Source organism: Sciurus carolinensis, chromosome 1 (assembly GCF_902686445.1).
Source record: "Sciurus carolinensis chromosome 1, mSciCar1.2, whole genome shotgun sequence".
Taxonomy (NCBI): domain Eukaryota; kingdom Metazoa; phylum Chordata; class Mammalia; order Rodentia; family Sciuridae; genus Sciurus; species Sciurus carolinensis.
Window position 1 is genome coordinate 69,817,309 of NC_062213.1, and position 144,179 is coordinate 69,961,487.

Sequence of the window (144,179 nt, forward strand, 5' to 3'; positions counted from 1 at the left end):
GGGGAGGTTAGGTAGGGAATGTGAATCTTCAAGGTGTGTGTGTGTATTTGGGGCAGAGCTAGGAGGTGTGTAGTGCTCTACGTAGTGGATCCCTCAATAAATGGTGATGTCTACCATTGGCATTATTATTATTTATCTAACTTGGACCAGCATGAATAGTTGGGACCACAGCAGGCCAACACAGAAAATGCAAAAAATAATAATAATAACAACAATAACAGCAAAATTAATAGGCTTTTCTTTATAAATTGCTTTTTATTATAATAGTGTAGGGCAAGCTTTGCAAAATCTGTTAATAGGCTCGTGTATCCTTCACCTGTGTGACAGAAAAAGGTGGGTCTTTCCCAGGTGAAATGTGTTTCTCTTTGAGTCTCAAGCTCATCATTGAGATAATCAGGGTTTAGGATCTAAACTATCTCTGTGGTTCAGTTTAATTCTACATATTTATGATTCTTGATCCTAAGTGAATGTTATCTCCAATTAACACAGTCTTTCCCTTCTTTGCTAAAAAATAAAAATAAAAATGCAAGTTTATTGTCTATAAGCCCACCCCAACATACAGCCCTGCTATGGTGGAAATTCTGTTCAAGTCTGTTGGGCACAGTATTATGTATTTCCAAGCAAAGGTGTTAATTAAGTCTTTAGCACCACCTCTTATCTCTGTGCACACTCTCTATTCTGGTCAACCTCTACTGCCTACAAGAGTCTGCTTGGGAATTCTGCAAACTACCTCTCCATTTGGAACAGTAGCCTCTGCTTATGCTTTCTGCATCACAGCTAAGACAGGAGAAGAGGTCCCAGAGTGACAGCCTGTGAAAGGACTTCCAGCACATGCCTAACTCACTCAGATTATCCCTCACAACTAGTGTAATCACTGTTTTAAGACATGATATCTTGACCAGAAATGCTTTTTGAACATTTAAGGAGACCATCACCTTCCCCTACCCCATTCCCCATCATCCCCACATCATTCAATATAAAAGATAACAGACATGATTGGCCATGTAGTAGGAATCATAGACAAAACCATGAGATACAGGATTTTTTCTCCATGAAGAATAAGTCATCAAGTCTGGTGAGTGTAGGGTGGGAGGTGTGTTTGGGCTTTGAAGGAAAGAAGGAGATAAGAAGGGGATAGAACAGGGTCAGGAAGAGACATTTCTTGTGCTTTGTACATTGTCTACCAACTGTGTCAAGTCTATACTGTTTTTAAATTAGTGCAGGTTAAAGCAATTGCATACTTAAAACAAGTTAATCAGTCACCTGCATTCATTAATCAAGTTAGAAACAAAGCCTCCATCTCCAGGTTGGCGTAATTTCAGCGTGGAGGAAAGATTCTTCTCATTAAGGTCTTAAACTCAGCTTGTTTTTTAGTTACCAGAAATTAGAATGGCCAGTCTTCCTTAAGATCATGTTATTAATTTATTCATTATTTATTCCAAATAATTTATTGAGCTCATACTATGTAAATTACTTTATACAAGATCTATGGAAGGAACAAAAGCAGTAATGAGAATGTCAACTCCTGTTTTGGCTTGAATGTCACTGCTTCAAGGAAGCCTGCCCTGACCACCCAGACTAAATGTCGCTCTCCAGCCATGTGAGGTCATATTTGTCTTGCTTTATTTTCTGCTTGGCCTTGTCACTCGCTCTATTTCTCTTGATTAGTGATATGATTAAGGAATTTTTAGTTTACCCCAGGAAGAATGTCAGGTCCATGATAGCAGAGCCTGGCATCCTGTTCATTCCTGGTAGTAGTCTAGAGAAATAAAACCAGTAGAAGATATATGCTTGTGTCTGTCCTCTGCGTATGTTGTATGTTGTATGTATAGGGTTTCTTTTATGGAGTTGGGTCACAGGATCCAAGAAGCTGTCAAATCCAAAATTCATATGCTGACAGGCTGGAGGTGCTTGGGCAAAAATTGATAACAGCACACTTGAAACAGAATTTGTACTTTCTCAGAGAAAACTAGGCTTTTCTTTTTATTAATTTAATATTTAACTGATACAAACAAAAAAATACATATTTATGGTATACCACCTGATGTTTTCACATGTGTACATGCTATATAATGTTTAATCAGGGTAAATGTATCTCCTCAAACATTTATCATTTCTTTATGGTGAAAATAATCAAAATTCTTTCTTCCATTTTGAAATACACAGTTCATTTTTGTTATCTAGAATCACCTCCTTTCTATGCAATAGCATACCAGGACTTGTACTCCTATACAGTTATGGCTTAGTATATATTGATCAATCAATTTTGTTGTTCTGAATTTATTAAATTTATTGGTGCATCATGATTATACATAATAGTGGAATACATTGTGACATATTTGTATTTGCACATCTCATAGTTTGGTCAATTCATTCCTTAGCTCCTCCCTTTTGCCTCCTTTCCTCCCTCTCCCAGTCCTCTTCCTCTACTCTTTTTTTCTTTTCCCCCCATACCAGGGATCGAACCCAGGGTTGCTTAACCACTGAACCACATTCCCAACCCTTTTTTATATTTCATTGTGAGACAGGGTCTTACTAAGTGATGTAGGGCCTCACCAAGTTGCCAAGGCTGCCTTTGAACTTGCAATCCTCCTGCCTCAGCATCCAGAGCCACTGGGATTACAGGTATGCACTACCATACCCAGCCCTCTATTTTGAGCTCCTTTTGGTTAGATGTGGTCCATCTGCATTATTGGAGGTGATCTCCTTTACTTAAAGTTAACCAATCTTTAGGTATTTGCTGCATCTACAAAACATCTGCACAGCACATTTCTATTCGCCTTTGCATCATTTGATACTCTAGCTTAGTCAAACTGACACTTAAAACTAACTATCTCTAGCATTTAAAAGAGTGCCTGGCACATGGTAGGTCATCAATAGTATTTTCTGGTTACCTACTACTTAATTCCTTTTGTAAGACTTACAAGATATCCTGTAGATACAACCATGTCCTCCTTGTGCTTGTGGTCTCTGTGGGAGACACATATAGAAATAATTAAGCCACAGCATTGGACCATGCATAACTCAGAGCTAAAATAAGATACTAACACCAATTTTTTAAAAAGACTTAAGAATTCAGAGAAGGGAAATTTTTTAGAGTACAAAGAATGAGAAGAGACCCATTTGGGGGTCTGGCTATTTTATATTGTGTGACAATTAGTGAAAATGGAGTGAGTGACTTTCTCTTTGCCCTCCCAGGGTCTGTAACTGTATTCAGTTTGGTTCATCACTGCAGGAGAGAGTGGCATTGAACCACTTCCTTGGGAGCACATTTGTTCCTTGCTGCAGTTTAGTTCTTGCTGGATGAGAGGGAAATCAGCCTCCTTAGACCTACTATCCTCCTTGACCTCTTGGATCCTGTTTATCAGCTCTTAATTGGATGGGGCAGATGACTTATTTAAGGTGTCTTGTACTTAGGGATTTCAGTGGTATATTTTATTAACTGTAATAAGTTGTTTTATTAATTAGTTTGACAATCTTTTTATCTTGAAGGAAAAAACAGAAAACCTACCTTTTTCTTGTTTTATGTAGTTATTCAGATCACTGCTATGTTATTTGGCTTTTTGTTACTGTGACCAAAATACCCAACAAGAACAACTTAGAGGAGGAAAAGTTTACTTGGGCCCACAGTTTAAGAAGTTCTGTCCTCGGGTGACTGACTCCATTGCTCTTGCCCCCAGTAAGGCAGAACATCATGGTGGAAGAGCTGATGGAGGAAAGCCACTCCGTTTATGGTGGCCAGGAAGCAGCAAAAGTGTAAGGCATCAGGGACAAAAATATAAACTCCAGTGATCTATTTCCTCTACCACACCTACCTGCTTACTATGGTTACCACCCATTTTTTTCCATTCAAATTATAATGGATTGATTAGGTTTCAGCTCTCATAATCTGATGATTTCACCTCTGAACATTCTTGTATTAACACAGGAGTTTGGGGGACACACCTCATATTCAAACCATAACAATGGCCTATGTAAGTTACCCTTCTTGAGGAATCTAGAAGACTTTAAGTGATTGTATATATTCATAGTACTAAAAAATAAATATAAATATGTCAGAGGAAATGAAACAGTAAGGAATACCCCTGACTTAGGCTCTCTTGCTGCCTGCATCTGACTCTTAAGTGAGAATATGTATATGTGCGATAAAAGACCTTGATGTTAAAGAGAGACCAGGTGGTGCAGGGCACTGGACAGGTGAGAGACTTAACCTCTGGGCTAAGCCAGAAGAGTGTGGCCTTGGGTCAATCATGTTACCATTGCAGGATAAAAATTCAAAATTCAAAATGAATTTAGAATAGCCCTTCAACATTTTTAGATCCTGAAACACTGCTCACACAAATCCTTGTTTAATTCTAATTCATGCAACAGAAAGACAAAACTGGAGGCCAGAGTAGCCAGGGAGGTGTCTGTGTGTGTGTGTGTGTACATACACATGTATGTCTGAAGCCCACCAGCTGTAGCCTTCATTCCTCACCCCCAAGGAGACTCTGAGAAATCCCTAAGGCTTCAAATTAGTTTACAAACTGTAAATTCAATGGAATGGAAAGATACCTTTGCCTGCTTGAAAATGCTGTTCAAAATTGTGACAGAGTTAATTCATTCACAGGTTTTTTTTTTTTAACAACTATGCTTTCTTTAAAATAATAATCATATAAGTAATATGGGACATATCTTTTTCTAGTTTAGTGACCCAGGAGTATCTAGAGTAAAAAGTGAAAGATTCCTTCACCTTACACCCTTTTTCCTTCTCTCCCACTCCTCCTGAGCTCTGTTGGGATTTTGGTATGACACTTTCCAAATCTTTGCTTTTACATTGATTTTGTATTTACATGAGGGTAGAGGCATTTACAGTATTGGTTCATATTTTAACTATTATTTTATAACTTACTTTTAAAAGCATTTTTATTAGAGCTTTATAGGTATATACACAGTAGTTAGATTCATCCCAACAAACACACATGCACAGAATTCATTTTATTTCAGTTAATAAAACCCCCTTTTCCTCTCCTCTGCCATTCTCCTTCTACTCTACTAGACTTCCTTTCACTTATCTGTTAATTTATATTTGCAAAACTTACTTTTTTGCTTTTCAGTATACCGTAAAAATCTTTTTTTTTTGGTGGTGCTGGGGATTGAGCCTAGGGCCTTGTGCATGCTAGGCAAGCACTCTGCCAACTGAGCTATATCCACTGACCTTAAAAAAAAAAAACTTTCTATTTCAGTATGATATGACAATTCTTCTTTCCTTATTTATTGACTTATTTATTTGTTTGTTTATTGGTGCTGGGAATTGAACCCAGGAGTATTTTACACCTTTACCACTGAACAACATTCCCAGCCCTTTTTATTTTGAGAGAGGATCTCTCAAAGTTGCTGAGGTTGGCCTCAAACTTGTAATATTCCTGTCTCAGCCTCCAAGTTGCTGGAATTACAGGCATGTGCTTTGGCACCTGACTTAATTTTAATTCTTTCTAAGAAGTGAACAATGCTGATTAATAAGGAAATAGGCATTCCCATTTGCCTATGACATCAACAGTCCTGAAAATTAGCTGTCTTTGTAATGCCTCCTATCAGAAGGGAAAATATGACATCTTTGTATTGTTTTATTTTCTCTGATTTTCATTCATCTGAGCATTGTAGAATAGCAAGGTAGGTATCCTATTATCCATTATTTTGAGAATCACCTAATATCTAAAAAAGAGGTGAACATTTTAACCATGGACTCTGTTTAGCTGAGTTTGTATTATGTTTTGTGTAATTGATAAGAAATTTAGGCCTTGGACTGTATAAAACAATTTTTTTCTGGGATTCAAACATATTTTCATGAACCTATATTAGTGACCTTGAATAGAGGACATTTGATTAACTGGATTAGAGGATACTTGTAGTTCTCATGATGATGTGTAACAAATGCAATTGTGTTCATTCCCACCTTGATAAAAATTGGCAGGTCCAGCAATTGTAGAGTTCCAAAATTCTTTTTTCAAACTTCAACCTTTTTCTCTTGGGGTAGATAGATTTACTTATCAGTTTATGAAAAATTTTCCTTACTTTAAAAACAAAACAAAGCAAAACAGTATCAAGCTCCTGTAGCTTTTTATTTCATGTACCCGTTTGTGGAGTAAGTTGCCAAACTAATCCATCATAAGGAAGTATGGAACTCCTAAGTAAATGCCAGTAAAAAGGAATAGATTTAGTAAGATTAATAACCATTTTAATTTATAGTACTCCCAAAGATACTTGGGAAGCTTTGCAAACATTTGAACCAAAATGCAGTTTAAACCTCTGGGAGACAGATAGGTAAACTTGCTAAAAAACATAAAATATGAGCCTCATATAGTGGCCCCCGGAGATGACACATTCATATTATATAGTTATCAGTTCAACAAGTTTTTATTGCATTTTATTTGTTCTCCCTAAAGCCTTATTTTTGATAGATGATGCCTAAGATATACAGGGAGCGTCCTTCCAATATCCTGTGAGTGATGAAAGGCAAAACAAAACAATTTATCAAATCACACTGCATACATCCCTATAAATTTGGAGAGTGATGAATCTGCAGGCCCATAGAACGTGGCATGTCATGTATTCATCAAAGGTAAAGCCCCAAACATCTCAAACACTGCCATTGACAGGAAGGCTGGCCTTGCTTGGGGAAAAAAAAATAAGAATTACCTTCTGAAACTGTTCCTTTGCTATAAGAATTCTTTGGAAGATTAAGCAATTGTCTGTAGCATTTGAGTTCAGAGATATACAGAGAATTTGATACGAGTACTTCAAGAGGACGATGTCACTATATTCTTATTTAACAAAGTAAGGTTATAAAACCACCTACTATGTGTTAGGTTATATGTAGTGTTTATAGCTGCTAATTAAGATCCAAATAAAACAGTTTTTTAGAATGTAAGAAAAGAACTAGATACACATTTTCCCCATCCTGCCCTAGAGAACAGAAAGACAGTATTTCTTTCATTACAGATATTTTGCAGGTACAGGTAAGAATCATATTGTCCTATCTTCATTCCCTAATGGCAAGGTGTCCACCTGATGCACAATTAAAGGTGAGTCTTGTCCTTTGTCATGTGATGAGGAGACTAATAAATTACTGGAGTATTTGTTAGTTTAAAAGGATCTACTAATAATGAGCTTCTTTATCTGCTTCAAAGTTTCAAGTTTTTTAAAGGTCACTACTGTCACCAAGCCCTCAAACATTTAAGTTGTTTTCTGGGAGAATTTGGAGAGTGATGGCTTATAAGGGTCCCCCTTGCCTGTGTTCAAAATAGGACAGGATTATTCCTGACTCAGCCTCTTACACTAACATGTTTCAAGTAATAGCACATTTTTCTTCTGTAAGAGGTTTAACTTGGTAGATATGGCCCCTGAAGAAATGTGTAATTCTGCCCAATTTCAAATTAGTTATTAGGGGAATCTTGCACTGAAAGCCTTTTTGTTTGTTTCAAGTCTATTATTCCACTAGCACAGTTTGATACTTCGTGATAGGGGATGTTTTGTTTGTTTTTTCTTTCTTTCCTCTGTTATTCAGTCATTCAAAAATTTTGCCCTCTTGAGAAAAAATAGTGATATTCAATTAAGAAAAATATTTTCCGGGGCTGGGGAGATAGCTCAGTCGGTAGAGTGCTTGCCTTGCAAGCACAAGACCCTGGGTTCGATCCCCAGCACCCCAAAAAAAAGGAAAAGTATTTTCCAAGTCAACTGTGGTTTTTCTTTGGTCAGTAGTCCCTGATCACATGAAAACCTGTCTTCTTTCTATAATACCCTGATAATTTTGAAGTAGAGGGAGAAGTTGATGTCAATAACAGAGTGAAGACACTCCCCTGCAGAGTTGCAAAGACATCGGACACAGAACAAGTTAATATGTTGGGTGGATACTTCTTAACTTGGAAGTTAAGATTAAGAAATAATGCTACTTTAACACAACTGTTTTTAATAACCAACAGCACTTGTTGTTTGGTGCTGTGCAGTGTATAATTTTTAAAGGCCAATCACGGCTATAGTAAACCAACTCATAAGGATGTTAAATAATAGTGATACTCGACACTGTTGAAAGGAGAAAATTCAAACAAATAATTGAATATTAGACAATTTTTCTCATCAGTTTAATACCCTGGTATACTCTGCTCATTCTCCTTCATTAAATTGATTAGTTAGTGTCATTAGTTAGTGTCTTCTGCAGAACTGAAACACATTCTCCTGGTGGTGGTATTGGATTCTTCTACCATTTGCACTTGCTCAGGAAGACCAACCACTTGGGTTATATTCTTTAAAAAATGCATTTGTGATAACATGAAAAAGCAGATCCAGCTTTAAAATCTGTTTGTTTAGTTTGAGTTCAGTCAATTTAGTAATGTTAACCTAAAACAAAGTTTTAAAAGAGCAAAATGATATGTATGTGCATGTGTTTAGGAGTATATCTAATTTTATTTATGTATGTTTTCTTCTTAATCATCAAACCTACTGCCCTAAAAACAAGCTTTTTATACATCTGAGTTACATAATGAATAGTCATTCTTTAAAAATGAATACATGTTACTTTTGCTTTCATCTCTAGAAAGAAGTATTGGAAAAGATATTTTTATTTCTTTATGTATTTATTTTAAGTAGATAAAATTTTAAATAGATTAAAAATGTATTTATAATGTACGACTGAATGTTTTGAATTATATATGTCTTATGCAATGACTAAGTAGCTAATTAGCATATACAGTACATTACAAGTTATTCATGTGAGAATGTGAGGTTGGGTCTCCCAGTGTTCTTCAAGAGTGGATTTTTTTATGTCCAAATTGATAAAAAGCAGAAATAGTTTTTAGATTGATTAATATTAACTTGTTATAGGCACTATTCTTCAAATATATTATCTCATTAAATCCTAACAACCACCTCTGCAGATTGGGATTGGTGCCATTCATTTTACAGATGAATACAGTGGGGTTGTTTAGAGGCTGGGTAGGATCTTCTCCAAGGCCACCATACTTTTCACAAAAGATATACCTGGGATTTATACCAGGTCCAGCTGACTGGGCCATCTGAGCTCTTTCCCCCTTTCTCTTGTCACCTTGAGTCCTCCTGGTCCTACACTACTTATTCCTTAGAACAGATTTACAGTTAGCAGTTTGAGGCAGAACAGAGCCTGCAAATTCCAGTGGGATCTAGACCCTCACCCCCACCTGGAGCCTCCAAATTGCTCTCAGCGTATTTGTCCTCTCCTCAGGAGGTTCCTGCTCCTATGAGGAGCTGTTTTTCACCTCAGAGGTCAGGTACACTTGCTCACCCAGCTGCACACTCTTCCCAACCTGACTCCTACTCACCCTTAGGAACTGACCCTAGTGCCATCTGCTCTGAACCATTCTTCCTAACCCCCCTGTCACCAATTAAATTGTGTGCTTCCACTCCCCTCTCTCACAGATTCCTGTTCATGTCTCTCTCTCAAGTTGTAATTCTATATTTTAAAATTTATCTTAGGTTGTTTGATTTTTTTTTCCCTTGGTAGACTGCAGACTCTATAAGAGGACCTTGACTCAATTCTGTATGCACAATGATAAGAACAGTGAGTGGGATTCAAATATTTGTTAAATGTATGAACTAAGTCACTCACTCTAAAGTGCATTTAAAGGGCAGGCCACTTAAAGTAACTTGTGGTTTTGACTGGTTATAGAAGAAATGCATCCGTATTGGAAATTTGGAAAAGAAGATGAAAATTGACCATAGTTCCAATAGACATAAAAACAGTTGCAGCTGGGTGCAGTGATGCAGGCTTGTAATTCCAGCAGCTCTAGAGGCTGAGGCAGGAGGAACACAAGTGAAAAGTCAGCTTCAGCAACTTAGCAAGGCCCTAAGCTACTTGGCAAGACCCTGTCTCAAGATAAAAAATAAAAAAAGGACCGAGGGTGTGGCTCAGTGGTAAAGTGCCCTGGGTTCAATCCCCAGTGCCATAAACAATGCAATTAATTTTACATTGTGATATGTATCTTTTAAGTCTCTCTTTTTTTTTTTTTCTTTCAGTATATACATTTATGAAATAAGTCATTTTGAGGTGTAGGTTAGAGGTAGATCACATGCTTAGCATGTATGAGGGCCTGAGGACATTCCCAGCATCTAATAACACTGATAATACTCATTATGACAATGTAAATAGTTTTAAACAGACATTCTAATTTTTTTGCAGAAAATTTATATAGCATTTTGAATATTCTCACCATAAAGGCATAAATATTTGAGATGGATATGTTTAACCTGGTGTACACTTTACTCAATGTATACATGTATTGAAACATCACATGGTACCTCATAAATATTTACAATTTTTATGATTTATGTACTAGTTAAATAGAGAAAAAATTTTAAAGAAAATTTGTTTGCAGAAAGATCACTTAAAGTGTAACCTCTCTGTGTATAGTATTAAAAATTTCAAAGGTCACTCTGAAGGTGAAGCAGTTTAGCTAAGTTAAAATAACTTGCCCAAACTAGTTTGCCTCATCTAGTTGATATAGCACATTATGTATGAGCAGTCTATTTTCTTAGAATGCCTTCAACATCTCTGCCTTTTGAAATTTTACCCTTTGGTTATGTTCAGAATGTCCTCTCCTCATTGAAGTCTTTCCAGAGTACCTCCTAAGAACATGACCTCTAATCTCCAAAACAAGAGAGTACTTTACACCCCATACAGCCTTAATCTCCCCCCTTTTAATCATCTCATTTTATCCCCCCTTCTGGATAATGACTCATAAGAGTGGGCGAAATCATAGCTACTGCACACAGAAGCTGCCCCATACCCATAACACAGTAGGCACTCAATAAATGTCTGCTGAATTAATTAATAAATATTAATGTGCATCCCACTGACAGCCATGGACAAGATCATTTTCATATAGGACACATAGAAAATAATTATATAAGTTGCCAGGGTCCAATTCACTGGCCAACCGTGGTCCGAGTGCTTTTTTTATGGTGATGCTAATGTGACTGGCAGAGACAAATTTTAATTCCATGCATAACCAAGCCAAATTGCAGTTGGCTTAGGTTCCTTTGGACAAACTAATTATGCCATTGTTCTGTCAGTATTTCAACTCTATATTCTGTCTCAGTATTTCTTATGCTTCAGTGCCCTTCGGACAGATAAGAATTTATAGATAAAGCAAGGTACCTCACTCATGGAGGGAGAATAAAGCTTAGCTCACAGCCCAGGCCTCTTCCCAGACCTTTGTAAGAGCATTTCTCAAGTCTCTGTGCACCAATCCAAAGTCACTTTAACAGGAGAAAAGGCATCAGTTTAAAGCCACACAAACTAGGGTGTGGCTTTAGCGTCTGTTAAGCCAGCCAGCCTGGAGTTACACACCAACTTCTTCAAATTCAGCCTCCCTGCTGTGTATTGAAAGACTGTTTCTTACTTCTCTTGTGCACCCCCCCCCTCTCTCTCTCACTCTCTCTCTCGCTCTCACTCTCGCTCTCTTGCTCTCTTGCTCTCTTGCTCTCTTCCCGTCCCATCTCTCTCTCATTCTCTCTCCCCCCTTCTCTCTCCCTCTCTCTCCCTCTCTCTTACTCTCGGTAAAAGAGGATAATGATAAAATCTGCTTCTGAGGGTGGCTGTAAAGATTAAATTAGATAATCCATTCAAAGCACTTAGCACGGTGTCTGACATAAATGGGTTCTATAAATAATAGCTAGTATTATTAAAATTGATCCAGAAGCAGTAGCTGTGTTTGTGTGTGTGTGTGTGTGTGTAAATATATTTGATGTGGTATAAAAAGTCATGAACTCTGATTGACTGGACTATTTTTTAATATATATATATATATATATATATATATATATATATATATATTTTTTTTTTTTTTTTTTTATTTGTAGGTAGACACAATATAGTGCTGAGAATCAAACCCAGGGCCTCGCACATGCTAGGCTCACATCACTGAGCCACAGCCCCAGCCCTGGCTGGACTATTTAAATTGTTAAGTAAATGAGTCTGATCTCAAATCCTGCCTTGGAACCCTACCCCCTGTAACACACAGGCTCACACACCCCAGGCTGACCTCAGGCAAGGGCACATGTGCCCTCTGAGGGACAGCAGTGGGGAACAGTTCCAGCAGTTCTTTCCCTTCCTGTCCTTGGTAGATCCTGAAATCACCCAGCTGATGTTGGTATTTCCAACCCTGCTTGAAGGGTCTGGCCAGGGACTGTACTGCTGACAGCCAGGGAGCATTGGGAAGTTTACATGGAAAGGCTGGGTGGCAGGAGTAGGCAAGAGAAATGCAGGGCACTGTGAGATCAGAGTGAAGAGATATGAAATTCTTGTCCTCAGAGAAAGGAAGAAGAGAAGAGCCATCTTCATTCCTTTCCTTCCCCTGCCTGATAAACCCAACTGTGGGTTATTTATAGTTTGGATGCAGGTTGATGCAGGATAAGTGAGAAAGAGAAAGATCACTCTGGATTCCAACAGAATGACCTAGCAAATGTTTCTTTTGCCTTCGCAACTTTCAGGAGTTAGTACGATTCAGTCGCTGTTTAACACATCTTTTCCAAAAATGTTTAGATTCAGGAAGCCCTCAGCACAAATAGAGAAGAAAAGTGAATCATGGCAAACCATATTTCAGGAGCTTTATAGTCTGATTCAGAAATGACGGCTGTTGATTCAGACCTCCATGCTCCTGAGTGAAGCCTCCGTTTATTTAGTCATTCACTCTTACAGCCAATTTTTGAGCATTTATGTGTCCAGCCCTGTACTAAAAGAGCTGAGAAAACAGAGATAAATATAAGCTGCATCAGTTAGCATTCGGGAATAATTAGTTGAACAAAATGAATCAATATACGATTTCTCACTGTTTATTATAAATAAACATGATTAATAAAGTAAAGTAGCAACCTCCCCACCACTATTTACAAAGCCTCAGTGAAAATGAAGTCATTTCATCTTCCAACAAGAAGAGGATGGAGGAAGGAAGATCAAACAAAAGTTCATTAGGAGAGGTTTGTCTAAGCTGAGTCTTAAATGAACAAAAATGAATTTAGGGTATTTGCTGAGAAGATAATGTTTCCAAAATTGCCTTTGTTTCAAAATTCCTTGAGTATAGGAGTAAAATACAGGAGAGAAAAAGAATGGGCAAAGAGAAAGTCACATAGGTTGACAGAGGCTCAGTGTTCTAATCAGCTTTTTCATCTCTGTGACCAAAAGGCCTGACAAGGACAATGTACAGGAAGAACAGTCAATTTGGCTCACATTTTCATAGGTCTCAATCCATAGACGGCCAACTCCCTGACTTTGATCCCAAGGTGAGGCAGAACATCATGGTGGAAGGGAATGGTGGAGGAAAGCAGCTCAGGACATGGTTGTCAGGAAGCAGAGAGAGCTCTGCTCACCAAGGACAAAATATATATTTCAAAGACATGTCCCCAGTGACCTACTTCCTCCAGTCACACCCTACCTGCCTACAGTTATCACCCAGTTTATCCATGGGTGGAGTTAAACGTCTCATATCTAATCATTTCACCTCTGAAAATTCTTGCCTTGTCTTACACATGAGCTTTTGTGGGACACCTCATATCTAAACCATACACTAGGCTATAAGAAAGGCAGATGGCATAAGAGAAAAGACAGGATCGGGGTCTAGTGAGTTTGGGTCCCATTTCTGCCAATCAGGAATTGTTTTATGACCTTGGAAATTTCCTCTAAGATTCCATTTTTTCATCTACCATGATGGAAAACACACATATCTTTGAACTATGGTAAAGATTTGTGACTGCATAAGTGAAATTTTGGAGATATAGAAAGTGCTCAGTATTTGTGATCATTCCTATTTAAATGCCTTGCCTAGGAATTCGTGCTTTATTTTCTTTATTCCATGGAGCTGGTAAGGGTTTTAATCAACAAAGTAACATGGTTTGCATTCACATTCTGGTTTAACATATTCATTTGTTTTCTGTGGCTATAACAAAATACCTAAGACTGAATAGAATATTGAGGAAGGAGGGGGGGTTTTTGTTGTTTAGTTTGCAGTTCTAGAGACTGAAAGTCCAAGATCAGGCAACCCCATCTGTTTCACCTCTGGTGAGTGTCTCAGAGTGGATTAGCATTAGAATGGTAGGACCATATGCAGAAGAGGTCGACCTGGCTAGAAAGGAAGTCAGATTCAGGGGCCAGGATCACTCTCTTTGTAATGATTCACTAGTGCAAGAACTAACTGGGGTCAGAAGAGAACTATGTTAATCTCTTTTGAGGGTATTCATCCAATGACCTAATTACCTTGCACCAGGTCCAACCTCTTAAAATTTCCACTACCTCAACACTGCCACACTGCAGACCCCAAGCTTCTAGCACATGAACTTCTGGAGCACACACTCAAACCATACCAAATGGGAAGGATACAATTGGCTTATGATTTGATAAATTACTTAAACTCTCCAAACCTTAGTTTGCTTATCTAAAAAATGAAGACAGTAAGAAAACCTACTTCCTCATGTCACTGTGAAAGTGAAATAAGATCTTGAAAAGGATTTATCACCATGCCTAATTCAAAAGTAACCTATCAATACATCTTAATTTTTCCTCTTTATAAGAGTGAGATCCAAAGGAAAGAGGCCAACTGAGGAGCAAGGTAGGGCCATCCCTTATGAATTGGACTGGAGGACACAGATATTTGATACCTAAGATTGAATATCAAAGCCAGGTACCAAGGTTCATGCCTATAGTCCCAGCTACTCAGGAGGCTGGGACAGGACAATCACTTGGAAAGCCGAGGAATTTGAGACCAGCCTGTTCAACATAGTAAGACCCCGTTTCTAAAAAAATGAAAATTGACAATTTTGGGATTCACTGAATATAGAAGAGAATATGACTGTTGGTATTCCTTTCTTCACAGTGTGCTTTGTCCTCTGTGGACTTACATGCTATAGTTAACTTTATTTTTCTAAAGTATGCATTTCATATCAAAGACATTAATTTCCACAATGGTCAGGTCCATATCTCCTGAATGTCCCTGGTACTGAACCATTGCAGTTGAGTGTCACAGCTTAACGACAAAGGTTACTGTGAGTTCAATGAAATTGGAACAAGTGCTAGAGACGCTAGTGGGATTTGACAAATCAACAGAAGTTCTCCAGGAGCCGTGACTTCCAATCTGCACCAGATCTGTCCCCTTTTACCCTCCACACAAATTTAAATATATTAAAAGGATTATTAACAACATTAAACAGTTTAACAGAAATCAGCCTAAGCAATGCAAACCATCTGGATATAGCTGAGATCAACTGCTCTGGCCCACTATAATAGAAAAGTAGTTCAAATCATTTCTAATTCTCGAAAAGAAAAATAAGGAAAATGAAAACTGGCCTACTTGCAAACAAATTGTAATAAATCACCTCAGAGTTCTTGAGCTAACAGATATCAACTTTTAAGGAGACTAAATTGGCCTCAAATGGAAGAGTTGACTGTGTTATTCCAAACATTTACAAAGTCCTATTTAATTTTGTCATAATTATGATCTCTAGACACTTCTGACGTTTGGTCTAACCCTTCTTAGGAAGGGCTACACTCACGCTGGAGAGAATGTGTACATGCACACTGCAGTGACCTCTCCCATCAAGATCTGATCCTTCAGGCTTCTCTGAATCCTGCAAGTTACAGTTTCAGGCCACAGTGTTCTGCTCATTTAAATAGAAGAGCTGTGAGTCCTCATGGGTCTTCCAGTACATTTGCAGCCCTCTATTGGGTCTTCCCTTGATTGTCTCAGTTGTCAAAGTGTTTTTACAACCTCTCACTGATTAGCTGTGTGAGTTTTCTCATCACATTTTCCAGGTTAGCCTCTCTCCTCATGACACAATCAAGAGCTAAAATGACAATCCAGATTCCAAAGTATTGCTCAGTAATGTGCAAGTACCTACTCCTAGTTCTTGAGTCCCTCTGCTTAGCCTAATATGATTACTCTAAAAGTGGTGTGGTAGATGGGGCTCAGAAGATAACCAGGAAGCGCTGATAATCAGTAATCCTCTACATCTCTTATAAACTCAAGGTGTGCAATTATTGTTGCGTGTTGGCTAACTCTACCAGGCAGTCCCACCCACAGTATCTCAACTCAGAAACTCAGAGTTTGAACTCCTGCTTTTCCTTTTAACACAGCTATTACTCCTATGTTCCCTTACTCAGGAAAAAAAAAAAGATAATCTAAGAACTTCGCTCTACTATGAGTAACCATGAGTGTGCTAATCTTTTAAATCAGTCATTGCAAGTACACAGTGCTCTATGTATAAGAATATTCATCATAATGATTTACTAAAATTTAAGAATCATCTAAGTGTCTATTAATAGGAAATCACAATTATTATCCTAAGTAATTAACATTTATTCAGTCCTTGCTTTGTGATAGTCCTAATTATTTATTTATATATACATGTGTGTGTGTGTGTATATATATATATATATATATATAATCATGTATTTTGCCTGGGGTTGTAGCTCAGTGGTAGAGCGCTTGCCTAGCATGTGTGAGGCACTGGGTTCAATTCTCAGCAAAATAAATTAAACAAAGGTCCATCGACAACTAAAAAAAAAAAAAATCATATTAATCATTCAAATCACTACAGCAACCCTATTCATACTCATTCAATTATATATTGCATGGCCCATTTTAAAGGATGCTGTAGTTATAGATTTACTAGTTTGAAAAGATGGTCATGAAATATTATAAAATCAGAGCAAATTATTGAAAGAAATATATAACATCAAAATATTAAAACACATGTCAATGCATAGATGTATATATAGTAAAAATTTTTTTATTATAGGTAATCTCTTTGCATGGTTTGGAAATGCATAATTTTTCTACCACCATTTACTTAAATGATACCAGTTCTACAACACAGTTCAAATTTCAGCCACTATAGTATATTAGGGTGAAAAATAAAATATAAACTTTGCTGCTAACTCTTCAGCCCCAAAATCATTATGTCAACAACAGATGTACATCATAGTCAGTGACTGGTCACAATGCTTCTCTCCAAGAGTCTTGGTGATCAGACATGCACATTTGAGATTTAGTTTGTACATGTGTACAGTCATGTCAACTCTTTGTCTCCCAGTGATAACTTTACATGATGAATTGGATACATGAAAGGGGGAAATTGATCAAGAATGATGAAAGTGCAGCAAAGAAATAAAAGTTGATAATTCTGGAAATGAGATTCAAGGCTAATATGAATGAGTTAAAGGAGCAGTGGCTGAGCATGGAAGTGTTGACATTGCTGCCATTCCAGAGTTCAGAGCTGCTTAGTGAAGATGAGCTTCCCAACTTGAATTAGCAAAGTGCATGGGATAAAATGGAGGAAGACATCCCAGGGAACATGACAACAGATAACTCCCATCAAAGGAGCTTTCAGATATTTCACATTGAAAGCATAAAGGATAAAATGCTGGAAACTTATTGAAACCTCGAAAGAAGTGTGGCAACTTAACGAAGTGTAGAAAAGATGTTTGCTCTGTGTCATTAGCTATAAGACAAAAAGAAGGAAACAAATGCTGTTCTAAGTGCTCTTAACAAGGTTTTATTAAAAACTACTTTCTCAGTGTTTTTACTGTTTGAAACTACAGTTCACTAAATAAATATCAGTTTAATTATTTTTTATTTCTGCATTTATAGGTCATGGAGCATTTATAATATTTTGCACTGATTAATAAGATCATGCTATTGTGTGAATGTTTGTGCACCTGTCCCCAAACCCCAGCGTTCACATATTGAAATCCTAACCCTCTGGGTGTTGTTACTAGCAGATGGGGCTTTTGGGGTGTGATGAAGTCATGGGGTGGGACCTTCACGAATAAGGTGGGACCTTCATGAATAGGGTCCCACCCCCTCCCCTTATAATAAGAAGCCTAAGAGACCCACTTGCCTTTCCTGCCATGTGAGAACACAGCTAGAAGGTACCACTTGTGAACCAGACAGTAGGCCCTTACCAACCTCCTTGCTCTGCCAGTGCTTTGATCTTGAACCTCCCAACCTCCAGAACTATGAGAAACAATTTTCAGCTCTTTATATGCCATCCAGTTTTCGTTATATCAGTCTAAACAGACTAAGAGAGATCACTTTGCAGTTTTGCTTTCACAGTCAACTTTTTTTTTTTTTTTCCCCTTTTTCCTTCCTTTTTCTTATGAGGCACTGGGGATTGAATCTTGGGCCTCACACATGAGAAAGCAAGCACTGTACCAACGAACTACATCTCTGGTCCATTCACAGTCCTTTTTATGGTCCATATGACTATGCAAAGCAAGGACTGCCTGTGTATTTTAGTAGAAAAATTAGGATATATATCAAGATGTAATAATGTTTCTTTTGGGGTAGTTTGGTGATAGATGATGTTTTATCTCCATTTTATAATGTTTCTTCAATGAATACAGATTTTTAAAACTCAGTAGAGGTTTTTTAGCATCTCTTCTGTTAACATGCATTTTGGAGCTTTACTCTTGCCTGGCAATATGGCAATTAGAATTTTCCAACCAAGGAGTTCAAGGCATAGTGCAGATGTCTTCCACATTACCCATAATTTTTACACTGCAGTCACATATAATAGTGTAATGATTTGGATCTGTAATGTCCCCCAAAAAACTCATATGTTAGAATAATGGTCCCTGTTTTAGTCAGCTATTTCATTGTGGTGCTAAAGGACTCTATCAGCACAAATGTAAGAGAGAAAAAGTTTATTGGAGAGCTTGCAGTTTCAGAGGTCTCAATCCATGAACAGCAGGCTCCATTCCTTGGGGCTCAAGCTGAGGCAGAACATCGTGGTGGAGGAAAGCAGTGAAGGGAAGCTGCTCACTTTATGATCAGGAAGAAGAGAAATAGAGAGAGAGAGAGAGAGAGAGTCTCCACTTGTCATATACAAATATATCTGTATATCTGTATATAGGGCCAAAGCCATGGCCTAATTCCCACCTCCTCCAGTCACACCCTACCTCTCTAGTTACCATTCAGTTAATCCCTTTCAGGCAATTAAATCACTGATTGGGTTAAGATTCTCACAACCCAATCATTTCTCTGAACCTTCTTGCACTGTCTCATACATGAGCTTTTGGGGGACAGTTCACATCCAAATCATAATAGTTCCCAAAGTGGCAAGTTTCAGAGTTGGGCTTTTAGAAAATGATCGGATTGTGGGAATGGTAGTTTATCAATGGATTAATCCATTTGATGGATTAGTAATTTGGATCCACTATTGGGTGATAACTGTAGGCAAGTAGGGCATGGCTAAAGGAAGTTGGTCACTGGAAGTGTGACTCCTGGAACTAAATCTGTTCCTGGCCCCTTCCTATCTGTCGTCTTCTTGGCTGCCACGAGTTGAGCAGCTTTCCTTCACCACACCCTTCTGCCATGATTTTCTGCCTCATTTCAGGCCCAACCACAGACTGAGACCTCTGAAACCATGAGCCCCAAATAAACTTTTCTTCCTCTAAGTTGTTCTTGTCAGTTACTTTGGTCATACTGGCATAAAGCTGACTAACACAAAGAGAGATATGAAAGATTGTCAGAACACCAAAGAGACACCAATTTCCAAAGTTGGAGAGGGCCTCTGCTTTTCAATCCTTTAATGTTAAAATTATTTCCCCCAAGGAAAAATAGATCCTCATCATCCAGAGTATTTTATTAAACAGAAAATTACTAGACCCTAGAGCCATCTTTCTAGAGAACTAATTTCAGTTCTAGGTTTCACAAATGAAAATGGCAAAGTTACCAAGGTCATAGGAAAGTACACTGAATATCTTGCCCAAAATTATTCAGATTCTTGTTTGATCTGGTTCCTTCTGTCCCTAATGCTTAACATGATGGATCTCACAGTGTCTTGGTTTTGTTCTTGTTTTTCACATTACTTTTTTTATAAAAGCCAATGCTTTGTAATTAAAATTTTCACTAGTAGCTAGCCCTGTAATCCCAGCAACCAAGGAGGCTGAGGCAGGAGGATTACAAATTCAAGGTCAGCCTCAGCAACGTAGCAAGACCCTAAGCAATTTAGTAGACTGTCTCAGAAATAATGATAATAATAATAATTAATAATAATAATAATAATAATAATAATAATGTAAAATGGGTGGTGATATATCTTAGTGGTAGATTTTCCTGGGTTCGATCCTTAATAACCAAAGAAAAAAGAAAAAAATTTAAAAAAATTTTTTTCCGTTAGCAAGGAACACCAAGGCAGTTTGCTCTGCTCCAGGCGCAGGAGGGTCAATCCACCCATCTGTCTTCTTAGTCTTCATGTTTTGCTTGTAGTGTGGAGGGTTTTAAATTACAGGTTAATATATTTATGGTGGCTTAAAATCCAGTGATTTTCCCCAATCACAATGCAGTTATGACATTTTTTTAAAAAGCAGAGAACATCCAATAGGGACACTTCTTAATATCAATAAATGGAATTCAGTAAGGAATACCTTAAGTACCCTAGAAAAGGCTTGTGTATGAGTAGGCTCCCCAACCCCTGCTTTAATTCTTGTTTTAAAAGAAGGTTTTCTCTTTGATGGTAGGAGCCTGTGTAGAGCACTTCTTGCTAAGTAGAATATTGAGTGGTGAATAAAAAACTTCCCCAGTATCTCCGACAAGCAAGGCCACTTCATGCCCCTGCTCTACAGGAAGCTTTTCCAGGAGGCAGCACAGCACAGGCAGCTTTTCCCAGTGCATGGTGAGCCTTCTGTGATCAGGGGTGATTTGGGGCCTATCCTCCCTGTTGAGTCATCTAGTGAGAACGTTAACTCTTTTGCTGGAAACATTCAGTAAATCAAGGAGTGAGTCTCCACCCCCTTAACACTTGCTAATCTCTCTTCTAACCAAGACCAGAGGCCTAGGACTTGGAGATTTCAGCACATTAGAATATCAAGCTAGAATTTAATACAAAGGGTTTGTTTTCTCTTTTTCTTTATGATAATGATTTTTTATCTAAAATAGATGAGCCAATTTAAAAAGATACTAGAAAAATAATGTGACCAGGTGAATGCAGCAGAAAATTTCTGCCAATAGTATATGAATGATGAAAGTTTGGAAAGACCAATAATCTGGAAGGATTGGAAAGATTTGGAAGGCTAGGTTGGAGTCAAGAGGCCCTGATTTAGGTTTTGGATATTTGTCATTTCAGGACGTTTGCAAGTGATTTGCATTTCTATATATTAATATTTTCATCTGTCAATTTTCAGATTAAATAATAGGTGACTCAGTAATAGCTACTATAAATAGAGCCTTTCTTATAATCTTTAATGTTCCTAAATATTTTATATTCACCACTGAATCCTCACAATCCTCCAATTAAGTAAGTAGATTATTAGCCCCACTTTGCAGAGAAGTTCAGCGTATTATTAAGTACCATAGAGTAGCTTATAAACCAGAGAAGTTTATGTCTCACACTCCTGAAAGATGGGAAGTCTAAGATCAAGGCACCAGCCGAATTGTTATCTAGAGAGAACATGCTTTCTGATTCACAGATGTCTGTCATCTTGCTGTGGCCTCTGGCAGAAAAGAACAGGGAGTTCTTTGGGGTATCTTTTAGAAGGATACAAATTCTATTATGATCTAATCAATGACCAAAAGTTCCAACTCCAAAAACCATCACACCAGGGCCAAAGTTTCAACATTGAATTTGGAGGTAGGGACTTTCAGTCTACTGCAGTAACTAATATACATATAGAGATCTATTCAAAAAGTATACATTGTGTAGAGGGTGAAACATGGAGTTAAATCCAAACTGACTGTAGATCTGTGCTCGTAAACCTCCACAATTACCAACCTAGGTTCTCAGGAAGTCTTTACATTTATTTTATTTTAAATTTCAGAGTTTTAACAAGTTCATCTACATCATCCAGATTATCTTTAACCTATACCACATCCCTCTATGGAAACTGCTTTAGTCTCAAGCTGGACCTGTGTCTCAGACAGAGAAGAGCAGTCTTGGAGGAACCTGTCTTTTCAATCCACTGGCTGCCTAGTGGAAGGCACCTTTGGTAATGTTAAGCAACCATTGAAACATTCTCCAAGTGGTATTTTATCAAGGTTCACATTATCAGAGTACACTATGGATGTCTCGTCTACTCTTCTGCATCTCAAACACACCTTTGTATATTGTTCTTATCTAGTAAATCAGCATTTGTAAGTACGTTCTATATACCCAGTGAAAGCTGTGGAACTGGCCTCTTCTAAATCTAATCCCCTAGTGCTCAATGAAGGACTTCCAAGGCACACTTTAGAACAAGAATGAAAAGAAATGTGAAGACCAAATGTAGAAAACTTTCTGGTGCCCTTGTTTCCATTGAATTATAAGTTTCTCAGAGGCCCAAATTAAAAAAGAAATTCCAAAGCTATCATAATTTAAATTTTTAAATATCTTTGCAGGCTTTTGTTAGAAAAACGATTTTACCTGTTACATAAAGAAGTAGATATTTCCGTATGAGAATGATCTATGCCTTTGTTTCCCATTATTTTAAGACTATAAGGCAGTTCACAGTAAGGCATTTATATATTTATTTGATTTGTTTTATTATTAGGACAGTTACAAAGTCTAAATAAACTTAACTCATACAGAGCATCCAATATGTATCTTTCTTCTGGGAGTAGTATTATTATAGAGAAGTCTCTGTAAACTTATGCCCGTGTTTATTTTAAAACTTAATAAACTGTTAGATAATTTTGTTTTAAACATATGCACAAACAGGCAACAAAATAAAAAATATACAAATGGGACTATATTGTACATGAAACATTAACATCAAAGGAAACAATCAGTAGAGTGAAACCTGTTGTGCATCCTACTGAATGGGAGAACATAATTGGAAATCCAATATCTGATAAAGAGTTAATATCCAGAATATGTAATGAACTTCTGTTTTTAACAACAATAATATGAAATAACCCAATTTAAAAGTAAGCAAAGAATTTGAATAGTCATGTCTCCAAATATTATATACAAAAAAGCCAATAGGCACTTGAAAAGATGCTCAACACCACTAATAATAATAGAAATTCAAATTAAAGCCACAACAACATATCACCTCATATCCATGAGAATGTCCACTATCAAAAGAATAGGTATAACAAATGGTAACAATGCAGAGAAATTGAAATGCTTGTACCCTGTGGGTGGGAAGATAAAATGGTACAGCCATTAGGGAAACAGTATGGAGGACCCTCAGAAAATTTAAAATAGAACAACCATATGATCCAACAATCCCACCTCTGGGTCTATATCCAAAAGAATTCAAATTAGGAACTTGAAGAGATATATGCACATCTATGTTCATTGTAGTATTATTCATTTGCTTCCATAGTCAAGAGGTGGAAGCAACCCAGTTGTCCATAGACAGATGAATGAATTAAAAAAAAAGTTGATATGTACATATAAAGGAATATTACGCAGTTAACTTTTAAGAGTAGGAAATTCTGCATTATGTAACAACATGGATGAACCTTGACAACATTACGCTAAAAACATACCAATGGCATATTTCATAAATAGTCACTGGCATATTTCATTTTTTAAAAATTTTGTTGCCTGGACTTGTATGTATGTTTAAAACAAAATGACCTAACAATTTATTAAATGTCAGTTATTTGAGTGTATGATTACACTCATATGAATTTGCTCAAAGTGACCAAGGGCTAGTGGGAAGGAAAGAGGGAATTAGTGTATAGTGTTTCAGTGGTCAATATGAAAAATGTTATAGAGATTTGTGCAAAATAATGTGAATATACCTAACACTACTGCACTGCATACTTAGAAATGATTAAGATGGTCAATTTTATATTACGTGTTTTTCTTTACCACATTTAAAAACTGCATGGATTCTAGAGTATGTTGGGTATAGAAGGCTGATGTACATTTTTGTTGGCTATGATAAGGCATCACTGGTATTTTTAAAATTCAGGTCACTTTGGAAAGCACATAATTGATGATATTGCTTATCAGTTTACTCTTCCATATCCCATTCATCAGATATTATAATACGTATTTTGAGAAGTTAAGTAATCAGAAAAGCTGTATAGTGCTTTCTAGATAAAATGAAGGAAATTTATTCTCATGCCTTCCACTAAACACCTTTAACATAGCTTCCTGTTGACACAAATAGTATTATTATGAAGAAAAGTAATTTTTACAATTTTGCCCATTACTACAGAAACTAGAAGGAAACACAATGAATTAAAGTATCCTAAGTTTCTTCTTTAAAGAGATACAAAGCAATGAACAAGGGGCTATCAGGACATCACTTGACAGGTGCTAAAATCAAATAATGTGTTAAAGACATGTTGAGAAAAGATGTGAGCATATCCTGTAGGATCTTTAATCAACCATTGTGGGAGTTGCATGTTCATTTAGAGATCTGAGCATAATTATGCATGGTTGGGATAGGTACAGTCATAAAATGTCATTGTATTCTTTTGGCAAGGATATATTCAGACTGGATATACAGAGAAGAGGAACAGATGCATGGACTGAATGTTAAATTCAAACAGAGTGATCAAGGATAAAGGACTTGAAATTGATTTAGTGAGTTCCAACAAACACTTAAAAAATAAAGTAGAAGAGAAAATGTCAGAGTATATCACACACAGTACAAGTTAAATATTGTTTCCTAACTTGTAGCCACATCTACCTAGCCATCTACTTAAACATGTATAATGTATTCTATCATAATGTACACATTGTATCAGAAGAGTTTTCAAAACAGTGGTCTGGAATAATGAATGTGTATATAGCAACACTTTCATTTTGCAATCAATGTGAGATATGCCAAGAGCCAAGCAGTTCATTATCCAAAACAAAACACTTTTTGCTTGATTCTTTTATCAGTCATTGTTGGGTAGGTGCTACTGCAGTAAAACTCAGTTCCTTACAAAATCATTGTCTTTATCAGGTGTCAGATTTAAGAAGACTGTTCTATGTGGGACATTTTTTGACTTGTGTCAATGAGAGCAAAGGGAAGCCTATGATGGATCCTTGAGTTTGTGCTGGGCAGTGCCAATTCTCTGGGCAGGGAAAGCCACAGAGTTAAGCCTGGCAGTAGTGGGGCACTGAGGAAGAATGCCCCTACAGGCAGGAACAGTTGATATTTTGAATACCATTACAGTATACTACAGTTCTTAAGCTAGTTCCTTTAATTTATGTTTAAGAAATATCGGGTCTTTGTATTTCTTGTAGGCTTGGCTGTATTGAGATTTTAGTACAAATTAGTTTGCCTGAGTATTTTTGAGTAAATATTTGCTGTTTCTAGTCTCTAAGAATTTTGATGTCACAAATCCTTCAGTCTCTTTGTCACTTTGCTACAAAAAAAGAAAATGCAGCTGAATGGGTGACATTGAAATTTTGAAGTTTTCTGAGACTCAGATGTCTTCATATTTCTTTCCTTTTCTTTCAGATCCCTCGTGATTGTATTCTACTTTACCGATCAGACATTAAACTAGGCATTAAACTAGAATCAATTTAAGATGTTTCTAGAGATACTTCTTGCAATCTAGAGATGGAGAAAAGGTATCCATGGAATGTAGGATTTGAAAACCCTTTAGCTACCATATTCTGGCTGGTATCAAGTGGCTCATTTTGTTTCCAGAGAATTAATGTTGTTTCCAAAAATTAGCTCTCATATGGCTCATTCAGGTAACCAGTGTTGAATATGGAAATTAGATTTTTGTTCATACAAGTTTATTACATTATAGTTTATGAATCACAGTGGCGATGTGCCAGACTCCCTTTCAAGCTAAGCAGCCTCTTTGCTGTGTTATTCCAGCTGAGTCTTTTATTTGAAGTGTTTCTTCATCTTGGCTCATTTAGCCACAAACAGAAGTTGCCCTCTGGGAGATAACATCTTATGTTTATTTACTTTATAGGATTATCACCTCTGGGCTCATTGCAAGTGCAAAACATATCAGAAAAGAGAAAAATCAGATTTCAGAAAGTCAAGATTCCCTTAACCGTGGCATGTATCTATCTTTCCTTGGATGGCATGGTGCACAAAAAACAAATCATTGAATTGTGCATCAGGAGACTTGGTCCCTGATCTTTTTGGCAGCTTTGTTCCTGTGTGACTTTAGGCAATTTATTTTACTTTTCTGATTCCATTCCCTTAGTTTTAAGGAACACAATGAGCTAGATTAATCTTGCCAGTTTCTTCCAGTTTCAGGACTTTGTTACTTGTGGACTTTTGCAGAAGGACATAGGTAGTTCAGCAAAACCTTTTTAAAAGAGTTCTGTTTGGAAAACATGAAAAGAAAAGTATTTTTTTGTATATAAAAATGATGCAAAAATTTCCAAACTATCTAAAATTAATTTATCTTAACATTCTTGCCAACAATGTCTAAAATGTCGAAGTTCTATAGAGTAATCCTGACTTTCTTTACATAAAAATAGAAATTTAAATATGATTCTTAAGTGATATATCTCATTTAGAGACTAGTCTGGTAATTGAAATGTAAAATTAATCATAGAGTGTGCCTCACTCATTTTTTCAGAAGGTTTATTGAGGTATGATTACATACCATGAAATTCATTCATTTTTAAGTGTACAACTAGGTGCATTTTAGTTAATTGATGCAGTATGTAACTATCACCAGAATTCAGTTCAGAATATTTCCATCACCCCACAAATTTCCTTTAGCCTGTTTGCATGTAATTGTTTCTCTTACCTTCATCCCCAAGGAGCAATGTCTACCTTCTGCTTCATTTTTATTTTTTCTCTATCATGTGTCCAGTTTATTTCTCTTAGCATAATGCTTTAGAGGATTAGCAATGTTTTTGCGTGTATCTGTGACCTTTTCTTTATTTTTCATTGAATAGTATTCCATTATGTAGATATACCAATATTGTTTCTCCATTCTCTAGGTGATAGATATTGATTTGCTTCCAGTATTTTGCTATTATGATTGATGATCCTATGAACATTTGCATACAAGTCTGTGAGGACACATGTTTTTGTTCCCTTTGGGTAGAAATATCTCAGAGTGGAATTAGTGAGTAATATATTTTGTGTATGTTGAACATTATAAAAAACTGCTTAGTTCTTTTCCAAAATTATTGCAGCATTGTATATTCCTACCAGAAGGGTATGAGAGTTTCATTTCTCCTTAACCTTGCAACACTTGATATACTCATTCTTTTTTCTTTTTACCATTCTAATGAATATCTAGTAGTATCTCATTTTAGTTTTAATTTGTATTTCCGTAAAGATGAATGATGTTGAACATATTTTCATATGCTTTTTAGTTATTTGTATATTTTCTATGGTGAAGTGTTTATTCAAATGTTTTACCCATTTTTTATTGATGATCTCCTTATTATACAGTTGAGAGACTTCTGGATATATCTACCCTAGATTTTAGGGGACTTTCCCTGCCATCAGCATCTGTCTATTTAAATATAAATAAACCATTTATTTCTTTAATGCTCATCATTTGAAATAAATCCTGTGAAAATAATATGAACTTTTTAATTATGGGGAAGAAGCAGAGTAAGTTGATAAATGCACATTAACAATCATTAAATAAATATTTTGAGAATTTACCTGTAAGCTCTCCAAATGGTAGAATGGTTCTTTATAAATCTGACAGTGGCTTGTTTTCTTAGTCTGTGTTCTATTTTTATGGGAGAAAAAAGCACTTTCTGTGGATGCATAAGATTGTCAGAATCCAGCTATTTCTGAGGAGTGAAGAGGAAGTGTCTGAGGAACTAGGAGAGAGACACTAGAGTCCTTGCATATTTAATGCTTTCTATCCCACTGTGAGTGAAGATATCTGTCTTCTGAGGGGTGGTCTGTTGAAAGAATTAGTAAATTATTGATTTGGGCATCACATTTTACAACTCCCAACTTAAAATACACATACATCTGCATGCACACACACATTAAAAAACTATATTCCTTTACTCTGATTTCTTTTTGCCAGTTTACCCTAATTGTTGCAGCCCCTGAAAGAAGTTGATATCATCTATAGGAGTGTTGGAGCAATTTTGGGAACAACACCATGAAATAATAAATTCCTATTCCACCCTGGAATCATACCAGATAACTTGCATAACTTACAAAACACATCATCATACCCTCTATACTCACTTCAAATGCCAACTTCCCCTAACATTGTCTATCTATTCTTATTTTTATACATTTTTAAAAATTTAAAAACCATTTTATTTCTAAATCTTACTCCAAATGACTTCGTAAAGTTTCTAAAAATCTATAAAGACAAATTCAAAATTGGTTTAATTTTTGCAAGAAATATACGTACAGATATTTGTATATCATATTCTATTCCCAAGTCCCCAGAGTGAAAGTAAAATGAAAATACAGCCTCATTTGAGCAACTAGCAAAGAGGATTAGTTCATCACAATGACTAGGTCCCCTTGCAACCACCATACTCATGGTAAAGTCACCCAGTTCCACTAATGCACACAGAGCCTTCATTCAGATGTGGAAGGAAGCACAGGATCATGAGACTTGGAGGAAAGTTTTTATCATAAAAGAGTAAAAACTGAAAAAGGAAACAGAAAAAGAGAAAGACTTGAAGAAAATAGACAATTTAAGGAACAGGAGGAAAAAAAATACCAAAGAACTTTGTTTAATATTCAAAGAAAGTTAAGAGAAGAAATTATATTCATAAAACAAGAACAGAATGTAGTTTTTATAAGACATAACTGGAGAGCACAAAAGAATAGTTATAGATTAGAAATCTAAAAATAGAACAAAATAAACTGTGAAAGGAATGAAGTTAGGAAAATCTTGCAGTAAGTGGAGCAAAAGAAAGAATGATGAAAAATATGGAAGGAGCTACACGAAAATAACAGGACCATATTGTCTACCCACATTGAGAATTTAGAGGGGGTGAAAAGACATTGGCAAGAATTAGTAATGAGGACTTAGAAAACAAAGCACACGAAGCAAAAGAACACTAAATTATACTTATATAAATTTTGAAAATTGATACCCCAAAATAGGTGGGAGGGTGCAGACAATATGGAGAAGCATCAGCAAGACACCACCTGAATTATACTTAAACTATGGAAGAATTTATCTCTAATGGAATTTTAGAATTTGCAAATTCTAGTGATTTCTGTGTTTAAAGATGTCATGCTGCCTGTGTTGCATGTTCCAATATTGGTGAGGATGTATATCCTAACATAATCATATTTTTCTCCAGCCAAAGGTAAGTACTAATGCTTGGAAAAAAACCCTCTATTTCATGACAAGATCAAAGCCTTGCCTTACTTAATATTGCATGCTGTATGAAAAGTATAAAGATGTTATTATCTTTTGCTATGTTAACAGTTTATTCAATATTGAAATATGACCAGGCACGGTGGCACACACCTCTAATCCCAGCAGTTCAGGAGGCTGAGGCTGGAGGATCTCAAGTTCAAAGCCAGCCTCAGCAAAGGTGAGGACCTAAGCAATTCAATGAGACGCTGTCTCTAAATAAAATAAAAAATAGGACTGGGGATGGGGCTCAGTGGTGGAGTGCCCCTGGGTTTAATACCCAGTACAAAAAGAAATTGAAATATGGTTATCAATTATCATATTATAAAGCAGGGGTAGCATATAGTCTTTAGGCATTTTATTAGCTTCCCACCTCAGCAAACCAGTGTACCCTAGGGTTGCCTTTCCCATGGTTCTAATAAGCTGCACTCAATTGTTTTAGTGTTGGTGTGGGCCTTCAGCATTGGGCATGTTACTCACTCATTGCCTTGGGTTGATGAAACATCATTTGAGAACTAGGCTATGCATTTATACATCACTGGAATTGATCTCTATATTGTCATTACCAAGGCTTTCTGGACAAGTCTTCTGTTATAATTTAGTTTCCACAAAACCGTGGGATCTAATTTTTCATTAAACATTTCAAAATCAAAGATCTAATCAAATCTAAGCAATGATGAGTTAATGGAATTGATACTTTTTCCATGAAGTCAAATCAAATCCCATCTGCAAAATAAATTAGAAACTGATCATCTCCGAAATTACAAATTCAGTCGCATGGTTTTCTATTTTAATTAAGGGGTTGAAATAACTTTCAATTATGAGTCGATTTCCCTTATTTAGAATTGTCTAGGCTGTTTAAACATTTTTGACTGGCTTTCTCCTTAGACCTGGTAGTCTTCTAAGCCAGTTCTGTTTTGCTCACAGTGTTTTCATTCACAGAATAGAAGCCTGAAATGTTACAGTTTTTTTCAGGGGGTGCAGGTCATCCTGGTGCCTCTTCTCCTAACCAGAAAATCATAAATGGCAACTCAAAACTAAAATATAAGTTAGGTAAACAAAGTAAATGTTCAGGCAATTTTAGAAATCTTTAAAACTGATATTATATTGCAAACTTTGAGGAAAGAAATATCAGAAGTGGGTGGGGTTGTAGTTCAGTGGTAGAGTGCTTGCCTAGCACATGTGAGGCACTGGGTTCAATCCTCAGTACCACGTACAAATAAAGAAATAAAGGCATTATGTCCATTAACAACTAAAAATACTTAAAAAAAAGCGAAGTCAGACAAGAGACATGTTTAGATCTGTATTTCAGATGATCACAGGTTGCAGTGTTGAGATTATGATAATGATGATAATAATAATGGCAGCTAAAATTTTGAGTGCTTATTATGTGCAATCATTGCTTTCAATTCTTTATATTCATCAACTTTTGTAATTCTTATGTAGGGAAAGTATAGTAGTATATCCATTTCACAGATGAGGAAACAGAGGCAAAAATAAATGGATCCAAGTCACCAAGCTGGCATTAGCAGAGCTTTGAATCTGAGCCACATAGTGGAGCTCCAATGTCCTAGTTCAGTGTGGTGAGACTAATCAAGAGGTTAGTGGTCTGATGTCATACACACTAATAAGATGAGTGCTTGAACTATGCCCCAAATCCAGGGTCAAATTCATAAGGAAGTTTTCTCCAGTTATGTGGTCATTCATTGACTTGGGACTCAATTAAGTTTAAAATGATATTTTATATATATGTATACATTTTTAAAAAAATACATAAATACACATATTTAAATATAGATATATTAATATCTATTAATATGAAATAAATATATATAAATATATATTTTATATATATATATTTGGCATCATGTTTAGAAGTCACATTATATAGACAAAGCTTTATTTGAATCACAAAATTGTATAGATAAATTGATAGCTCAAGATTCAGCTGCTGTATGGCTAGAAAAGTTTTACTTTAGGGTGTGAAGATATATTTAGTCATATTCATATTGGTTTTGCTCTGATTCTGTGCCAACAGTGGAGAAATTTGTGACCATTCAGCATTACTTGCTTTTGCATTGCCATTACATTTAACGCTTTGAACAAAAGTAGTTGAACAGTGACTATCTTTGCTAGCAAGAAATTAAAGCAAGTTTCAAGTCAATTGCCATCCTGATGGAGGCAAAATCTTTCAGGAGAAAAGGCCTTATTTACTATGACAGACCTTTCTAGAAAGGTACAGAAGTCACTAAAGAGCAGAGAGTCATTGATAGCCTGGAAAGTGATTTTTTTTATCCAAGGATTTTTCGTTTATTTGTTGTGAGGCAGAGGTTGTATGAACACCAGATGCTGATCACATACCACCAGTGGATTTGCAAGATTATAGGGCTGGCAAAAAAGATGAAGGTTAAGCACAGGGTACAATAGAGATTACTTATGGTAATGAATTGTGTAATTTTTTTAGGCAGAGTTGGATTAATGTTCATCCTGAAAAGAGATTATGGTAGGTCTGATGCTTACAGTAAACACGTATTAAACAGATCATTTGTGTTCAACATATGAATTGAGAGTCCTAAAGAATATGTGATTTATCATATGCCAGGGGAGAAATTAACCTGTTCCCTAACTGTACTGGTGAGATACTGAAGGTTTTGAAAGGGCATAGAGACTGTGTGTTCTTTAAAGAGACAACCCGGAATTTCAGTTGTCATTGTCCAAGACCTTGCCTGAGCTGTGATGAGTGTCCTTCTCTACCATGACTGTCCTAGAAACTGACTCTACCTGCCTCATTAACAGGTGAATTGACTCCTGCTGAAAGTCATAGGGTGTCCCTGGGGCAGCACTGTGTGTCCACATTTTGTGCAGTTATAGCACATGACCATCAGTATCTGCTCTTTATTCTCAGAGAGCCAGGGGTGGGTGGGGGGTGGGTTCTACTTGGCCTTATTGTGATTTTAGGCTGATTTTCTACTACTCACTTACCTTAGGCATGCTGAGCTCATCATTAGAATCAGTCTTTGAATCATTTGTAGAGTGTGTTTTCTGCCATTAACACCTTTCACAAGACAATACCTTTTGTACTTGAATTTCATTTTAAACACTAAAATTGCCTTTCCTTGTGATATAACACAACAATACGCTGTAAAGGGCACATCACTTCCGTATAGTTCTTTCCCAGAATATTATAACCTCAGTTTAATCATGAGAAAACATCAGACAATCCAAGTGGAGGGTCATTTCATATAATAGTGACAACTATTTTTCAAAAGCAGTATGCCCATGTTGTGTGCAAAGTAGTAAAAATACCAATGACCAAAGCCCCCTGAAATAATAACCATTAATTTCTTAAAGTATATCAGACCTTTTCCTTTGAATTTATATCCCCATTTTTTTTTTTTTTTTTTTTTTAGGAAAATAGAATTATGTGGTTGTGCCTACAGTTGTTTTCTCTTTTATTTGTTTAAAAACATATGGTGAACAATTTTCTATGGAAAGTAAATGCTGGTGAGCTCTGAGGTAAATGCCATGCATACCCACCTCCCACCCATGGATGTAGGTTCAGGGTGGACAGCTTCACAAGACTTCACCTCATGTCATTGCTTCCTGGATCCCTTTCTCACATGATGTCCATAGACATCAAGAACTCTGGTCCTTGTAGTTAGGGAGTGGCTCCACATAAGGCTTTCGTTCCTCATCTTCATGAGCTACATTCATCCATAGAACTTTCATGATTTGCTCTAATGTGCCTCACTTGCTGGGTTTGAGGATGAGAAGTTTCTAGAACAGGACCACTAGAAAGGAATATGGGATAGTCTACTCCATGCTGCCCCCTCAACTCTTTTAAGTTCTGTCATTCAAAAAGCAGGACTCCCCTCACCAGTGTATAAAGAAAGATTCCAGCCTCCACACATCCACTGCAGGGCCACTTCTGAGATTTCATGCCTTCACACTGAGTATCAAGCTTGGTGACAAAGTCTACAACCTTGATGTTCATAAGAGAATCTGTGTTAGTCAGCTTTCTGTCTCTGTGACAAGAAATCTGAGAAAATCGAATTAAAGGAGGACAATTTCATTTTGGCTCATGCTTTCAGAGGCTTCAGTCCATGTTCAGCTGGCTCCATTACTGTGGGTCTGTGGCAGGGCAGAACATTTTGGCAGAGTGTGTGATGAAGCAAAGCTGCTAACCCAATGGAGTCTGAGAAGAAGAGAGTGGGAAAAAGAGTGAGGGAAGGGGCTGGGGACAAGATATGCCCCTCAAGCACACACCCCAGTGACCTACTGCTTTCAGCTAATTCTCACCTAGTTTCTACTGCCTCCTGTTAACACCACCAACAGGGAACCAGGTGTTCATCGCATGAGATTTGGGGGCATACTCCACATTCAGAATGTAACAACATCCAAAAGCAGGTTTGCCTTTAGGTTCCTATGAACAATTCCCTTCCAGTGGCAGTAGTACATGGTGGATACCAGTTGGTAGATTTTTCATTGGATCTTCATTCTGCCATGTTTCACGCAATAATTGAACATCTCTCTTCTACTAGCATACTCCATGACACAGTGTTTCTTCAGTTCAAATAATTTCATGGTCTTGGGTAGTTATTGGATCTTGAAGGATAGTCTCTAGCTTGGTAGGATTCTGCTGATTCTTGTTAATGGTCTTCATGGCTAACTCTTTTCTAATCATAATGTACTGGGCCTACTTCATCTTTACAAAGATATCCTTTCCAGTGATCTCAAAGGGTCAGTTTTGGGAAATGTATGTCTCCTCCTCAGCAGACCTGGTAAAGCCCTAAGCATGATGCACTTACTGCTGGGTTAAGGGAAGAGGTAACTCATGGCCATTTTAAAATTGGAAAAAGCCAGCAAAAAGTTTGATCCAAATCATCTCAAAAAAAAAATCAATCCCAAAGCCTATCTGAAAAGCATAACTGTATAATAAAAATCAAAACATAAAGCCAAACAAAAATGAACAAAAACAAATACTAATTAATTAAATTTATAAAATTAACAGTGAGAATATAGAATGAGAAAATTAAAAAAAAAACCAAGAAGAAAAGGAGGAAAAGAAATAAAGGAAAAAATAAATGAAAAATAAAAGAATAAAGAAAAATAAAAATATTAATGATAAACAAAATATACAACACTCCACAACTGGAAGAAACATTTGGTGAAAGTCCCTCAGGTTGTGGAAAATCAGTATTCTGAGCTAGAAAGGTACAAAAAGTTCAATTCAACTAGCAACCTATGTCAGTACTTGAAATTCCATAGCAAGGGCTCCTTAGAGGTCAGAGCAGAAAATGAACCTGAGGATAGAGATGATTCACAGTGGTTTTCTCACTATTTAGTTTCTAGAACTCTTATTTTTAAAAAAGTTACTGAATACTCCAAAGAACTTTTTACTTATGTGGATTATAACCATTAATTAACCTTATTAAAAACTAAAGCCTATTAGGATGCTTTGGTGACCCTTTAATTTCTAATTTGAAAAGGTATAATCATATTGGGCTTTTAAAGAGCTCATAATATCTGTAATTAAAATAGTCAATTCCTTTCTCTTTAAGCTTTGATTTCTTGCTCTCAGAATGATACCAACCACTTAACTTTTGGTGTCAGATCTTTAAAAAAATTACCAAACCTAAGATCACCCACAGTTTCTTCTATTATCTTCTAGGGTTTTTATAGTTTTGCATTCAACAGTTGTATCTCTGTTCCATTTTTAATTCATTTTTATAAAAGGTATAAAAAGTGTGTCTAGATTTATAGTTTTGCATAGAGATACCCACTTGTTACAGCATTTATTGAAAAGACTTCACTTTCTTCATTGACTAGCCTCTGGTACTTTGTCAAAAATCAGTTGACTGTATTTATATGGGTCTAAATCTGGGCTCCCTGCTCTGTTCTGTTGATTTATTCATATGTTGTTAATTAATACCACACTGTCTTGACTACTATAGATTTATATTAAGTCTTGAAGTGAGGTAGTATAAGTCTCCCCACTTTCTTCTTATTCAGTATTAGATTGAATATTCTGGGTATTTTGACTCTCCATCTGCATTTCAGATTCATGTTGGTATTCACAATACAATCTGCTAGGATTTCAATTAGCATTGCATTGACTGTGTAGATCAAATTGGGAATAACTGATACCTTGACAATGTTGAGTCTTCCTAGCCAAGGACGTGGACTATCTTATAGTTTATTTAGATGCTCTTAGTTTTTTTTTTTTCTCACCAGAGTTTTTGTTCTCCTCATATGAAACTTTATACATGTTTTATTAGATTTATACCTAAGTATGAATTTTATAATGAGTTAACTACTTACCATTTCTTCTTTTTGTTCTAATGTGAATAGTGCTGTGTTTTAATTTAAATATCAGTTGTTTATTGCTGGTAAATAAAAAAGCAATTGCCTTTTGTATATTAATCTTATACTGTATTCTGTAATCTTGCTATAAGAGGTTATTAGTTCCAGGATTTTTGTTGTTATTGCTGACTCAAGAGATTTTCTGTATCAACAAAGTCAGTCATTTGTGAGCAAAGTCAGTTTTATTTTACTTCCAAATCTACCTTTTATTTTTCCTTCTTTTTGTCTTACTGCATTATCTAGGGCTTCCAGAATTGTGTTGAATAAGAATAGTGAGAAGAACATTTTTGCCTTGTTCCTAATCTTGATAGTGAAGCTTCTAGTTTCTCACCATTTCTTTATCCTGTTGATGTAATGGATTACAGTAATTAAATTTTGAGTGTTGAGTCAGCCTTGAATACCTGGAATATATTCCACTTGCTCGTGGTGTATAACTCTTTTTATACATATTAAATTCAACTGGCTATTATTCGTTGATGATTTTTGCCTCTGTATTTATGAAAGATGTTAATTTTCCTTTTTTGTCATGCTTGTTTGCAAATATTGGTCTGGTTTTAGTATTAGATGACTCAACTGTTGCCTGGAAGAGATTGTAGAGAAAGGTATCATTTCTTCCTAAAGTGATTATTGGCATACACCAGTGAGATCATCTGGAACTGGTGTTTTGTGTTTCAGAAGATAAACTATTGAGTTTCTTTCTTAGATACATTCATATTCAAATCTATATGTCCTTGTGTAAGTACTGTGAAACCCTCCATAAGGCTAGGCCCCTAGTTTTGGGGTTTTGGTTTTGTTTTTCTCTCTGTTAGTCCTTGTTCTGTCTGCAGCAATTAGTCAGTTATCTTTCAAGAATTTCTACCAACTGATGTCTCCAGCAGCAGCTTCTGTTCTTAGTAAGCCATGATTCTCTGTATTCACCTGTCTCTCTAGCTTTCAGGGCAACAGTTCACCTATGACATCAATTCTCAGAAGGATGTAAGAGTTTTTGAATTTGAGCTTTGTTCATTTTATTTCTTATGAAAATGGAAGTGATATATCCAATCTTGTTACATGCTGGTCCAGAAACTTGGGTAAGTCCCAAGTTGAGATTTTATAGTGGAGTTTTTTTTTTTTTTTTAGTTTTCCTTACATGTTTGATAATTGGTCAGTAATTACTTAACAACCAATTAGAATGATAAAAATCTCAGTCTGTGAACACATCTAAATTTGCATGGTCTTTCTCAAACAATATGCCTTTATTAAAAATCTGTGATTTGCAAGGTGCTGAAGTTGGGCTTTTGAATTTAAAGACTTATAAAAGGATAGGTATTGATTGAAATTCAAGACTCTTATCCATCCCAGAAAGCAGTTCTTCAGTTGCTCCAAGTTCTCCATAGCCTTTGATGTCTAAACACTTTCATTTATACAAATACTTTAAATAATTGTGTGTGAAATTTCCATCCCATATAGGGTATGAACACCTTATCATACCCACAAGATTTAGTTAGTTAGTTAGTTAGTTAGTTAGTTTAATTAGTACTAGGATTGAACCCAGGGATCCTCCAACATTGGGTTGTATTCCTAATCATTTTTATTTTTTCTGAGGCTGGCCTTATATTTGCTATCTTTCTGCCTCAGCGTCCACTGGGATTACAGGTGTGCACCACCCCCACAAGATTATTTAAAAAGTGAACGAAGACCTGTTATTCTCTGGCTCCCTGTTTTGTTGAATTTTCTGTCTGCCTTCTCTGTTTTGCCTTTTGGATATACAATCTTTGCCCCATCCAACCACCCAATAAAATCCCTCAGGTAGACTCTGTCTTAATTCTTCTACATTTTCCACTATCACTGACAGAAGTTCTGTGTGTAACATACTTTTAGTGAGTGATTTGAGATGAAAAGGCCATGTGGCATTCAGGCTAGTGAACACATTGTCAGAGTTGAAGACTGGTCATATCTAGTCCTGTGAGCTCCCTGTTAGCACCATTGCTGTCCTCCTCAGAGGCCCAGCTTGCCATGATACAGCTGCACAGTTTTGTCCCCTGTTCTTCCTATTCCTTTCTTCTTTCTTTTTCCCCTTGATGTCAAAACTCCTGGTTTCCTTAACTTTATTTCTCCATAACTGAACTGAAATTTCTCATTGAGCTCATATTTTGGTGATGGAAGGAAACACTGGATATTTCCAGTGAGAGTAGTTCAGTCACTTCTACTTAAAAATGTCTAGAAGAACAATGTGCAATAGTCACTAGCCATGCTTTTTAACTTATATATTTACCTACAGAAGCATACAGATGAACTTCAAATATCATGAGAAACGAAATATTCAGCATGGGTCCAACGCTTTTAAATTTCAATGTCCTTGTTTTTAACCAAAGGGATGTGTCTTAAACATTGTTTGTATTTTGTAATCATTCATGTATTTAGAGTCTTCTCTAATTTTTATTTCCACATAAATTTGAACTATACTTGATATTTTGCATAAACTTATAGATGCGTCCTACAATGTCTATGGAAGAAATTGCAAGTGCTGATACAATGGTATATTCATAAAATATAGGATTAATCTTTGAGAACACTGATTAGCTCTAATTTGCATGATTTCTTTGATGTGTCTTTGTAGTTCCTTAAATACTAATAAGAAGATTTGAGGAGGTATGTTTTATTTGAGTGAGATTGAGAGAGGGTATGACCATAGATTTTTTTTTTAACTAGTTACCATTGTTGTAGGGCCTATTTCTTTTAACTTTTAAGATTTGAGTATCTGCAACAAGCACATCACTCAGCAGTGGGCAATGTTTTATTTTCAAAGTCATAGAGCATGAGGGAGACAAATAGCAGTATTTGCACTTTGCCATGTGTCAACCGGTCTTTCTGGATCATTATGTAATGTCTTCCCTCCCTATATAACTTTCACAAATATACTGATGAAGACAGATTTCTGTTATCTGTCTTCAATGGGTCATAAGTTGAACTGGCATTATATTTTTAACTGAAACTATGCATTGTTGTGACATGGTATTTAATAGTGTTAAACTTATCGCTGCCAAAATAAACACAGCTGTAAGAAATGATGACCCTTTCATCTTTGCAACAATAAAATGGCTTCCTAATGTGCTTCCCTAACTCTGATCATTAATATTCCTTTGGATTTCTGAGCCCCATCCTCTTCCACTGTGAAAGCACCATGATGATATGGCTTTTGACTGACTGACAGCATAGAGGATGTCATTAGTTGAAATAAATTAGAATATTAAGAAAAGCCTTTCTAAACCAAGTGGTCACAATGCAGCATTCAAACAACCTTATACCAAACACAGTAAAAGTAAACCAAGGAAAAGTGTTAATACTTTGAAAAGAAGTTTTGTGAAGTAGAAAATTCACAAATTCAAAAGGGTCATAGATAGATAGCAGGTGGGCTATAACAGTTTCCAGCATGTGGAAACTACTGTCCAATCAGATGTGCATTTTTTTGCTTGTTTAATCTTTGAATATAAAATCAATGGTTACAATGTTTTCTTGATTTTCTTATGTATTACAGAAAAAGCAAGTCTTTATTGATATTCAATAAAATAATAGGAAAAAAATCTATGATGAATAACATCCACATTTCTATGCAATGTTTCTTGTTTTCCTGCTTCAAAGTACATGTATTGAAACAACAGCATTTCAAAAAAAATAATCATGGAGATAAATTGTTTTCTAAAAGGAGAGAGCAAAATCTTTTCTTGATTTCTGTCTGTCACAACTCTGATAGATTTTAATTTTTCCCCCCTGAAACAGCTGACATTTATTTTTTAAGCTTAATTCTACCATGTTGGGTTGTGGGAAAATTAAAGCTTCTGATAGGGTTAATCCAGCTCCATAAAAGTCCATGCTGGTATGATCATAATCTTGGTATTTGATGAGATCTGAGCTAGTAATATCTTGTGATTAATCAAAATGGGTTGTATGTACCATAAGTCATCTCACAGATGGACTAGAGAATCAGAGTTCTTCTGAATATTTGTTTTAATCCCTTCTAGGATAAAAATTGCATTTTTGTTTGTTTGTTTTGTTTTGTTGTTTTTACTTTGAATCAGATTTGATTCATCAGATGACTAGGAAGAAATTTCAAAGTACTGGTTTGCTGGGTCATAGGTCAAAAAAGAAGAAACTTGTTTAATTTATAGTATTTTAAAGAATACTTCATATGATTAAAAAACCACATTGGTGAAATGTAACAATCATGTTCACTTTCAGTTTCAATTTAAAAAGCTTCATAAAAGAATATGTTGAACATATATTTTATGGAAATAATTCTGAGGTTTTCATTGTCTTCAATAGCACAAAGTACTTTTCAAGATTATTATGTGTCCCTCTTCTGATTCTGCAAGTTCAGTCTAATTGACAACTGATAACAAAGAGCTCTACTTTGGCAACTAAATACCCACATCTCACACCCAGAGCACAGCAAGAGCTCTGAGATTGAAGGGGTGGTGCAGTGTTGACTGACGATGTCTGTCAGTTCAGGCAGGGAACTGCTTTGATGGCTTTTTTTTGCCTGCTTCACAGGTTAACTGACTAATGTTCCTGGGGAGTTACAGTGTAGCTCTAGGGTCCAAATCTTACATCCCGGTGCACCCCTTGCTCTTAAGTAGCTCCATGACTTTGGGCAAATTTGTTGACCTTTCAGATTTGAAATCCCTTATTTACAAAAAAAGAAAATGCACTAAAACCCCCAATGTACCATCTAGTTCAAACTCTCTAATCAATCAAATGAGTGAAATATCTCACAATAAATACTTGAATATCACTTGTTCTTACTAAAGAATACACCCCCATTTAGTGTGTTAAGTGCACTTAAGTTTGAGAAACTTCAAATCCCATAATGCATCATCCTCTGAAACATTATGTGTAAGAATATAATTGAAGATTTCTTAAGCTTTAAACAACTCATATCCTGTATTTGTAGAAAGACCTAAATACCTATGCACAGGTTGGGATTTAAATGAGGTGTGATTAGTTTGACTGGATCCACACTTATAAACATGCTGTGCTAATGTAAAATAAAAAGGTCAATATTCAAAATGTGTTGTTTACTTGATTTCCAACAAGCAGTTTAACCGTATGTTAAATTAGGACTAGTCCTCAGCAAGCATGTGGTAGGAAACCACAAATGTTAGTCAAAACTAAGTTTCGGCTTTATTGATTAAGTTCATCAGACAGCATTTATAACATGACTTGTGAAAGACCAAAAATCAAGCAGTTGACTGTTTGTTTTTATCAGCATTATACCAAACTGACAATATCATAGAATACATTATATCAAAATTTTATTTGGTTTCCTAGAGATCCTCTTAGTCTCAGACTCTTTAAGTCTACAGGTGCCCTACTTATAATAATGGGAACCTTAACATGAAATATATAGAACAGATTGTGATTTATCTGTCAAGCAGCTGTTCGGACCTTGCACGACAAAGTTTTTCAAACTTGCTCAATAAAAGTTGTGAATTAAACTGCATACCCCAGGGTCACATGTACTGAGGGGGGGAGGGATCAAACATGTGTATGATTATATAAGAATCATTGAATAAGAGACTTGAAAGAAGGTGGGATCTATGCAATACAATCTAGACTGAATAAACAACCCATATGTATTAAAATAAAAATGATTTAATTTTTCTTTTTTTCTTTCTTTTTCTTTTTTTCCCTACTTATAGGAGACCTGGTGAGCCTCCATTGATAAAAGGCTGGCTTCCTTATTTTGGAGTAGCCCTGAACTTACAAAAAGATCCCTTAGGGTACTTGAAATTTCTCCAAAAGCAACATGGTAACATATTCACTGTTCTCCTTGGAGGTAAAAAGCATTTCCATGAATAATTTGAGTTTGGCATAATTTCTCACTTTATCTTTAATGACTTTATATTTTTCTGCATGCAAAATATGGAATATTCTTATAACATTGTTTTATTTGAAGAGCTAATGCAAAATAATACCATGTTTTCAAATATGTTATTGATACTGCTGCTTACCAGTGAGTCCTGCTTCCTCAAATGTTGAAGTATTAATGCCAGAGAAGCACGCCGAGGAAAGTGTAGTGTAGAAAGTAGGAAGTTTTATTAAAGAAAAGTAAAAGCAGACTTCTTTCAGGTGGAAGAAGGGGACCCAAAGGCAGAATCCATGGGATGAGTAAATCTTGTCCTTTTTATAGGTTTTATTCTCCTGTTCTTTCCCCCTTATCTCTTTCCTTCCTGCCTATGTGACTAGGCCCATTTTTTTTCTCAATATTTTTATTTATTTATTTTATTATTATTTTTATTTATTTATTTATTTTGATTCATTGTACACATATGGGGTACAACTATTGTTTCTTTGGTTGTACATGAAGTAGAGTCACACCATTTGTGTAATCATACATGAACACAGGGTAACGATGTTTGTCTCATTCTATTATTTTTCCTTCCCCTCACCCCCTCCTCACCCCTCCTTTTCCTCTATACAATCCATCCTTCCTCCATTCTTGCCTCCCTCCCACCCCCTGTTATGTATCATTTTTTGCTTATCGGAGAGATCATTCAGCCTTTGGTTTTTTGGGATTGGCTTATCTCACTTAGCATGATATTCTCCAACTGCATCCATTTACCTACAAATGCCATAATTTTATTCTTCTTTATGACTGAATAATATTCCATTGTGTATTGTACCACAGTTTCTGTATCCATTCATCAATTGAAGGGCATCTAAGTTGGTCCCACAATCTCACTATTGTGAATTGAGCAGCTATGAACATTGTTATGGCTATATCTCTGTAGTATGCTGATTTTAAGTCCTTTGGGTATAGGCCAAGGAGTGGGATAGTTGGGTCAAATGGTGGTTCCAATCCAAGTTTTCTAAGGAATCTCTCCACACTGCTTTCCAAAGTGGCTGTACTAATATGCAACACCACCATCAAAATATGAGTGTACTTTTTCCTCCACATCCTTGCCAACACCTATTGTTGCTTGTATTCTTGATAATTGCCATTCTAATTGGGGTGAGATGGAATCTTAGAGTAGTTTTGATTTGCATTTCTCTAGGTCTGGTTTTGCAGGTGAGATGCAAAAAGTGAGAAGCAGATGGGCAGGGGCAGGGCCAAAGTGATCCCAGCAGGTAAGGACTCAAGAGGCATTAATTTGCAACTCTGCCTGTAGTCCTCCATAAGGACAGGTAGATTTGGTATTCCCTGGACTCCTGAGGTCTTTGACATTCCATTCTCCAGGGGCAGTCTCCAACTTACAGATGCAGATGGCTTTCATGGCCTCCATTTCCTAGATCCGACTCCATCCCCCATCCTGTCCCCAATTCTGGCTTCATTATCATCGCCTTAAAGAAGAAATTACAGACTCTCTTGTTAGTACCTGGAGAAACCCACTCTCCTGCCCTCACTCATCATTTTGTCTTATTTTGGCTTAGGTTTAAGAGTTTAGAAAAAAAGATTTCCAATGTAATTGTTTATGAATGCCTTTATTTTGAGGAGCAGTTTTAAGTTTACAGAAAATTTAGCAGATAGCTCGAACAGTTCCTAAATACTTTCTCCCCTGTTTGCAGTTTCCTCAGTTATTAACATCATATCAGTGTGAATATTCATTGCAATTGATTAGCCAATATTGGCACAGTATTTAAGGTTCACTGTTCACATTAGGAACTACTTCTGTTGTTCTTTGGGTTTTCACAAATGCATAATGACATGTATCTACCAGTATGGTATCATACTGGTTTCACTGCCCAAAAAATCCTCGATGTTCCACATACTCACTCTTCCACCCTTGGGTCCCTGGTAAACAGTAGTCTGGATTGTACTTTCATTTTCATTCTCTTTCAAACATCAATAAAAAACATTTACTTAAATAAACAAACAGTAAGATTACTACACACCCCAAAATCAGAGGGTTGGAAGGAGAACTTGAAATGGTCTTAGCCCATCCTCTTTTGAGACCCAACAAATGTTGCTACCTAATAAATCTTCCCAGAATTTTTATGGTTTAAAATAACTGGTCTGGCCTGAGTCAAATGTGTGACCTGAGTCATCTGGCAGCTGGGTTGGGACTGCAGGGTCCAGGATGGCCTCCTCCCATATTGCCTGGGCTTCCTTTTCATCCCCAGGAAAACTTCCTCACCTGCCAGCTGGTGCTTCAAGAGAGCAAGAGGAAAAGCTGCAGAGTATCTTGAGGTCTAGGTTTATATGTTGCAAAAATGTCACTTTCACCACATTCTGTTACTTAGCACAAGTCATAGTGTACCCCAAATTCAAGGGCAGGGAAATAGAATCTGCCTTCTCCTGTGGGAGCCACAGAGTCACATTGCACAGGAGCTCCTGTGGAAAGACAGAAGGGAATGATTGTGGCCATCTTTGTGCACAGTCTTCTACGTTAGTTTATCACCCAGGCTATGATTCCCTTTCTTTAATTTTAATTTCTGTCTATACTCCAAAGATTGATTTCCATAGACTGACTTATCCACATTCTTTTGCCTTCAAACTCCTGGTTGAATATTATCAGAGGGAGGGCAAGAAGAGATTTCTTCTAACTGCCCCCACCCACAGCGAAACTGGCTCAGAAAAAAACTGTTCACTCTCTTTCCTTTGCTTCACTACATAATTGATAATATCAATATAATCTTCCTCAGAGCCCCATGTACCTACCACAGGTAGCTAAGTTTCACAACTCTCCATACCACTTTTTTCCAACTTCAAAGAATATTCAAATCAATCCTTACCCATCCCGTGACCCTTTCTTTCTGCCTCCTCCGGGCTGCTGCATCATAATCCATTCCTCTCACATATATCTCCATTTTTTTCTCTTTGCATTCCTTATCCTTAGCTTATAACCATGCTTAAACTACTTTCCATTCTTTTTTTTTTTTTCCCTTGTGCATCTAGATATTTTGCATTTACTGTCTCTAGTTGCTTACCTCCTTGAGCCTTCCTAAACTTAACCCACCCACATTCTGCAGCACCGAGGTGATTGGTGGGTCCTCGTCTCTAGACCTTTCTATGTGCTTTGACATTATTGATCTCTTTTCTTTCCTAAAATATTCTACTGTTAATTGGTTCCCTCAATTCTGACATTCTGATTCCTCCATGGATTCTGAGTAGCCCTTATCTAGACCATCTCTATGCAGACCTCCTTCTTAGTTCCACCTCTTAGATCTCCTCCTAACCAGCTTTGAAATTTTATGTTCCCTTCCTAGAGAGTCAGTAATATCTGCTTCATGTAATTACTTTGCTGACTATCAAAGGACACCTTTTATACATGCAGTGACTTAATTTCAGTTAATCATTTTAACATAATATTTAAGAATACTTAGTAAAGTAAAAAGGAAGGAAGGAAAGAAAGAATGAACCTATGTTAGTCAGCTTTTTTCACTGTGATGGTCATACCTGATACAAACAGCTTAGAGGAGGAAAAGTTTATTTTGGTTCATGGTTTAAGAGGATCACCCAGGGTCAGCAACTCCATTGCGCTGGGCCTGCAGTGAGGCTGAACTTCATGGTGCAAGGGTATAGTGGAGAAAGCTGCTCAGCTCATGTTTACCAGGAAGTAGAGTGAGGTGTCAAAACATAAACTCAAAGGTATGTCCCCAGTGACCTACTACTTCAGCTATGTCTCACCTGCCTCCAGTTACCACCTAGTTAGTCCATTCAAAGTATTAATTCACCAAATGGATTAAGTCACTGATTAGGTTTCAGCTCTCATAATCAAATTGTTTTCCCATTGACTATTCCTACATTAACATAGGAGTTTTTGTTTGTTTTTGTTTTTGTGTTTTAGCATAGGAGCTTTTAGGGGAGACTTCATAGTCAAACCACAACAGGGTTCAACTGGATGACCTCATCAATATGGTTGGGTTCTCCAATGAAAAGGATGTCTTGAGTTTTAGCACAACTTACTATTTTGCTGGGCAGCTAGCAAGTTTCTTCCAATAATTGCTTGTGTTCTAATCTCAGAAAAAAGGGAAATGGAAAAAAAGTTCAGGCATCTTAGAAAAAGAGGAAATGTAATTCATAACTTAATCTTCACAAGGATCCCTAAGATCCAGTCCCCACCTGCTTCTTGAGTCCTGTCCTTTGTTACTGCTTGCCTTGTGCTTGATGTACGTTAACACCTTGTTGGAATTTCCCTCCTCGCACACCATTGCCTTTGGGCTTCTGTGCCTTCTCTTTTGCTGAAATTCTCTTCTCACCTGATTGACATAGTCTCATGTTACTTCCTCCTCCAATCCTTTGTGGCCATCTCCCCCTACATTTTTGTCTCTTCTCCAGGATCCCATTACTCCCAGAATCACTGCTGACAGTCCATTTAACACATTGTGGATTTATTGCTAATTCACTTGTCTGTCTCCCTTCATTATTCTGTTAGGTCCTCTATTATCAACATTTAGTCCAGAGTTCAGTGCTGATTGAATCACAATAAATATTTGATGGGGAAAATTCCTAATACCTTAGAGCTGATGAAATGCAATGATATAAACCAAAGACATAGCTGATATTTTTTTGTTTGTTTTGTCAGTGAGCTTTTGGCTTCATGATACCAAAACTGTATCCTTCACTTAAAAAAAATCACTCTTACTTTTTAAAAAAAAAAGTAAGTTCACGTTTCCCATGAGTAGGTCCAAAAAATTATTGAAACTTTCAGCTTTCCTTTTGTAAGACATTATACAAATATTAGCTAAGATGATTCAGCAGAAACTTGTGGCAGATTTAACTTTATTCACATTTCAAAACGCAACCAATTTCTGTTGACACTTGATATCTTAATCTTAAATTCTGAGAAGCTTGCTGAATTTCTAGTGTCTAAATAACTTAAGCATGGTTATAATTTTTAACTCAACAGTACACAACCACAATTGAATGGGTAGCCCTGCTTTCCTTTTGTTCTTAGTAGAGTTTGAATAAATTCCTGTCGAAAAATCCTGTTAATGTGCATGGTTTGAATGATCAGTTTGCAAAGTATCTCATTTAGAAAATGAAGAACAAAGTCTTCCACCCTTGTCCCATAATGTGATTTCCGTGAGTGTACATTCTTGCAGCATGAGCAAATGATTGTCATCCCAAAAAGTCTCAAGGGACATAGATGTCATCTTAATAAAGAAATTAAAAGGTACATCTTTTCATGAGAAACCACGTAAATTCGTGACCTGTCGCAGAAAATAGTTCTCTAATTGGTTTTGTGTGGTGGTGCAGCGGAATCATTTTCCTTAGATGTCACCCCAGCGAAGCTCCACTGTACATCATTGTCAACAGCTAGTGAAATCTCCCTAATAAGAGGGACAGGATGTAAAAGTGGTCATCCTCATAAAATAAAAAGTTGACTTATATTCCATTTTCCCAACAAATGCTTTAAGTTTTAGATTTTAAAAAAATGTATTAAAGAACTCGCTAAACTCAGATCAAAAGCTTATAATTGTGAGAAATTTCTTTAAAATTAAACTTTATTCCATATTTGTTCACTGGGCTTTTCTATCCCAAGCAGCCAAATAGTTGCTTTGAATTCCCATGGTTATGTATCTATATAACACCAAATATCAGGCATGAAAACATCAAAATTCAATTTATAATGATCCAGATGTCAAACTTCCTGTGTGTATAAGACATTAGAGTGAATAGCTAGATGTTTAAAATAAATGTATCAGTATTCCTTGAATCATGTAGCTTTACCCTCCTAGAGGACTAGTTCTGAAGGAAGGGAAAAGACTGTTGAGTTAGTGAAGGATCATGCTCAGGTTATATAGGAATGCTAGAATTAATATCTAAAAGGTCCCGTCAGCTCCATGAAAGGGATGAGAATGAAATAGTGGGTAAGGAAGATGTTAAAAATCTGCCCCCTTCCAAATATAATTTTCAGAAGAATTATTTAATATTATATTTGGATGGACATGAGCCCCATTTGGACATTTTTATTTCAGGCAAACTCTGAAATTCTTTAAATCAATATTTCATATCAACTGCTGACAGCATTCTCTTCTATTTTGGAAACATAGCAAAGGATATTCTTTGTACCTTGTGATCTTTGTGAACTAGGCAACATGCCTGTTGACACTTGACATTCATTTACATAAAATCACACTGGAGCAGAAGTTAATTTTGCTCCAAGAATACATAGCCTTCAAAATAACTTTCAGAAGATTTCCTTTGTTAGGAAATTTAAATTCATTTTATGAATGTATATGTGTTTTCCTAACTGTCTGATGAAAGATCACAAAGAAACTCTGGTTTTGCATCTCACATTAGCAGATGGTGGACAGATGGTTTAAATTAATATTAATTTTGGAAAACTTAGCTTAAATTGTTTATACTGAAGATTAAAAGTTGGAAAGCCAGTTACCATCTCCAGGGTTATTAGTACTTCCAAACCCACTTGAAAAATAAAAATCCAGAAAATCAAAACATCTACTTCTAAAGCAATCCTCATCTCAATCAGAAAGATAGAAGGTGGAAAAGCAGGGCCTTGATGTTGAAGAAAATTAAAATTAGAATGAGAAAGAGGTAAATGCAGATCCTAGGGTGAAAAGAGCCTTGAGAAGATGAGAATTGAGAATTTCATCTGCAAATTGATGTAAACCAGTCAGTAATGGTTTTTCAAAAGGTCCTAATACAAACAACTGCCTTTAAAAAACTATGTTAATAATTGTTGCTAACCTGAATCAGTTTTTCTGCATTTAACATTTATTCCTTTTATTTGAAATGAGCCTCATATTTTCTTCCCATGGTGGGGAGGGGCAGAGAGAGAATGTGTCTATTTCTCATGAATTGTAGACAACAAAAACGTATATCCAGCCTCTAGTTCATGAGGCCCAATAACATATATATATATATATATATATATATATATATATATATATGATGTACAGTCCAATTATATTTTTGTCTTTCCACTTAGATTTAGATGAATGTAGAAATTTGGAGGAAAAGTTTCAAAATATTCTCTAAAGATTGTGTGTTTTACAAATTAAACCTTTTATACACTCTGAATTTTAGGGAATAATTTTAAATAATCCTATAAGTATTAAGCAAAATCCTTTCACTTAATAAAAACAGAAAAGTATGAATCACCACCTGTGAATATATACAGATTTGTGCCTAAAATTATGATTTTTTTTGCAAAATAATTGACTTTAAAAAAATTATTTGTCAGGCAGATGCTGGCAATTTTATTTAATTAAGCTGCCATGGTAAAGCAGGTGTCATAAAGTATGCCCAAATCCAGTTGAGTCCTTTTTTCTCTCCCCAGGGAAGGTAGAAAATTCACTTATTAAATGGATCAATGGTAAATGGAGTAAATAAAATTCAAGTCATATGATTAATTTAAAAAAAAATAAATCACAACACATGTGTTTTCATGTATATTAAAAACTTTGAACAAATTTTAAAATTGGAAAAACAAGAATACATTTATCCTGTTTCCAGGACTTGGTTGAAAATTATCCCAACACTTTATCCTAAAAATCTTGTGCCAAGTTGAATGTAATTTCTGTAATATCATTTGAGTTACCATAAATAACAAGTGAGAAGTTCTTCATCTATGAATATAAGATATATATATATAGATAGATAGAGAGAATGAAGACAATAAATAATTAGACACTAAAATTTTCTTTTTTGTATTGACAGGAAAAGCTTTCTCACATGTCACTATAGAGTACTATCTGTACAATATTTCTAATTAGAAGGAATCTTAAAACAGCACTCTAATGAAAAGAGACTAGCACTTCTGGAGGAAAAGCACAGTGCATAGGGAAGAATTTCTTGTCCAGAGTCTGGACAAGAAACTAAAAATATCAGCTGCTAAAAATGGCAGCATGAACTTGGCTCTTTACCTCTTTTGTCCTTCCTAAACTTTGTCATCCAATCACTGCAGAGGTTGAGTTAGGAACTCTCCTAGGTCCTTGCTGTTTTGAGGGAGAGGCTGTGACATAACTGTTCCTCAAGGGTACCTCATTCATTATAAGAATCCCTTGAAGACCTTGTCATAAATAGAGACTTGTGAGTCTCACTTCTAAGCATTGTGAATCTAAATCTTACAGGAATTGGTATTTTTAACAATTACCCCAAGTTTTTTAATCAGATAAATTTTGGCAACACTGATATATGGAAAAGATAAATTTTATTCCCTAAAGAAATCCTGGCTGAAAACAGGAGACAAACTGGAACAAATTCCACTTTCTGCTCCCCTTCCACTGTTTACACCTCTGCCATATCACCATCCATCACAACACAATGCTTTCTTTATATCTTCATATCTCAAGAGGAAAAGGATGTAACCAAATGTATGGATCTCAAATGTTGAATGAATGCATGAATGAATACATATATGAATGGATTTTAGTCTGTGATCTGGTGTCTATCACAAGTTAGTATGTGACCTTCAACATGTTTCAAAATCTTAGATGTTTATTTTTGAGTGACCACTACATATGGTATTATCATTTGAGTTAATTATTGATTATTGAGTATATTATTTATTAAGTATAATTATTATATCTCATCAAACTAAGATAAACTCAAGTATGTAAAAGTTCTGCAGCAAAGTTAAATAATCAGTAATGGAATGGCATCTTACCCATTTGTTTTATTGGGAGTAAATGACAAGTGTTTACATCAAGGGATTATGTGAATAGGGATTAAAGGATATTTAAAGTGCTTGGGTACTTGAGTTAAAAGTTGGAAGTGAGCCAGTATGGTAGTGCATGCCTATAATCCCAGCTATGTGGGAGACTGAGACAGGAGGATCACAAGTTCAAGGCCTGCCACAATTTACTGAGATCCTATCTCAGAATAAAGAAGGCTGGAGATGTAGCTCAGTGATACAGCAGCACTGGGTTCAATCCCCAAAACCAATGAATAAGTAAATAATAAATGTTGAAAATGACAACTATCATGTAAAAAAGATCACTAAGAATTTCAGGATATTTAACATTAAGCTTTTAGAGTTTTTTATATCATCTTCCATTTCATATAGTAGATCTTTGAATAAAATGGATTTTTATCAAGTTTTTTTGTCTTAACTGAAAATGTCTAATTTTGATTAAAATATGTTCAAACTTAAGGTTTATATTTTTGTTTTGCCACCAAATGAACTTACCTTCCTCTCCTCCTCCTCCTCCTTTTTCTTTTTTTCTTTTCTTTACTTTTCTTTTCTTTTTTTTTTTTTTTTTAGGGAAATACGTAACATTTATTTTGGACCCTTTCCAGTACCCATTAGTGATGAAAAATCACAAACAATTAAGCTTTGACGTGTTTTCTAGAAAACTATCAGAGAAAGCATTCTCCATCAAGAAGTCCATGAAAAATGAAGACTTGACCCATGAACTTCATGTTGCCTATCAATTTTTGCAAGGCAAATCTTTGGACACACTCTTGGAAAACATGCTACAGAATCTAAAACAAATGTTTGAGCCCCAACTATTAAAAACCAAAAATTGGAACACAGCACAAATGTTAACATTCTACCGCTCAATAATATTTGAGGTCACGTTTAGGACCATATATGGAAAAATTCCTGCTGGAGACAAGAAAAGAATTATCAGTGAGCTAAGAGACGATTTTTTCAAATTTGATGACAAGTTCTCATACTTAATTTCTGACATACCCATTGAGCTTCTAGGAAATGTCAAGTCTCTGCAGAAGAAAATTATAAACTCCCTGAGATCAGAAAACTTAGCTAAGATACAAGGATGGTCAGAAATTGTGCAAAGGAGGCAAGAGATCCTAGAGAAGTATTTGGTACAGGACCTTGAAATAGGAGGTAAGAAACTTCTGAATTATCACTTACCTAAAATAAAATAATTTACAGTAGACCTTTGAAATAAAAAGACAAAATGGCGACCTTGAAATTTTTTATGCTCTTTCTAATTGGCTAATGATAAAATGTTTTACTCTGAAACAACCCTCCGTGATAATTGATTTTTTTTTTTTTTTTTTTGCTGAGGTGGTAAAACAAGATACTTAATGATGATAATGAGAAAGAGTATAACTAAGCTGCATTTATTCCTTTTATCTCATCCCCCACCTTCCTGCCCCCACCACCACACACACATTACATTTTAAACTATTCTCATTAAGCAGAAAATTAGACTTCAGAAGCCTATTGGTTCTCATTAGCATGCACTGATCCTTGGCTGGGTCTGTGTCCTAACATCTTTTAATTAGCACACTGCAAATCTAATCAGTGTAATAAACGCTATTAATCTTCCTTTTCACTTATTTTCTCCCAGCACATCATTTTGCCTTTCTCTGGGCCTCTGTGGCAAACACGATTCCAGCCATGTTCTGGGCAATGTATTATCTTCTCCAGCACCCAGAAGCAATGGAAGCACTGCGTGACGAAATTGACTGTTTGCTGAAGTCAACAGGTCAAAAGAAAGGATCTGGATTTTCTCTCCACCTCACCAGAGAACAATTGGACAGCCTGGTCTGCCTAGGTAATTTATTTTTATCTGTTATGAAGAAAAGAGGTACCTCTCTGCAAACTCAGTTTATCACTCATAGCTGTTTACCAAGAGGTGGAGGACACAGCTGCCTAATTGACATAATAACACCCATTTACATCAATTATAAATTATGTAGTTTATGGCTGTAGATACTCTCGTTGCATGTAAACATTAAGGCCTAGGTAATTAACTATGCAAGGTATGCAAAAGGCTAAACCAAAGCTTTGCAATTATTTGGAAAAAAAAAAAAAGTTTATGCCTATTAAGTCATTTGATTCTAAGCATCTGTTGGTGTGCTAATTCTTTCCAAACACTGCTGCACTATCTTGACAAGAAAAGGATTTGGAGATTGAAAAAGAAAGTATTTCAGAGGGGTGACTTGTGTACAAAACATATTTATTCTTCCTTAAAATGGTCTGTCTATATTTTCAGGCATAAGTTAGGACCTTTTGAACAGCTGGAAGTGTGCAATTCTCAAAAAATGAAGTAAACGTCCTTTCTACTGGAAGTTCATGATTAAAACATACTTAAAAAAAATAAGCAGGAAGAACAAAATGAAGGCAGGAAGGCAGGGAGGGAAAGAAGGAGAAAAAATAACTACAGACTGCCCCATGTCCAACCCTGTTATTTTTATAAAATATTTGCTAATTCATGAGATATATATGATTCCCATTTCAAACACATTTGAGGTCTATAGGTCAAAGTTCTTTTTGTTTTCTACATAGACCCATACATCTATAATATGAGTTCTAGATCGCAGCAAGATCACATTCACTTTCACTGATTTTGGGAAGACTATTATCATTATGTAGTGAACTTATGCCCTCCAAGTTAAATTCCTTTTCAATGAGTTATTTCTCTATTTCCTCCATATTAGCATTTTACCCTGTGATATTCTTTAGGTTACAGTATTCCAAGGCCCTTTGGGCAAATGCAGAATTAAGTATTTATATCTGTATCACTTCACTCCTTTGACCACGTAGGCTAGTATTTTAGCATATATTGATCTCAACATTTTATCTTTTAAATTCATTCTGGGTTCTTTACCCATTCTGAGAACCCATTCTGGGTTCTCAGAAGTTACCCAACTTCTGAGAATAAAGGCCCTCCCAGTCTTGGTCATAGTTGACCACTAGTTGGTATTGAGAAGAATGACCCAAGTATGGTAGAAATTTTTCCCACTAGTCAGGCTAAAACCTGTCAGAAGCAGTGGCAGAAAACCAAAACTGACCAGAAATACACAAAATTTTTGTAAAATTCTAGGCAGTTATCTCTGCCTGGATACATTGTATGTGTATTTTCTGTGTAGAAGATTTACAGTTCCTTGAGAATTAAGATTGCATTGTCTATATATATATAATGATATATATAACTTATTAATGAATAAGTTACACAACAGATGACCCCTACATGTAGTCATAGGTCAATCGCAAGTATTGTTCTATATCAAAGGAGCATGAACTGTATTAGTATTTTCTTTTCAGTGCTTTTTTATTTTTATTTTATTTTTTTTTGTAACAGGGATTAAACCCAGGGGTACTAAATCACTGAGCCACATCCCCAGCCCTGTTTATTTATTTATTTTTTTTTAAATTTTGAGACAGGATCTCTCTAAGTTGCTTAGAGCCTTGCTAAGTTCCTAAGGTTGACTTTGAACTTATGATCCTCCTGCCTCAGCGTCATAAGTCACTGGGATTACAGGCCTGTACCACCCTGCCGAGCTCCTTCCAATGCTCTTGGACAATCTATCTTTAAAACCATTCTACTCTTTCCTTTTAGAAAAAGAAAACATAACAGATTGCTATATTTTTATCCAACTTATTAAATGAAGAGTCCACCCTTTCATGACCTCATTAAAATTTCTTATTTATCAATGTTTAGTCAAAAACTTTACAACTTTAAATGAAATTTAAAATAACTTAATAAATGCAACAAGGTTCAGATAACTGTTACTTGATATCAGGATCTCAATAGGAAAAGGTGCTGACAGAATGGAAGTTTGAAAAACTCTAAAGAAAGTATGAATTGTTCATTTTTTTTCATTAGGATAAGTCTAGGTATTTAGAACCCCAGGTTTCAAATACAGGAAAAGAAAAGGATAAAAGATGATTCTGAAAGGTAAAGATAAGAAAAATATTAACACAAGGAAAGCAAAAATATCACAATTGAAATTTTAATAAAGTGATAGCAAATAATCTTAATAATTGCAAATAATCTTCTTCCAGTTTATCTGAAAAATGGATATAAATAACAGTTGAATCTAGCAGCAGTATAGATTCAATAAATGTTACCTATTGTTATCACCCAAATGATATTTAACCTCTATGACATCCCTCCAGAGTTTATATTGTTTTCTTCCTTTTCAATTACTTGTGAACCAAACTGACATCATATTCAAGTCTGCCTTACCCCACAGGGATGCTTTTGCTATGCATCACCCAGAAAAAGAGCAAACATAATTTTAGTTATCACATAAGGTAAAGTGAATTATAACTCCTCAACAGCTCAGGTAAATTACAGGCACCTGATTTTGTGTATATATCCTGAAAGTGAGCAAAGTGGCAAATGTGGTCCCTTTGTGGGATATTAGAATAAAAGAAGGTTCTATAAAACAAGAGCTAGGCTAAACCTGTCAGACTTATTTTTTAAAGGAGATCATAAATTATAATAATTCTATGATTATGAGCTTGAGGTGATTCCCCCATCAAAATTTTATTAGCGATATTTAAACCCATTGCTTGTGAGCATTTGGGGTGAATAGGGTGGAGGAACCCAGAAATGAAAGATCAATTGGAAAAAGTAAAAGACCTTTAATAAGAAATAATAATAATCATTAAACATAATCTATAGTAAATGTATAAATGAGTTCAATATTTCAGTGCAATTTTTATAGACCTATTTCATGTGATCTTTACCAAGATATTCTGAGTGAATATGGGCACTGCTGTTTTGTCATTATTGTAATAAAGGAGAAAATTCAGGGTGCTACATAACTTGCCAAAGGGAGTGGGGTTGGTAAAAGAGAAAGGAAGAATTTGCATTTAGGTTTTCTGACCATGACCATGACCACGTTTTTCTCCTCAGACCTGTTTGATCCCCAAACCCTTGGAATCCTTTTTCATTGTTCCAACTGAGAGGGGAGAGGAATCCTTTATATCTTGACTCTACAAAAACAGCCATGATATGCATATGTACACAACCAGGAAACGTGGGCCAGATTATTATAGAGTTAATTGAATTTTTAACTTCAAGATAAAATAATATGGATGATTTTTCTTTCATTTCTAGACTGATAATATTAATAATTCACTATACATTATGTAATTTATGTATTTAGCTTACTTGATTCTCAGGTATTACTATTTTAATTTAATTATTGGGTAAGACAGTTCAATGATATTATATAATCATCCAAATTACACAACCAGATAGGAGCAGACCCAGAAATCAATACTAGGTCTACTTGACTTCATTGCTTGACCATAACCACTGCTAACCTCGGACAAAATTTCTCTAGAAGTGTACCAGAGATCTTGAGCTCTAGTTTTTACAATATATGTATCACTGATTCTCAAATGCAGCAGGGTTTGAGGGTTAGGATAGGACTAGAGATTCACATTAGAATCTTGTGGGTTTTTTTTTTTTATAAAAATAATCTTTTCATTTTAGAATGGTTTTAGATTTGCAGAAAAGTTAAGACAGTAGGAGTTCCCCTATACCTCCCACAGCTTCCTTTATTATTAACATCTTACACTTTTGTGGTAGGTTTGTCTCAATTATGGATATTGTTTTGAAAAAACTCATTCAATACTATAAAATACTTGTGTACTTAAAATACTTGTTTACCTAAGTCAGACACTTGTGACATTTGCTAAAGATCATCTCTTCTGATAGGAAGATTGACTAGGTATAAATTCTACTTTATTTCAGGATCTTCTAGCTGGAGAGAAGGGAAGGCATCATCCACTAACAATGCATTCAGAAACTTAACCATGTAGGCAGTGGAATTTTTATAGGTAATGCAAAGAAGCATCAGCAAAATAATAAAATATTCTGATTTGGATTTTCCATCAATTTTTCATTTTATCATAAAGCTAAGAGGTTCTGTAAGATAGTGAATGATGGAAACAGAAGCTGAAAGAATTGGAAGGGAATTTTAATAAGAATTAAAGTAACAAATTGTTGTTATGTAGATCTGAAATTCAACTGCAAAAGAATGGGATAAGGAAATGTATGGCTTTGAAGAACTGGGTGCAAAGCAGTGGTTCTCATCCTTGATTACTCATTAGAATCATCTGGGCTGCTTTAAAAAATTAGTTGTCCTGGTCCTGCCCCAGTGATTCTGATTTCATTCTTTTGGGTTGAGGGCTGATGGACTTATAAACTCCCCATATGATTCAAATGCACAGCCAACTTTCAAAACAAGTAATTTAAAGGTTTTAGTTAATGCAGTGATTCTGAATCCATTGGACTGGGATGGAGTATTTATTTTAAACAATCCCAGGTGACTCTAATGGGCAGCCAGGGCTTCAGATAACCTTTGGGATATCAGAAAGCTTAAAACAAGCCAATGAAGATATCTCAAAATCTGTTCCTCTTCTACTCCCATGAAACTTCAGTAAAAGTCTGGTGTTTAGGACACAGAAGAATTCCTCTCTACTTTTCCAACTGAAATAGTACATCGAGTTCTGCCACATTTTAAGAGGCACATTGGCTAATTGAATTCATCCAGTGCATCAGAAGACTGAGTACCATATCATCTCTGACACACAATTAGAGAACGGCATGATAGTTGTCTTTACACAATTAAAAAATGGCATGAAAGTTGTCTTAACACATTTTTAAGGGGAAGAAAATTTCACCTCAATGTGAAAATAACTTTTTACTAAAATGAGCTTTCAGAATGTCATCAATGGAATTATTAAGTTAGAAATTGAACAATATCAAGTTGCTAAGAGAATAGAATTTAAGTGTTCTCATCACAAATAAGTGATAAGCATGTGAGGTAATAAGTGATAAGTTTGTTAATTAGATCAGTTTAACCACTCCCCAATGCATACATATTTTTAAACATCACGTTGTACACCATAAATATATATGAATTCTGTTAATGAAAATAAATTTAAAAGGAAATTGTGCAGTATCTTCAATAGAATCTCAAGAGCACTCATGTATATGCTGTGTGCATGAAGGTCAAATCCATATGTTGCCCTCCCTTTCCTCACCAGCAACAGTGGCCCAGTGCTCTGAGCAGAGTAGGAACTTAATAAATGTTTGTTGAATATATGCATGTTGAATTTACATTTATGAATTTTAGCAGTAAACCAAAATCTGTGTCTGCAATACACAGAAAGGTAGGCATTTGTACCAATTCAGACTTACTTTTAACTCTATTCAAATATACAATTGTTGAACCGAGAATTTGTGATTTTGCTTTAAATTATATAATCAATTATTACAATTTCTTTTTTACCTACTCATCTGTCTGGAAGAGGTTATGTAAAGACACTCTTGCACACAGATACACATAGATCTTGAGCCTCACTCCATTTCCACACACCTTCTGGAGCACAGTGTATTCATATCCACGCCCTCCCTTCCTCTTTCCCATCCACCATCTCTTTAAGACAGCCCGTGTTCAGCCCCAGTGACTGCAGCAAGGCCTGACTGTTCATTTCACTCCAGCCATCACTGCTATCCAGTGATCACCATGGCTAATCAGATGGCATGCCAGCCTGCACTGATCATTAAGATGACCCAAATTAACAGCCTGGCCATGTCACAGTACATTCATTCCACATATACAGACATGGCCTAAGTGTGAGGCAGAAACCCGGATGTGCTTATTTGTATTTGTATTGTAACATGCATTATTGATTGTCATGATCTGCTTTAGTATTTTAAATCTGCAAATGAGAATCATATGTCATTTTTTTCCAGCCAGAATTGAGATCTGAGAGCAAAAGAGAAAGTATATATGCCTTTTTCTACCAGCATTTCCTTTCATTTGCTATTTTCCTCCAGCTATATTATAAAGCATCTTCACTCAAGACATTCTTCAGCTCTTTGCTTAGAAGGGACACTTCAAAAAAAAAAAAAAGGACACTTCATCAGAATAGTTTTACATTCTGATAAGAGAATCAAGTCTTCCTAGCCAGGTGAAGAAGGTAGCACAGACTTGAAATTGTTGAGTTCTTTGTGGGAATTTTTGTAATCTAATTTCCTTGTGTATCCATTACCAGTCAGTAAAACTTCGTTCTTAATAATACACAGACAGCCTTATCTTAATCATACTTGTAATTGTTAGCACCTTGCAGTGTCTGGTGTAAATTTTATCCCCCAAATATTTGCATTCTTGATAGCCATTTTTCTACAATGCATTCTAATAATTAGAAGGTTCTATTACCTGCTAAATGTTAGTATAAATTAACAATCCATTATGCACAATAAGTTTTATAAAACATTTACAGATAGAGATCATGTTTAATTAAAATTAACTTCCATTTGAAAGCCAAGTACACTAATGATTCACAATGACCTTTTATTACCTGCAGTCCCTTGTTTTGGCTGGATGATTGACAGCTTGCTGTTTGGCTACCATGTTGAATTTCAGCTGACAAGACTTTTCATTTTAACTCAATTTGCCCGCCTATCACAAGCTGGTGGCAGGCCAGACCCAAGTCACCCAGCTTTGCCTCAGCAGCTTGCTCTAGTTCTCATTAGTACGCATTTATTCAGTGGAAATTGGAAGACAAATGCTTGAAGGCATGTGAACTAAGTATAGCAAATTAGGTTTAAAGACTGAATATTTATAAGTATATGGAAAGTTTTTTTTTTTTTTTTTTAATTCTAGAGCGAATTGAGAACTGAGTGCTAGCTTTGGTATAAAAGAAATGAAGATAGAAGGGGGAAGATTCTAAGAATAACAATACTATAAGCTTTTTCTTTCCATTTTGGAAATATGTAAAATCTCTCTGACAACACCTTATCAAATAAAAACCTGGCTTCTCTTTCATGGAATGCTTGCACAATGAAGTTTAGCACCTCGTGTGTGAGAAGGGGGAAAAAATGAGGGTCATGTTCATTTGTTGCTTGGTTATCCCTTGGTATGTTTTAAATTGCCTTGTTTGTTCGGCACTAGCACAGAAACAGATGTTGCTCTACCGTGCAGGATAATTTACTGTACCTCCTGGTGTAGCATGGAAGTCCTCCCAGGGCCCAGCTGGTCTGTCAGTGGCACTGGCTGGTGTCTGCTCAACTATGACAACTACAAGTAGAGGCTGCAATTTTTTTATTGTGCAGTTGTCATTCTTCTCAACATATAGCTCTGCCCGCATTTGTGCTGGGGCTGGTGGAAAAGCTGCTGGCTTTTGTGTCTGTATGTTGTACTGCAGAGCCCCGTAAGCTTGACTCTCCATTGCTGATAATAACGCAACTCATTACTTTTGTCGTCTAATGATTATCGGCATGATCGCTCAGAGCGAGAGCCAGCCTCGTCTTGCACACATAACTGGTACTGGAAGGTAAAACAGATTTGTCACTTACGATCTGACTGCTGAGCCACACTTTGAGCTCCATTATTGTGATTAACTTCTGCATAAGATATGCTTGCCCAATTGTCATTTGTGATACTGCGGTGGGCGCAAGCTGCCATGTTCCCTGAGAGCACACTGGCCAATCGGATGTGACCATGTTATTTGGACTGTTAAATGCCTGCCCTGTCACAGCAGCCATCCCACCATTATTTTGCTTTTGTTTTTCTTCTTCCCACACCCCTACTGGACTTGTTGGGTGAACAGCACTGCTACATATGTCAGCTACCATTTCACACCACAAGCTAAAATGATGCTACGCTATTGTTGGTCCAACAGGGCCAGCAGCAGTACATGGGAAGCCGACCCTTGCTTTTCACCATAGAAATGTTGGTTGTTGGTGTCCTGCCAGCTGAAATCCATCGTGTCAGGTGCCTTGTGGCTATCTGCAGTAGAGTCCATGTTCCAAAACCAAAGTTCTTTTCTGGCCTCATCACCAGCAAACCGATTTGACTCTGCCTGATTATAATAACGAAGGCAGTCCAAGAGAATATGCACAGCCTCACTGTACGTCACATTGAATCACCACACTGCCCACACAGAGCTGACCGCAGCCTCATTTCTTTAGACAAATGCATGCTTAAGGAAAAACCTCCTGGGAGAAGGCACCCAAAGCTACTTCATATCCCTATGCAGGCTGTGCCTAGATTTAAATTTTACTGAAATAACATTTATTTTTATTTTTTGCCAGATGCAAGCCCTCACTGATGGCCCTGCCTTTAATAATCTAATAATTGGGTACTTAGTGTGTTAGAGTTTGCTGAACAATAAGAAACTGGTCTCTGTGTGTGTGTGTGTGTGTGTTTGTGTGTGATTTCTAAATTGCAAGTCATAAACACAACCATTTGTTATCATGTAAAGGGGGAAAAACTCCATTTGGAGCTCTTTTCACATTGCTGATTAGAAAGAATCAAGCTTTATATTCTAAGACCCATTCACACTGGTGGAAACATAGTCAGTTTTGATTATGAAGGGAGAGATGCAGACCTAGACAGGAGCTACACGCTGATATGCATGCTATCAGAATGATTTATGCAAATTATGCATATTATTCCCAAAAGAATTCCTCCTCAAACTGCCAGGATAAATTGCCGGAAATTAGCCATAAAATCTGTCGTGCTAGGAGCAAAAGGTGAAGGCCACTGGGAAAGCAAGGACATTCAGCTTCTGGAATCTTCCAGAATATGATGGTGACTGTTATTCTCCCTGGATGCTGTGGAAAATATGGTTTTCTTCTGAATCTTATTAAAGTATTTTTGTTTGAAATTTTTCCAGCAAATGCTGACTCACATTTTATTTACAGCTAGCATAAAAGAAATTAAATGTTAAGCTGTCTCAGAAAGCACTACTACAATTACTTTACTATTAACTGCCTAAGTGGTTATTAAATGGCTAAGCTTGGCTTTAGGTTGGTCAAATAACCCGCCAGCAGTATACTGTAAGTGGAATATGGTTTAAAACTTTCCAAGGGTATGTGCTGTGTATACCCTTAACATGGCATTCCTCTCTTGCAGACCATTCTGACTTACGAAAATTCTAACCAACTTCTTTCTGCCCAAACATAGCACAGCTGCCTCCTACCTGTGAAATGCCCCCAAGCTGTGTTGGGGCCAGGCCACCCCACTCCTGACCTTTGCCATCCAGAGCCACCATTGGCTCCCTCTTGGTGCTCAATGGATGTGAGGATGAAATAATTTCCTTTTCAATCTGGCAATTAGTAATGAGTGTTACTGTCCAAGTGAGAGCACCTTTCAAAGCAGTAATGTTTCAGTAATCTTTTGTCTGTTTGTCTCCCTCAGAAAGCATCATTTTTGAGGTTTTTCGGCTGCACTCATATTCCAGCGTCATTCGTTTTGTTCAAGAGGATTTTACTTTCAGTTCAGAGAATGGAGACTACTGTCTGCGAAAGGGAGACCTGATTGCCATCTTTCCTCCAATGCAACATAGTGACCCTGAAATCTTTGAAGCTCCAGAGGTAAATAAGCATCAAACCAGTCATTGCTTCTTCTTAGTGCAAGCACATTCCTCCTCTTCATGATCTGTCTCTCTTCCCCTTGCCACTTGGTTCCAGAAGAGATTTGAGACAGCTTGATGATTTCTGTTTTTCTTTCTAATAGGATAGTTTGCCTCTTTACTAACACAAAAGTGTTTTTGAAGGATCAATCTTTGAAAGGTTGTGTGATCTATAAATGGCAATACCATTTATAGATTAAATGTTATTTGCCTTAAATTAAATGGATGGATTATTGTGCCTTGGTCACTATTACCTTTGGGCCAAAATTAAGTTCTGCTTGGCAGAGAATTACTGAAAACTATGGAGGGCTAGCTCTTGACAGGTGGCATAGAAAATAAATAATGACAATTGTTTTGCTAAGTATTTTCAAAGTGGAGGCAACTCTCCCAAAGACAAATACCATCATAGTTATAGTTAAGCCCAAATACTTTTTCACTAAAGGTATGTGCCCCTTTTTGATCAATTAGTATGGCATTATGAACTTGAGATTGTAAAGCTGCTACTTACGGGTGAAGCTCTGAGGGTAATTGTGTCATCTCCTTGTATTTTTTTTTTTTTTTCTGAAGCTGGAGTTAATGAATATCAAAGACTGGAATTAATCCACCCGATTCATCCCTTAATACCACTTCAGAGATTCACCACCTGCATGCAAATTGAGTGCAGTCATATTCTTTCTGTGCTTTCCATGAAGTAATTGTTGCTGTAGCAGTTTTATATATACAATGCTTTTTTTCAAAGGGGAACTTCTGAGCTCTTTTTGAGCATTTCATAACTGGGTCACTTTTAAACCCTAGTTTCTAAGTTAAATGTTTTGCAGCAGGCTGAATTACAGTATTGCTACATTTTGGAAATTAGAAAGAAGAAATCAGAGTTCAAATAACAGTAACATAATTTGCATTTATTTCATCAGCAAAGCAAATATCTTAGTGTAGGAATGTATGTATTATTTCCATGTGTTTCCAAAGAGGCATTATATGAATGATGATAACCAATAGGTTGTAGAATATTAGCAAGTGAATGAACACTCTGCAGACAATGAGCTTCATCTCCACATTTGTAAATATCAAAAAAGTAAACTCGGGGCTGGGGTTTTGGCTCAGTGGTAGAGCGCTTGCCTAGCATGTGTGAGGCCCTGGGTTCAATCCTCAGCACCACATAAAAATAAAATAAAGGTATTGTGTCCCCTACAAGTAAAACAAAATATTTTTTAAAAAATTAACTCACAAGTACTTATTTAATAAATAAGGCAAACACATAGTTAACATCTGAAAAATATTTCTAAATATTAAAATAGTTTCATTTCTGTATACAGTTCTTCACTTAACTTCTACTTTTATGTTACATTGGAACTATTCCACTAGTCACTAAGTTTACTACATTAAAATTATCAACAAACACTCAATACCACTGTCTTCATGGCACCATTCTTTGTAGTATTCCCAGTTCCTAATGGTCTTCACCCCCATGATAAAAAAGACCTTAATTTAGAACTTTAGGAAATTAAAAGTCAAAGTTTAAAAATGGAAAGTGTTTTAAGAATTTTTTTTTCTGTGTAATACAGTGGCAATGACCAAATTTTACATAATACACTGACCAGGCTTATCAGTAATCATAAGGGTTTACCCTATACTAAATCAGTGGAAAAACAAAAATGCAATACTTCGAATGCTGATTTAGCATCATTAAAGTAGCTCTAACTTGAGCTGATGCCTGGCTAAACTTAAAATTAGCTAATTTTTGCCATAGTATTGTTTTCTTGAAATTAGTTTTGGAATGCTGATAATTCCTAGCACAGAAAAAAAAAAAAAAAGGATAAAAATGGTTAAGAATCACTTTTATATGATTGTCCAGGTCTTCATTCATTCTATAAACATTTGCTAAGTACCTACCACTGTCAAACATATGAATTTATTCTTTTGGTTCATAACAACTTAAGATGGCAAAAAGAAGATGCTGTTGATCTTCAAATAGCATCCCAAAATACCACACACTGACAGTAAAGAAGAAAATTCTGGAAAATACTATCCTTGGCCATTCCTCACTGAGAACATTGGCCCACAAGCACACATATTCTTCACTACCACCTTTTTGTAGGCTACAAACTTTGAATAAGATGATCAGGTTTTAGATATACAAAACAGACAATAGCTGTTGGGCCAAAAATTCTAGGAAGACTAACTCTGAATACAAGTATAGCTGTTCCTGGAGGACCTAACGGCCTAAGAGCCTGAAGAGAACTTTTTCCAACCCACTGAGGCTTGGTTTCAGAATGTCTGAGCTCCAAAGGCTCTAGAATATGGCATTCCAAAGCAGGTCATGGTCTTCTTTCACACTTTGGGGCTTTTGCACCCACATCTCTTTATGAAATATTCCTCCCTACCTGTCCATCCAACAAACTTTAGGTTACTCCACAAGAATCACCTTAATCAGATCTTCTTTGATGATGTCCCTGATTTCCATGTTATTTCTTAGAATTTGCCATTGTCCACTCTGTAGCATGTGCCCACCGTGTTTTGGTGCATACTGCAGTATTTTGCAGTTACTTCTTTCGATACCTCTGTCAGGACATTATCCATGTAAGCTAAATAATGAAGGGGATGATGGGATACATAAATGCACTGAAGATATACTTCAGTTAAAGCTTTAAATCAGGGTAGTGCACATTTAAGTATGCACTAGGAGTTAGCACATATCAAATAAAGAAGTGACTTGTGCTGGATGCAGTGGTGCACACCTGTAACCCCAGCAACTCAGGAGACTGAGGCACAAGAATTGCACATTCAAGGCCAGCCTCAGCAACTTAGTGAGACCATAAGCAACTTAGTGAGAACCTATCTGGAAATAAAAAAATAAAAAGGTGTGAGGATGTAATTCAGTGGTAAAATGCCCCTGGGTAAAATCCCCAGTACCAAAGAGAGGATTGGAGAAGAAGAACTGACTTGTGCATAAGCATAGTAGTTCTATTGGGAAATGGTAAGAACTATGGTGAGAGGAGACCCCAGAAGGTATCTCATTGGGAACAGTGAATATTTCTGAATGAGCAACAATTCTTGCAAGCCTTTAGATCTAGTTTGGCAACATAATTTTGATCTTCTTATTTTTTTTCCTTTTAAAGAAAATGACTTTGGAAAATTGAAGTCTAAAACAATATGGAATAAACAAAAGATATTTGAGACCTAATTTGGCACATAAGCTACCAACATGTAACTTTTGTCTTAAGAATTATTCTTTTCCTGAATACTGTTTGATTAGCTTACTGTAATGTTAAGCATTCAGAAGATTCTTGCCTGTGTGGGAAAATAAATTGGCAAGGGAAATTTATGAGAGTGAGAGCAAAATGAACACCTCTTTTGACTATTCCTTTTCTCCCCCCACCCCTCTCAGGGTACATGCTATCCAACAAGTCTAGATAATCCATTAATTAGCTAAGAATAAATCGCTTCTTAAGTTTTTCTGAGGGCTTCTCTAAATGTACATCTATTAGTAGCTAGAACTCATGTAACTGGCTATCAAATAATGTGAAATAAATGGTGATGATTTCTTTTCTGTCAGAATGCAATGATATCCAGAAATGGAGCTATAGGAAAGACCAAGTCTGTTGACTCATTTTTCTAAGTCCAGAAATGCTAAAGGATAAAGGCTTGGTGATACTATTTGGCTATACTATTAGGAAAGACACAGCACATATTTAAGACAGCAATACCTTATTAATCACCTCACTGCCTCCTAAAGAAACACAGTGAAATGACAGTGGAATTCCAAAGTCTCTGGAGTATGTCCTCAAAAGACTCTGAAGTTGGAAGGACATGTTGAACCTAATGCAATTCTACTCTATGTACTCCTCAGAGTTGTAGGCATAAAAAAATGATGAATGGATTTGAAAGTCCTTGAGAAAATTCTAAATCACCATAGGAATTATGGTATCCACCTTATTTTTTATTAATATTACTGTTCTTAGAGTAGACCAGTTATGACAGATGAGGAAATAATCTAAATAAAGTTTGTCTGTATTTCAAGCAGGAATAAAAATCGTGTCATCAATAGACTTCAAGAAAGCAAACATACTGAGCATCTACTATCTCAAAAGCACTGTGATAGGCATAGTGGGTGACACTCTTGGCCCTTGCCTAAGAGTCCACAGTATAGGAGCTTAACCTGATCACAAGACTATGTTCTCATAGCCAGACCCTCTGTGTGAAGAATGCTTCTGCCATACCAGTAAATTGGCACTTCATACCTACAAGATTGAAACCAGTAGTATCCTTATGTATCAGAGTTTTAAAAGGCTCTGATTTGTAATGTTTGTCCATTTTCATGGTGTAAATACTACCATCCATGGTAGATTGCATGTTACCAACTTGAAGACCCCATACACAGAGTTGGGAAAGGTGTACACAAGCTATCACAAGCTGACAGCAGCTGAATGCATATCATGCCTGACTGAACCCAAGTCATGGAGATAAAAAGGAACTTCCATACTTTGTCATCCTTCCACTCAGGAGGACTGTAGCCGAGGGCAGCAGTGCAATGGCCCATTAGTCACCCATTCAAAACACTGACCAATTGTGTTTATTACTAGGAAGTCATATCTTTTGTCTAATTTCAATTGCTATACCCAACTTATAAATTGAATATAAGACATGATCATACCATGTGTCACCTACCTCAGCAGGACCATCTTTTATATCTTTGTAGCTTCAATACATCTTATACAGGAAGTGCTAAAAAAAAAAGAGAAAATAAAAATATGTTGAGCTGAACTAAACATGAATTAGGATGTTATGCAATCTTCCACTGTCATGTATACCAAAAATTCTCCTCTATTCAGAATATTGTATCTTCTATCTGATCTTGATTTCAAGTGTTTTAATATTATGCCATTTCTACTACTTGGAAATACTGAATATTTATGTGCCTCTCAATCTCTACAAGATGATTTTCTTAATATCCAAATTTTTTCAAAAGCTTGAATATTGGTTTTAAAATGTAACTTTACTCTCATGTGTTTATTCATTAATTTAACAAATGAATGTGGAACCTCTACTATGGGAAATAGCATTAGGTTAGAGACTTTGAAAACACAGAGATACATAAGACAATGTGCCAGCTCTACTCCCTTGGGGTTCTTGACCCTGCCATCTTCTGTGGGTTAGCTTCAGCTTGCTTAGTGACAGGAGAGCGATGGCAATTGCAGACCCCATGTTCACTTATCACCAGGTCCAGAGGAAGAAGGATAACAAACCATTTCTTTTTTGGTTTTCTTTCTTTACAAAAGAATTCTCCTAGACGTCCCTGCAGACTTTTCTCTCATAGCACATATCAGATTGTTTCACACGCCCTGTCCCAAACCAGTCAGAGGCCAGAGCAATGCAATTTCCAAGATTAGTGCCTACAAAAATCTCATGCAGAAGAATGATGTTGGGAACTCAGTTAAAGGGGCAATGGGGAATTTCAGTGTCTTATACTTTTTTTTTATTTCTCTATTCTTATCCTTTTAACTAACCCTCTTTATTTGTGAAGAATTGAGCTTACTATGATCAGTGCATAGGATTTAAGTCAGCTTGATGAATCCAAGTTTAAGTGGATCCAAATGAATGGATACATCTTATGCTTCCTGACCCAATGTTTTCTGTCACAGTGACCCCACAATCTCAGGGGTGAGATTATAATATCCTTTCTTTTGGGGGCTAAACCCAAACTGTATCCCTAACAAAGGCTATAAGTCCTTCCTAAAATTAATTTCTATTCAGGTTCACCATGTGTAAGCAATGAAACAAACTGAAAATAAATTGTAAAGTATTTATGCCCATGTGATGATGATCACAGAGTAAAATACCGTGGTCATTTACATTTTAGTGTCACAGAATAAACAACAAAATAGAAATTTCTAATTTGTTTATTATGAGGAATGAAACAGAAGGTAACAGAAAATGAGAGGAGTGGCATTAATGATTGACTGCAGGTTAGAGGAAACTGATTATAAATGCTCATCAAAAGTCATGAGCACTGTGGCCTCTCAGAAGGCAACACTGATTTTCACAAAGAACCACCTGAAAAACCATAATGGTTTCTGGTTTATTTATGATATCAGGACACTGTCTAGTCATAACCTATGCTAAGTTTTCCTTTTGCATTAACACAGACACTATAGTTAGTTTCAAACACATCATTTCATAACAAAGTTCACTTCCCCAGGGGAGCTCTGGGGAAGAGTTCTAGTCTCCTTAAACTGATCAGAAGGAACAGGACTAGTCCAGGCAATCATGCCTGGTCCCCAGGAGTAGAATTATTTCACCAGGAGAGTTTATTACATACAGTACTGTCTCCAGTAATGCTGTGTGTCAACAGGGGCTATTCTTGTTTCTTCCTACAGGGATGAATAGATATTTCATTTTAGCCCTGACCAGATCCTAATTGGACACATTCCAGAACTGGCATGTCAGAAAATAAAGAAATGATTAATATCCTGATGAATTTTGTCATTATCACTACATATGCAAATTGAAGGAGAATAGAAACTATCCAAAGTTTTTCTAGCTCAAATAAGTATTTCTAGGTCGATGAAGGTAAACCCAGTTAAAGGAGATGATTCACTGATGTTAACCACACTGGCACTGGGTGAGAAAATAGGATCATCTGTGATGTACTCAGAATTCATCCACACGTTATGGGTTTTCACCATAACCTAAAATGCCTTTTATTTGACCTACTTCTTTGCATTTGACTTCATGCCATTTATATCAAAATTGTGTGTAAACAGGTCTAACATGAATGAGCACCAACTACAGGAACTACATGGTCATTTTCATGCAAGCCACAAGCTTTAATTTAATCAATGGTTTAATTCACCATGGACTGAAATAAGGTCATTCAGTCCTCTCTAAGCAACTCAAGTGGGGATTAAACCAGAACCCTTTGGTAACACAGCAAAATTAAAATGGTAAGCCCAAACAGTCTAGATTAACCAGTCTCATAATTTTCTGTAATGAATAATGTATTTATTAAATATACCAGAACCATCTACTACCCCAGAGTTAGCCCAAAGAGATTTCACTGAAATAGAAATTTCACAGGAGAAATTCACTTAAACATCAAAAAACAAGCAAAATTGATTTTTGTGGCATAGTTCTCTCTAGCCTTTATCTGAATTGTATTATTTTAAACTTATTTAATTGAAACATAAACACTGGATCCAAAGCTCATAGTTCTCACTCATCAGTAGCAGATTGAGAAAATTAAAAAAAAAAAAAAAGTAAATTAGGAATCCACAGTAGGTAGCTTCTGTGGCTACTAAGATTCCTTATTCCATGGTAACAATGACAGCACTACAGCTATACCCTACCCAAAATTGGTATATCAAGGGCCAATATGTCAAGACCCACCTTAGAGAACAAAAATAAAGATATAGCTTCTACACTTACAAAGCTCAGTACGGGTGCTATGATTTCAATATGGTTTGTCCCCCTCCAAAAGTCATATTGAAGTCTGCCATTTTGACAGTGAGGATCTTAAGAGGTGTCCTTAAGAGGGATTAAGGCCTTTCTTGGAACTGACTGGATAGCTACCACAAGAGTGGGTTATTATAAAGTGAGCCTGCCTTTTACAAACTTTCCCGCTTGCCTTTCTACTTTCCACCGTGAGGTGAAGCAGCACAAGACCCTCATCAGCACCATGCTCTTGAACTTCTCAGCCTCCAGAATCATGGACCAAAAATAAACCTCTTTTCTTTATAAATTATTCATTCTCAGATATTCTGTACTTGTAACAGAAAACTGACTAAGCCATTAGGAGAGAAATATGAATGGGGAAGAGAAATCATATAGGTGTTTGGACTTCACTTGACTATGGGGAAGTAATTTTCTAGGAACATTTAAGTTTTTCGTTTTTTTGAAGTTCGTGAATGATTTGCACATAGTCAAGTTTTACATTCTGGTGGTTGCTGATTAAAATAACCTTTTAAGAGAGACAGGAAAAGTTAGTAATTTTATAGACCTGAAATCAAACTATTTCATGTAAAATTTTAATTTTGACATTGTCTGTTGTTCTTTATAGGAGTTTAGATTTGATCGTTTTATTGAAGATGGCAAGAAGAAAACCATCTTTTCCAAAGGAGGCAAAAACCAGAAGTTTTCAGTTATGCCATTTGGACTTGGAATCACAAAATGTCCAGGTCGATATGTGGCAGTTGTTGAAATGAAACTATTGTTGCTTATATTTGTAACTTATTTTGATTTAGAGATAATAGACAAAAAGCCTGTTGGATTAGACTACAACCGCTTATGGATTGGTATTCAGCATCCAGAATCTGATGTTTTATTTAGGTACAAGGCAAAATCTTAGAGAAGCTAAAAGGCAGGAAAAGAAATCTACCTAAATGAACATAAATGTCCTAAGCTTATCTGTTGGTTTTTAATTTCTGCAAATGCAATTGCTATGTTTACTTAAGAAGCACCAATTTATATTTGATCTTAGAACAGTCCAGTTTGTATTTGATTACAAAGTCTATCATAAAATAAAACAGAATGATATCATAAAATGTACATCAAAATCAACTTTGTGTTAAGTTCAAAATAGCTTGGTTTTAGTTTTTACTTATTGTGATTCTCACCTGTTACAGTGGTTTTACTTTTACAGCAATCAATTCGGCAGTGTGGGATTTGTTTTTTAAAGTCACTTAAATTCTTTGCTAATATGTAAGAGTACATTTTATGTTCCACTGGAAAATTGTACTGGAAATGTACACAGTCTAACAAATTCCAAATTCTCAGAGAACAAGGAAATTAAATTTCCATGAGCTACACTGGATGAAAATGTTCCCTTCAAGTGTAATATCAATAATATCTATATTGCCAGGGTACGTTTGCATTAAATGAGTTTTGCAGTAGATTAAATGCTTCAACTTCACTTCAATATTTAATCATCCATAAATGCTCTTTATTACTTTGTATACTATTGCTCAATAGAACAAAATTTCTTGTTATGTAAGACCTCTTATGTTCAAGTTAGATACTGATAAGATTAAATGCATAGGAAAACACAAAACCTATTATATATTCAGCAATTGCCCTAGACATTAGTATTAGGTTTATTATAGGAGCAAATGTTGAAATCATTACAGCATTGATTGTAGCATCTGGCCTTAGTATAAACTCTGGGGGTTATGCCAACATTGCATTGAACTTTTCTTAAATGCTTCCATTTATATAAATGGAGAAACTAAATACTAGTATTTGTTCTTGACATCTTGCCTTTTTTCATTTACAAAATTTTGAATTATAAAATTATATAATGCAATATAATTTCATGACACAACGCAACATTATGTCATCTGATCCAAAGATTTGTAATATTAGATTATCAAGTTGTTGACATTTGACATAAAGAGTGATACACTATATAAACAGTCAATGCAGGTAATTAAGCTCAGTTAATTCATGCTACATTAATTCTAATAGTTCAAAAATTTGCTATTTTTAAACAAGAAATTAATTTTCAAATAACAAAATGCTTATTATACTTAGTAAGTAAACAAGATTGTCTAACATCTGTTTTCTCATTAGTAATGTGCTGTGAATGTTTCTTTACTGAAAGTCTGATGACATGAAGTTTGGTTTTGCTTGGTTGAGGATGTCTTTATTTTCACCCTCATTCTTTTTCCTTTTTTCTTTGAAAATGACCATTTATAATTGTATAAGTTTATGGGATACAAAATGCCATTATGACTTTTGAATACAATGTAGAAGATTAAATCAAGCCAGATAAAATATCCATCACCTCAGACACTCAACATTTTTTATGCTAAGAATGTTTGTATTGTATTCTCTTAGCAATTTTGAAACATATGATATTCTCTTATAATTATATTCACCATACTGTGCAATAGATCTCAAAAAGAAAAAAAATATTCCCCTTAGCTGAAATTTTGTAGCCTTTAACCATTGTCTCCCCATTCTCCCCACTCCCAGCCTCTGAAGCTATGGTTCTACTCTCTGCTTCTGTGAGTTTTATTATTTTAGATTCTATATATAAATGAGAACATGTGGTATTTGTCTTTCTGTGCCTGGCTTTATTTCACTTAGCATAATGTTCTCCACTTCCATCCTTGTTGTCAGAAATGACACGATTTCATTCTTTTTTTAAGGCTGAGTAGTATTTTATCAGGTACATATACCTCATTGTATATGATAAAATACTATGTATGATCTTCATCTGTTCATCTTTTGATGGACATTAGGATGATTCCCTGTCTTGGCCATTGTCAGTAATGCTGCAGTGAATATGGGAGTGCAGACATCTCTTCAACAAACTGATATCAGGTCTGCAGGGTAAACAGCCAGAAGTAGGATTGCTGGATGCCCTCATTCTTGAAAAGATGTTGGTGTTGCTGGATGCACAAGTCTAAGATGATAATAATTTCCTTGTAGAACTCTGAAGATATTGCATGTTCCTGAGGCTTCTGTTCTTATTATTGAGGGGTTAACTCTTACTCAGTTGCTCAATAGGTAGCCTGCTGCTTAACTATGACCACTTTAACTTGTTCTGTTTGCTTTTGATGTTCTTAGTCTCTTTCTGTTTATCACGTCTGCATGTCACATGCTGCTTCTTGAGTCTGAGAAGGAGATATTTCAAGTATGAAGAATTATTCAGCCATCCTCTCTTGATCACCTCCCTTAGATGCTGTATTACTTAGATGTAGTATACATCTTCTCACTGTATACTCCAGGTTGTGTTGCCTTTTCTACCCATATGTTTTACCTCTCACATTTGAGATAATTTCTTTAGATTTCTGGTTTCTTTTCTGTATAGTACATCTAATGTACTCTTTAACCCGTGTATTGAGTTTGTTTTTTCCTTTATATTTAAACCTCAGGTTTATAAGGGTTGGTCAATTATACTTCTTATACTCTTCAGTTCATGATATACAATTATTGTTGTTCTAAGCAACACCCTTCTGGCCTTATTTATTCCATTTTATCCCTAATTCCTAACATCATACCCCTCCCCATCTCAGGCAACCATTCTGAAATATTTAACACATACCTTTTTATGTGTATACTTCTATATTTCTAACTATCTTGAGTGCATATTTTTAACTTACATAAGTATATTCTCTATAAATCATGTCCTCAATTTTTGTATAAAGGCTTGTGATTTTAAAGATATATTTGTATTGACTTACATATATATATACACTATTGCTTTTAAGTGCAGCATAATATTCTATAATGTGCATTCAGCATACTTTGTTTTGTTTTTTTTGTTTTGTTTTGATACTGGGGATTGAACCCAGATATTTGTCTTACCACTGAGCCACAACTCCCAAGTTGAAGTGATCTTGAACTCACAATCCTCCTGCCTCAGCCTCCAGAGTTGCTGGTATTATATACCACACCCCAATTGCACTCACCATGTTTTAATGATGTGTTCATTCAGTGATGGGTCCTGTGTTCAGTAAGACAACTAATGTGGGAGAGATGCCCAAGCAGAACTTAAAAACTCTCTCACCCCATCCTCCTACTACTCCTGTGCCCAGAAACCCTCAGCTCTGGACCGCTACAAACCCTATCTCCAACTCACCCACCTCACACACACATGTAATCTGTGAGTCTTCACTCTCCCTAAGACATTGCAAATTTATTTGTTCTGTCCTTAGATCTGTCGGTCTCTTTTCCATCTGTGGGGTCTCCACCATTGATTTTTGAGTCAGAATGTCAACCTCCAGTTGTCAGCCTTCAAGTTCTCCATTTCATTGCATTTACTAAATTTAATAGTTACAATTTTTCAGCTTTATAATCCTCTTTTGTTCTTCATTTCTGCCTGGTCATATTTTATGATATCTTGTTCCTTCACATACTCAATGCTCTTTCATTTCTTTAACTGTATTAAGCAAACATACTTTGTATTCTGTATCCAATATTGCCAGTTCATTGGTGTTTTGTGAGTTTGATTTTGTAGTTTATTTTTCTTTAACTTACTTGGGATGGCTTGATTACCAAGCCTATGTTCCTTGGAATTTTATCTCTAGATTTATTTTAAGACCCAGGTTTTTAAAGTGTATTCCTCCAGAGAGAATATGTTATTGTTTTTGTCTGACTTCTGATGTTCAAATTCAGATCACTCCAAATTTTCAGCTTGAAAATTTGGGTAGGGCAGGGGCACTACATAGGTGTTGTGAATTCTAACCCTAAGTCAGGGAGAATATAATTCCATGATTAGGAATAGACAGGAAAGACATTTGCTTATTTGTTTTGCCCAGACACAAGACTGAGATAAGCAAATATACCCGCATTCTTGCTCTGCAGAGCAATGTATCTTTCCTGTTTACCTACTAAGCCTATTGGCTCTGCAGGATCTTGAATTTCACATACATACACACACACACTTGAACCTAGCTCCAGCCCTGGGCTTTATCTCCTACCTGCCTCAAAACATACTTCATTCACTTTGTACTATTGTACTAGGACATCTAGTCCACTGTATTTCTTGAAGTGGAAACCTTCATATTCTTTTTTATTCCTGAAGCTTTCATATTCTTAAACTCAACTTAGTAGTATACGTTCATGATGTCGTAGTAGAGGGAATACAAGAAATTATTGCATTCTAATTTCTACTTAATATATAATTAGACATGTACACAGGCATTTAGAATAGAAAGTAAGAATCAGATGGCAAAGAAAAGATTATATGAAAGGAATGGACAGTAGAACCAAAACAAAACAAGAAAGTCATATGATAGATTTAAATCCAGTTATTAGAATGTGTATGAATAGGAGAAAAATGTCATGAAGAAATAAGCAAAAAGACATGAATTCTAATTGTGACATAATTGGTTTGTTATCATCAACAAGTTACTGTGCTTCTCATTGCTTCACTCTTCTCATTTGCAAAATAAAAATAATAAGAACTTTTGACATCTTGGGTTAATTATAATAGTCACATGAGTGAATTTATTTTGAAAAATGTAATGCAATATACAATTACAAAGTTTAACAGAGACACTTAAACAATTTTGTGCCTTTTAAAAATTATTATGTATTTTGTTAAAGGGAATAATTTTATAGCCACTAATTAATTCATTATTCATTTTTTCAACCAAGCATTGAGCATTTCTTCTATCCTAGATATGATACTATGCATTAAATTATTCAATTGATTTTTTGATGGTGTGACCAAAATAACCAAAACCAAATGGCCATTGAGGCTTCAAAATTTTTTGAAACTGTTTTATATATTGTAAAAATCCATCTTTTTATTTTTACAGCTTCACCTAAGTTTTAAAGTAAAGGAAATGAATAATAATCAAGCTATCATTTCATATCAATGACCAATAATAATGAGGCAGTCATGTGGTGAGGATTTTTTCTTAAAGTCATTTATCACTAAATCAGGATTGCTGACAAGGAAACTATGTAAACTTTTATCTGCCTTGTTTTGTTTTTCCTGGCATATTTCATCCTATCACATTTATTTTACCATTAAGTTTTGAGTCACATGTCTAAGGCAAAGACACTTCCATGCTCAAAATTTACATGGTTATTTGTTCTTATTTTATTAAAAAAATGATTTTGGTAACATTTGCTTTAAGCATCTTCTAATTTAACAATGGAGTCTTAAAATTCATCAGAGACCAAAGCACAGAGTTTACCAAGGTTTTGATCTCAGTATGAAAGAATGGCAATAATTATTTAAATAAGAATTTCATGTCCTTAAAATGTGTACTTTTAAAAAATTATAAATTTGCCAATGCTGCAAACTATTTTCACTTGAATTTCATTATTAGGTATTCATATTCACATACTCAATTAAGAAAAAAGCATGCCAAGATTACATTCCCTATAGCATTATTTTAAATTAAAATGAGCAGTCTCATAAAACTGTAGTATTTATCTAAAGCAATTATTACTTACTCTACTACATAGTGTTAATCTAAATCATTGATCATTGAAGTTTGAACATTTTAACTTAAACGTTTAATTTGTTTATATTACTTTCTAGGGTATGTTAAATTTAATTGGTGAAAAACTCAGTTCAGCAGTCTTAAATAGGTGATAATTTGCCCATGGTTATGTTTTAAAATGGTTTTTAGAAAAGTGCTGTGAATTACAAAAAGCAATAGTCCTGATATATTTGTTTACTATGATCTTTTGATTTTTAAATGGCATATGTGCGGACCACAGGGAAACAAATGTTAAGAAATACAAATATTTTGCAAATGTAAAATTTAATATTCTTTTATTTACAATAGAAATTCAATAAATCAACTTTTGAATCACAGATTAATGATTATGTCTCCTTATTTCCCTACTAGGAATAAGTTGGGGGATAGAAGATTTTATTAGAAATAGCAAATTATTTGGAAAATGATTTTGCTGTATGAATACCTGCAGACTCTTCTCCCTCCCTCTTGTATTCATATATTCTTTTCTATTCTGTCTTTAAAATACATTAATTGTTATAGTCAGAATATTTTTCAGTATATTTTAACTTTGTTGTTGACATGTGAAGTAAAAACAGACCCAAGAAATATTACTAAGTTTAGTAATATTTATTATAAACAGGCTGAACTACCATTCTTAATACTATTATTCTATGGAGAAACAGACATACAAGAACAACAGGAAATGGGAACTCTCATTAGATGTGATTTTTTTCTTCTGCAATTTTATTCACTTTACCACAGATAATGAATAAAGCTGAGTAATATTTGGACAGTATTCAATTTATTCATAAAACTGAAATGCAAATCATAAAGTGTGTAATACAGAATGTGGTTGATGAAAACATGAATGTAAAATAAGGAAATGTGGCTCTTTTAGGAACTGTACCTACAGTATTTCCCTGGGACACTTGACTTTTCTAAGGAACATTCATGTCACTAACATTTTACGTGAACTCAATTCACACAGTGAGAGGTCTATTAGATGGTGCTCCTGTTAGCAGGTAACAGTAGCTAATATCTGCTGGAAGATGCTCCTATTCATTTGAAGTGGTCGCTTCAATATTATTTATTTATCAACAAAGGTAAATTGCTCATTAAGTGAGCAATCTTGAAATAATTTACTTTCAATTTTACTTAACAAAAGAGTGAGTATTAAAAATTTGAAGAACTTTCTGGAATTAACCATAATCATGTGAGTAATAACGTGCATTTGTTTTTACTCAGGATAGAGCTAGGTGCAAAATACCGATGGTTATGCTGGATTTTTAAAAGAGAATTTGATAGTTTATTATTAATTATTTGAAGTATAGTTTATGTTCTCAATTCCTAAATGTATTGATTTTTATAAGGAGAGACATGACATTTTGCAGACTACACAGAAAATACATATTTAGAGATAAAATCATGAAGCATTTTATATCCCTTACAGCAATTTGTGCTTATAGGAGAAACTAGAGAAATGGAAATAACATGTAAAGGTATTATTATCTAGTGACTCATTATTGAGTCAAATTTAAACATTTGTAAATAGAATGCATGTACTAGTTGTAGATTTTCATTTGTTATAAGGGAACACTTACTCCAAATAACTTTTATTTCTAAGAGCTAGCCATTGCAATTAACATAAAATGTATGTCATTATTACTTGATAGATAATGCAAACATTTTACTAAATGCTTTTGTCTTTTATTGTTAACTTTTTAAATGAAATGTGCTTCAATCCCACAATTCTAAGATCTAACCAGTATAAAGCTTTATAATTGTCTTGTCTTATACTTTAAATGGAATAATTTTTAAAGTATTTGAAATCACTTGACTTTTTCATGAAGCTAATAGTATACATGTAGTAGTACTTCCTCCATGTTGTAAAATTAAATGTTCATTTTTAAAAAAACCTTTTTCAAAAACTAATTTAGATTTACAGAAAAGTTATAAAAACTTCTTATTGTTAGAGAAGATGGAATAATATTGGCAAAAAGTTAAACTAGGGAAAGGTCCCAGGACTTAACCAGTTGAAGATCTTCATTAATTTTTCACCTTCAAGGACAACTGACCACAACTATGCTGTAGGGCAACAAATAACAACTGAGTAACAGAGATAAAGTGAGTATATGTGCCACTCACATCCTCCATAGTTCAAATAATTAGTTTTGCTTTCATAAAAATAATGCTCTAAGTTGTTCAAAGAACTTAATTTGTTAAGTAAGTATAGATTTTTTAAAAAAATTTTCCCATTTGATAAGCCTACGCTTGAAACATGTGTATGCTTGATACTTCTCCAAAAGAAATTTAAAGTTATATAGACCTAAGTATTAACTGGCCGCACTATCCTGACTCAACAGGATTTAATAAATATATATATTTTCCTCTTCCACAACTCTGTGTGTTTGTTTCCATCGAAGTCTCAAATGAAGGGCACAGGCTCAGCCTAGCATTTGAATTTTGACCATAATTTTGCTGAGAAACTGTATGTGGCAAATGTAGCTGCACTTACTTGAACAGGCAATGCATGATTTAAAATGTTTTAACTAGTTAGGTACATAATCAGAGTATCAATGTGCTGAGAATACTATTTATCTTCTCTTTTTAAAGAGTAGATGAGGATATTTAATGGAAAAATTCTTGCTTGAAATTCTTTAGTAATTGCCAAAGCAGAATAAATGTACAAAATGAGGTTAGGCCATGAAACATTTTTATGTTTAAATCTAAATTCTCATCTCTAAACACCTCTATTAATAGCAGATTTGAGTTGTGACCATCCTTCTAATAAAAAATGAAATCTCTAAGATTGAGAAACACTTGTAAATAATGGATCCTTTAAATATCCCTGAACTTTATTCTAAAACTTATAAGGAGAAATAATAATTGCTTTATATAACCACTGATACCATTTTAGTATTTGATGAAGATGTTAATTTATGGTTGGTTAGCAGTTTATGGCTGTCATTAGTTTTTCAGTTTGGTCCACATTAGAAATCTATTTTTCTTTTTTATTTTAATCTGAGACAATTATATAAAGATATGGTTATGTTTTATCTGAAATGTATCATTCTACTATAGCATTTCAAATTATTCACAGATCATAGTTCTTATATGTGCATATATGAATTTAAAAATACAGCAATAAAATGCTTGAAACAGATCATAAATTTGCTTCATATTTTATTGCATCTCTGAATCAGGTTGAGAAGACAAGGGCAACTATGGTCTTTAGGAAAGAATTAACTCTTTCTCAAGCCGAGAAGGAGAATGATATCACATTGTGCATAATTAAAACCAACTCCTCATCAAAGCATCCTGGTGACTTGTAAGATAGGCTTGTCCATCATCTATGTAGCAGAGGGGGAGGGGTAACTGTAAAATTTCTCTTTCTTTTTGCAGTCTAACCTTTCCAACCCAGTCATTTTTCTTCCTAAGTTCTCTAATCTGTTTCTGTATTGCCTGAATTAGGGAACACTGAAGAAGGGAAGCAAAGAAAAGTCATTCTTTCTCTCTCTCTCAGACACACACACACACACACACACACACACACACATTCAAAGGTAACTGATTATTTTGCAACAACACAGAAAAGTCTTCTGGATCATATTAAGGAGAGTAATTTAGAAAGAGTGACAAAATTTAACCTAAATCAAACTACAGGGAAGGCGAGCAAAGAGTTTTTCCTGCTTTGTGGGGAACAAAGAGTTGTTTGGGCTTTTAACCTTGGGCACTTTAGCAGAATTCCCGGGTTGGAAGTGGCAGCCCTGCTCCTTAGAAAAGTGACAGGTATGCTTGAACCCACCTGCTGCCGGATTCAGAGGACAGCTTGATCCTCATAATACCACTGGAAAAGAGTTCGAGGCAGAGCCCCTCAAATTAGCGTTTTGTCCAAGGAACTCCGAGGGTGGACAGCAATTGCGCCAGCAGGAGGTGGCCCGAAATCCCAGTCTAAGGGAAGCCGGCGAAGAAGGGGTGTTCTGCGGCTGCAGATATAGTCTATCCAAAGTCGCAGAGCGAAAAGAGTGCGGTGGTCATGCATGATGTGGGCATCTTTCGGTTTATCTGCTACTCGGGGCTTGGCGGGCCCACTTGAAGGCCGCTCCTTCTCTCCTTACAGCCCAGCCAGGTGCCCAGCACAAACTTGCTCAGACACTGGGACCCAAAAGGCTCCTGGTTATTCCGCACAACCTACAGAACCGTATTCTAGCAAACACTAAGAGACTAGAAGAGCCAGAGATATGGATCGGCGAAAAAGACTCTCACCCTGAAAGTTGTTTCTACTCTTCAACTGAAGATGTGTCTCCTGATTTTCCCTCCTACTGTGCTTAACGTTTGATTTAAAAGGCTGCGTTTAAATCAACCTGCAGCTCATTTGGCTTGGCAAATCCAAGGACTTTCGAGATAAAATGCCAACGCAGAGCGCACAGGAGGCAGCTGGATAATTTTATCCATTTTAACAACAAAAAGTTTATTGATGTAAAGTTTCTTGGCACGTGGATAATTTAGTGTGACCTGCATTTTAATTAAAAGAAAACTTATTTGTTTCTGATGTTTAGGTTTTACAGTTAAATTTTGTGTACAGGCATTTTTGTGTAGTTTACTCCTCGCCCCCGCCCCCCCCCCACTTCCCCAGCTGAATCATATTTTCATTAAATGTTTGACTAGGAAGCCTCGCCTGGCCAGGATTCATTACCTCCCATGATCCAGGAGCACACTTTCGGATTTCCACTCTCTCCCTCGCTCCGCCGGGCAGAGCCGCCACAATGTGCTGCGAGCCGGGAAGTGAACTCCCATCATTATCTTTCAAAGTCTGGGAAGTGTATTATCCTTTTTCCTAGTGGTAATTAGTTACCATAGCATCTAATACGTAAATGTGCCCAGAGCACACCATTAACAGTTAAACGGAGGATTCAATTTAACACATGATTATATCTTTCATAAGTCATTACATTGGAAAAGTCAATGCCACTTCCTGGAGCAGTCGCAGGGTCGGGGTCGCATAGAAAGGTTCGGTTCTGGGGTCGGTGACCAAGAGTGAATGGAAAAAGGGACTCCTTGAGACTCGGTCTTCCCTAGTGGACTGTCGGCTGTGAGGATGGGTAGTGGGACGACTGGATGAAAAAGAATTCCGGTATAAAACAGGGTCTTGAAGGGGTTGCCCAGTAGCAGTTCAGAGCGCACTTCTAAGCGCGCACACGGGCGCGCGCACACACATGCACCATGGAAGAGTGGAGGAGGGGGAACTAGAAAGCTTTTTGAAGGTGATCATTTGTTGGTCCTGTGTAAATGAAAAGCTGCAGCTTCTGTCTGTGACCAGTGTGAAACTGCCTAGAGGATCTAAGTGGGTCTAAAAAGCCAAGGGAAACAAAGTTTTCCCTGGGCTTTATCTGCCCACTCTTAGCTCCCTAAGGTACGCGAGCTGAGGGATTGGCCCGCCAAGGTGAGCCTGGTAAAAGCGTCCCCAGGCACGGTGGGTGCCAGAGCAACCTCCCCTGCGAACATGCCACGGCCTTGGCCTACCTGCCTGCTCTGGCCCAAGGGCACTTCGGCAAGAACGTACTGAACCCCATGGTGTTCAGTCGCCCAGTCCTGACGCGGTTGCCCATGCTGTGCAAACATCTGGGGCCCAGCCCAGAGATGTGTGGGTCAAACTCTCCAGACTAAGCAGAAATTCAGGGCTCAAACCTCAGAAGGAATACGGCCTCAGGTGTTTTGTTGGGAAGGGGAAAGTGTTGTCTCTCCAACCACCGGTTTTCTCCAAAAGCTTCTGCTTAAACTTTGGAAAGGTTGGGTTTAGGGCAGGGAAATCTAATTTACTTAGAAGACCCTTCTGTTTCTTTCAGATGTCCCACACTTTTTCTACAACCACATGCTGAAACTCTTGGGTATAGAAAGAAGGTTGATTTGTCTGAAATTATTAAAATGAAAATAAATATCATTCATTTTGGTATATTTAACAGTTATACCTATTCATCTAACATTTCAACTTATTCTCAACTTACCTCTCTTGCTCCCACACCCATCCATTTGAAGTCTCTTCAGGACTAAGCCTGGAGGCTGGGTGATTGATTAAAGGCTAAGTATTTCTTTTTTTCCTTTCTGAATTTCAAGATTTGTTATTCTGCCCAACTTCTAATAATAGTCGAACAGTACAGAGGTTGTAAAGGAAGTATTTCAAGGAGGCCTTTTAATAATGAGAAATATTAAGCAGTAAATCTTGCAGCAAATGTGTCCCCTACAATGTTAATATGCAAAAGGGAAAAAAAAATCCGACTGGTGGTGGCTGTGGTTAATTCCTAATCAGAATGATGGACAGCAGGGCCAGAACAATACAAACTAATGGCTGTGTTGCTGATCACTTTACCCCTTGATTAAAGACACCCAATTATGGCGCAGAACAGTGTCGTAATTATGTTTCTTAATCACATCCAGGAGGTTTAATTGCCTTAACGATGTGTTTCATTAAATGAATTTAGGTATTATAGTCGACAGTTTTCATACACAGTTGTTTTCAAATTAACATAATATTAGACATCGTCATGGAAATTGTTTTAATAATCATAATTAGATGCACCCAGGCTTTGTCTGGTAAATGCTAAGAGACGGTTCTTCTCCTGCCTGGGGGCTGCCCTGGTCTCTTCCTTCTCTCTACCCCCACTCCCAGACTGGGAGGGCTCCAGCTTCAAGGCCCTTTGCTGTTATGTTTTCTGAAAAGTTACAGGTTCTGATTAATCTTCTTTGATGGCAAGTGGAGCAGAAAATATCCTCCCTCACCCCCCACTAAGTTTGATGGCATTTAGGGATATCTTTATGAGCGGAGGCTATACAGACAAAAAATGCATTTAGCATACTGGGTACAGACGAAACACTATGACTTCCTAACACCAATAACCACCACCATCTCTATAACCTCCACTACAATACAATCACACCTTCAACATTTGAGCGCAATATAGAGGTCCAAATACAAGATTATCCTTCATCCTTTAGTAGAGTCCATATCCAACCCAATACAAATACATAAAAAAAAATCTCATTAACAAGCAACACCTACAGTAAGCTCTGGAAATCTCTATGGGCATTGTTGACACTTATGTAATTCAACCCAGTCAATTGATTCTTTTGTTATACACAAAAAAGTTGAAAACCACATTAAGAATCAGTGTTCAGAAAATCTAAATCCATCTCTTTTTCCTTGGCTTTCAAGTATTTGGAAGTAGAAATTTTGATTAAAAACTCTGTAAGAAACTTTACCCACTTTGGTGGGCTCTGGCATGGTTATCAATGTCATTCAAGTGGAAAAGAATTGCAGGGAAAGCATGGCCTTCTAAGTTCATTCCAGCAGCCAGGAACTCTGGACCTCTTCTGGGTCCCACCACTGACCCCATTCACCTCTCTTTGCATGACCAGGCCCTAGCAACTGTCCTTTTAACAAGTAAACAAGTAAACTAGGGCTACTCTAATTGTGCATTCCTGCCAAAATTCTAGTTCCACCTTCTCTGAAACTCCTTTCTGTTTTGTTACCTTTCAAGCAAAAAGTAACACAGAAGAGAGGTGTTGCTCCTTCCACAAAGCACAGCATAATAAAATGTTTGATCAAAATATTTTAATAAAGATTCTTTCCGACATACATACACATACAAATGGTCATACATAGCTGTCATAGTCTGATTGACCTATTTAATATATATCATTCTTTACACATCCAAACCCACCAACAGATCCATCACAGCTCCCAACTCACCATCCAACCTGACAAAGTGAATTTGTATTATCTTAAAGGAGTGGAAAATAACAGGACTCCATTAAGGAAAAAAAAAAAAAAAAAGATTTTCTTGATTTTCATAGGACAGAAACGCAGGCAAACAGCCATGCAAACTAAAACTGAAAGCTCACTTTGGGTAAATAGCTTCTTGCTTTTCCTTAGTTTTATTTTATTTCTTTTAAATTTTATTTTTTTAGAAAAATAACAAAGGATTTCACACCATAGACAAATCAAACCAGTCTTTAAACTTAAATAATTCTCCACAGTTAAAATAACTTATATATGTACATATATATTAAAAGCAATTAAATTAGACCTTTTTAAAAATGCACAGCATAGTCTGGAAAAAATATTTGCTTAGTATGTTCTTACTTATAGGATCTATTGCTGTGATGTTTTTCCCTTTTGGAATGCAAAGAAGTCCCCTTTCAAAAAAGAGATCAATTCATTCATCAATTAAGAATACACCTTTCCTGTAATTTTTGGACTGAAGCAATTTATTAAAGCTCAATTTAAATACAGGGATGATGCAACTGAAAATATCCAGGTGACCTTTCATAAACCTAAGCAGCTCAGATACATTAATATTTCTCTTCAAACTTGTTGGCAAATAAACCTTTTAACACTTGGCACACAGTATAAGTTAATCTATAAAACAGAATTTTAGAGGCATTAAAAAAATCTGCACATAAGACCCATGACCTTAACATATGATAAATACTGTTGATGTGGAAGGGTCATTGAAGAATAACAAATAAATATCATGAATTGTTAATACATCATTGCAGAGTAGAAAGTAACAAGGTGCACATAAATATTTTTAAATGCAATTCTTTCAGCCACAGTTTGCTTTTATATCACTCTCGCCAAAACTTTGAGCATTTTCACAGGATTAAAGTTCAGAGACAATAAAAAATACAAGTCTTTCATAGCAACATGTCTCTCTGTTTTCCCCCCATTTAAATAAGTCTACATTTCAAGTTTTTCTCCTGGCTCAGAATCAAAATTTATTTTCAAGTGCCCTTTCTGATTTGTCTGAATGAATATTCCTTTCCACATGTCTCCCAACTCCGGATTTCTCCTCTCTCCTTCAGCACTAGCCAAATTCACAATTATTAGTAGGATTAGTGTTTTGCCATTCAGTACTCTCCACGCTTAATAACCAAGCACTATTTCTCAACTTATTTTTCACCTTTAAGGAAGACTCTGCTTCCTCGCGGTCTGGGCTGCCACCAAAGTTGCCACTTTTCTGAGGAAAAAAAAAAAAAAATAGACATCCATACTCCATCCCAACTCCACCTCCCTCTTCCCTCCCTCCCCACCCCAAAGACCGAGATTCTGGGGATGTCAAGGCTAAAAGTCCCGTTTGTCTCTGATACTTCTCAGTTCTCGCCTCTGCTTTGTTTGCTCGGCAAGTGTTTCACAACTACGAGAGGATCAAAATAAAAGGGGTGGGGAGCAGCTTTTCGCTTTCCTCTAGTTTTTGGGTCGGTCTTGTGTTTTTCGGGGGTGTGTTTAAGGCTTCTCCGTGCACTGTTTGCAGAGGCTGGAGGAGACGCTGTTGAACAGGGCGCACTTCTCCGGGCAGGAAGCGGCTGGGGGCAGCCCAGCGCTAAACGGGTAGCCAGCCGCCTGCTCGTAGGCGCCGAGTGCCGGGTGCAGAGCAGCGGCTGCCGCCGCTGCCGCCGCGGAGCTGGGAAGGGAAGCGGCCGAGATGGCCTGGCCCTGGTTGAGGTACGCGACGAGGCGCCGCATCTCCTCCAGGGCCTGCGCCTGCATGAGGATGTAGTTCTTGGCTAGCAGTAGCGTGGCGATCTTGGACAGCTTCCGCACCGAGGGGCTGTGCGCGTAGGGGATCACCGCACGCAGCTCGTCCAGCGCGTCGTTCAGGTCGTGCATTCGCCGGCGCTCCCGGGCGTTGATATTGAGCCGCAGTGCCTTTTGCTCTTTGGATTTCTTGCTGCTGCTGCTGCCACCGCCACTGCTACCGCTGCTGCTACCCCCGCCGCCGCCGCCGCCGCCGCCGCCGGGGCCCCCCGGGGGGACGCTGGCACCTCCGTGGAGGTGGGCGTTGGAGCAGCCCTCTGCCGCCTTAGAGCCTCCGCCTCCGGCGCCTGGGGAGGCCCGCGGGTCGGTGCCTCCGGCCCTCAGCACCAGCTCGCAGCGGCCGTCGCTGTCGTCGTCGGGGCTCTGCTCGCCGCCGCTGCTCTCGGCCATCGAGCCTCGGCTCGCGCTTTCGCCGTATTTGAGGCATAGGGCGGCCCCAGCCGGCAGGCTGCTTAAGCTAGGGTCTCCCCCAACGCCGGCTGAGCCCACGAGCAGCCCGGGGACACTCACCCCGCCGCCGCCACCTCCCGCGCCGCCGCCGCCTCCTCCAGGCGGCGGCAGAAGCAGCCCTGCCCCCTCGGGGTCAGCGGGCTCGAAGCAGCCTAGGGGCGACGAGGAGGAGGACGCCGGGCGTTCCCGAGGCGGCGGCGCCAGGGACAGGTCCATGCCTGGGGGCGTGGAGCGGAAAGCCGCCTCCAAGCGCTTGGCGGTGGAGGCGCTCAGGCTCTTGTGAAGGAAGAGGTCGTCTTCGCCCGCGGCCGCCGCGCCGAGGTGCAGCCCGCGTTCCATGGTCCGGTGCCGGCGTGCAGCCCGGGCCCTCCGCACCCGCTGCCGCCGCCTCGGCTCGGGAGTCAGGCGGCCCCACAGACGCGCGCGAGCCGGGCTCCGGAGCTGGTGCGCGCGTCGGTCCTGGTGCTGCCGGCAGCCCTCTCCCCTTCTTTCTTTTTCTTTTTCGCCTTCCCCCGCGCTCGCCGCCTCCTCTTCTTTTTCTTTTTCGTCTCCAGCCGATGGTGCTGGCTGCTGGGGCTCACCATGGGCCGCGGCCCCGCATGGTGGGAGGGTGGGAGCAGAGGGAGTGGAGCCGCCGCCGCCGCCGCCGCCGCCGCTCTGAGCCCAGCCCCGCGCCTCCTCTCCGCACCGTTTATCTTGCTTGGATTCACCTTCAAGAGATTTCCGGACCCATCAACCAGCCGCCGCCACAGACGGGGGAGTCTTTTACATCATTATCTCTGAGTAGGTTATTATGAAGAAGACTCGCCTGTTGGGACAGCGCTTTCTACCCAATCAGGTTAACGTTTTAATTAATAGGATTAAAACGGTAACAAACAATCGCAGGCGCTATCTGGCCGCGAGTCTGAATAGTTTCATTTCCCAGGTCTGAAGACAGGCAGCAGCTAGAGCTTTATAAAAGGCGCCTGCTCCATTATTCTGCCTGCCATCTGTATACACAGCTTAGCGCATATGTTTGCAAGGCGCTGGGTCCTGTTAGTAACCCAACAACTGCCTTTAGCTTGACATGTGTGGCGACTTTCACTCATCAATGAGCACACTAAAAGCCCTACTTAGAGTCGAGGATGTTCTTTGCTCCTTCAGCAAATTGTAGATCGGCGGAGAAGCCTGGGAGTCCCGTGGAAAGCAGACGCCCCCACCCACTGCACCCCACCCCCACTGCCCTTCCCTCGCCACTGCTGTTTCAGCTAGTGCTAAATTACCCTCTCAGGCGAGGATTATACTCCACCCCTGTTCACAGGATGTCTCAGGTCTGGATTTGGAAATGGGACTTTCCAGGGGGAAGGTGGTGTCCCAGCCGGCTTGTCCAAAATTCATTCTAGATTTTCAGCTAGTAAGAGAGCAAAGCAATCATCCCCCAAACACTCTTCCTTTTTTCCACACCCCTCCACTGCCCATTTCCTACCCAGATTTGGGGTTGGGGAGGCAGCAAGACGAAGAACAAATTGATTATTATGCATCCCATTTAATTTTTTTTTTAAAGGAAGGGTAGGTGGTGTGGAAAAGAAGGTGTGATTTTGCAATGATACCGGAATAACTGCTGTGGCGATGGTAATTATATAGCACACTATTTTCTAAACAGGAAGAAACGAATTTCTCAAAGTTTCATCTAGATTAAAATCCAGTTGCTTTAGAAGAGTCAATACCAAAAATTAAATCCTCTCACACACCAAGTGTGGGCACTTGTGCATATTTATTTAGCTGGAACTGGAACTGCCACAGCTAGGAAGCTGTTTAGGGACATCTGGATCTGTCTGGGTAATTCTTGGAGGGTAAGTTAAGGGAAGACTGAAAACAAGTGCTCCTCTCCGGATGGGAAACGGGTACAATGGGTCCTCTTGCTTCAGAGTTCAGTCTTTAGGAGCACATGGTATTTAGCAGCTGGTTTTCATCCTTATGACATAAGTAAAAACAATATTTCCCAACACCTCTAATGATTCTTTCTTATGTGGCAGAATTACTGAAGGCTGTGCAGTTTTTGGTTTCTCTGGTTTCATTAAAAACCTTTTAATTGTGGCTTTCAGAGTTGGCCCCAGGTGTTGGACTCTTTTCATTACATTTTGCTCTAATGTGATGAAATTCTAATTCTCTCCTTACCATATGGTTAAATTTCCCCACTGAGAATTAGTTGAAAAAGGAGAAATAATCTATTAATCTCTGTAATAGATTCACAAATGAGGTTCACCACAGAACCTGTTTTTGAATGGTAATATCAGAACAGTTGGGCGCCTTATTTCATAATGGAAGGGTAAGGGTGACACAAAAATGTCTGCATTTTCACCTGGAAAGGATGAAAAAGGGCCCAGCGCTATCTTTACAAAATAATTGCTTGAGATCTCATATTCCAGGGACATAAACAGCCCCCTGCGTAGATGCCCGCAGTCGTCGGTTACCTAAGCTCCTTCGGAAATACTGGAACCCAAAGGTTGAGAAAGAGCTTGCTGACTGCTGAAGACTCTATTGCCTGGCACCCAAACCCACGCTTGTGAAGGCTTGAGCCTGCCCACGTGTCTCGCTTGGGACCTACAGGCTAGTTTACGTGCAGGGCAGTCCCAAGCTCACTGCTAGCTGCCTGTATTCCCTCCCCTGGCGCTAACAGCTGTTAACCTCTCCCTTTAGGAAGCTAAAGACACGCTACTGTTATTGCTTTTCAATTAGCTTTGTTTTCACTGGGATCATAAACGAAGTTTCTCTATAAACATAGGTGGATAGTGTTTGCCAATGATCCTAACACATCAAAGTTCTCGGGCTACTTATAGAAAGATGGAAGCTAGCACCGTTAAGGGCTTTGGGCGGGGGCGGCTACAAGTCTCCTGATGTCTGACTTAGATCTCCATTCAGCCTGCCCTTTCTTGTGGTCTGAAACTTTCCTCTGGACACCTCGATTGAAATGGGTCCCCGTAATGCCTCTTGAAGGGCATAGGATCGATGGTTCCGGGCCTGGTGGGAGTGCTGTCTTAGAGGCAGGTGCCTTGAGGTGTTGTGCGCTGCAGAGCTAGGATGAAAGAGAACTGAAACGCCAAGTGTGGCAAAGGCGCTGCGTACGCGGGCTAGACCCCGGACCCTCACTGGATCTTGCTTTTTCGTAGCTATTCAATAACTCTGCACCCAAGGGCATCTATTGTCCCTTCCCGGATCCCACCTCCACGACTTTCCACTACCTCCTTCCTCTTCCCAAACTTCCAGAACAAACTTTTGCTTAACTTTATGTCACTCAGTAGAAACCTCTTTTGCGATTCAAGAAAATCCCCCCAGTCTCCCCGGAGGAGGTGGCTGCTTAATAGTCACTAGAAACTTTGCTTTGGGAAACGACCAGAGAATTTATAGAAGCTCTAAAAGCGGTCCTTATAACAACCGTCGGGGAATGGTCTTTGAGGTTTATGCACTCGTAAACTTTTGCTGATTGCTTCTGGGAAGTTGTCAGGCACTTAACACTGCATTTATCTTACAGGGCAATGAAAACACATCTGCCCGGTGTCTCGTTACCTGGTTTAATCGTCGCCAACTCTGAGTCACTGTCTCAGCTCCCTCTCCTCACTTGGGTGGGATCCCGCGAGCGGGTTTCGAGACTGGCTCACCTGAGCTGCTCACTTAGTGCCCCCTGGCCGCAGGAAATCGGGAAATCTGTGCGATTGAACTTTGTTCCCCCAAGAATTGGGGCAAGAGCCGGCGCGACGGAGAGAATTGTTAAGTTGGAAAGGTGGCAAAGGGAAAGTCCAAATAAAACCCTTGTTGCACGGACAATGAGGGTAGAAAATCACCCACGGCTAAATCTCCTGGCCTGTAGATAACTCCTTAAAGTGAAGCGTCGGAAGGGAAATAACTGACTCTCCAGTTTCAGAGAGGAGTACTACGGCGAGTTACCGAAATAGTCGAAGGATAGGAGATATAGGAGTTTCCTTCCCTTTGCCTGCAGCAGGTTGGGGAAGCTCTGGTCACTCACTTGGGGGAACATCCAACTGGACTGGTTGACTCAGTGAGGCCCGTTGACCAACACATCAGGAATGGAAGCATTTTTGGTCCAGTTTTGGAAACCAAATATATATACACCAGAGGACGTTGAGTAAAGATGAATACAGTTTTGTTACTGCTAGAAGAAACACACCTACAGTTTTGAAAGGATTCTAAAATATTCAGCAAGCAGCGCAGCATTGTAATTAGAAATTTAAGGGGCAGACCAAATAAGTTTTTAGGTTATAACCAACTTTCTTAGTGAGCATCCTAATATTTTCTTGAAATTTGAAACAGGAGCCCAAATAAAATCAAAATATCTTTAAATTGCAAAACCAGGAGTTCCTCTTTGTTATTTCTATAGCTCTGATGAACAGTCTATTGCTTATCTAGATTAAACAGGAGAAGCCTGGATTTGGGTAGCTATGTGTGTTTTCTGAGAAGGAGAATTGTGTCTGCGAGTCTCAAATTACCTATTTCAGAATATTTTAAAAATGAAAACAAAGTTTGTCAGAAATAACTTCAACTTTAGCTTGGGAGGTGCGCTGAAAAAGCGAATTCTCGGAGATGGTGGAGACTGTCTTCTGGCTAAAAGAGTACAGCAGAAAAGGTCAAGTCTGGCCAGATCTCCGAGATCCGTGAGGGACCCTCTGTGAGAAACCTCCCCCAGGTGGTGCTGCGGTTTCAGAGGCCACCACTGCCTTCCAATATGCTCCCCCAGTGCTGGAGGCCCAGGCACTCTTGGCCCCTCTCCGATCCCAGTCAGAGGCATGTTGACCTTGAAGTTGCATTTGCCTCGCCCACCCTGCACAGTCTGGTGGCTCCTGAGTCAGCTTAAAACCCGAGGGTCTGAGGCAGTTGGGTGTGGTTCACCATCCTGCGTCCTTCCAGGTTTAGGAACTCGTATGTACCTGGTGGTGGGAAGACTCAAGCCTGTCTTGTCTGCGGGTCAAATTTTCGGTGTTATTTTGTCGTATTTTCTCATCCTATTTGTAAGCCTTATAAAGCGCACTTCAAAAAGAGACCAGTCTATGTTATCAGGGGCATGAAGGGTTTGATAAGGAGGAAGGCAACCAGGATGTAGGGACCAGGAGACTAGCCCAAGATGGAACTTTTCTGGCAGTCCGCCAAGGGTCCCGCCTTACCATTGCTCCGAGGTGCTTGACAATTCCAAGGACTTCCACCTGTGGAAAAGTTGGAACTTGTTGATAAAAGTTCGAGATTTTCCTTTTGTTGATCTATTTTAAAGCGAAGAGGTTGATTCCTGCTGCTGTTTAGCGACAATTAGTTTGGACAGACGTTGAAGAGGAACCCTCAAGCCCCTGAGAAAGATTTTTTTTTTTTTTTTTAGCGCCTGCGCTAAGACGAATTCCAAACCCGCCGCGAAAGGCTCACCTGGTTCCCGCCTACATTCCCAATTTTGATGATTTCGAAGGCCAGTTGGTCTGTATGGCAAGTGAGTCACTTGGAGCCTGCTATCACTGCTGAAAACCCTGAGAACGATGTTACGTATGGGTAAAGATAGTGGAAAATTAGTGAAAAGAATTTAAGAATTCTCTCCCGCCTTGGTTGCGTGTAACATACTCCAGCGTTTAGTTGCCTTCTCTACAGGCCGATGTAACATATTTGTTTGTGTTACACTTGTCTCCCTCCTGGAAACTTATCTTCATAGAATGAAGAAAAACATTTGAAACTTTTTTAGAAGTTAAAATTATTCTAACAAAAAAGGTGAACTCTTTTAGGACTTGCTCGGTGTGCGCGAATAGAGAAAGAACCAAATTTAAAATTCAACTGCTTTGGGAATTTTAGCTCTGTGATTTAAAACCCACAGCGCCATCTCCTGACAGTGAAGAGACTACGTGCATGGTAATAATACTGAACATGAACTAGTCAAATACGAAAGAAGTAATTTATGCCTCAAAAATTATTCCTTTGATAAGTTAATTATGATTACAAACATTTTCTGTGTATTGGTGATCATTAAAAGTTGTCAGACACAATCCTGGAAGCAAATTATTTGTAAGTAGAAGCTTGTATATTGTATTTACACGAGTAGATTTTATAGATCCAGATACATTATTGTGTTGGAGATTTATGACAACATTTGATTAATTTATCATAAATACATAATTTGATGGAAGAAAGTAAAACACAGATTAACTTTTAAATCATTCTCGAACTACTCATTTGATGCAAAAGATACTGTAACCTGAGTACTCAAGAATTAGCTGGGGGCTGGGGTTGTGGCTCAGTGGTAATGTTCCCACCTAGCACATGTGAGGCACTGGGTTTGATCTTCAGCATCACATAAAAATAAATAAAATAAAGGCATTGTGTCCATCTACAACTAAAAAACATTTTTAAAGAGAAAAAAATAATTAGTTGGTTAGTGGGCTAGAGATGTAGTTCAGTAGTAGAGCATTTGCCTAGCATGTTCCAGACTGTGGGTTCAATCCCCAGTACCACACACAAAAAAATTACTTGACTCAAAAAATTCCACCAGGTGCTCAATTATTTTAATCAACAAAATATTTTTATTTGAAATGAGTGTTTTCTGTAAAAGCAGGTCTCTTTTTTGTGTGTGTGTGTGTGTATTTACAATAGTGATAGAAAGGAGGAAAAATATGAAATGATGATGCATTGAACATAAATTCTCCTGCTTCTTTACTTACTGCCTTTTACTAATTAGCATTAGTAAATATTCGTAACCACATTTTTCTCAATAACCCTTCACACTTTTATTCTTCATGCTGCAGAGTAAACACCCAAGGCCTTATGCATGCAAGGCAAATACTCTATCACTAAGTCCCAGTCCCAGCTCACTCTTAACTTGCTTTATCTAACAACCCTCTCATCATACAATCTTGCAAAATGTCTAATTTAAGCTGTGTGACCCTGAAATATCATTCTGGGAGTAAATAATTTTCCCCCCAAATTTAGTTGCACCTAATGCATTTGAATTAAAATATTTCTCGAGTATGGTTACTTTTAAAGATTTGTTCCCTTTTATAAATAAGACTAAAAGCCAGTAAAAGTTAGAAATAGGGATGGAAATGTAGTACAGTGGTAGATTACTTGCTTGGTATGTGTAAGGTCATGAGTTTGGTCCTTAACACTGGAAAAAAAAAAAACTTAGTGATGATATTTCTTTTAAAATATATCTCATCTATGATTCTATGTACACATAGGCCAGCTGCTTGAATACAAATAAAAATAGATATGCTTTGTAGTGTACAAAATATTATGAATATCCTTCAAAAATATTATAGATCAAACAGACAAATATAAACCTTATTACAGTTGAAAGATTAATTTTATTTGATAAATTGAAGTGAAGAACTATTAAACCAAATATTTGGACTCATCTACTCTGTCAATGTAAGAGTTTCCATTTGAAAAAAATTTGATTATGTATAGGAGGAACTAGATAAACAGATGGTTAGCTAGAGAGCTTTTCACAGTTAAATTTTGAAATTTAACATGGATAAGTTTGACACCTTCTCAAACATTTTTGATGAGGTCATTTGATCTGTTTTAGCAATGCAGTATTGTTGCACATAGTCATTTTAACTTAATTTAAGAAACATTTAACTTGGCTGTTTGAGTAATGTATCTGACTGAAAACTGATTGAGTTGCCCACTTAAAAAAACTACACATACATGCATGTGCACACAGTGATAACCAAGCATTGTAAACAGGAAATGAATAGCTACAAGGCATCCTGACAAGACTGTCTTAACTTACAAATGACATCCTCTGATGAAATGTTTCATCCTCACTATCAGAAGGGGTCCATCTTACAATGTTAATAGACAAACTAGGTTGTGTGCTAATTAGTACAAGCCCATGTGGAGCATGAACATTCCCGTGTGAGTGGCATGGAGACATTAAAGTAAATCTCGTAACTGATTTAAGAAACTCCTGGGTCACAGGTATTTCCCACTGCCATCATGAATGAAAAGCTGAAGTTTTTTCCAGAAAGACTGTTTTGTGATCCATGTACTTAAACATTCTATTTCCTCAGTTGCTTTCCATATGTTTAAAAACAGGTTCATGGGCAGGGGCAGATGGAGGGACAGGACAGAGGGAAGGAAGAAGAGCAAGAAGAGCAAAGAAGTATATATGTAGACTTGACGCCTCAGAATGCATTTGGTGTCTATAGTGTATGGGGAAAATACTTGACTCATAAAGATACAGTCTGCATTTCTTTTAAAAAGAGTTTGTGAATTATGACCTTTATATATGTCAAACAAATCTCTGTGAATTGTTTTACAAGTTATAAGTTGGTATAGCAGCAATAGCGGATCTACAGCAGAATAACTACATAATATTTGGCAATATCCTTGACCTTACTTAGCTTCAGGAGGAAAATGGATCTATTAATCATGGTTTTCCTGACTACCTCTAGGTATTAATCAAATGAGACTGCAAAAGCATTTTGTACACACTAAAATGCTATGTGAATTTAATGTTAATACTTTATTAAACTTCTTCGACAATCTCAGCTAAAACAGTTCAGTTGTCTTTCATTATTATTATTGGTTTATATTTTATTAATTCTTTTTCTATCACAACTTTCAGATACTGGTAGATTTTAGAGCATCTTTCACTGCTTGGGAGTAGGAGTTATAGGAGTAGGAGCTTCTTTTCTCTTCTGTTGTAAATATCTCTATCACCCTCCTTGTAGAGTACTTGTTCTCTGTTTGCTGTCTTAAACTAAATGAATTTGTCTCTGTTCTGTTACAGAATGGTTGCCATAGTGTGACTGAATTAATTGGTATATGGATGGAGAAATGGCCATGTATTGACTCAAAGTCAAATCTTAGTTGAATATCCTCCTGTGTTTCTATCCTGCACAACAATGTCTCGTTATAGTATTTCCAGATGTGTGGAGCACACTTTTCAGTTTAGTGTTATTTCAAAAGCAATGATTATATCATTTTCTTTCTTCCTTCTGTATCATTAATGTGTGAATCAATTATTAATTTGTGAATCTAGGTCTTTTACCATCTTAGTGTGATATTTGTTTCTTTTTCCCTATGGTTAGGTATATTAATGCTATTACTATTTCTGTTGTTTTTGGTCCATCAGACAGTTTTCAACTCAGTGCTCAGTATTTACCTTGAAGAAGCCAATAAGAATTCATTTCTAAATGAAAGAATTATGGAGACAATACATGTCACAGGTCCTGCCTTCTGTCCCCCACTAATTTATTTATTTATTATTATTATTAATCAAGAAAGGTAGTTAGGTTTGGGTTGGACCGAATTATTTTTTCTTTTTAAATCTCAGCTATTTATTTTCCCAGGTTTTATAATTTTATAAGTGCTCAAAGATAATTTATATTTAAATTTTATTTCATTACTTAACTAGAATCTGAGTCAAATCAATACTATGATCAAAGATAAATCAGTATTATGAATTTAAAAATATGCTTAAAGTAATGAAACTACAATGTTGCTGTTTATGGAGAGACGATGTTTATAGACTTAGAGTGGACAGTATTTCTTAAGTAAGATAAAATCCAAGGAGTCAAAAAGGAAAACATTCAATACATTTAAGAACACACGAAAACACTAAAAGAAAATACCATACACAAACTAAAAAAAAAAAAAAAACAAACAAACAAATTGCAGACTGAGAGAAAATAAACACATCAAACATACAAAAAACTTCTACAAAACAACAAGATGAACAGAAGAATCTGGCAAGCAGCAAAAGAAATATAAATGTTCCAAAATGATGTAACAAAATATTCAGGATCATTAACAAAGATGTATGTATAAAGATTTTCTTAAAGGACAGAAAATATGAAACAAACTAAATATCTGCCAGTAAGCAAATGGTTAAATTGTGATACCTTCATTCTATAAAATTATAGTTATAAAAAGTAAGAGTGGGTAGATTTTTATAAACAATGACCTGGAAAGACATTTTTGACACATAGTTAAATTGAAAAGCAAGATGTAGACTAGTATGGTCATATTTCCTTTTTAAAAATTATGTGCCTCTTTTCAACATTCAAGACAATAAAGGTAGTATTTTGTGGGTCCCCCAGATGAAAGTTCTGCCATCACAGGGCCAGTTGTAAAACAAAGAAGCAAATCCATGAATAGTCATTCCCAAACTCCTTATTATTTTATTTTTTTCATGGATGGATACATACAGGGAAAAATCTGATAGTTTACTGAACAGTTAACCCTGTTTCCCAAAGATAGGAAGATCAAACGTGGGATTTCTCACAAATTTCTTTAAATGACTCCACATAAAGTGAAGAATGACAGTTTACCGGCTGTTTTGGGTACAGTTTTATTCATTAGCAATTTTAAAAACTTAAGAATAAAAGATTAAATAAAATGTTAATGTTTCCCCAAGTGCTTGGCATTATTATTCATTCTCTTCTGCATTTAAAAATATCCACAGTATCAAGTACAACCACAAGAATGGGAAGTTATATTCCAAGTATGTATAATATGTCAGAAGACATTCTACTATCATGTATAACTAAAGAGAATGAATAAAAAAGGAAAAAAAGAAAATGTAAAATGAATATTGCCCCCCCAGGAGTTTTCCTAATTTTAAATACTTGTTCTCTATAGTTTTACCAAATTCCATTACCTTAAACCATTTTCTTTTGTGTTGTTTTGCTCAAGAATAAGTTTTAAAGTAATAATGATATTTATGAGCAATATATGTTTGTATAAGCTCAGATATGTATTTGCCCTTCTTTACTAGTCATTAAATTTGTGAAGAAAATCTGACATTAAAAACACAAGATGATCATATTGCAAAAGTAGTGACTTTACTGAATTTCAGGAAAGAATAACTCAGTTTTACCTTACAAAGTAAGCTATTTTATGCTTAGTGTGACCACAAAACTGTTTTGTTTATAGCAGAAGCAATATTTATTTTTGTGGAGCAAGAATTCTGACTTTTTGTTTTGAGAATGATTTGGGGGTATGATTTTACTTTTTGTTCTCTTTTGTATTATAATGTTTCCATTCTATCTCCTGCTTCAAATTGAAAGAACAATGGTTTTTGCCTTCCAGGTTACTAACGTTCTCACTTTAATCTTTCAGGGACTGTTATTTTCCAGTCACACTCAGATGTCTGATTGTCAGCTTTATATCTCAGAAAGTATTCCTTGCAATTCAGGTACAGTAAAGTGTCTAGCTCCAGCTAGCCTCTGTGTACTATATAACTTTTATAGTCATTATAAAAAATAATTTATTGAAAAAACTTAAACCTTTTCCAACTCAAGTGACTTTTGATTTAAATGTCTGTGATCCTGGTTATGGTAATCAGTTAAGGTAGATTTTCTTTTCTGAATTAAGTTTGCTGTCTAGATTACAAAGTTTAGAAAATATGAAAGTAACATCATCTCAAACATAGATGGTTAGAAAAAATGTAGAGTCTATTGTTCACATTTTACCATTACTTGCTTTAGATTCACATTTAATACGGACCTGGGGAAATTTCCTATTCTTTGTGTCATATTTTTCCTCTTCTGTGTATTTTTACTTTATTTGGGCTGCTACATAGTAAAGCCTAAAATATAGCAGATCTCACTCTGCTATGATTATTTATTTGAAACACATTGTTGGGTAAAATTATAAGAAGAAGCTTAAGCTATTAACAATAACATTAGACATTCAGAATAACAATGAATTATTAGAAGATTTTTAGGGGGTTATTTAAAGATGATGACACAGGCAACAAATCTCTGTGAATGCTGAACTGCTAAACCTCTAAAGACATAAACTCTCGATATACTGTGATCTGAATTTGAAGGATCTGCACTGACAGTGTTATTTCCTATGCATGGGGATATAGCTGACAAGATCAATGTGTCCCATGCAACCCTTAGACATTGTGGCCAGGAATTGCATCTCTTTCTTGCAAGGTATGTTTCACTACCTGTGGGTTGTTTTGTTTCCTAGACTTTGGGCATTAAAAAGAAATCACTCCGTGCTCAAATGCAAATGCAAACAGCACCAAGCTATTTTTATATTTGCCAACTGAGCTATTCTGACTCGGACTGTGGTCAAAGCAATTAAGTCATCTTTCATCTGTGGGTAGTTTGATGTGCCAAGATCCAGAAATATCATTTGTTATCATGCTACCATTTAAAAGAAAGCAATTTGCATACTACTTAAGTTCAGAGCAGCTCTTCACTGTTTTTTTTGGTTTGGGTTCTATCAAATTCCCTGTATTTTCTAGTTCCCCATGCTGATGCTTTAGCTTTTCTTCTTTTCAGTGTGTGAGCACTGAGTTGTTAATTTTTGAAGAGATTATGGTATAGAAAATAGATACGTTGAAAATAAGCTCAGGCTAGAGTGAAGAGAATATCTTTTTTCCTTGCTCAATGAACACAGGCACTTTGTTTTTGTAGAATCTGATCCTAGTTAAGGTGTGAAGATATGGTTGTTAGCTTACAGCAGTTTTAAAATCAATCTCTTCTTTCTACTTCAAAGGATTATAGAAGATAAGAGAGCCAAACTTTTTGAAGGAGACTGAAAACTGTTAACTAAGTTAATAAGATGTCTTAAATGATTGTATGGGGGAATAAAGAAGCTTAAAAGAAGCTTCAAAAGAGGGCAAGTATTAAAGAGGCTTATGAATGACAATGTCTCTAAGAAAGCATTGATTCTCAGTGAGTGTGACTCATAACAGAGGTGACAGTTTTGAGCCATGGGTGGGTTTGGGAGGTAAAAGAAAGAGCAGCATGCTCCAGCAAGAATTTCTTCAGTCTGTCTTGGAAGAGTAACAGTCCTGCAAGGTGAAATTGCTTCAGAGCTCATTATTAAGATAAAATGTGATGCTTCATTTTGATAAGAGTAAGCAGGGAGTTTAAAACTCACCTGAAGGAACAGAATCAGGAAAGCTCCTGCCTCTGTGAAGCATGTCAGAGTAATTTTGTAACCTAAATTAAGGTAAGTGGTGACAAAACCTATTTAAACATTCCTGCACTGCATCTATCTGAGCTAACTTGATTCCATCTAGCTCAGTACCATTTAACTCAATTTGATTGGAGAGCAATGGCAACAAATATTCAATGGTGATCCATGGGGCTTGCTTTCTTTAAATCTTGAGTCTAACATTATTTATTTTTGAAAGAGTTATCTAATTAATGTTTTATTTGTGAATTCAGTGGTGCTTTAATAACAAGAAAAACTTGAATGAGATGTATTAATTGTTCAGAAACCTCAGAGGTTATGGAGGAGAAAAGGCATCCTGTCATCTGAAGCTATTGTATGAGGTCAGAACTACCCTAGATGGTGCCACTGCCACCTAGTGATAATACAGACCTGAATTTATGGACATGGTTCTATCTACATAAACATGCACGGTTATTTAGTTAATTCAGTATATTTCCAGGAACAGGGACCATTATACTGATACGAAGGAAAACTTTTTCTCATTTTTTCTTAACTCTATATACTCTATGTCTATTACCCTTATGATTGTGTATGTAGACTTTACTTTAGAGAAAAGGAAAATAATCATAGAGTTCTAAACTTGTAAATTTTATTTGAGATTACAAAAGCACTGACTGCAAACTGGGTCATTAAATAGACAAACTGGTCTTAAGATCTCATTTTATAATACAAAATGGATTTTATGGATATTTTCTTTTGCTCAAATGCATAATTTCAGCATTTCATGTCTTAGTAATTATTTAGGATTTTTATGAGTGCCTCCATGTATTTTAGCTTTCTCTGTTTTACTGATTGTTTTCTTTGTTTTTAACATGTCTGCAAACGTGTACTTGAAATTTTAACATACATTATACATAGTTTTCATGTTATTTTCAAGGAGATTTTACTTTAACTTTTGATTGTGAATAATTATGCACATGATTTTACATCTTAAAGAAAAAAATGTTTGCAGTCATAGTTTTTGAGTCTTGTCCAGGAACATGGATTGCCCCATCGTTTGCCCCTTCATATTCCAGAGAAGCAGGAGAAATTACTAAGGGATGGCCATCATCCAGTGCAGATTCAAACATGATGTTCATGTGGAAAGAAAAAAGAAAATAAAGTGCCTCGCTGGCTACATTAAACATTTTCTTGTATTTTTATTACAAACTTTATGAAGTTGTGGAACCTGGATTCTGGTTTTACTTTTCTGCTTGATTAAATTGTATGAACTTTAACAAAGTCTTTTCACTTCTCTAATCCTTAATTTCTTACCCTCTAAAATGCTATCAAGTTTTCCAACCTGTGAAAAGAATAGGCTTGACCTGACCTGAGGGAAATAGCAGAATCATTTTGGGGAGCAAAACTATTATTATTGATTATTAACCAGCATTATTATTGATTATTATTCCTCTCCAGAGTATATCAGTATCTCTGGCTGAATGGATATTGGATTGTGTGTTTAACAAAATTCTTGGGATATTTCACCTTTCTTGAAACCTCCACCTCTGGCCTAAATACTGTTAAATATTTTTTTCTTTAAAGTTCCATTATTTCTCAATATTTTTCCCTAACATAGTTTTGAATTGAAGATGGGGAAGAATAACATTTGTGTAGGGTTTTTCCACACCCATGAAAAGAGAGAATAGATATTTTGATTTGTTACTTCCATAGGTGGGTTAATATGATTTTATGCCTTAAAGTAACATTCAATTCTTAAATATTGTTTACATTCTTGTGTGTAATGTTTGATTTTCCTAGTATGATTCTTTTTAATTCTCTTTACTTCAAGATCCTACTTACTCCAGTCCAGTTTATTTTAACCATCTGCTTCTTTGCAAAGAAAAACGAAACTCAAATAAAATAAAATTATCCAGACATTCCAGCCTTTTTGGTAACTCCACGTTGTCCTCACATTCCTAGGAAAGTTGTTTTTCAAGATGAAAGAAATAGTTTTTTTTTAAAGTTATATTTTCTTTGACATTAAATCTAGCAGTAAATCAGCACTTTTAAAAATGCCAGTTTAAATAGTGCTTATCTAGCAGCCTTTTTGTGAAAAGCACAAATATTGGGCACAAAAGATTTATAATCTATAATTGGTACCAATAGTACATAATGGTATTAATTTGTACCATTCAAATGATAATCAAAGCTCATCATATCAGAAGCTTGGGAGAATAGTTTTATTTTCTTTTTAATTTCTCTGGGTTCAGGATACCTAATCAAAATTGACATTATAAGGGTGTTTGAGGCAAGAATAGATTCAAAAGCATACATTTATATTATAGAAACATTTATATTATTAGAAACATCAATTATTTTTGTTTAAGAAGCACAAACATTACTATTTTTTGTAATGGCCTGGTGTCCATTATTTGTATCTAAACTTCTTTTTCTTCGTTATGTTAGAATGCCCAGAATTTATTTCTTTGAAGTTCTAAACAACGTACAAATTAACATCAGAAGCACTGAGAAATAGAAGCATAGATAAAATCATCTTAGAGATTAGGACAGTAATCTGAATTTACAAGAAAAAGGCATACATTTTAGCAGTTAGAAAGAATCAGACATGTTGAAAAGAGATGTCCAATGTAAGGATAATTGGTGTTGCAGAATTTGAGACTCCAACAAATAAGTGGAGAAGTACTTGAAAGACATCAATTAAAATATTTTTCCCTTGGAAAAAAAGAATGGAATCTGCACAGTAAATAATTACACTGTGCTTCACAGGAGATTAACACAGAATGAATAGTCAATATTTGTATCTTAAGTTACCGAACTTCACAGATAAAAATGATTGAGGCAGTTAACAAAATTTTGATGTCACCTATAAGGGGAAAAATCAGACTGGCCTCAGATTTCTGCACAGCTGACAGAAACAGTGAGTCAAATTTAAGTTTAAATCAAACCAAGTGTAATCCAAGAATATTATGACTGTCAAAGCCATGCATTAAGTATGAAGGTAAAAGGCAGCCATTTCCAAACATGAACAAACAGTATTGTTGAGTTCTTCCCAGAAAAACTAATGGAAGCTGAAATTTAGCCAGCCATGCAATGAATTAAAATAGAGAATTTAGGGATGAGGAAGGTCTGGGAAAAGAAAGGGACATGAGTGTCATTTCATTTCAAAATAAAACTATGACTGAACATCTATGGGAATAATTACAATAGGACAGAATATAACTGTGTTAAACCTTGACAGCCCCTAAATAATAGTTCATGAACAAAAATAAAATGAAAGGCAAGAAAATGTATGATATTTTCCTTATCTTTTAATATTGTCAAGCAGTATTAATTAAAGGTGAAATGTGGTTTTAAAAATGGCCATAATTCCAACCATTAAAATTTTTGTGTTTGAATAATTTCGATGTAGTAAAAATTTTATCAAAAGTTAAAATACTTTATATTTCACTTTTATTTTGTTGCTAAGTGCAAATAAAATCAAAATTTTTAAACACAGAATAACTTCTATTTTATAGTCATTTATGTCTATATTATTTATTTATATTTGTGCATATGAAGGTATCTAGACTGATAGTTACCCGTGGTTAGAGTAATTTCAAACTTACTGAATTTGAAGTCATTATTTCCTTTTATTTTTGTTTTTTGATTTGAATTTTATTTTTAAAAGCTATATTGTAAAAGCAAGGAAATAATTTTTAAGATACTTTATAAATAAAGAATATTTTTATTTTTTGTTTTTGGTGCTGGGGTTCTAACCCAGGGTACCTTCTATGACTTAGCTGCGCCATGAAGCCTAACTAAAAGAATAAATGTTAGCATTTTAACTTTAGCTCACACCATTCTCTTTTTATTATAATTTTTGCTTTTGGAGCTCTGTTGACCATAGATTTGGAGGGAAGCATCTTAAATATTTTGTTATTTTGGGGAATAGAGAAAGCTATCTATTTGACATGCTGAGTACATAACACAAAGATAGTATTCAAATTAAATATTACACCAGATGTACCCACGCCATACATGTAGTTTGCAAATGTTGCTTATTGTGCATTATGCATATTATGATTTCCTTTGATACCTAAAACTGTGAATTTTTGTTAGAATATGCAATATTTTGATTCCAAACTCTTAACTCCATGTTGTTAAAATTGTATATATTAGTGTCTGATTTTCGAAAGGCCAGTTCTTTGAGCTTCCCACATGAAGCCTGAAAAGGGGTTAATTCAACTTAAGCTAAAATCATTATTTGTAGTGTGAACATGGAAATGGAATTTTAAAATTCAATATAGGTTTTGGGAAAAACAGTATTTCTAGAATATTTGATAGGTGTTAATTGACAAAAATACACTGTTTAGACTTTTTGAGTGCACCCACTTAAAATATTGGGATTTGACATAAAGCAAGAATGTGCTATCCTTGTTCACAGACAGTGGTATAAGTTATACTATTTAGCATGTGCAAATCACTCAAATAATCGATGCAATTATACTGCTGTATGCAATCTATACAGTCTATTACTTCTCCATCATAGTTATTTCTTGATTAACTTAATATGTTTTCCTTTAAAATTATTTTTTTCTTTCATATGCCTTTGTTGTATTTTCATTTTATCCTGCTATGAATGCTGAAATAGGCATCAGGAAATTAAATTCAATGCTATACTCACTTATTAGGTAACTTCAGTATTCTTAAGCACTGTGTTGTACATGTGATATAAGAGTGAAAAAGATGCAGGTCTTATTCTCAGAAAGTTGACAATATGGGAGGTAAGAGATGTCAATTCCGGTCTATTTTTCTCCAAACCAAATGCTTTTTCATTGCCCAAAACAATAGCAGTTTCAAAGTATGATGAGAATATAAGATGAGTCAGACAGACATGACTCTGTTACTTAATAACTATGAATTAAACTCCAGCTTTATCAAGTTAAAATAAGTTGATTTACCTTATGGAATTGTGATGTGGACAGCTCATTCTCAAATGAGAGAGTATTTGTTGAAGTGACCTGCTCTCTGGTACATTGTATTCCCTTGGTAATCATTTTTGTTCCCTCTCCTCAATTAATATTTACAAGATAAGTATAAAATATATTGCCAGTATTCATAAAAAGTTCTTTCCTTCTGTACATTGCTTTACTACATTTTACATTTATATCCATAGGTGTGAATCTACATCTATCTCTATATCTGTGTTCTTACAGCTTTTAGCTTTACTATGTTTTATATATTTTTGCTCTCACTCGATTGTGCATTGCCTTGACATTATTCCCATATCTTTCTCTTTTTGAATGAAAACATTACTGCCCATGCTTTCTAAATTGTTTGCAAGCCCCATAGTTACAATGGGTAGCCATTCCTCCATTCCTCCATTTGTAGCAGCCACCTGTTCCTGCCACTGGTTGTCTGAGCAGAAGAGGGGGTTTTCCTGCCATTGAAGGCAGTTTTTTCCATGAGATTCTCAATTACTCAGGGAGCACCTCCATATCTCACACACTCCCTTTCTGCTCTAGCATTTCCAGTAGGATTTAGATAACCACTACTCCCTCCAGTCCAACAACAAAATAAAGCAAAGCAAGACTTCCCTCATCCTATGGCTTCCTCTAGTTACCCTCCTGATATCTTTATTCCCCTTTAATGCCAAGTTTCTTGAAAAAGTATATTGTATTTCTCTTCTCTATTTCAGTTCCCACTCAGTCCTCTATTCATGGCAATTTGACTCTTCTACCAACACACCTTGAAAACTGCTTTGATAAAAGACAGTTATAGTTTTTGATATCCTGGTTATTAAATTCAATACACAGCACATAATTTTTTTTTCTTATCGTATTTGACCTCTCTGCTTTATTTAAGAGTAGACCTTTGCCTACCTCTTCACTCCAGGTATGCTAAGCAACTTGCTATCTTTCTTTCTTTTCTACTTTGCATATGTATTCTCCTAACTAGAATGGTGTTGCTGCACTAGAGATCAACCCCAGGGTCTTGAGCAGAGTAGGCAAGCACTTTACCACTGAGTTACCTCTCCAGTTCTTTTTATTTTATTTTGAGACAGGGTCTCCTGAAATTGCCCAGGCTGACCTCGAACTTGTAATTCTGTGATCCTCCTACTCAGTCTCATGAGCAGCTGGGATTACAGGTGAGCATTACCATGTAACCATGTTACATGGTTGCCATGTTACCATACAAATAACATTTTTTCTTTTTCTTTTTCTTTCCTTCCTTCCTTCCTTCCTTCCTTCCTTCCTTCCTTCCTTCCTTCCTTCCTTCCTTCCTTTTTTTCTTTTCTTCTTTTATTTTTGAGATGGTATTTCTCTTTGTTGCTCCAGACTGACCCAAACTTGATATTTTCTCTCCTCAGCCTTCTACGTAGCTGGGATTACAGGTATGCACCACCACACCTGGCTAAATCTTGATCTTTTTGTTTCTTTCCCTGTCCCTTCACTTCATTCTTTGCATAATCTACTTCCTTTTTTCCCTAATAACTAGGTGTTTTGGTAAAAAAAAAAAATGCCTTTAAAAATAAAGATACATTACTAATGATGGCAATATATTAGGCAATATATTAGTATATGATATGGACAGCTCTAGAATACTGGAATATTCTCACTCAAGCCCTGTCCAACGTAGATAATGATACTTGGGCAGTTCCCCTGAGTTTCTTTTTCAAGTGGGGACTCTTTGACTCACGTTTCTTCTACATTTTTTGATGCCACTATTTTCTATATATAGGCTTCAAGGTGACTCTGGGAAGGCAAATGATCATAGCAAAAGTGCAATTGCTAATTGTGCACCTCAGTCTGGAAATGACACACATCCCTTTTGCTTTCCTGCTATCATCCAGTCTAGCCAGCAGTTTCCTTGCAGAAGCAAAGTGGCTGAAAACAGGTCCTGGATGACCAGGTACAGCAGCAACTTCATAAACTATAGAAGAGAGAGATCTTCATCATTAGCTAGCCAGGACTTATTACATTTTTCAACTTTTATATGACTTCGACAGTTCTCAGTAATGATGGCATTTACTCTCCCAGAGAATAATTAAGTGCTCTTTAGTGTCTCAGCAATGATCATCATTAACATTCATGTTATTGGAGATGCTGATGCATTTAATATTATAATTAGGGACCAGGGAATGCAGCAGATTGTCTAAGGAGAGACCTTGTGTATATCTTCTCTCAAGTAAAACAGCTTTCTAGTATGTGTCTGCCTCATTGATTCACCATCTATTTTCAAATCTCATCTGAAAACATGCCCTTCTCCCTAGACTATGGCTCTTTATTACTTAACTTTATATTATATAATTAAATGTACAGAGGAAGCTATTTTAAAGAAACTGTTACACAACTTTTATCATTTTTAAAAAATCTCACATGTTGTTTCCAAAGCACTTTACAGTATTAATCAGTAAGCTATCAAAAGTTCCAGAGAGATAATTGTACCTTTTTTTTTTTTTTTAATGAATAGTTCACCTGAGTGAAGGGCAAAAGGAGGAGTACTTTACCTCAGAGTTACATCTGTGCTAAATTCCTTCCCTTTGGTCCAATGCTAATAGAAGTTTATAATAATAGGATCATTAGCAGCTATATCTTGAGGTCCTTCAGTGACACCATGGTAAACGCCTTATGGGGGTCAAACATTTAGTAACACAATATCCTAGTCATATGTGGTGAAGGACTTAGCTTCACAATCTCTTGCCTCATTCACATTGGTTAGGAAGATAGCTCAGAGCAGCACTAGGTCAGCAGCTTTCAGTTAATATGTTCCTGATACATAGTGAGGGAATAAATTAGAAAGTGTGCTTTAATTTCTCCTCCTTGCCATCCGTATCTATTCTTTTCATTACCAGCATGTCCAGTTTGCCAATTAGACCATGAAGCCTTTTCACTGGTGGGGTAGTATAGGTGACAAGAAGGCATAAAGAGAAGTGCAAAATGTCTTCAATCATAACTGTTCCGTCTGATCAATTCCAGGCCTATCACATCAATATGTGTTATAACTCTTCATTAGTTACCAAATACCTTCTCATTAGAATTTATTTTTTTTTTATATGAAGGACCTCTTTGGTCATGAAAATGGCTTCCATAGAATTTAATCCAAATTATATTTTCTATTGCCAAGAATAATTGAATGGGTTTAAAATTTGGCAAGTCAACAGTTGAAGTTATGTAATAAGCAGTTTCAAAGTGGATCATAGGATGTTTGTGAGTGTCTTAGTAATTTTTGGTAGAAATCCCTAACTAATGAAGAACAAAAAGATACTTCTAATTAAACAAAAATTTGATGGGTCTTTTTGATTTCAACTTTCTGTCCGTTCTTTTCTGTGCTCTCTTCCTCTGATAATGGTCCCATCCCATTTAGACAGTCTGCATTCTGATCATGTTCACTTTTTCTTTCTTCTCCCGTTGGACTAGATAGTGATGGTATAAGCAATTTCAGGCCAGACAAGATGACTTCCAATTACACTAGTGCCCACAGAGATATGCTAGGGAACTGACCATGCTCACACGCCCATTCTGAGGGGCTCCTCTCTAATACCTTACCTTGGTTTTTCTCACATGATCCTGCCTTTTCCTAGCTAACTTTACTACTTTACAGAGTAGAGAACCAACAGACAATGTCTTAATATAGAAGTGAACAAAAGTATTATATAAAAGTATTAGTGCAAATGTTAGAACTTTCCTAAATGCTAAAGAAAATAAATAAGAAAGAAAAGAGACTACATAGCAGGATCATCCCCTAGTATCCAGAATGTTGGTCCCAGGTTCCCTTCAGATACTGAAATCTGAGATACTCTAGTTCCTCATTTAAAATGGTGTAGTGTTTGCATGTAACCTACATGCATCCTCCAAAATACTGTAAATGATCTCTAAATTGTTTAGAATACCTAATAAAATATAAATGCTATGTAAATAGTTATTATGGTCTATTGCCCAGGGACTAATGATGAGACCAAAAGTCTGTGTAAATTTGGTACAAGCACATTTTTGCTTTCAAAAAAATATTTTTAATCCACAGTTGGTTGTATTCATGGATACAGCACCTACATATACAGAAGGATAACTGAATATAGTAAATGTACTATCATCAAGATGATAGTACTGAAAGTAAATATATCAATAGTATCTATAAAATAATAGATTGCTTAATTACAAAAACAAAAGAGAACTTCATATGACTAGTAAAACTAACTCAACTGTATACTTTATCCAAAAGACACAATTAACATGAACTAATTAAAAAAATTAAAAGTGTAGGCAAAGACATAACAGGTAAGTGCAAGTAAAAATAAATCAGGTATTACAATTTTGACATCAGAAAAAGTAAAATTAGGGTCAAAATATGTTAACCAAACCAAGAATACTTTTTGAAACTACAGGTTACAACCCACAAAAAATATAATAATAGCAACAACTATAAAGTAGATACTACATGAAGTGAGAGGAAAAATAGAGGCACATTAATAATAGGAGATATTAGCATACCCTTCTCAAAATAAGACAAATCAAGTTGACAGAGTTATACAATAAAAATTAATAAGTCATCAGAGAAGGTGTGTATTATTCTCAAAATGAAAGAAAAATTCCTTTCCAGTGTAGAATGTATAATTTATACATATCAATTAGACTAGACCACAAAAAACCTCAATAGATTCCAGAAACTAAAAATATTTCAGGCAGTCTTCTTTAGCCATAATTTAATAACATACATATTTTAGAAGGTGCCATCCTTGTAAAAATCTAACCTTTCAATTAAACAATACTTGGTTCAAAGGGGAAGCATAATATACAAAATTGCAAAATTTCTAGAAAAGAATGGTAAACAACACATCACACTTATAAATTTATGGGGAACTATTGAAACTCTTTTCTGAGAAAATTTTATAGTATGTAATATATGTATCAATAAAGATAATGAAAAGAAATGAAATGCTTAGAAATTCAATCCCAAAGCTAAAAGGACTCAACAAAGTAAACAGAAAAAAATGAAAGGAAGAATTAATAGGTATAAATTAATAATATACAAAGTAGAAAGGAGAAATGCAGTAGAAACAAAACCAAAGAAATGCACAAATTGATCTTTGAAAAAAAGTAAGCAAAAATAAAAATCTGGACACCTAAATTTAATAAAGGAGAGTCATTAATAAAAAAGGGGGAAGTTGTCCAATGCAACAAGATAAAATTATTTTTTAAAACATTACTATTGCACAACTATATGCAAACAAATAATAATGAAAAAGTAAATGAAATGAAAACCTGTTTGGTAAGATGTAATGACCAAAACTGACACTAGGAGATAAAGTCTAAACAGATTAGTTTCTACAGACAAAATAGAACATTGAGCATTTCTCTCCACAAAAAGACCAGGTCCACTATATAGTTTCATGGGGAATTCTGCAAAACTTTTAAAATTTAGATACCAATTTTTCTTAAAGTACCCTGGACAGAAAACAAATATTTATTTATGATAATTCATGACATTCATATCAAACTCTGATTATGCAAAAAATAAACAATAAACAAATTATACATTAATATTGTTCAAAAAGTCTTAGAACAGTAGCAAATGGACTCCATTAGTGATTTGAAAAGCAACACATATTATCCAAGTGCAACTCATTAAAGAAACACAAAGATATCCAATATAATCATCTCCATAGATATAGAAAACACATTAGACAAAATTTACCACCTATGTTTTATTTTCGAAAATTCAATAAAATCTGATTTGACAGGATCTTTAAAAATATGAGACATATATTCCTCAGCATGAAAGACAATTTCTTACTGAGATATAAAGTTCCACTAAGATCAAGTATTGTCATGGTGTTAGAGTACACAAAGAAAATGTGGATGAATACCTTCATAATCTGGAAGTGGGGAAAATAGCATGATTCAAAATTCAGAAGTAATGCAAGAAAATATTAAAATATTATATGCCATGCATATGTACATTTATATAAAATTACAGTGGGGCATAGTGGCATATGGTTATAATCCCAATACAGTATAAGAAATAAATGTCTATCAAGAGGGCACTGATTCAATAAATTATTGTTCATCTGTGCAGTTGAATATGTAAAAGGCAAATCTATAGAGACAAAATAGTTTAGTGGTTACCTGGAGCTATGAGTAGTGAAATGAATTAACTGTAAAAGGGAACAAGGGACCTTATTGGGTGATGAAAATGTCCTGAAAGTGGATTATGACAATGGTTGCCCACCTCAACAAATTTACCAAAAACACTTGAATTGCATACTTACCATGGATAAATTCTATGGTATGTAAATTTACTGCAATAAAATATCTATAGGCTAAGAAAGGACGACTTTTTGCATATAATGTTAAGTGCAAAAAGCCACAAGCAGAATAATAAAGCAGCATACATATTTTCATTGATTTAATATATTTTTAATGTAAAGAGCAAGAAAATATATACTTTTGAACAGTAAAAAGATCATGAATTTGACACTTATTTTCAGTATAAATTTAACATTGAAGAATTGGTACTATTTTATTTCATAAATTTTTATGGTAAAAAAAACACATGAGATCTATCCTCAGTTTTTCTAAGTGAGCAGTATAGCATTTTAACTATAGACACTATGTTGTATAGTAGATCTGTAGAACATTTTCATCTTGAATGAATGAAACTCTATACTGGTAGAATAGTAATTTCCAATTTCCCTCTCTCCCCCAACCCTTCACAATTACTATTTTGTTTTTTGCTTCAATGAGTTTTAATACTTTAGGAAACTCACATAAGTGGAATCATGCAGGATTTGTATTTATGGGATCTTCTTATTTCACTTAGCATAATGTCCTCAGTGTTCATCAGTGTGGTAACATATAATATAATGTTATTCTTTATTATGGTTGAATAATATCCCATTGTTTGTATATATCACATTTTCCTTATCTATGCATCTGTTGACGGACATTTCATTTTTTATTCCTATGGGCTATTGTAATACTGCAAAATGGACTTGTGAGTGCAAATACGTCTTTGAGATACTGATTTGGATTCTTTTAATAAATACCCAGAAGTGGTATTGCAGCATCATAAAGGATGATGCTATTTTTAGTTTTTTGAGGCACTTTCATACTATTTTCCATAACAGTTACATCATTTTACATTATACCAGCAGAGCAGAAGTTCTGTTTCTTTACATGTTTACCAACAGCAGTTATAGTCTCCTTCTTTTAAAAAATTTTAAATGACTGTCTTAATGGATATGAGGTGATTTGTAATTTTGATTTGTGTTTCCCTGGTGATGGGTGACATTGGGCATCTATTTGTGTACCTGTTGGACACTTGAATATTTTCTTTGAAAAATTGCTTTTTGAAGTTCTTTGCCCAGTTTTTCATTATGTTTTTTGTTTTCTTTTTTTTGTTGTCATTTTGTTTTTGCTGTTGAGTTTTAGAAGTTCCTCTTATATTGTGAATATTAATCCCTTATTAGATATGTGACTTGTAAGCATTTTTTCTCATTTCACAGTTTTTATATTTATTATTTTGATTGTTTTGTTGTTGTTGTTCTTGTGGTAAAGAAACTTTTTTAGCTTAAAACAGTTCCACTTACCTGATTGTTTTTGTTGACTAGTTTTTCAAGAGCATGTCCAAAAATTCATTGCCTAGACCAAAGTCATGATTTCCCCTATGCTTTCTTCTAGGGCTTTTACAATTTCAGGTCTTACATTTAAATCTTTAATCCATTTGAGTTCATTTTTGTTTATGGTGTAATAATCTAAATTTATTCTTTTGCATGTGGGTACCCAGTTTCCTCAGCACCATTTGTTGGTATTTTCCACCGTTGTGTATTTTTGGTATTCTTGCCTAAGACGGGTTAACTGTTCATGTGTGTTTATTTCTGGGTTCTCTATTCTGTTCCATTAGTCTTATGTCTGACTTCATGAAAGCAAATACTGTTTTGATTACTGTAGATTTATAAAATATTTCAAAATCAAGAAGTGTGAGACTTTCCATTTTTGTTGTTCTTTCTCAACATTGTTTTGGTTATTTTGTCCCCACTGTCCTTGTGGTTCCATTATAGGATTATAGGATTATTCTTTCTATTTCTCTAAAAATACCTTTGGGATTTTGATTGAAATTGCATGGAATCTGTAGACTGCTTCGAATGGTATGGACATTTTAACAATATTAAGTCTTCTAATTCACAAACACAAGATGGTTTTCCACTTATTTGTGTATTTATATATATATAGTACATATATATGTACTTCAAATATATTTATATATAGTTTACATATACATATACATGTATACTATACATATGTACTATGTATAATATATATTCATGGTTTTATGTATACATATAAAATACACACACACATGTATATATATATGTATGTATGAAACCATGAATTGAACCCAAGGGCACTTAACCACTGAGCCACATCCCCAACCCTTTTTTATTTATTTATTTATTTTTTTTATTTTAAGACGGGGTCTCACTAAGTTGCTTAGGGCCTCACTAAGTTGCTGAGGCTGGCTTTGAAGTTTTGGTCCTCCTGCATCAGCCTTCCCAGCTGCTGGGATTACAGGCGTGAACCACCATGCCCAGTTCTTCTAGCAGTATTTTATAGTTTTCAGCATACAAGTCTTTTGCCCTCTTGGTTAAGCTTATTCCTAAGCACTTCATTTGTTTTGATGATATTTTAGTGGGATTGTTTTCTTAATTTTCTTTTTAGGTTTCTTATTGTTAGTATATAGAAATGCAACTGATTTTTTAAGGTTGATTTTGTGTCCTGGCAATTTTACTGAATTTATTTATTAGTTTTAACAATTTTGTGTGTGTGTGTGTGTGTGTGTGTGTGTGTGTGTGTGTGGAATTTTTAGGGCTTTCTACATAAAAGATCATGGCATCTGAGAAAGATAAAGATAATTTTAATTCTTTCTTTTTGATTGGATGATTTTTTTTTTCTTGCCTAATTGTTCTAGCTAGGACTTCCAGTATTATTGTGAACAGAAGTGGGCATCCCTGCCTTGTTCTTGGTCTTAAGGAAAGGTTTTTGGCTTTTCAATATTAAATATGATTTTAGCTTGTGTACTTTTCATTTATAACCTTTGTTATGATGAGGGAATTTTTTTTTTCTATTCCCAGTTTGTTGTGTGAATTCTTTTTCTTATCATGATCTTCATTTTCTAATTTGTTAATGTGGTTTATAACATTGTCTCATAGTTTGAATCATCCTCACCTCCTAGAGATAAATCCTACTTAGTCATAGTGTGTAATTCTTTTCCATTCAGTTTGAATTCAGTTTGCTAATATTTGTTGAAGGTTTTTGCATCTATATTCTTAGAGATATTAGCTTACTGTTTTCTTGTAAAGTCATTTTCTAGCTTTGGCATCAGAGTTATACTGGCAGTATAGAATGAGTTTGGAAGTATTCCTTCCTCTCCAACGTTTTGCAAGAGTTTGAGAGGGACAGACATTAATTCTTTAAATGTTTCTTCATATTCATTAGTAAAGCCATCTGGTCCTGGGCTTTTCTTTTGAGGAGATATTTGACTACTGATTCAATTTTCTTAATTGTAGTCTGTTCAGATGTTCTATTCCTCTATGACTTAGTTGTAGTAGGTTTCACCTTTCAAGGAATCATTCATTTCTTCTAGGTTCTCCAATTTGTTAACATATATTGTTCATAATAACTTTCCAAAATACTTTTTATTTTTGTGACATCAGCTGTAATATCACCTCTTTCATTTCTGATTTTGCATCTTTTCTCTCTTTTTAGTTCTAGATAAAGATTTGTCAGTTATATTTATCTTTTTTTAAAAATCCTGGTTTTGTTGATTTTTAATATCCTCTATTCATTTATTTCTATTTTAGTCTTATCATGTCTTTTCTTCTCTGAGCATTGGGCTTAGTTTGTTCTTCTTTTTCTAGTTCCTTGAGGTATACAGTTAAATTGTTTATTTGAGATCTTTCTTTTTCCTATTTTTTTTTTTTTTTTGTACTGGGGATTGAAGTCAGGCAATCAACCACTCGTCCACAACCCCAGCCCCTTTTTGTATTTTATTTAGAGATGGGGTCTCACTTAGGCCTCACTAAGTTGTTGAGACTGGCTTTTAACTCGAGATCCTCCTGCCTTGAGCCTCCCAAGCTGCTGGGATTACAGGTGTACACCACTGTACCCTTCTCTTTCTTGTTTTAGTGTGGATTTTAATTCTACAAACTTCCCTCATATTTCAGCTTTAGCTACAGCACATGATTATTTATTTATTTATTTAGCCCATGACTTCTTTGACCCATTGGATATCCAAGTGTGTTGTTTAATTTCTAAATATTTGTGAGCTTGCCTGTTTTAGTCAGCTTTTTCACTGCTGTGACTAAAGAACCCAACCAAAACAATTTTAGGGAAGGAAAGGTTTATTTAGGGGCTCACTGTTTCAGAGGTCTCAATCCATAGACAGCAGGCTCCATTTTCCCAATCTCCAGGTGAGGCTGAACATCAAGGCAGAGGAGTGTGGCAGAGGGATTCAGTTCACATTATGATCAGGAAGCAGAGAGATAGTCTTCACTCTGGAGATACAGAATATATACCTCAAAGCCACACCCCAACTCCTACCTCCTCCAGTCACACCCTACCACTTCAGTTACCACTCAGTTAATCCCTATCAGGGGATTAAATCACTGATTGAGTTAAGACTCTTACAACCCAATTATTTTTCTCCTCTGAACCTTCTTGTATTGTCTCACACATGAGCTTTTGGGGGACACCTCACATCCAAACCGTAACATTACCCTTTTTCCTTCTGATGTTAAATTCTAGTTTCATTCCACTGTGATTGGAAAAGATATGTGGTATGATTTCAATATTCTTAAATTTGTTATGATCTGTGTTCTGACCAAACATACACTTTATCATGGAGAATGTTCCATGTGTACTTGAGAACAATCTATATTCTGAACATCTATATTCAGATGGAATGTTTTGTACATGTGTTTTAGGTTCACTTGGTCTATAAGGTTATTCAAGTCATCTTTTTATTATGTGGGCCCATCCATTATTGAACAGAAGATATTGAAATCTTCAACTCTTTGTTGCTATTTTCCCTTCAATTCTGTCAGTGCTTGCTTCATATATTTAGTTGCACTGAAATTGGGTGCATACATGTATTTATAGTCACCATATCTTCCTGGTGAATTAATCTACATATTATTATATAGTGTTCTTTTAGTTTCTTGTGAGGGTTTTTGACTTAAAGTCTACTTTGTTTATTATAAATATGGGCATCCCTGGTTTCTCTTATTTGTCATATAATTGCCATTTGCATTTAATGTTTTTCTACCCCTTCCCTTTTGGTCTACGTGTATTCTTTAATCTCAAGTGAGTCTGTTATACACAGCATATAATTATATAATTGGATCTTTTTAAATCTACACTGTTATTCTATATCTTTTGAATTGTGAAGTTTATCCTTTTACTTTTAAAAAATTTGTTCTAAATAGTTATATGGATGATAGAATGTATTTTGACACATCATACTTAAATGGAGTATAAGTTCTCATTCTTTTGATTGTTCATGATGTAGAATTACAGTGGTCATGTTTATAGTAGCTCAATTCACAGTAGAGAAACTATGGAACCAACCTAAGTGCCCTTCAACAAATGAATGGATAAAGAAAATGAGGTATATATACACAATAGAATATCACTCAGCCTTAAAGAAGAATGAAATTATGGCATATATGGATAAATGGATGGAACTGGAGAATATCATGCTAAGAAAAATAAGCCTATCATTTTATTTTTAACCTAATTGTTGCTATGGAGAGAATATTGTCATTTTGTTAATTATTTTCTGCCTTGCAGCCCTTTGTCCCTTTCTACTTTCTTGTCTTCCTTTTTTGTTTTTATATTGACATACTTGGATTACTTTTTTGTTTTCTCTTTTTTTTTTCATTATTTAAAAAATTTTTACAGACTGCATTTTTGGTGGAACGAGACAGACATCTTGTTTTCTTTTATGTATCTTGTATAAGCATTTTTTTGTGTATGTGGTTACCACTGGACTTTCATAAAGCATAACAATTTGTTCATAATGAATCCCACTATTACATGTAATCATAATACATCAATAAAAATAATGTGTTTTAAGCTATATAACAATTTGTTTAGCTGCATACAAATATCCTGTACTTTTGCTCTTTTCCCCACACACTTATATTACTGATGTCACAAATTGCATGTTTATATTGTTTATCCATTAATGTATTTTTATAGTTTCAGTTATTTTTAAGATGCATCTTTAACTTCTATACCAGAATTAAAAGTGAGATTAATGCACCCAGTGTTACAGTATTACAGTTTTTTGTACTTCATATATTTTCATTCACTTGTGAGTTTATGCTTTTATATACTTTTATGTTGCTTTAGTGTCTTTTTGTTTCAACTTGATGGATTCCATTGAGCATTTCTTGTAAGCTAGATCCTGTAATGATGATTATCCTCAGATTTTGTTTTCCTGTAAAAGTACATTTCCTTTTAATTTTTGGAGAGATTTTGCTGATGCCAAATAAAGTATTCTTGGTTTTCAACTTGTTTCTTCCAGAACTTTGAATACATTGTCTCACTCCCTGATGCCTTAAAGGTTTCTACTCAAAAAATCTACTGAGAAGTCTTATGGAATTTCCCTTGTACATGATGAGTCATTTTGTTCTTGCTGCTTTCAAAATTCTCATTGTCTTTGAATTTTGATGATTTGATTGTAATGTATCTCAGCGTGGACTTCTTCAGATTTATCGTATTTTGTTGTGTTAGGATTCTTGACTCTATCTGTTCATTTCTTTCTCCAGATTTTGGATGTTTGAGCCATTATTTAAATAAACTCCATCTCTTTTCCTTCTGGGAATCCCATAATGTGTACGTTGGTATGCTTGATGGCATCCTATAGGTTTGTTAGGCTTGTATCACTTTTTTCAAAGTTTAACAGTCTTTCTATTTATAACTTGTTTTTGGAAATTTATTGTGTTACTTTGGGACATTTTCTTCCATTTCATTATTTTTCATTATAACTTTGTTTTGATAATCATATGTTTGAAAAAAAACTGCCACCTCACCCAGTCTTTATAGTCTAATTTTGTACAGGGAAAGACCCTCACCAATCTGCCTGGTTGGAGATTCTAGGGCTGTTTCTAATATTTTCTGTGAATATGTCTTCTGTAGGTTTGTGTACATAGATTCCTCGTTAGAGGTTTTATCTTTCTTTGTTTCTTTGTTCCTTTCTCTCTCTCTCTTTCACAAACTCACACTCTCTTTTTCCCTCTGATGTTTACCTGTTGTATCATAGACCCTCTGAAGCAGCATACTGTTATCTGACTTTTTCTTTTTTCTTTTTTTTTTCCTTTCAGTATCCCTTAGGCCCCTCATTATCAGGTCTTGTCAATGCTCTGAGACAGATAGACAAACTAGTCCCTAGGGAAGCTCTCCAAAACACCAGAATGATGGATATATACTTGACTCTTTTCTTTCCTTTTGAGGGAGAAGCCACTGAGCTGGATCAGCTTCTGCTTTCTGTATTGCAGGTCCCTTAGGGCAGTAATGTGTCATCCAACTCCTTTGTTCTCAGCAGTTCCCCAGATGTCAAGATTATACTGAGTCCTGCCAGCCTTACAAGACAGGAAAAGACAAGAAAGACAGAAGTCAGTCATTCAAACTGCCCTTCTGCTAATCAGAACGGTGCATGTACAGTTCAGTCTTCTCTTTTCCTCTCCATAAATAAGCCAGGAGCTGAGAGTTTCCTCTCAATTGCACCATTGTACCTGGGGTGCTATTGTGGTGAGAGTGTGCCTTAATTTTTCCTACTGGCTTTATTGTAGCTTGTTTCATTTTTATGTAGGGTACAGGAGCCTCTTAACTTTTTTCTGAATTTCACATAAAGGGAACTGGTCCATGAATTTTTGCTGAATCAGTGTTTCTGCGGAAGGAAGAGGGTCTAGGGCTCCCTCTCCTGCCACCAGGCTGACATCATTCTATTTCACACTTTATCACTTATTTTACACTAATGTTAATTTTTTTACTTCCATGGTGATTTATCTACATTATTCTACAATATATAAAGATTGTAAAATAATAACACCAATTTAATTTTGACAATTACAAAGGAACAAATCCCTTAATTTATGTATGAAACTACATGCAAACACAAACAGAAAGGTGCATCTGTTTATGTTGGCCAAAAGAAGCAATAGTTTCATAAACAAAAATAAATTAATTTTGATTTTGTATAGGAGAAAGGAAGGAACAGAATGGAGGAAATAGGGAAGGAAATGAGGGTATATTAAAAATCCCCATTGTTAATAAAATGTTCTTTATTTTAACTATAAATCAAAATAGAATATCAGTTATTATATTTACTTTAAAGTATTTTAAATGCACAAATTTAAAATTAATTTGAAATATATATATTTCATAAATGACTTTGGAAATATACATCTTACATAGTCATAAAACAAATGATAAAAATAGGCAATCCATAAAAATGATAAATAAATGGAAATGTACAGGTTGAAGAGGAGAAGTATTCTTTTGAGTGAACTTAGAATAAAGTATTTTGGTGGTTATACATTTTTAGGGGAATGTATTCCAAAGTAAAAAAATCATAAAAATTATTTTTCTTTTTTTCTTTTCTTTTCTTTTTTTTTTTTTTTTTTCAGTGTTAAGGATCAAACTCTCTTCTGCTGAGCTACATCCCCCGTCCTGGCAAGAAATCTTAAAATTCATTTAATAGTTTAATTATCATTAGTGGTAGTGATATTATTATTTTGAAACTTTTTATACATTGCAAAATAATGCTAATAAATAATTACATCTATGTTGTTAGGAAACAGGCTTTTCATTGTAAAAGAAAAGAAATGAAAATGTAAAGTGAAATAATTTAAGTAAAAATTCTATGATGTAGACTTGGTTTTAGAAATATCTGCATGAATTTATTCTTTTCTAAAAATATGTATTTCTTAGTTGTGTTCACTGAAAAAAACCAAAGAAGATGACAACCCAATAGCAATGATCATGCTTGGCTCTCCTATTTGTAGTCTACATTTGATTTTCTACTAAAGAAGTGTACCTAGATTATAGGTTTAGGGCAGGAAACATACAAAATAAACTTCAGATATGAAAAGACTATTAATAATCAAAGAATGCCTAAGAAACTGTCACAGATAAGAGGATCATAAGGAGATAAAACCAACTGCAACAGAGTATTCTGCTTAGGATTTGCAGCAGAAAAAGGTTGGGGAAAAGGTAAGAAATTATGAATGAAGTATGGAGTTCAATAATAGTTTATCAATATTGGCTCATTAGTTATGACAAATGTACCATATTCATGTACTATTTAATAACAGGAAAATGGTTATGGATTATGTGGAAACTGTAATTTTTCTATAAATGTAAAACTATTCTGAAATTAAAAGTTTAGTTAAAAACTTATTAATTTTATGTTTATGGACATAGAAGTCAACATGAAAGGATTTGCATTTGCACAAATGCACACTTTAAGCATCAAAAATACATAATAATTACTAATGGTTGACACATAGTATATACAAAACCCCATAGATTTATTATGCAAAACATAATATATTTAGGGTTGGAAACGTAGCTCAGTAGAGTAGAATGCTTGTCTAGCATACATGAGGCCCTGTTTTCTATCATTGATGCCAAATAAATAAATAAAATAATTAAAAATTCCTTGTAATAACTGGATGCCAAATTATTACTTTGAAAATTTGTAATTAAAAGAAGAAAATTATGGAAGTCCCATACGTCTCTATTTCATCAAAGTTAAATCTATCCATCAGTCTAGCATTAAGTGGAATAATCAGATATTTGATTTTTATATAATAGAGATACATAGTAGCACCTATGAAGTGTTCTTATGGATAAAAAGCAGAAATCAAAAAACTAATTCAAGTCTAATAGATACTTAACATTAACATCTATTTATAGGAATTGCAGGAATAAAGGAGTGAGTTAAATGACATTGCAAGGAAACAGGTAGACTTGAAGGGTGGGAACATTCCTTTTTTTTTTTTTTTACTTTTGTTTAATTGTAAACAAATGGGATACATGTTGTTTCTCTGTTTGTACATGGAGTAAAGGCATACCATTTATGTAATCATAAATTTACATAGGATAATGTTGTTTGATTCATTCTGTTATTTTTTCCTCCCCCCCACCTCTCCCACCCCTCTTTTCCCTCTATACAGTCCTTCCTTCCCCCATTTGTGCCACCCTCCTTAACCCTAACCCTAAACCTAACCCTAACCCTAACCCTAATGCTAACTCCTCCCACCCCCCATTATATGTCATCATCTGCTTATCAGTGAGATCATTCGTCCTTTGGTTTTTTGAGATTGGCTTATCTCACTTAGCATGATATTCTCCAATTTCATCCATTGGCCTGCAAATGCCATAATTTTATCATTCTTTATGGCCGAGTAATATTCCATTGTATGTATATGCCACAGTTTCTTTATCCATTCATCAATTGAAGGGCATCTAGGTTGGTTCCACAATCTGGTTATGGTGAATTGAGCAGCTATGAACATTGATGTGGCTGTATCTCTGTAGTATGCTGATTTTAAGTCCTTTGGGTATAGGCCAAGGAGTGGGATAGCTGGGTCAAATGGTGGTTCCATTCCAAACTTTCTAAGGAATCTTCACACTGCTTTCCAGAGTGGCTGCACTAATTTGCAACCCCACCAGCAATGTATGAGTGTGCCTTTTTCCCCACATCCTCGCCAACACCTATCGTTGCGTGTGTTCTTGATAATCGCCATTCTAATTGGGGTGAGATGAAATCTTAGTGTAGTTTTGATTTCCATTTCCCTTATTACTAGGGACGTTGAACATTTTTTTCATATATCTGTTGATTGCTTGTACATCTTCTTCTGTGAAGTGTCTGTTCATTTCCTTAGCCCATTTGTTGATTGGATTATTTGTATTCTTGGTGTAGAGTTTTTTGAGTTCTTTATATATTCTGGAAATTAGTGTTCTCTCTGAAGTATGAGTGGCAAAGATTTTCTCCCACTCTGTAGGCTCTCTCTTCACATTACTGAGAGTTTCCTTTGCTGAGAGAAAGCTTTTTAGTTTGAATCTATCCCAGTTGTTGATTCTTGCTTGTATTTCTTGTGCTATGGGAGTCCTGTTAAGGAAGTCTGATCCTAAGCCGCCATGTTGAAGATTTGGACCTACTTTTTCTTCTCTAAGATGCAGGGTCTCTGGTCTGATTCTGAGGTCCTTGATCCATTTGAGTTGAGTTTTGTGCAGGGTGAGAGATAGGGGTTTAATTTCATTCTGTTGCATATGGTTTTCCAGTTTTCCCAGCACCATTTGTTGAAGAGGCTATCTTTTTTCCATTGCATATTTTTGGCCCCTTTGTCTAGTATGAGAAAATTGTATTTATTTGGGTTTGTGTCCATGTCCTCTATTCTGTACCATTGATCTACCTATTTTGGTACCAATACCATGCCGTTTTTGTCACTATTGCTTTGTAGTAGAGTTGAAGATCTGGTATTGCGATACCCCCTGCTTCACTTTCTGCTAAGGATTGCTGCAGGTATTCTGGGTTTCTTATTCTTCCAGATGAATTTCATAAATGCTTGCTCTATTTCTGTAAAGTACGCCATTGGGATTTTAATTGGAATTGCATTGAATCTGTATAGCACTTTTGGTAGTATGGCCATTTTGACAATATTAATTCTGCCCATCCAAGAACATGGGAGATCTTTCCATCTTCTAAGGTTTTCTTTAATTTCTTTCTTTAGTGTTCTGTAGTTCTCATTGTAGAGGTCTTTCAACTCTTTCGTTAGACTGTTTCCCAAGTATTTTATTTTTTTCGAGGCTATTGTGAATGGGGTAGTTCTCCTAACTTCTCTTTCTGAAGATTCATCACTTATGTATAAAAATGCATTGAATTTATGAGCATTGACATTCTTTAGTATAATTGATCTGGTTTCTACCATAGTTCAATTTAAAAGAGACCTAGAAGACATGAAATCCAAAGTGGTGTGTAAGACTTTTTAGATATTGACTCAAAGCAATAGCTATAAAAAGACACTTTTTAGTCAACTGGGGTGTTTGATTTTGGTTGGGATATAAGAAAACAAATAATTGCTAATTTTATTTGATATGAAAATGTTATTGTGCACTTGAAAGAAAATTGTTTAGAGATACACATGAATGATGTAAGGGTCACATAATGTAAAAAATTTGCTCTAAAATATTTTAGCAAAGAAAAAGTGGGATAAATAGAGTAAGAGGCACAAGTGTTTGATAATTATGGACTTGGGGATGGATCTGTGTTGTTCTTTTAATTTTTTGTATTTTTGAAAAATTTCACAATAAAACATTTTTAAACCATAAATGCAGTAAATATTTTTATTACTTGAGCTTGGTGGGAGAGACTTGGAAATGACACTGAGTATGGAAATTCTAAAGGAAAACTCTAAAGATGCAATTTGAAAATTTGAAATTTGATACTAAAAGAGTCAACATAAAGTTAAAAAAAATGTTTGGAAAATTTATTTACAACTTATAGGATACCATTATTTATCTATGAGAAAGATAATGCTAAAAAAGATTAAGATTCTTTATGAAAAAAAGCAGAAATCAAAAAACAAACTCAAGTCTAATAAATACTTAACATCTATTTATAGAAATTGCAGGAATAGAGGAGTGAATTAAATGACAAGGATGTGAAAAATGGCATCTATACATTGCTGGTGTATTTACATTTTAAATGGGCACACTTTGACTCAGTTTTTCTACACCTAGAAATTAATCTTTATTTATTTTATTATTATTATTATTTTTTGTAGCAACAAAGATTGAACCCAGAGACTCCTGCATGCTGGGCAAGGGCTCTGCCACAGAGCTAGAACTCTGTGCCCATAGGAATTAATCTTAAGAAACTAATTAGAAGTATGAACATAGATGTACTTTTAGGATGTTTTCTGAAACTTTTTTTTAAAAAACAAAATCTTGAAATATCTTCTATATCTATCAGCATTGAAATGAATACATAAGTTATCATACATTCACTCAACCCAATATTATAAAGTCATTAAAATTGATTATGTGAATCCACATTTATTGACAAAAATATGCTACCAGGGAGTTGGAGTGGAGGTGAATGAGCCAAGCTGCTATATGATTCTCAGACATATATTATTAAATTGCCACTCATGCCCATGATTTTAGGATAATTTCCAGACTGAGAACCCCGGGTAAAGGGGTAAGAAAAATTGTAGGACTTGCATGTGTATTGTCCCTAAATTTATATTCCTCTGAGGAACCATTTAACTGAACACCTGTCAACCTCCAGAATTTTATTTTTATAGAATTTTGCCAATTTGATGGATGAAAAAACAACATCTCATTATTGTTTTAGTGTACTCTTCCTTAATTACTGCTGCCTTACACATTTTTTCTTCTGCTTAAGGGCTGTTGATTTTGTCTTTTGTGTACTGCTTTTTCATTTCATTTATAATTTTTCTATTTTTTTAAATTTTTCTAACATGTTTGTGGGAGTCATTTAGTACCTTAATTCTATTACCCTCATACATTGCAAATAATTTTCCTGTGATTCCTGTGTATTGCTTTAATGTTTTCACCATGGATCTTTGATATACATATGCATTCTAACTTTTATATGAGCAAATTTAACAATATCTTTTTTAAAAAAAGGATTTATGCTTTTGGCATAACACTTACAAAGGCTTCCTGCACTCATGATTATACAAATCACCACTCCTACTTCCTATTAATATTTTATGGTTTTATTTTTCTACTTAAATATGTAATTCACTTGAACCTTATTTTGGTGCTGCATAATATATGAACAACTCTAATGTCATATGAATGATTGGTAATTTGCTCCAACACCATTTAGTGAATAATGCATCACTTCCTACATGATTGGAAGTTCCAACTTTATCAGAAAATGTTATTTTTTAATGCAGTGTTTATACTCAATGGTTGATAACTTCTAAAATGTATTTTCCCCTTCTTTCTTATCCTACTTTTACTCTCATAGTTTTTCTTAATAGCTAAGTGAACTACTTGAGATTAAAAAAGGAATATTACTTTATTTTTGAATATTACTTTATTTCTGTCAAATATTACTTTATTTCTGTCAAGCCTCTGAAGAAATATGTAATTACAATTATTTTGTGGCACACAGAATACCACGAAAGACCCACATTGACATCATTTAACTCTGAATAAATCATAGAGTTGCTAAAACTATATGGACCTGCTTAAACTTGAATGTCAATTTGAGTTTTATAATGCTTTCCTGTGTGTGTGTGTGTGTGTGTGTGTTGGGGGAAGAGGGTTATTTGTATTATTTTCCTTAAAAATAACATAAGGTACTCACGATTTCTCTTCTTTAGTTTTGAGACATATATGGTTGAGCCTTAACTATGCACACCTATTCTTGAAAGAAGAAAATACTTGGAAAATTTAAGAAGAGCAAGACAAATAATATTTGCCATGTAGGAATAGAAAAATTTGAAGTCCCACCTCAGGTTCCAAGGAGAAATGGTGAATATAATTTTGGAGGAATACCGAATTATATAGCTATATAATTTCTTCTTGGCTGCATAATTTGTCCAGAGTAGAATGATGTCCAGTCTTGGAAGTTCTGCTTTTTAGGTATCAGAGGGCATTTGTATTCGTGATCTATGTGAGGCCAGTTTCTATCACCCATGTCTTTCACTTAAGCAAGAAAGTTAGCAAGGATGATTCATTCCATGTCACTGAGGCTTGGGTTGACACTGGAAGATGCTCTATCAGCTGAAATTAGATGATACTTTATGTGTCTTCCTTAAATAGAGAGAGAGAAAATATATATATATCACATTAAATATGTGATAAAGTAAGTGCTTTTATAACTGATTTTATTACCTAAGTTTAAGCATTTTTTCCTTACTAGTCTTTGTCAACTGTAAATTAAGATAGAAGAAGTTGGACAAGGGGCAACCGAAGCAGTGCAGAATGCTTCAGGGATCACGTTTTTAAGGATTATTAAGCACAATTTGTTTTTGTCAGATTCCAATTTATCTGTATCTTAGCAAATCCAGGGAGCGTGAGTTCTGACATCTTGTACATCCTTATTAATTATTCATGCTTGAGCTTCTGTACTTGCTTGACCTTAAGGACTATGTGCTGTTTACTCCAGTAAGGATCAGACAGAATATACAGCCATTTTGAATGAATATAGCTGGCCTATCCTCCCCTTTTCTGGTTTCAGACATATTAAGTTTCATGTGTCCACCTCTTCCACTCTAATGTCTCCTTTGGAGAAAAAATAATGATAATAATAAATGGAAGTGGTCTTAGAAGGATAATAGTAAAGGGAATTTTTTTTTTTTTTAGGACAAGGATAGCCCCAAGTATCCTACAATGCACCAGACAGTCTCCCCCATAACAAGTAATCGTTAGTAATGTCCCAATGTTAATAGTGCCAATCTTGACAAAGTCTGATTTGAATGTATAGATGTCTGTTTGTGGATATGTTAAAACTTGCTTACAGTTTACCAGTGAATTTCCATTATCTTTTATTTTGACCTAACCCTACCTTCTCTAACAACTCTTGTTTGATTGGCTGCCCCAAATTTAGAACAACCAAAGGGAATTTTTAAAGGTATAATGATCTTAAAATTCAATTTTACTCAATGTTATGAGCTCTGAAAAGTTTTATTGTCAAAAACTCTACGCACCTGAGTTCTGCCATGGTGTTTTTCAATCCCCAGTTATTTCTCAGAGTTCTTCTAAGCTGCAAGAATAATGTCACTTCCTTTATGATCTATCATTGATGCCATCAGGAATCAGGAGGGAGATGGAGGGGATAAGTTCCCTCCAATTTCCAATATAACTTTTGAATAAAACATTAATCAACTCAAAGATATACCTTCTTTCAGGAATGGTTCTTCTTTCTTGAAAATTCCTTCTTCCTTTGCAAGTTGGTATCTGTTCATAGAGGAAGCAGAGGTAACTTCATTGTTAGGATGAGGATAGGAGGCTCTGCCTGTGTGCTGTTTTCTAAGCGTGACTATACTCCTCTGAAGCCCTCATTTGTTGGAGCCAGTTGGTATTCAGAGCTGGTGTCTACTGAGGTCAGATCCTGTGCTGTGGCAGTCAATACTGAAAATTGTAGTTCTTCTCATAGCTCAGATCTCAAGTCATGGTCTTAGTATAGTCCTGAATAATTTGCAATTCTTCTCCCAATGGTCTTCTGGCCTTCCATTCTCTTATAAGTATCTACATTGCTACATCTATATCAACTCTGTGTCCTTGGTTCTTGCTAGTGTGACCCTTCTGGATTCCCCATGTAACACAGAAACCATGCAGAGCCAGGGTGCTCCATCTCACCTTGCTGTCCACTAATACTGTGGAAAGTCACATTATATGTGGGACCGAACTCAATGCTTTTTGATGAAGATATCAATTTGCCTGTGCTGTGCTGGAGGAAGCTGCGTGTTCCTACTTCTTCCCAAACCTATTCGGCCATCTTTGGCTATACCACCTACTACTCAGTGCATCATTCTCTCTTATAGTGGGAGCTAGAATTAAGAATTTTGGCACATAATTTCATATTTTCTCCCATTCTCCCAATACCATTATGGCCTTAAAATGATGATGATGATGATGATGATGATGATGATGATGATATTAATAATGATGATGATAGATGCTTACATGAATATATAGCTTTTACCATGGATCAGCTACTTCTCTCCTAATAACTCATTCAGTTCTCATAATAGTCCTGCAGGGTAGGTTCTGTTATTCTGTTTTGACAAATCAGGACTGCTGAATAACTTGCTCAAGGGCATACACCTAGTAAGTTGTTGAACCAGAATTTGGATCCAGGCAGACTGACTCCAGAGTCTAGGATTTCATTATATGATTCTGCTTCTCCGTTATATTTCACACCTGCTTTCATTTCTAATTTCTCTCCTCCCTGTTCTTATGACGTACTTCTGTGATGATTGTGTCTGTCTAGTTCCGCCATAAAGCCAAGTCTGAGGCCCAAACTGGTGTGGCAACATTTAATTAGGGAAATGCAATTCCCAAGGGAGCAGGAGGTTGGAGGTGTGATGGGGGGAGAAACAGAGAGAGGCAGAGAGAGAGAGAGACGGAGAGCAATGTAGAAGTTTTATTGAGTTTAAATGGTAAGCAAATTTCTTCATGTCCAGCAATATCTTTAGGAAAGAATAAATGAAGGAACTGTATGTTCAACTGTCTGTCTGGGGAGAGGAAGGGAGAAGCATTTGTCCACTTACTTCTATATCCCATTGTACAAGCTGACTCCTGGAGTTTTATTTTTGACATGCTTACCAAGTGGGTGCTGGTGTGCTCTCCACATGGTCCTGCCCAATCTCAATACCACTTTTTCTGGACAGACATGGCAAGATTAAGATGCATTGAGTATCTAGATTTCAGCTGAAGCAAAGGTAGGAGACAATTGGTTACATGACCTTTGGAAGACATTGAGTGTGCAGAGGATTTCACTGGCCAGAAGCACAGCAAGTACATAGATCTAGGGTGATGCATAAACAGAACCAGGAATATGCTGTTTTCCCCTTCCTTGTAGTAACAAATGTCATAGAGAGGAAGTAAGAAGGCAACAATGTTTTAGGATCACATCCTGTATAATCAGAAAAATGAGAGATTACACTCCATTTATATATGATCTATCGAAATGTATAAATGCATTCTACTGTCTTGTACAACAAATTAGAAAAAATAAAAAATTAAAAAAGGAAATGATTGACATAAATAAAAAAAGAAGACAATGATGTTAAAATTATTATGTAAAGAAAATACAACATGGATACAAATTATTAGGCTATGACCCACACGGAGGGTTCAGTTGGACTTGTACTCTCTGGTATCTCAGCTTGCCTTCATAAAGACATTATCAATTGTGTCCTGTCACCCCTTTAAATTTTCCATGTGTCTACAGACTACACAGTTCTGATTTAGTAAGCTCCTGGCCAGGCTACAAGCTAATAAATCTTTACAGAGCCTTTTAAAATTTTATTTAATTGTATTTTGGTGCTGGGGATTGAACCTAGAACCTCCATGTACTAATTACATGTTTAATCACTGAGCTACATCTCCAGCCCTCAGCAGAGTCATGGAATTTAACACTTCCTAGAATAGTCGACATTGGTAACATTAATTTTACCCAGGAAACTCCATTCCAGGAAGAGTGTGGCCCTGTAAAGTCAAGGAGATAGTCATGTAATTATCAGACATCATCAGCCTTCTGAAGTCTGGATTCTTTGTTCCTAAAATGGGTTTATTGAACAACCATAGGTAGCTCAATATTTGTACAGTTATTTTTTAATGTCTATTAATAGTTTTTAAAAATCCTGAGGTCCAGATACACTTTAGGATGTTAGTTTTAATACAAATTTAAAAAAGAGATCTCCATTCTCACTCTCTGTAAAACTTGGATTTTGAAGGGAAAAATGACACCAAATATTTTCTCCTTTCATGGAATAAGAGGCTTATGAAGCTAATCAGCATCTTATTAAAAAAGTAAACATGTTACTTGTATTATAGTCTAGTAAACAGCAGCCACTAGTCAAAGAGGATTTATTAACACACTTACTAGGTGAAGGTTGGGAATTTCAAGTGTTCAAATGTTCTGTTCCCCTGATTTTATTTTCATGGAGATAATGAAAAACACAGGCTTCAACTCTCTAGTTCCCCTCCTTAGCTCATATTCACATTTGTCCCTAAGGATCCAGTATTTGTCCCAAATAATTAGAAGTCACTATATGTTCCTTTTGCCTATTTTCCTTGAGATGATTTTTCACTCTTCTTCAGTTTAATTATCATTTCACTGTCCCATAACTATACTTTATTACTTAGAATATTCACTTTATACATGTTGAAAACAGATCTCCTGGCCTTAATTTAGACCCATATACCTTTAATCATATTTCATCCTATATTCATATATAAAAAGGAAAATGGAAGCCAAATGAATTGGTAAAAGGTAAGGTATCCCTAAAACCTCATCACACTATAAAGTCCAACAGTTCTGAATCAGTAATTAAATACAAACCATCAAATGAGGGTTTATGATGCAGCCTGTTGTCTCTGGAATTTGCTCTAAATTTCAGGGAAGAGGGGCAGTTATGTCAAGAGTGTTGAATGTTAGAGTCAAGATGCAGCTCCATTTTGGAGCTCTGTCAGTCATGCCCAAGTGCTCATTTAAAGCTAGGTGTGTAGCTCTACAAAAATGGGGTTGATTGTCTTTACTTCTAGTAGATTTAAGTTTTTAATTAATGACTGAGCATTGTACATTCTAGGCAAATGCGCTACCACCAAGCTACACCCCTAGCCCATAGCGACTTTAAAATGAGCACTTGGGCATGCCTTACAGAGCTCCAAACAAAGCTCAACTCAAAGTGGATCAAAGACTTAGGCACTAGAAAAGAGACCCTGCAACTACTAGAAGAAAAAGTAGGCCCAAATCTTCAACATGTAAGCCTAGGATCTGACTTCCTTAATGAGACTCCTAAAGTGCAAGAAGTTAAATCAAAAATCAATAAATGGGATGGATTCAAACTAAAAAGCTTCTTCTCAGCAAAAGAAACAATCAATAATATGAAGAGAGAGTCTACAGATTGGGAGAAAATCTTTACCACATGAACCTCAGATAAAGCATTATTTTCTAGAATACATAAAGAACTCAAAAAACTTAACAAAAAACCAAATAACCCAATCAATTAATGGGCTAAGGAACTGAACAGATACTTCACAGAAGAAGATATACAACTTTTCAACAAATATATGAAAAAAATGTTCAACATCTCTAGCAATTAGATAAATGCAGATCAAAACTACTCTAAGATTTCATCTCACTGTAGTCAGAATAGCAATTATCAAGAATACAAACAAGAATAAATGTTGACAAGGCTCTGGAGAAAAAGATACACATATACATTGCTGGTGGGAATACAAAATGGTGCAGCTATTATGGAAAGCAGTATGGAGATGCCTCGGAAAACTTTGAATGGAACCACCATTTGACCCAACTATCCCACTTCTCAGTTTATACCCAAAGGACTTAAAATCAGTACAGTATGGTGACACAGCCACATCAGTGTTTATAGTAGCTCAACTCACAATAGCTAAACTATGGAACCAACCTAGAAGTCCTTCAACAGATGAATGGATAAAGAAAATGTGGTGTATGTATAGATACATACACACACACACACACACACACACATATGATAGAATATTACTCAGCTTTAAAGAAGAATAAAATTTTGACATTTGCTGGTAAGTGGATGGAGTTGGAGAATATCATGCTAAGGGAAATAAGCCAATACCCAAAAAACAAAGGCTGAATGTTTTCTCTGATATTTGGATGCTAATTCACAATGGGGTGGGGGGCTATGGAAGAATAGAGTTACTTTATATTAGATAGAGGGGAGTGAAGGAAGGGGAAGGGGTGTGGGGGTAGGAATAATAGTAGAGTAAAACAGACATTATTACCTCATGTACATATATGACTGTATTACTGATGTGATCCTGCAATATGTATAATCAAAAAAATGAGAAATTACAGTCCATTTATGTATGAGTTATCAAAATGTAAAAATGCTTTCTCCTCTCATATACAACTAATTAGAACAAATAAACAAATTTTAAAAAGATGATCAATCCAACTATTTATTAATGTGCAGCCAAAAGAACTGGTGGGAGGGGATGAATGTTTCAATTTTCAACAGGTGGTTCGCTATCACATAGGTAGTGCTGGGCAGTGAGATAGGGTGTACAGCGATTCCTTCTGTTGTCTGCCCCATACTTGCTTTTTGTTGGTATGAAAATGGCTTTTCTCACTTTAGTGACTAGGGTTTGAAATCTTGGGCCAATAGAACATTTGTCAAAATAAAGATTTTTTGATGTTTAAAAGAAGATAAAACCATTCAGATTTTATTCAAAAGAACAGAAACAATACAAACAGATTCCTTCTAAATATACTATATGAAGCAGTTGGTAACATTCATTTTAGGACCATTGTGTCAATATGCTCCTTAAAATAGTTTTTTATAGCTATTTTGGGCCTATAGCTGTTCAATATTCAGGCAAAAGAATGTAGTAACTCTGAGATTCGGTTTCTGTTTTTTTAAAGAGATTTCCTACTATAGCTTTAATATATAAGTCAAGCTGAAACATCTATACTGTGAAAAATATTTAGTTGCTTAACAACATAATTATTCCAGTGGTCAGAAATTCTTACTTTCATTTAGTAATTTTGGGAGTTTTGACTTCCTCTCAATAAATCATGTACAATGTGGGATAAGAGTTGAAGATAGGGATAAGAATTCATGGAGTCCTATTTTTTAAGTTTCCTTGTTTGCTCCCAGGGGTAATAGAAACAAACAAAAGATAATAGAGGCATAAGTAACTTTTGGGAATCTACATTCCCAAAATGTTGACCATTGAGTAAAAAGAAAACTAGCAATGATAACTCCGAAAGCAATAGTGATACTGAGTGGAAGGGTGTAAGGTGTAATAATGTTTTGTAAAGTTTAGTAAGCATCACCCCATTCATTTCTTCTCTTTTCCCTTATTTTCATGTACTACTTCAGGAAACAGACGTGGCACAGTACCAAGCAAATGTCCCACTATATTGCTGGTCTTATTGTAGAAGTTTTTCAATGATTGGGGCCTGAAAGGCAGAACATAATTTTGAAGGACAGGTTAAGCACTTGAGAACTCACTAAACCCCCAAACTCAAAGAGATACCGGGCTTGGGGAGAAGGAACAACAAAGCGGACCTGATGACAGCGTTGATGCTGATGAGTCCTCCATAGAAGAACCCTTCACCAAGACTTTAGTCCAAAAAAATAGAAGCTGGGTTTCCCAGAAGGAAGTCTTAAGCAGAAAATACATGTATGAACAATTGATTATGAAGGGCTCCAAGGAGAGATCAAGAAGGGTGTGGGAGAGGGGGAAAAGCCACATGAGGGTCGGATCTCAGGCTAACCCCCAGAGTTCTAATCTGTGGGCTGGGAAGTAGATTATACCTCAAAACTGTCCTGACTGAGCCAGTGAGCTGGCCTTTTGCTCCCACAGCTGTTCACTTTTGGACAAGAGCCTCCCTTAACAAAAGTGAACCTGAGAGGACAAAGCAGCCTCAGTTTCCCTGGCATAGACTTTGGAAAGGTCATAGGAGCGGGTGTGAGGAAAAAGATACAGCATGTGAATGCATGAGAGTGAGTTTTGCACAAATATGGTAAAAACAGGATCCAAGTTGTTTGGATAGAGCCCTGAAGTTGTCTACTGAACACAGGAAATGAGAAATAGAGCACTGTAGTAATAAATGCATGGCATGGTTACATCTGGCAGTCTACCATTTTCATAGTTCTTCTTGCCACATGATCTCTTCTGACATTCATCATGACCCTGAAGGGTACAGGAGGCATATACGACTGGCCTTAGATATATGAAATTGAGGGGCATTGCCATCAAGCAGTTTAGTCAGATGATGACAGCCTTTAACCCCAAACCCAACTTTCTTTTTCTAGTCTGCAGCAACAATCTAGCAAGCATTTGTGTTAATTTCTGCTACAGATACAGACTCCAGGAGTCATTATATAGTAGAAGCTAAATTGTGCTCCTGTCAGAATTCATTGGCTCCAATTTTTAACCCTCTGAATTAGCAACTCTAAGCATGAAGCCAAAGGTTTCCACTTTTTTTCTTTTGGCAGTTTTGGGATTGAACCCAGGGCCTCAAACTATGAGCTACATCCCCAGTCATTTTTATTTTATTTTAAGACAAGTTCTCATGATGTTGTCCAGGCTGGTCTTGAACTTGTGATTCCCCTGCCTCAGCAACTTAAGTAGCTGGGATTACAGATGTGCATAGTAATTCATATAATTGAGTATTTCCATCTTTAATAAGTTCCTCAGAGAATGCTATGTAGCTAAGGAAGTATTTTTTTTCCAGTCCTGATTAAGAGGACCAGTGGTTTATAGCATAGTTTTGGGTTTTAGACAGGATAGAGTCTAAATCCTGGTTCTACTGTTTGCCATCTGTGTTAGTCAGCTTGCCCTCAGGTTCATGGTTTCAGAGATTTCAGTCCATGGTCACTTGGCTCTGTTATTTCCTGGTCTTTGGTGAGGTTGAATGTTATGGTGGGGAGCACATGGTGGAGCAGAGCTCCACCTCACAGATGCCAGGAATTTGGGGGGAGGACCTGGGGACAAAATATAACCTTCAGGGGCATGCCCCCCATGACCTACTTCCTCTAGCTAGGCCCTACCTCCTAGTTACTGGCATCTTCCAATAACCCCTTCAGCTATGAATCCATCAATGGATCAATCCATTCATGAGGACAGAGGCCCCATGATCTAATCACTTACGAAGGGCCAGCCTCTGAACATGCTGCACTGGGGACCAAACCTTCAACACATAAGCCTTTGGGGCACATTTTGGACCCAAATCATAACACCATCTGTATGAGTTCAGGTAGGTCACTGACATTTTCTCATTTTGTCATCTGCAAAAGTAGGTACTATGAGTACTTACCTCAAAGGATTGTTTTGAGAATTCAATCAGGTGACTTTACGAGGAACTAAACCCAGAGCCAGAATGCAGTAAGTTCCCAGTAACCATTATTTACTATGATTTTATTATTAATCCTCATGTTTTTCTTCCAACTATTCAAACTGAGTTCATCCTTCCTCTAAAATGATGTTTTTCCCTCTTTGCCACAATGAATGTCAGTGTGGACCACTTTCAGGACTTGAAAATGATTCAGCAAAGTGAACCTTTTGGTTAATGTTGTTTACTGGAGTGGGATTTGAGCGGTGGCAATTTAGACACATAGCTGGCAGATGGTGGATGGCCTTCGGAGGCTATGCCATTTGCTTAGAATACAGAGTTTGAAGTCTCTCTTCACCAGTCATTTCAAAAATGAGTCTCACTTAGAATTTCACTGAAGCAAATGAGACTGTAGTTAAAATCCTGGTGAAATAACCACTAGTTTAGTATTTATTTACAGCCTAGAAACCCAGCAGGTACAATCCCAGCAGGTACTTAATCTTAAAAGCAAATTCTCTGGTTCCCTTAGAGTTCTTGTTTTTTTGTGCATCTAGAAAGATACACTTGGAAACCAGTTTCTGCCCAGCTCTTGGTCCCATGACAGAAATTAAAAATGAGGAAAGATTTTTTTCTCTCTAATTTGTAAAGCAAACAAGAGAAATAAAAAGAGCAGGAGGAAGCCAGCTGCTGGAACAACAGCCAAGTGGAACCGTTGTCAATAGGTGAGAAATCACAGCCTGAATGAAGCTGGAATGAGGGTGGTCTCCAGGCTTTCAGATCTTTTATCAAGTACCTAAGCACCAAGTGATGACTGAGGGACAATGATGACAAGTCTCAGATGAAAAATAATGGTTCATCTTTGTGCAGACAGAGCACAAAAGCAAAGCCTGATGAGAAGGCTCTTCTATCAATCATCGATGACTGACAGGATAATGGCAGAGCTGGAGGGACTTAGCACAGAAGCACTAAGAGACTTGCCTTTGTCCAACAGCGAGTTGGACAAAGTGAGTGGGCACAGCAATGCATATTGCCCCTAGCCCTTGTCCCAAAGTGCTAGCCTGGGTGAAACAGCCTTCCCCATGCTCTCCAGGAAATGTAAGCTTCAACACAGATGACAGGGAGGGAAGTGACAACTAATACAAAGAACTCTCACTCTTATTATGCCTTATGTACATGCAAGGATTTTTGTATACATTATGTCAGCTCATCCTGTGAAGGGATGTGTAGCTAGTTTCCCATATTATAGGAGAAAACACTCACTTTCCACAGCTACCAGTAAGTAGCAAAACTCACGTTTCACACCAAGAATTCTGCTTACAGAATCTATCATCTCAACCTCTAGCTCTACTGCATTACAACAAAGAAACCCTCTTCACTCTAAGTTAATGAGACCCTACAATGTCATAGGAGGTGTCATAGTTTTGATCTGGAATGTCCCCCAAAGGCTTATGTATTCAAGGTGTAGTTTCAAGCTGGTGGTGATTTCAGGAGGTGGGGAAACCTTTAGGAGGAGGAGCCTAGTTGGAAGAGGAGTGTCACAGGTGTTGTACCTTTGGAGACAAATCTTGTCCCCAGTCCTTTTCTCTTTCTCTATTTCCTGGTTTCCATGAAATGCATAGTTTTGTTCTACCACACCCTCCTGCCACAGACCCAGAAGCCCTGGAGCCAAGTGACCATGGATTGAAACTAGGAGTCAAAATAAATCTTTCTACTTCTAAACTGATTTTCTCAGGTATTTTGTCACTGCAATGGAAAGTTGACTAACACAGGAGGCAAAGAACAAAGAATCATGTACCATGTACCTACTCAGATGTTTCTGTGGTGAGAGTTGCTCCATTCCTTTGGAGTTACACATCAAGACACTAAGAAGCAGGAATTTAGCTTGTATGAACACTGTAATAGTGAACACTATTTAGACAGTGGCAACATGGGGTGGCAATAGGGCCCAGCTGTCCAGACCTGTCGTTCTTTGTATAACCAAGGTATTCTGGTGAAGCCAGAGAAGAAACACCAGAAGTTGAGTAAAAAGCCATTTCTTCTCATGAGAATTGCACTCTTTAAGGGGAAAAGATGGACAAATTAATAATTATGAAGCAGCCTGAGTTACAATAGTGGCTTAAACCAAGTACTTAAAGATCACAAAAGAGAAATCAAAGTGGAAACAAGAAAGTTCCTAAGTCAAATATCTGAAAGAAGAAAGTTTTGCTTTTTCCTGTATTGGAGATTGAACCCAGGGTCTCTCACAAGCTAGGCAAGTATGCTAACAGTGAACTACATTCCAAGCTCTTCTTTAAAATGTTTGAGATAGGGTCTGACTAAGTTGCCCAGGCTGGTCTTGAATTTATGATTCTCCTGCCCTACTCTCCCCAGCAGCTGGGATTACAGATGTGTGCCACCATGCCCAGTGGAGAGAGCTTTCTACATCAAAAGCAATGGCAGTAAGTTCCACAGAAAATAGAAATGTATTTTTCCAAGGAAACTACTAAAAAAGTAGAAATTTAATAAATTCTTATGTATATATGGCATATACATATATACACATATACAAAAAGAAAAACCTAAAGATTATGTAAAAAATTCAAAAGAAGATGGGAAAACATACATAGGTTGTTCTTATAACAATTTATAATAGCAAAATATTCAAACTACTGACAATATGAGAATAGTTAAATTAATTAAGAAATTTTTTTGGTGGAATACTCTGCACGTTTTAGGAGAGATTTTTCTTTGCAAATTATTAGGTTAACTTTGCTAGATAAATGGAATTTAGGCAATGATTCAATTTTTTAGAATCTTACTTAAATATGTACCTACCTTTATCTCTTTGTATAATTGCTTAGATTATTTTTAACCGGAAATTGTGTCTTATTGGATATGTTTCACAAGGATTACTTTTAGAAACATACCTATTTTTTATTTTGATAAACATATAAAGTCATAACATTGTTCCCAAGTCCATTACAGCTTTCATGATCTCATGCTCCCAATCCTAACCTTAGACACCACTAAACTGATTTCTATCTCTGGAATTGTTGCCTTTTTCCAAATAATGTATAAATGGAATCATATGAGTACATAGTTTATCATGTCTTGCTCCATTTACATGGTATATAATAGGTTTGAAATTAATCCATGGTATTTCATGTATTTGTAATTTGTTCCTTTTTTGTTGCTGAGTAGTATTCTATACTAATATTCACATTTTTAATTCATTCACCAGGCATTAAACATTTGAAGTGTTTGTCAATTTGGAGCAAGGCTTTAAAAAAATACTGGCATGCAAGTCTTTGTGTGGACTTACATTTTGATTTCTCTGCTAAGTAAATAGGAGTGATATTCCTGGTCACATGAAAAGTGTACTAAACTTTATAAGAAATTGCTAAACTGTTTTCCAAAAGAACTGCATGTACCATTTTGCATTCCAACCAATAATTCCAGGTTCTTTCACTCCTGGCCAAATCTTAGTGTGTCAGTCTATTTTATTTTAGCCATTTATGGTGGTATAGACTATTAGCTCACTGCATTATGGTTCCCCAATATCAGGCTTAATGACTTACTAGAAGGACTCACAAAACTCAAATAAATGATGATATTCATGCTTATGACTTGTTACAGTGAAAAGATACACACTGAAATCAGCAAAGGAAGAGGAGCCTGGTGTGAAGTTCAGAAGAAACTATGTACAAGCTTCCAGCTGTCCTCTCCCAATGTAGTCTCAGGGATGTGCTTAATTCTTCCAGAAAATGATGCATGACAGCACAAATGAAGACATATACACACGGAAGTTCGCCTGAGCCCTGGTGTGCAGTTTTACTGGGGATGACTAAAGCAGTCATACAGTGCTTTATGACCAACAGCTATTCTGTTTCCACACCTCACAACAAACCCCCCTGAGCAAAACCAGGCGTTCATCATCACATTATTAGGACAAACCTATCTCGTAAAACTCGAACAGCATGGTGCAAAAACTTCAGGCATATAAGGGCTCTGTTAGCAGACCACCCACTCCGAGGTCCTGAAGATCTTTCTCTGGAATGTGCAGAGTTTGAACAGCTGAATCACCCCTTTCCTGCACAGTCATTGTGATCTTAATTTGCTTACTTAACACCTATTAATGTTTTGTTTATTTTTACATATGTTTTTATTAGTAGTACGTTTTCTCTGATCAAGTGTATACATCTTTGGACATTTTTAAAGATTTGCTTTTTTGTGTGTGTTCTTTTTATTTTGTTGTAAGGGTTCTTTGTATATTCTGGATCCAAATTTCTTATCAGGTATGCATTTTGAAAATATTTTTCTCTTAGTGTGTGGTTTGTCCTTTCTGTTATTTGCTTCCAAAAATAAGACGTTTTTGATAAAGTCCAATTTATTCATTTTCCCTTTGTGTGTTATATATTTTGTATCTTATTTAAAAAATCTTTCCTTACCCAATTGAAAAATACTTTCTCATATGTATTTTGGTTGTTTAGGATTTGCTTTTTATCTATATAGTTTCCTGAGCTCAAATGTATCTTCTCTTTTTCTCCTGAGGGCAGATGGTGTTTGGTTTTATTTCTCTCTCAGAAGCAATTTACTTTTGCCTTATAACCTCAGCTTGCTAATGAGCTTAAGAAAATTTATGCTTCTGTAAATTGTCTAGATTTTTCACATTTTTAGGGTGAGAGTGACATTGTCTTGCATCTTTCTACACCTTACATTGAAGATAAGTTCTCGAGAGAAATATTTTAAAATTTGGGGAGGTTCTTAGGATTTTGCTAGCCATTTTCCAAACTGGAAAATATTGAATGTACAAAACCATATTCACATTATACTCTCAAAAATAATAAACCTCATGGTAGGTACTTTAAGCAATATTAATACTATCTATTCTTTGCAAAGAAATTATAATTAACATTCTTCTACATAAACATTGAAAACACCTGCATATCAGAAAATAATACAATCAGAATTAAAAATCTAAGAATGATCTTGGGAAAACATATTCAATAGGTAGGACAGAAGGCAATATTTGTATTGTGTACTGAACACATGCCATGTAGTCAGTCACAGCAAAATTATAGCAAACACTGTCTGTCAGTGCTTCACTCACACTCCCTTGGATACTACTGTCTTTGTCACACTGGGTGCTGGTGTGTCCTCCCTTCCAAACAGAGTACCTGCATTTTTTCTTTGGAGACTGCCCTTACACAACTTGAACATGCTTTGCCTGAATGCATGGAGAGTCAAAACTGCCAGGGAATGCAAGTCTGAACCCAATGTCCCCAGATGGCAGGATAGTCCTGTGAAGAGTCAAGAGATGAAGCTCCCATGTTCTTGGGCCAGGAAAACTTAGAGCTGTCATCTCTATTATCTGAAAGTTTTCCCTGGGGTCCACTCCAAACCTGCTTGCCCCTCTTCCCTTCCCATCCCACTTCTCCACTCCCCTATAAGTTTTTCCTAGAAATACTTCCAAAGAAGTCTCTTTTATACAAAGGCTCATCTCAGGATCTTCTAGATAATTCATCCTATCACCTGAATTAGAATTAAAATACTAAGCACAAAGGAAAGAAAAAGAGCTAAGGAGAAAGAATAAGAATTTATGGGAAAGTAAAATACATCCTACATGGATACTTTTTATTTAATGTATTTGAAGGGAAGAGAGATATTTTCCCCTCTGACTCCTGGTCTCTCAAGTTCCATACCTGTTCCACGATGCTCCCATCTCCCCTCTCCTCTCAACTCTACTGAGTGCCTTCCCACTTTCCCGCTGCCACTAAGACACTCAGATCTATTATCTTTCCTCAATTTGATGCTTTCACTACATTGTTGGCTTCTGTGAACGGGGTGATGGTAGAAAATAATATTTTAACTTACTTCCTTCTCTAAATATGTAAAAAAGTATACAGAATGTTCAGAGATTGAAAACCCTTTTTTTCTTTAAAATCTTATTAGTGCATTATAGTTATACCTAATATTCAGATTCATTTTTAAGCTTATTTCTATTTTTTATTAGAGCTTTAGAGATATACACAGTAGTTTGGTTCTTCTGGACAAACTCATACATGCATGGAATGCAATTTCAGTTCATGATCCCTCCCTTTTCCTCCCCACTTTTTCCTCCCATTATCCCTTCCCTCCTCTATTCTGCTAGAATTCCTTTTGCTCATCTATTTATTTATAGTTGATTGGTTCTTTTTACTTATACATAAAGGTGAAATTATCTCTTCTATATGCTTGTAACATGATTTTTAAGAGGTCATTCTGTATTGCCTCCCCTTACCCATCCTTCCATTCTGCCTTCTTCTACATTACTGATCTTCCCTTTATCTTAATGATATCCTATCCTTGCTCCCATTTTCCTTTATTTTACTCCAGCTTCTGCATATGAGAGAAAACATTCAACCTTTGAGTATCTAAGTTTGGTTTATTTCACTTAAAATTATATTCTCCATTTCCATCCATTTACTAGCAAATGCCATAAATTTCATTCTTTTTTATGACTGAGTAGAATTCCTGTGTCTGTGTGTATGTATACATCTCACAATTTCTTTTTTTTTTCAGTAGATTAGTCATTCATTTTTAACTTCTTAATAGTGTTCCATTTTAAATCTATTCATCTATTTATAAGCACCTGGGTTGATTCCATAATTTCACTATTATGAATTGTGCTGCTATAAACATTGAGGTGGCTGTATAGCTATAGTATGATGATACTAGATGTTTTTGGAAAATATCAAGGAGTGGGATAACTGAGTCATATGGTGATTCCATCCCTAGTTTTTTGAGGAATCTCCAAACTGCTTTCCAGAGTCTGCAGTCCCACCAACAATGTACAAGTGTACCTTTTCCCCCACAACCTCACCAGCATTTATTATTGTTTGTATTCTTGATCATTATCATTCTGAATGGAGTAAGATGAAACCTTAATGTAGTTTTGGATTGCATGTCCCTGATTGCTAAACTTTTTTTCATGTATTTGTTGTCCATTTTCTTTTTTTTTTTTTTTTTGAGAAGTGTCTGTATAATTCATTTGCCAATGTAGTAATTGTGTAGTTTATTTATTTTCTGGTGTTAAGTTTTTTGAGTTCTTTATATTTTGTGGATATTAATCCCCTAACAGAGAAGCAGTTGGTCAAGATTTTCTCTCATTCTGTAGACTCAGTTTTCACACTCTTAATCATTTCCTTTGCTGTGCAGAATATTTTTAGTTTGATGGCATCGTGCTTATCGATTCCTGGTTTTATTTCTTGTGCTTTGCTTTGGGATCTTGTTAAGGAAGGTGGTGTCAACATATAAATGATGGAGTGTTGACTTTGTTTTCTTTTAGCAGTGACAATGTTTAGGGTCTAATTCTTAAGTCTTGACCCATTTGGATTTGAGTTTTGTGCAGGATTAGAGAAAGGGGTCTAGGGGGCTGGGGAGATAGCTCAGTCGGTAGAGTGCTTGCCTTGCAAGCAGAGGGCCCTGGGTTCGATCCCCAGCACCAAAAAAAAAAAAAAAAACCAGACTGAGAAAGGGGTCTAGTTTCATTTTTCTACATACAGCTATCCAATTTTCCCAGAGTCAATTTTAAAAAGGTTGTCTTTTCTCCAAAATATATTTTGGGCACCTTTGTCAAATATTCCATGGCTATAGTATGTGATTTGTCTCTGTGACTTCTATTCTATCTATTCAATTGATCTTTATGTCTATTTTGGTGCCAATACCATGCTGTTACTATAGTTTTGTAGTATAACTTCAGATTAGGTATTGTGATGCTTCCTGCTTCACTTTACTTGCTTAGTAATGCTTTAGCTATTCTCAGTCTCTTATTCTTCCAAATGAATTTAAGAATTGTTTTATCTATCTCTGTGAAGAATGTCATTGGTATTTTGATGGTGATTGAATTAAATCTGTATATTACTTTTGGTAGTATGACCATTTTGACGATATTAATTCTGCTTATCCAAGAACAGGGAGGTCTTTCCATCTTCTAAGGTCTTCTTCAATTTCTGTAATTTTCATTGTAGAGCCCTTTTACTTCCTCGGTTAGATTAATTTCCAAGTATCCTAATCTTTTTTTTTTTTTTTTAGGTTATTGTGAATGGGATGGTTTTCCTGATTTCTTCCTCAGCTGAATCACTGTTAGAATGTAGGAAAACTATTGATTAATGGATGCTAATCTTGTATCCTGCTACTTTGCTCAATTCATTTGTAAGTTGTAGAAGTCTTCTGGTGAAGTTTCTTTGGGTCTTCTAGATACAGAATCATGACATTGGCAAACAAACAAACAAACAAAAGATAGTTTGACTTCTTTTCCTATTTGTATCCCTTTGATTTTCTTTTCTTGCCTGATTGATCCAGCTAATGTTTCAAGGACTATGTAGAATAGGAGTGGTAAGAGTGAATAGCCTTGTCTTGTTCCTGATTTTAGAGGAAATGCTTTTAATTTTTCTCTATTCAGTATGATGTTGGTTTTGGGTTTGTCATAAATGGCCTTTACAACATTGAAGTAAGTTCCTTTGATCCCTAGCTTCTCCATCTTTCTCTGAGATTTTATCCACATCATTGTAAGTGGCATTCTTTGTTGGGGGATTGTGAAGTTTTAGGGGAGATTTGTTTGCCTGTGTCCTCAGGTTTTCAGAGGTCTTGGAATTCTGTTTCAGTTGAGATAAATTCCTCTTCCTCTTTTTTACATATGTTCTTTTGTGTGTAATTATCTTATTTGTTTGGGGACTTCTCTCTTTCTGTTATATATCTCCAGGAATGGGATCTAAGATTCCTCTCGGATTGTTCTCCTTGGGTCCTTGCTGTTGGTTTGGGACTTTTGTCTCCTGAATTCTTTGAGTTGGAATAATGTCAGCAGGTCTCAGGTGGAGTAGGTTGTGCGTGGAGCGAGATTCACTATTGTATGGTTAAGATGTATTTCTCAGATGTAGAGTCTCTGTTCTGTGATCTCGGAGTGTTCCAATCTCTTTCCAGCCCCTCCCAGAGGGAGCTGGGAGGTAGGAGTGCCACTAATGTAAACAACAGATATACAACTTTATGATAAATATCTGGTGTCTACTTGACATTTATAACACTAATTGCACCCGTACATAAATGGTATGGTTAGCATTTAACAACAATTAAGAAACCATGAACTAGGTAAGTAATTTGACAGCAAGTTTTATTAATATACATTGTCCAGTATATTAGTAGTCACATCAACTTGAATGGGGTAGAAATTTCAAGTCTAATTTTGAGTTTTGTTCTTGGTTTCTTCTATTCTTCTATAAAAGTATAGCTGAAGATTGAGTGTCATTAATTTGTGTGTGGAGCAAGGTGTGCTGCCTTTTTTTTGAATTTATTTCAGCAGCAGTCTCTGCCCTGTGAACTTTTATAGTCTGTCTTAGTCAACTTCTTCACTGCTGTGACTAAAAAACCTTACAAGAACAATTTTAGGAGGAAAAGTTTACTTGGTGGCTCATGGTTTCAGAGATCTCACCCCACAGACTGACAGCTCCATTCCTAGGGGCTTGAGGTAAAGCAGAACATCATGGCAGACGAGTGTGGTGGAAAGAAGCAGCTCAAGAAATGATCAGGAAGTAGAGAGAGAGAAATTCTACTCACTGCATACAAAATATATGCCCCAAAGGCATGCCTTAATGACCCACCTCCTCCAGTCACCCCTTCCTAGTTACAGTTACCCCTCAGTTAAGCCTTATCAGGGATTAATTCACTGATTGGGTTAAAGTTCTTATAACCCAATCATTTCACCTCTAAACTTTCTTGTATTATTTCATATGTGAGTTTTTTGGGGATATCTCATATCTAAACCTTAACAGTGTCTCTGTAATTTCCCAGAACCTCCCAGAATAGGGCGAAATAAATAATAGAAACAACCATCACAAATAATACACAGCATTAAAGTAAATACCCACAGCTCCTACTATGACATCTTCAACATCAATTACCACAAATAAACAGGAATGGTGTGGTCAGCAATTGTCAATGGTAAAAATAACAGTGAACTAGATCTAGCTTTAAAGTAAGGTGTCAACTATGTCATCCACAGCAGTAATGATTGCATCAGCATTAATGGTGGGGGCAGGAGTTACATAAACCAGTTAGTTCTGAAAGATGGCAAAAATATAGTATATTTGGAGAAAAAATGTGTTAGGAAGGTAGAAAAGATTTCACAGTTTCAGAAAGAGGACAGAGAGAATACAGAAGAGATGTAGAAGGTGATGGTTATAAGGAAGGATGGAGAAAATAGGAGAGGCAAAGTAAAGAGGAAGAGAGAACAATAGAATGTGGCCATTTCAGGAGAAGAAAAAAAGAGAAAGAGAAACGAGAAACAAACAAATGAAAACAATACAAACCAAAACCAAAATGCACACACCAACAAAACCTAACCCTCAAAAGACAAGGCAAGGAAAAACACGTTAAAAATGCTAAAAATGAGAAAGTAAAAAGGAAACAAGTATATGCTTATGTATCCCTGAACCAATGAGCACAGCAAGAATCATTTCTCTCTCTCTGTCTTGCTTTCTCCCTCCCCCACCTCACACACACACAAAGGATTCTTAGAGACCAAGGTTGTCAAAATTGTTGACCAGAATAGATGGTTACTGTCTGTGCTCAGCTCTATTTCTTTCCGTTTCTTCTTGATCTCTGTAATGATAGAGCAAGGGCTGGGTGTTTTAACCCCTTTCTGTTTTTGTGTTGCTCTCTGAGCTACCAGTTGGACAGGCTTAAGACTGAAGCTGTTTGAAATAAATTCAGCTTCCCTTCTCACCAGTATGAGGTGGGATGGATTAGGGAATACTGTCAGAGTTCTGTCCATTCAGACAGGGTGGAGCTGCAGCTGAGTTTGATAAGTGGAGTTCTAGTGGGTGGGGCTTAGGTCTAATCTGGCCTCAGGAGCTTTGTTGGAACTTTGAACACAAAATTCCCTGAAATGTCTGGAGCTGCTGTGGGCCATGAGGATCACGATGTCGAGAATACCTACTTGTGAGCAGAGAAGAAAATAAAGTTTAAAGAAGGAGAAAGAAAATGGCAGGGCTGTGATCATGATTTTAATAACTGGATAGAGCTTCTGAATTTCAGTTACTTAAGCCAACAAATGCCTATTATTGCTTCAGCTATTTTGAGTTCAGTTTCTGTCACATGTGAC

At 36.1% G+C, this 144,179-nt stretch overlaps 2 protein-coding genes across 2 annotated transcripts; one reads left to right on the forward strand and one right to left on the reverse strand.

Annotated features, from left to right (window-relative positions):
- Positions 1 to 21,849: 21,849 nt before the first annotated feature.
- LOC124987909 (cytochrome P450 7B1) lies at positions 21,850 to 74,518 on the forward strand. The gene is made up of 7 exons (XM_047557036.1): positions 21,850 to 21,985; positions 29,286 to 29,394; positions 41,255 to 41,391; positions 50,729 to 51,316; positions 51,786 to 51,992; positions 61,393 to 61,568; positions 69,660 to 74,518. Exons 1-7 carry the CDS (start codon positions 21,877 to 21,879, stop codon positions 69,945 to 69,947), a joined length of 1,614 nt encoding a protein of 537 aa, XP_047412992.1. The 5' UTR covers positions 21,850 to 21,876; the 3' UTR covers positions 69,948 to 74,518.
- Positions 74,519 to 82,817: 8,299 nt separating this feature from the next.
- On the reverse strand, positions 82,818 to 86,705 carry Bhlhe22 (basic helix-loop-helix family member e22). The gene has a single exon (XM_047560720.1). The coding sequence runs from the start codon at positions 85,907 to 85,909 to the stop codon at positions 84,809 to 84,811; it is 1,101 nt and encodes a 366-aa protein (XP_047416676.1). The 5' UTR covers positions 85,910 to 86,705; the 3' UTR covers positions 82,818 to 84,808.
- Between the last annotated feature and the right edge of the window lie 57,474 nt (positions 86,706 to 144,179).

What these genes read in the sequence shown, in the direction of transcription:
- LOC124987909 (XM_047557036.1), top strand. Translation starts at nt 21,877, where the DNA reads ATGGAAACTGCTTTAGTCTCAAGCTGGACCTGTGTCTCAGACAGAGAA. An exon ending in CCTAGTGGAAGGCACCTTTG is followed by an intron (nt 21,986 to 29,285) that starts GTAATGTTAAGC and finishes CTATGTTAACAG; the next exon opens with TTTATTCAATATTGAAATAT. An exon ending in CAAAGCCAGCCTCAGCAAAG is followed by an intron (nt 29,395 to 41,254) that starts GTGAGGACCTAA and finishes CCCTACTTATAG; the next exon opens with GAGACCTGGTGAGCCTCCAT.
- Bhlhe22 (XM_047560720.1), bottom strand. Translation starts at nt 85,909, where the DNA reads ATGGAACGCGGGCTGCACCTCGGCGCGGCGGCCGCGGGCGAAGACGAC.